Below are 144,179 nucleotides of genomic sequence, written 5' to 3' on the forward strand. Positions count from 1 at the left end.
TTCTCCTAAAAATCATAAAAAGCAAATATGGTTTTTCAAAAATTTCACTGGTCGAAGGGAAGAAATTCAAAAGAAATATTATGACTTTGTACACTAACACAGAGTTCATATTCTTTTCTTTGATTGGTTTGAGATGTATGCTAAAGAGCATAACATTTCATTTCCGTTTTCCAAAACTCCAAAAACTTTCAAAAAATCAGTTCCAATTACAAAACCTTCTCCAGTTACAAAACCTTCTCAAATTACAAAACCTTAACAACAGAGCCGTAAGATAATCAACTGAGTTCATTGCGACTCTAAAAGATCTTCTAAGGAAAGCGGAAGAAAACTATCTCGCTAAACAAGTAAGAAAAAGCATGCATTAACCTCATATCTGTTAAGAATTCAAAACAAAAGGTTTTAAAGGAACAAAACCCTCAAAAAACCTTTGAATTACAAAAGAAACCCCTTTCAAAATCAATCCTGCAATGTCTCAGAATCTCATTCTTGTAGAAACAAAGTTCCTGAATGGGAAATTTCAGATGGTAGAAAAATACAGTCTGAACATCCTCCTCTTAGGATAGTTAAAATTCCCCACTTGGAACAAACAGTAGAAGCAGCCCCTTACAAAATTCCAAATGAAAGTGATTCTGTGAACATAAAAAACATTGTTTTACAGAATAACTTTACAAATGCCCATTTGCATACCATTGGTAAGCAATTACAAAAAATGGAACAAAACCAACAGGCCACAGTTTCCCAAGTTGAAACAAAGCCGGATACAAAATTAAAAAACCCAATTTTCAAACCATTCCTTGTCTGCATTTGGCAGATCCATTAGCCCCTAAGGTAGTCGAGACAGATGCCTCACAGTTAGGTTATGGTGGAATTTTAAAACAAGTTCAAAACGGAAAAGAACAAATAGTTCAATTCCATTCTGCACATTGGAATGATTGTCAAAAGAAATACTCTACCATCAAAAAAGAGATTCTTGCAATTTGAGAAGAATTTGGTTGGGAAACATCTGTTTGAAAATCTATTTGTAAAATCTCATGGGCTTGAGAAATGTTTTGAAAAGTTTGAGAAAGGGGTTTTTGAGAGGAAGACTCTCCTTTCTCCTGGGTTTTGGAAATAGGTTTTGTAGATTTACCTTTCTGGGCCTGATTGGCCTGAGTTATGTTTTGTAGAGCCTGAAGAACTTCAGGAGATTTGGATAGTGATTCTATCCATTTTTGAATCTGACTGTCTGTTTCTGGAGCCTGAGATTCAATAAATTTTGTTTGATTTTCTTCTTCTGCTTCGACAATATCTGCCCAAGTTTGAATAGGTTTTGCAGAAGAGATGATAGGTTTTGTAGGGTTTGGTTTTGTAGAGGCTGAGGCTTCAGCCTTGGTATTTTTCTTTCTGGGCATTGGCCTGTCTTGAAGAAATTCTCTGGTTAGAAAGTCTGGGATGGAATTTGTATCTCCTTTTATAAATTCTATTTCAAAATAAAAAAAAACTTAAAATATATATATATATATATATATATATATATATATATATATATATATATATATATATATATATATATATAGGTGATGAATTGGTATGCTAACTAAGGCACGTTGTAGAAATTATATTGTGAAGCTAGGGTTTTGGGAAGTAAAAATTAGCTTGGCTTATGAAATTGTTAAAGTACATCCTAATGGTCAATTAGTGACCATTTGAAGGAATTTGACCTTAATTGGGACTGGAATGAAGCATGGCAAAGGGAAGGTGTGTGCTGCCTAGAGGGTACAGAATAGTGACTAAAAATTCAGTCCAATTACACAGCCATAACTTTGGCTGTGTTAGTCCAATTGGTGTTTGGCCAATTGGACATGAAACTAGGTTTATAATGGCACATTTTTGCTGAAGAAACCATGCCCAAAGGACCAAAGCAAGAGGACCAAAACTTGGCCCCAATCCGGAACCCTGAAACTGATTCTGCAGAATTGGCCAAATGAACAGTAACTGTTCATTTGGCCATAACTCACTGTAGATTTGGTCAATTGACCTGAAAGTTTTACAGCAACAAGTTAAGACATAGACAAAAAACTTTCATGAAGGAACCTATCCTAAATTATAGCCAGAACCCATCCAACCAAGTGACTCTAGTTACTGTTCATGCACTATAGATATGGTAATTTTCTGCAGAATGCACATTCGGCCAGCTTGGGTCTTTGGACCATATCTTGAGCTACAAAACTCCAAATGGAGTGATTCAAAAAAGGAAATTCAACTGCACAAAATAAGGAACAACTTTCATGTTTTACATTTCTACAAATTCCTACAGTAACAGTGTCCAATGGAACAGTGAAGTTGACTCACCAAAACTGAAAATTCTGCTTGTGTTGAGTTACACTTTGGAATGGTATTAACACTTAATGCCAACAAGTTTTAAACACCAAATGTGGTATGTTGGGAGTGCCAAAGTCAATATACACATTTTTATTCTAAAAGTCAACATTTTTGTTGACCAATGATGAATAGTGACACCAAAAATTTGAAATTCACAAATTGAAGAATTTAAAAGTTTCAAATGCCCTAGTATACCTAACAAGATTGGTTTGGATAGTTTGGCATGCCAATAGGGTTCAGTTAGCTGTACTGCACATGGAAAAAATGCCATTCTGTGATTTCATGGCTTTTAGCCATTCTGACTTTGCATTGAGACTTGGCCTTGTGCCTGAGATTATTCTGACTTGGTAGTCGCTCATTTGCCTGCCGGGTGATGCATATGCGACCGATGGTGTGACGGCGAGGTACTAGATACCAGTGCGGTTACCCGTTATCCAGTCCAGTCATCTAGTGTAGGTTACTTGGGCAACCAAATGAATGAAAATGAGCAATGTAGAAGAAATAAATGAAAGGATATACAAATACATGACAAACAAAACATGTACATGCAATACATATTTATATCTGTTAATTCTTGTTATTTTATTATTGCACCACTAAGCATTATTGCTTAGCGCGTTGCTTTTGCCACGCGTAGGTACTGGAGATCCTGTTCGTGAGCCCAGTAGACCACAGACTGGGTGAGTCCATCCTGCAGTTCTGCGCAGTGTCCGTGTCACCTCACTACCTGCAGTGCATTGGTAGGGCACTAGGTGTCATTTTATCATTTTGATATTTTGTAGCAGATTTTTACTTTTTCATATGTATTTGAACTCATGTAATATATTTTAATGTCCATGTAAATAATGAAAGTTATGACTATGAATGCAAAATTTGAGCATGTATTTATCGCTTGTATATGAGAAATGGATGTTTGTGAAATGAAAAGATTATTGAGAATTTGCTATTGAGAAATATTGTTGAGATTTTGGATATTAGAAGTGTTTTTAACAGGTTCCGAAGAACAGTTTTCTCCATTTTTAGCCGGTACTCCGCCGGATTTTCTTTAAAATTTTTGGAACCTTAAATGAATGACACTTTTGATAAATGGTTTAAATAAATTGTATTTCATAAATTATATGCAAAAGCATGATATAAATTAATTGAGGAATATTAGAGTGTGCCGGTACACTGTGTGGCATTACTTACTCGGGTATACTATACACGGGTAAGGGGTGTCACATTATGAGATTTGGCAGAAAGGGGAAACTGAGTCCTCGTTTTATCGGACCATATAAGGTTTTGGAAAGAGTGGGTCCTTTGGCATATCGGTTGGCATTACCTCCAGAGCTAGAAAGGATACATAGTGTCTTCCATGTGTCCATGTTAAGGAGGTATAGATCTGACCCATCTCATGTTCTATCAGTTGAAGAGATTGAGGCAAATCCAGACCTCTCATATGAGAAAGAACCCATAGAGATTCTGGCATATGAGGTGAAGTAGCTAAGGAACAAACATATACCCCTAGTTAAAGTGTTGTGGAACCATCATTCGGGCCAAGAAGCTACTTATGAACGTGAAGAGGACATGAGGAGATAGCGCCCACAACTGTTCAGGGACTGATGCCAGGTAAAATTTCGAGACGAAATTTATTTTAAGGGGGGGAGAATTGTAACACCCCTATATTCGGTAGTGCATTCTACTGTTCTGGTGACTTGTATATGTTCGGACAGCTAGAATGCCTAGAATTATACTTAAATATTAATGAGGAGATATGAAATAATGAAATACAATTGAGGAAAATATAAGAAAAATAAAAGAAAAATAATAGCAATGAAATGTAACTAAGTTAAATGAGCCAAAAACCGTAGCGATGGGTGACCGCACCGGGAAGTTGCAGCATGGACCGTTGACTAGCCCTGGACCATGGGAAACTCTGAAAAATATTTTTAAGACTTAAATAAACATCTATTGAAGTATAAATGACATAGAAAATTTAAAAAATAAATTAATTAATTAGTACAAAGAAAAACGAGAAATCGAGAAACCGGCAAAAATCGGTGTTACCGAAAAATCGGGAATACAACCTGAATAGGGGCATTGTGGTCATTTGATACCCCGAGTTGCCTTTTGACCTAAATGTCCATTAAAAATAAATGATATTGAACTTTGAAAATGTCATAAAAATTGAAATTGTGGTACATAATGTAAATAGTGGAATAATGGTGATAAAATTGCAAAATTGGAAACTTTGGATTAATTAACCATTAACTAAACTTAGTGTTCCACTAAAGGGATTAGTGGACATATAATATAGCATATTTTGGGGCAAAAACCACTTCATCTTCAACCTCATAACAAATAGCCAAATGAACCACCATTAAAGCTCCATTGCCGTCCATGGAGTAAGCCACATGCACTCCCATTCCAAGCTTCATTTCACCATAGTTCCTTCACTAAAAGTGATCACCACACCTTGGGCAGCAATTAGAGAGTAAGAAAGATAGGTTTTGTTGAGTTTTTAGCAAGCTGCAAATTGAGAAAGTTCTTGTTTTCCATTCTTGCTTTATTAAAGTTTATGTGGGTGTTGTGGTGAGGTGATTTATGAAGAAACTTTGAGGTTTTAATGAGTTATTGGAAGGTACTGTTTTTGGCAGCCATGGAAGATCAAGGTTAATGAATTATTTCTTAATGTAAATGGTGTTTTAAGGTGTTGAATTAAGTGTTTAAATGTATAGGAATGATTTACCATGTATATAGTTTGAATTGTAAGTTTGAAAAGTTAAATGGAAGCTTGATGTATATGTGTTACTTGGGCAATCTCATGGTGAAGATTGGAAGTGTTTAAATTCATGAAAAGTTATTGAATTATGGTACTAAAAGTGGCAGCATATGTATATGATATAGTAGTGAAAATGTATGTAATTTGGTAGTGGAAATTATATGTAATAATTAGGAGTGTTTATGTGTATATATTGTTGGGTTTGGACTTTGTGAATTAGGATTGCATTTGGTGTATTGTGAGTTGTTATATTCTTTCCAAGTTGACCTACACGTGATATGTTGAGTGATTATGGTTAGTACCAAATGCAGAATTAGATTTGGGAAGTGAAGTATGATTAGTTGAATGTGTGAATGGTTAATGCTTCAAAAATGTGTTAAGGGCAGTATGTGTTTTAGGCTATAAATGAAATTATGTGACTCCAATTGGTATGAGGCCAATTGGAGGTGAAACTAGGCACAAAACGTGCCAACTTTCATATTGAAAGCTTACCTAAATTCTATCCAGAAAGTGACATGAAAATTGACCAAATGTGGATTAGTGACATTGCAAACCTGAAAACTGACCATTTGAACAGAAGTCAGTATTTTGGCCATAACTCACTCAAAACAGGACCAACTAACTTGAAATTTATACCATGGAAAGCATAGACATAGATCTACAACTCTTATGAAGACACAAAAACCCAGAAATGATCATAACCATGTCAAAATGCTTGCACAAGTTTGGGTATAAAAACTGCCAAAATCGAAAATGACTTAAAAATGACCTAAGTTTGCCATTTTAGTGCAATATGTCCAGTAATAGTAAAATGACCATAACTTGGTCTAGGAAACTCCAAATGATCTAAAATTTGTGGCAAAAGTTCACTAAGACATAGACCTACAAGTTTGTAATTCAGACCAGAACCCGAAAATCGAGGGAACTAGGTCATCCAGCTAGGTCAAAACAGCATACCAAAATCTGATAAATTGCAATAAAATGCAATACACTTGAAAATGAAAATGGTAACATGTACCAATACTAAAGGACTATAAAATGTGACATATTGGTAACATTAAAATTTATTCCCCTAGAGTGCATCAAAGGTCAACATTATAGGTTGACTAATGAAAGCAATAGTATTAAATAAATTTAATTATTGAACCTTATTATTAGAGACAATTTAACTGAGTACTGAAACACTTTAAATTGTGTGTTTCAGTTAGCAAAGACTCAGGGAAGGGAAAAAAAAACACTGAGTCAAGGCCAAGAGGCTACTCGTCAGAGGTTTGTGCACAATAGTTATTTCTTTTAAATTTTCAATTGAAATAAATTATGACAATTTGTATGTTATTGCTTAAATTGTGGAAAATTTGTTTGAATGATATTTGATGGATACTTATTGCTTGAAAAATATTGCAAATGGTTTGAAACCATAGCTATCATGTATATTTAATTGAACTCCTCACTAGCTTGTCTAGTGGGACGAATTGGCTTTGAATTCCCTCTCTGGCTGAAGTTTGAGGTGTGTGCCAGTTGAGGACGAATAGGATGAGTACTCATATAATTGCTAGCTATATTATTCCTCATTAGCCATCTGCTTTTGGGACGAATTGGACTATGGAATCATGATTAAGCTGTGTGTGTGATTTATTTATATTCATTGAGACATTGTGAAATGGAGTTTAATTCTTTATGACATTCTCTGTCTTTTAAATTTAACTATGATTTTAAGTATCCACAGTTTATATGATTTATAGTTTATAGTTTTAAATTGCATTTTCTTAATATTGTGCACCACTGAGACATTGGCTGAGGCTCAGCGATAGCTTTTTCATTGCTTTCACAGGTAGACAGACCAATAGAGCAGCAGAGTAGGCTGCTTGTGCTACATTTTGAGATTCTGCCGGGTATATTGAGTATATCATATTTTTGTAATTTTGGTTGTAATTTATGTGCACTATATATATATATTGTACTTGGTCTTGAGCAGTTGTAAACTAAAGTTGTAATATATTTCTCTTATCTCATCTTTTGAACTACTCAGTTATTTTTTAGTTTATCTTTGGAAATATTGAAAATCGATGTTGAATTGAGTTTGACAAATGTTGAGAAAGTTGATTTGTATTAAGCCATATTGGAGTTTGGGATTGAACAAATATATTGGAAGTGCTTTTTATAGGTTTTTGAAGAACTATTTTATTCAAAATACAGATGGCACTTTGCTAAAAAATTTTATAGAAATTATTGATACTTCAGATTTGTTATTTCATTTCACTTCAGTAAAAAAATTTTAACACCTGTCAAAAGTGCTCACCACTATAAAAAGAAATAGGAAAAGGTTTAAAATCCCTTGTAGTGTATTTAATGGATTATCAGTGGACAAAGTTTGATAATTCATTAGGTATACTACGGGATTATATTATGCCTTACAGAGGGGTAAGGTGTGACAATGATACATCTTTGTACTTCCTGGGTGCATAACATAAACACTGGTATGTGCCTCTTTCAGAATACTGGCTTTCAATTTGCCATCATCTTGTATACACACTCTTCCTTTGTAGTATAGACACCCATCTGCTTTTAACTCATAGTCAGTTGCTTTCCCTTCTGAGATTTTACTCACAGTAGTCATTAATTTCTCATCTACCTTTTGCCTATCTAAAATCTGCTGTATCAGGTTTGGCCTTACTTGCAACTCAGCCAAAATAGCTCCATCTCGAGCTAAGGATAGACGGGCATTCAATGATCTCAAAGTTGTGATAGATTTTCTGCTCAAAGCATCAGCAACTATATTTGCCTTCCCAGGATGGTAGTCAATCACACAATCATTGTCCTTCAGGAACTCAATCCATCGCCTCTGTCTGAGATTGAGCTCCTTCTGGGTTGGCAAGTATTTCAAACTTTTGTGGTCTGTGTAAATGTAGCACTTTTCACCATACAAGTAGTGCCTCCATATCTTCAGTGCGAAGATAATTGCTGCAAGTTCTAGATCATGGGTAGGGTAACTCTGTTCATGTGGCCTCAGCTGCCTGGAAGCATAGGCGACCACCTTCCCCTCTTGCATCAATACACACCCTAACCCATTATGAGAGGCATCATTACAGACCACAATGTCCTTTTCCGACACCAGCTGTGTTAACACTGGTGCCTCTGTCAACATAGCCTTCAACTTCTCAAAATTGGCCTGACACTTGTCATTCCAGTCAAATCTGACATTCTTGTGTAACAACTTGGTCATTGGAGCAGCTATTAAAAAAAATACCTTCACAAATCTTCTATAATACCCAGCTAGCCCCAAGAAACTTCTAACCTCAATTGTATTTCTGGGAGGCTTCCATTCCATCACTACTTCTATTTTCTTGGGATCCACTCTAATCTCATCAGCTGACACTATGTGTCCAAGGAATGCAATCTCACTCAACCAGAAGTTACAGTTGGACAACTTAGCATACAGCTTCTTTTCTCTCAAGGTTTACAGAACAATCCTCAAATGCTCATCATGTTCTTCCTTGGTCTTGGAATACACCAAAATATCATCAATAAAGACCAGTACGAACTGATCTAGGTATGGATGGAAAATACGGTTCATAAGGTCCATGGATGCTGCTGGTGCATTTGTTAGGCCAAAGGGCATCACTAGAAACTCATAATGCCCATACCGGGTCCTGAATGTAGTCTTTGGCACATCTTCATCCTTCACTCTTAATTGATGATACCCTGATCTGAGATCAGTTTTTGAAAATGCTCCTGCTCGCTTCAACTGATCAAATAGATCATCAATTCTAGGCAATGGATATTTGTTCTTCACAATCACTTTATTCAACTGCTGATAATTAACCTCAAAGTCCCATCTTTCTTCTTTAGAAATAGCACTGGAGCTCCCCATGGTGACACACTAGGGAGTATGAACCCCTTATCCAGCAACTCCTGTAACTGGATTTTTAGTTCCTTCAATTCTGTGGGTGCCATCCTATAAGGAGCAATAGAGATTGGTGCTGTACCCGACAGTATCTCAATAGCAAATTCGACTTCCCTTTTTGGTAGCAAGCCAGGCAATTCTTCAGGGAAAACATCTGGGAAGTCTCTTACTGTCGTTATGCCACATAGATATGGCTTAGCCTATCTAGTATCCACCACATGTAGTAGGTAGGCTTCACAGTCTTTTCTCATCAATTTTTTTACAACTGTAGCTGAGATAACATTGGACAAGAAATTTGTCCTTTCCCCCACAATTGTGATCTCATTACCTTCAAAAATTTTCAAGGAAATCCTCTTCAATTTACAATCAACCATTGCCTGATGATGTGATAACCATTCCATTCCCAAAATCACGTCAAACTCATGGAAAGGCAACTCAATCAAGTCTGCCAAGAATTCATACCCCTGAATCCTTAACGGGCAACCTTTGTACACTTTGTTCACCACTACACTGTGGCCCAATGGATTAATGACCAGAATGTCTTGGTCACTCTCCCCTACTAGTATCCCCCTTTCTATAGGTAAATTGATGCAGATGTATGAATGAGTGGATCCTGGATCCACCAATACATGCATAGATGTATTGTAGAGGGAGAACATACCCTTGATGATGTCCGGGGCATCTTGCTGCTCCTGAGCTCTTACGGCATAGGCTCTGGCAGGTGCTCTGGCCTCTGGCCTCTCTGCTAGCTCAAATGCAGGTCTTTGTGATGGTCCCACTGCCTCAGATTTGCCAGATTTCCTACCCTTTTGTGGTGCAAGAGCAAGTCTGTCTGCTTGTGCTGGAGCAGCTGTAGTAGTTCTGTGTGAATAGTTCCTTAACTGATGCTCTGTCGACCCACACCTTAGGCAGGCACCCGTCACTCTCTAACACTCCCACTTATGCCACTTCAAACAATGCGAACATACAGAAGATGTTGGGGCTGGTCCCCTGAACCCCGTCCCTAGAGAGCTGCCCACTAATGGTGTGGACTAACCTCTCCTAGGGGTGAACTGTGGCTTGGGTCCCTGGAAATGACCCTAACCTTGAGGTTGACCTGAACTCTATGCAGGTCGACCTTTGAACTTCTTTCTTGGTGCAGGAGATGAGATAGACTGACCCGAACTCCTTTTCTGCTGTCTCTCTCTTCTAGTCTGCTCACTTATTCTGACTTTCTCAACTTTTAATACAGCTTCCACTAACTTGGTGAAGTTTGTGATTTTAAGGTAGTAATCATGATCTTTATGTTGTCACTTAATCCCTCTTCAAATCTTTTACACCTCTCGATTTCATTAGGGACTATCTCCCTTCCATAACGGCTCAATCTGACAAATTCCTTTTCCTACTCTGCCACTGTAAGCTGTCTCTGCCTCAGATTAATGAACTCTCTTCTTCTCTCTTCTAGGTATAAACTACCCACATACTTCTTCTTGAATTCTGAGAGGAAGAAGTCCCAAGTTATTAATTCTGGCTGCACTTCACTAGACACAGTATCCCACCATTGGTAGGCATCATCTTGTAACAGAGATACAGCAACTTCTAGGTTTTGCTCTGGAGTGCAGTGGAGTTGTTTTAAAACCTTTCCTGTCATGTTCAACCAGTTTTCGGCTATAACAAAATCATCTTCTCTCTTGCTAAAGAAATCCACTGCTTTAAATTGTCTCAATCTTTCCAGAGGTGATTTTTGCTGTGGAGGTGGTCGTGTAACACCCCTCACCCGTCTACAGTATAGCCTAGCAAGGCGTGCTACACGGCGTGTCGGAACACCTAGTCTGTGATTATTTCATGTCCTGAACTTAATTTGATTTTAAGAAGTCTTTTATGTAATATTCGTATCATGCTGATACTATTTTCATACTTTGCTAAAATCAGTGTTTCAAAAATGGTAATAAAACTTTGGCAAGGTGCCGTCTGTATTTCAGAAAAACTGTCCTTCCAAACCTGTTGAAAACAGTTTAATATAATAATATCAAAATCTCAAATATTTCACAGTCTCTATTTCTCAGTAAAGTTAATAGACTTTTACAGTCATTAATGATTCCATATCTGATCCATAATAATTTAAATATATCCAGAAAATCTCAATGTTATTTAATATGTACAAAATATTACAAACTTTAGAGCTTTCATAGCATTACAAAATATATTATCGAATTTCAAAAATACAACAAAAGTACAAAATACAAGATATCCTAAGTCCTACCATGTATGCAATGCAGTGCAGATGACTCTAGACTCCTGTGCAGATCTGATGTCTCACCCGGTCGTAGGTCTGCTGGGCTCCCCAGCTGTGTCTCCAATACCTACGCATTATAAAAGCAATGCACCAAGCAATTTTGCTTAGTGGTGCCAAATATAAAGAAATATACACTAAAATAAAGTAAATAAAGTATTTACGAATTTTTGGTGGTGCTATATGTCAGTAAACTGGATTTAGCTATTTGAATTTAATAGTACTTGAATTACTGCCCATGTAGCCTATATACTAACCAGACAGGATAAATGGATATACTGGCACTGGGTACCTAGTACCTCAGGCCATCACACAATCAATCACAAAGTGTCTCCCGGTGTGCAAATAGTGTTGCTAAAAAGCCATATAGTCAATCTGGCGATAAGCCAAGAATAAATACACAATATGTATAGCCGTAGGCTATTAAAGTCACAGTGCGGCATAATAAGCCGTAAAAACACAGTATGGAATGAAGCCATTTACAGAATAGCTGTCAGAATCCTATTGGCATGCCAACCTATCCAAACTAGTCAACTAAGCAAACTAGGGCACATTATAAATTAATTGTTTAATTCATCAATTTTGTAAAATTTACTAGCTATTATGTAGTTCATAAGTCAATGCATATGTTGACCTTTTTAGGTACTATGGATAAGTTGTTTCTAGCATCAACATGTCACATATTGTAATTCAATATGCTGCCAATATAGTGCAATTTACCATTTTTATAAGTTGGCATTCATTGCCAAATTGCTTCAAGCATCATTGTATGTAAATGTCAAATTCTCAATTTTTGGTGTGCTAGATTGGTCTAGCTTAAAGTCTTATTTCTCTTAGTTTTTAGCTTCTGGTCAAAGAAGCAAAATTGTGGCTCTATGACTTATTGCACGCGGGGCAAAATTTCAGGTCATTCTGAGTTGTATAGACCAAGATATGGTCAATTTACTAAAGCTGGACAGATTGCACCTTTAGTGCAAAATTTGGTCAATTTTAGGTCACTTTTAGTTCTGGCAGTTTTGGTACCCGAACTTATGCAAACTATTTGACTTGGTTTTGGCCATTTTTGAGCTTTGGTATCTTCATAAGAATTGTAGCTCTATGTCTAAGCTATCCATGGTAAAAATTTCAGTTCAACTGGACTTGTTTTGAGTGAGTTATGGTCATCCTAATGATTACTATTCATATGGTCAAAAATCTGGGTTGCAAGGTTGCCATCCCGGATTTGGTCATTTTTAAGGTCAATTTCTAGGCAGAATTTTGGCAACATTTTTACATGAAAGTTGGCCTATTTGGTGTCTAGTTTCACCCCCCCATTGGCCTCATACCAATTGGGTTCACAATTTGGCACTTATGACCTAATTTAGGCACTGCCTTCAATACACAACCTGCACAAAACACATACACTTCCAATTTAATATTCCTTCTCCTCCTCATTACTTCAATATTCAATCAATGACACTTCCATATATATATATATATATTGTACACAATTCCAGCAAATAATTTTGGGCAGAACATTCAAGTGCTCAATGCACACAATTCACCATTAAGTTCAACATTCACTTCTACCAAAATTCAACATATCTCCATATCAATATTACACATACACTTCAACATACTCATACTTCAATATCAACTACACATGTTGCCCACAATTTAACACTATCTTATCCCATTAATAAACTTCATATTCACACACAAATTCATGATATTATAGGCTGCCAAACATGGCAGTTTGCTCAAAGCATTAAGGTTCTATTTCACACCCTTAATTCAAGCACTACATGCACATACTTAGATTTTAACTTACTACATCTTCCATTTGAGTTAATCAACCTTAATTTCCATCCATTAGAGGTAAGAAAAATTCAAATACAACACATATTCATGGCTGCCGAAAATGGACCATTTCATTTCTCAATGTTTTCTTCATTTCTCTTCACCAAAATACTCACCTCAACCTAAACACAAGGTTTACTAAAGCAAGGGAGAGGTTTTGGACACTTACCTCTTTTGAACCTTGTCAAAACTTCACCAAATCTTATTTTTCTTGTTGCCAATATCTTCCCCAAGTTAAGTAGGCAAGATTTAATGAAGGAACCAAGTGGAAATGGTGGCTTGATCATGCACCCATGAAGGTTGCATGTGGGGCGGCCATGGTGGTTTCCATGGTGAATTTCATTTCGGCAAGGTGAAGTTGGATGAAGAAGAAGATGACTCAGCTGTCCCAAGGCTTAGATAAGTGTCCCATGGCTAGAGTTAGTGGAGCACTAGGTAATAGTTTAATGGTTAATATTAGTTAAAGTTTCCTTATTTGCTCATTTAGCTCCATTCTTTTACTATTTACACATTGTATCCCATTTTAATTTTTCATGACATTTCTAAAGTGTAATATCATTTATTTTTAATGGAAATTGAGGTCAAAAGGCAACTCTTGGTGTCAAATGACCAAAATGCCCCACTTCGGGTTATATTCCCAATTTTTCGGTAACACCGATTTTTGTCTGTTTCTCGATTTTTCGTTTTTCTTTGTACTAATTTATTATTTTTTCTTTGATATTTCTAATGTCAATTACATTTCAGTAAACCTTTATTTATGTCTTAAAATTTAATTCTGAGGGTTCCCCGTGGTCCTGGGGTCGGCAACGGCCTTCCCGGTACCGTCACCCATCGCTGCGGTGCCGGCTCGTTTAACTTAGCTTCATTTTCTCTCTTTTACTTTTCTTTGATTTTTCTTGTATTTTCTTTTTATTTATTTCATCATTATATGTCTGTTCACTATCACCGAAGTGTAGTTCCAAACATCCTAACTTGCCTAGACTGTTATTTGGCCACTGGAGCAATAGAACGTACAGAATACATACGGTAGGGATTTTACAACTCTTCCCCTCTAAATAAAAATTCCGTCCTCGAAATTTACCTGATGTGAAGAGCTGAGGGAGCTGTTGCCTCATTGTCTCCTCGCTCTCCCATGTTGCCTCTTCCGTGTTGTGGTGTCTCTATAAGATTTTCACTAGTGGAATTGTTTTGTTTCTGAGCTCTTTTGCCTCTCGTGCTAAGATTTTAATTGGTTCTTCTTCATATGTCAGGTCAGGTTATACAACAATTTCTTCTGCTGAGATGACATGTGAAGGATCTGATCTATATCTTGTGAGCATCAAGACATGGAACACATTATGTATCTTGTCCAGCTCAAGTGGTAAGGCTAATCTGTAGGCTACTGGTCCCACACGTTCAATAACTTCATATGGGCCAATGAACCTAGGGCTTAATTTTCCCTTTTTCCCGAATCTCAACACTTTCTTCCACGGTGATACTTTGAGAAATACCTTCTTGCCAACTTCATACTCAATGTCTTTTCTCCTCAAGTCAGCATAAGATTTCTGTCGGTCTGAGGCAACTTTCAAATTGGCCTTTATCAGTTTCACCTTTTCCTCTATCTGTTTTATCAGGTCTGGCCCCACTAGCTTATCTTCACCCAATTCAATCCAACATATAGGTGTTCTGTATTTTCTCCCATACAGTGCTTCATAGGGTGCCATTTGTATGCTAGCTTGATAGCTATTATTGTATGCAAATTCTGCCAATGGAAGGTATCTGTCCCAACTTCCTTCAAACTTAATAACACAACTTCTCAGCATATCCTCGAGGACCTATCATATATGTTCAGTTATTATTATCATTATTAGTTCAATTATTGTTTACAATAACTCAATGAGTTTCAGAATTTACCCGGATTATTCTTTCTGACTGTCCATCCATCTGAGGATGAAAGCCATACTAAAATGGAGTTGTGTGCCCAAGGATTCTTGTAATTTCTTCCAAAATCTAGATGTAAACCTCAGGTCTCTATTAGATATAATGGAAAGTGGAATTCCATGTAGTCTAACTATCTCACTGATGTACAATTCTACTAGCTTTTCCAATGAGTAGTTAGTTCTGACTGGCAGAAAATGTGCTAATTTGGTCAACCTATCCATAATCACCCATACTGCATCATGCTTCTTCTGAGTGAGAGGTAGACCACTAACAAAGTCTATAGTGACTCGGTCCCATTTCCATTCAGGTATGTTTATGGGCTGTAACAAACCTGATGGAACTTGATGTTCTGCTTTGACTTGCTGACATGTCAAGCATCTAGTTACATAGTCAACTATGTCATTCTTCATACCTGGCCACTAGTATCGGAGTTTCAGGTCATGGTACATTTTTGTGCTTCCTGGGTGCAGAGCATACACACTGTTATGTGCTTCTCTCAGAATACTGGTTTTCAATTCTTTATCATCTGGAACACATACTCTTTCTTTATAGTACAGGCACCCATTTTCTTTCACTTCATATTCAGTTTCGTTCCCTTCAGTGATTTTGCCCATAACAGCCATTAATTTCTCATCTGTCTTCTGCCCATCCTGTATTTGTTGTAACATATTTGGCTTCACTTGCAACTCAGCCAAAATAACTCCATCATGAGTTAAGGACAGTTGGGCATTCAGAGATCTTAATGCTACAATAGATTTTTTACTTAAAGCATCAGCAACTACATTTTCCTTCCCAGAGTGATAGTCAATCACACAATCATAATCTTTTAGGAATTCAATCCATCGCCTCTGTCTCAAATTAAGTTCCTTCTGGGTTGGCAGATACTTCAGACTCTTATGGTCTGTGTATATGTAGAATTTTTCTCCATACAAGTAATGCCTCCATATCTTTAATGCGAAGATAATTACTGCTAACTCTAAATCATAAGTAGGGTAATTCTTTTCATGTGGCCTTAACTGCCTGGAAGCATATGCGACCACTTTCCCTTCTTGCATGAGTACACACCCTAACCCATTATGTGAGGCATCACTGTAGACTACAAAGTCTTTTCCTGACACTGGCTGTGTTAACATTGGTGCCTCTGTCAACATAGCCTTTAGCCTCTCAAAACTAGTTTGACACTTGTCATTCCAGTCAAATTTCATATTCTTGTGTAGTAATTTGGTCATTGGAGCAGCTATCAGGGAAAATCCCTTTACAAATCTTCTATAATATCCAGCTAACCCTAAGAAACTTCTGATCTCAATTGTATTTCTGGGAGGCTTCCACTCCATCACTGCTTCAATCTTCTTGGGATCCACTCTAATCCCTTCAGCTGATACTACATGTCCAAGGAATGCAATCTCATTCAACCAGAACTCACACTTGGACAATTTAGCATACAGTTTCTTCTCTTTAGAGTCTGCAGAACAATTCTCAAATGCTCATCATGTTCTGCTTTATCCTTGGAATACACCAGGATGTCATCAATGAAGACTACTACGAACCGATCTAAGTATGGATGGAAGATATGGTTCATAAGGTCTATGAATGCTACTGGAGCATTTGTTAACCCAAATGGCATCACCAGGAATTCATAATGCCCATACCAGACTCTAAATGCAGTCTTAGGCACATCTGCATCCCTAACCCTTAGCTGATGATACCCTGATCTGAGATCAATCTTAGAAAACATACCGACTCCCTTCAACTGATCAAACAAATCGTCAATTCTAGGCAATGGATACTTGTTCTTCACTGTTACTCTGTTTAACTGCCGGTAGTCAACACATAACTTCAGTGTCCCATCTTTCTTCTTTACAAATAGTACCGAAGCTCCCCACGGTGACACACTGGGGCGTATGAACCCCTTGTCTATTAATTCTTGCAGCTGGATTTTTAACTCTTTCAATTCAGCAGGTGCCATCCTATATGGAGCAATTGAAATTGGAGCTGTACCCGACATAATCTCAATAGCAAATTCAACTTCCCTTTCTGGTGGTAAACTAGGCAATTCCTCAGGAAATACCTCAGAGAAATCCCTTACTGTGGGTATGTCAGACAAGTCAAGTTTACCCTGCCTAGTGTCAACCACGTGTGCCAGATAGGCTTCACACCCTTTTCTCAACCATCTCCTTGCAACTGTAGCTGAGATAATATTAGATAAGAAATCTATCCTTTCACCCACAACTGTTATTTCTTCGTTCTCAGCAGTTTTCAGAGAGATTCTCTTCAATTTACAATCTACTATTGTCTGATTATGGGATAACCAGTCCATTCCCAAAATCACATCAAACTCATAGAAAGACAGTTCGATTAAGTCTGCTGAGAACTCTTTCCCTTGAATCTTCAATGGACAGCCCTTATATACTTTGTTTACTACCATACTGTGGCCTAGCGGATTTGTGACCAGGATGTCTTGGTCACTTTCCTCTACTGGTATTCCCTTTTCTACGGGCAACTTGATAAAAATATATGAATGAGTAGATCCAGGATCCACTAATGCATGCACAGAAGTATTATAGAGGAGGAATGTACCCTTGATGACATCTGGAGCATCCTGTTCCTCCTATGCTCTTATAGCATAGGCTCTGGCTGGTTTTCTACCTTCTGCTCTCTCCACAGATTCTGATACAGGTTTCTATGAAGTACCAGCTGCCTCAGCCTTACCCGGCTTTCTACCCCTTGGAGCTGGAGGGGCAGGCCTATCAGTTGATACCGGAGTGGATGTAGCAGTTATGCGAGGACAATCTCTGACTAGGTAGTCTGTAGATCCACACTGTAAACAATCACCTATCATCCTCCAACATTCACCCTTATGCCATTTTTGGAAATGTGGGCAAGCAACAGATACTGTTGGGGCTGGTCCCTTGTACCCTGTCCCTAGAGAGCTAGCCATTGAAGGGGTGGATTGGCCTCTCCTTGGTGCAAATTGAGATTTGGGCCTCTATGACTGACCCTGACTTGGTGCTCTACTGAAGCTCTGAGTAGGCGAACCTCTAAATTTGTTACTAGGTGCAGAAGATGTACCGGTCTAACCCTGACCTCTTTTCTACTGTCTGTCCCTTTTGTTCTGCTCATTCATTCTAACTTTTTCAACCTTCAGGGCAGCTTCCACTAACTTGGCAAACTCTGTAATCCCTAAGGTTGTAATCATTACTTTAATGTTATCATTGAGCCCTTTTTCAAATCTCTTGCATCTCTCTGCCTCATTAGGGACTATTTCCCGCCCATAGCGGCTCAGTCTAACAAATTTTCTTTCATATTCAGCCACTATCAGCTGTCTCTGGCGTAGGGTAATAAACTCTCTTCTCTTCTCTTCCAGGTATACACTGCCCACATACTTCTTTTTGAACTCAGTGAGAAAGAAATTCCAAGTTATCTGTTCTGGTGGCACCTCACTAGTTACTGTATCCCACCATTGGTATGCATCATCTTGCAGTAGTGATACAGCAGCTTCCAAATTCTGCTCTGGAGTACAATGAAGTTGTTTCAAGACTCTTCCAGTTCTATCCAACCAGTTTTCCGCTGTGACAGAATCATCTTCCCTTTTGCCCAGAAAATCTACTACTCCAAACTTCCTGTCCATATGAGATTTTTGATGTGGAGATGGTGGTGGTGGCATAACTCCTGCCATCTATCTAAAGAACTCAGCCATTTGTTGAAATGTGGCTGGTGCACCTGGTACTGGTGGAGCAGGTTCCCTTCTGTCTCCTAGTTCAGTTATAGATGAAGCATGACTTTTCACTTCCTCATCGACCGCTCTCTGTGATATGGAGTCCATATTCTGATCAAAATAACAAATCAAAAGATCTGTATTAGAGTCATCTTAACACTTACAATGCAATGCATGATATGCAAACTATCTAGGTCTAGAAACGCCTAAACCGTGCTCTGATACCACTAAATGTAAAACCCCTCACCCGTCTACAGTATAGCCGAGCAAGGCGTGCTACACAGCGTGCCAGAATACCTAGTCTGTGATTATTTCATTTCCTGAACTCAATTTGATTTTAAGAAGTCTTTTATGTAATATTCGTATCATGCTGATACTATTTTCATACTTTGATAAAATCAGTGTTTCAAAAATGGTAATAAAACTTTGGCAAGGTGCCGTCAGATTTTGCATAAATCATTCTTCCAAACCTGTTGAAAACAGTTTAATATAATAATATCAAAATCTCAAATATTTCACAGTCTCTATTTCTCAGTAAAGTCAATAGACTTTTACAGTCATTAAACGTTTCCATAATACAGCCCATAATAATTTAAATATATCCAGAAAATCTCCATGTTATTTAATATGTACAAAATATTACAAACTTTAGAGCTTTCATAACATTACAAAATACAAGGTCGAATTTCAAAAATACAACAAAAGTACAAAATACAAGATATCCTAAGTCCTACCATGTCTGCAATGCAGTGCAGATGACTCTGGACTCCTGTGCAGATCTTATGTCTCACCCGGTCGTAAGTTTGCTGGGCTCCCCAGTTGTGTTTCCAATACCTACACGTTACAAAAGCAACGCGCTAAGCAATTTTCTTAGTGGTGCCAAATATAAAGAAATATACACTAAAATAAAGTAAATAAAGTGTTTACGAATTTTTGGTAGTGTTGTATGTCAGTAGACTGGATTTAGCTATTTGAATTTAATAGTACTTCAATCACTGCCCGTGTAGCCTATATAGTGACCAGACTGGATAAACGGATATACTGGCACTGGGTACCTAGTACCTCGGGCCGTCACACAATCGGTCACAAAGTGTCTCCCGGTGTGTAAATAGTGTGGCTAAAAAGCTATATAGTCAATCTGGCGATAAGCCAAGAATAAATATACAATATGTATAGCCGTAGGCTATTAAAGTCACAGTGCGGCATAATAAGCCGTAAAAACACAGTATGGCATGAAGCCATTTACAGAACAGCTGTCATAATCCTATTGGCATGCCAACCTATCCAAACTAGTCAACTAGGCAAACTAGGGCACATTATAAATTAATTGTTTAATTCATCAATTTTGTAGAGTTTACTAGCTATTATGTAATTCATAAGTCAATGCATATGTTGACCTTTTTAGGTACTATGGATAAGTTTTTTCTAGCATCAACATGTCACATATTGTAATTCAATATGCTGCCAATATAGTGCAATTTACCATTTTTATAAGTTGGCATTCATTGCCAAATTGCTTCAAGCATCATTGTATGTAAATGTCAAATTCTCAATTTTTGGTGTGCTAGATTAGTCTAGCTTAAAGTCCTATTTCTCTTGGTTTTTAGCTTCTGGTCAAAGAAGCAAAATTGTAGCTCTATGTCTTAGGTCATTTTGAGTTATATAGACCAAGATATGATCAATTTACTAAAGCTAGACAGATTGCACCTTTAGTACAAAATTTGGTCAATTTTAGGTCACTTTTAGTTTTCGCAGTTTTAGTACCCGAACTAGTGCAAGCTATTTGACTTGGTTTTGGCCATTTCTGGGCTTTGGTGTCTTCATTAAAATTGTATCTCTATGTCTAAGCTATCCATAGTAAGAATTTCAGGTCAATTGGACCTGTTTTGAGTGAGTTATGGTCATCCTAATGATTACTGTTCATATGGTAAAAAATCTGGGTTGCAAGGTTGCTATTCCGGATTTGGTCATGTTTAAGGTCAGTTTTTAAGCAGAATTTGGGCAACATTTCTACATGAAAGTTGGCCTATTTGGTGTCTAGTTTCACCCCCCATTGGTCTCATACCAATTGGGTTCACAGTTTGGCACTTATGACCTAATTTATGTACTGCCTTTAATACACAACCTGCACAAAACACATACACTTCCAATTTGTTATTCCTTCTTCTCCTCATTACTTCAATATTCAATCAATGACACTTCCATATATATATATTGTACACAATTCCAGCAAACAATTTTGGGCAGAACATTCAAGTGCTCAATGCACACAATTCACCATTGAGTTCAACATTCACTTCCACCAAAATTCAATATATCTCCATATCAATATTACACATATACTTCAACATACTCATACTTCAATATCAACTACACATGCTGCTCACAATTTAATACTGTCATATCCTATTAATAAACTTCGTATTCACACACAAATTCATGACATTATAGGCTGCCAAACATGGTAGTTTGCTTAAAGCATTAAGGTTCCATTTCACACCCTTAATTCAAGCACTACATGCACATATTTAGATTTTAACTTACTACATCTTCCATTTGAGTTCATCAATCTTAATTTCTATCTATTAGAGGTAAGAAAATTTTAAATACAACACATATTCATGGCTGCCAAAAATGGACCATTTCATTACTCAATGTTTTCTTCATTTCTCCTCACTAAAATACTCACCTCAACCAAAACACAAGGTTTACTAAAGCAAGGGAGAGGTTTTGGACACTTACCACTTTTGAAGCTTATCAAAACTTCACCAAATCTTATTTTTCTTGTTGCCAATATCTTCCCCAAGGTAAGTAGTGTGACACCCCTTACCCGTCTACAGTATAGCCGAGCAAGTTATGCCACTCAGTGTGCCGGAGCACCAATTTATGTTTCTATTACAATTTATCCCTTTATAATTCGTTTATTTTCAATTTTGATAAATCTGAATTTATCCACAAATTTTATAGAAAATCTGGCAGAGTGCCAGCTGTAAATTAAAAAAAAAACAGTTCTTCTGAACCTGCTTAAAAACACTTCTAAAATAATTTCCAAATCTAAACTTCATTATACACATTCAAGTCAATCTCAAAGTCTCAACATTTCATTTTTCAACATACCTAATGCAAAAAACCTCAATAATATGAAATTTCATATATTTACATTAATACATAATTACAGGAGTTTATAGTTACAATCTAAACTAATACAAAATGCAAAATACAAAAGGGCCACCTATAGTCCTAATGTCCTACCATTTGCAGTGCAGATGTGAGGTGACTCTGGACCTCGGATGCAGCTCTGAAGGCTCACCCCGTCTAATGTCTACTGGGCTCCCCAGCTAGGTCTCCAGTACCTGTGCGTGGCAAAAGCGACGCGCTAAGCAATTCTGCTTAGTGGTGACAATATAAAATAACATAAAATAAAACGAATATGCATAATGTGTGTGTTTACATTTTTGGTGGACTTAACTTCTGATATTATTTGTATTATTATTTGATTAAACTTTGGTAAGGTTTATTATCATTGCCCGAGTAACCCATACTAGTTGACTGGACTGGATAAATGGGTAAACTGGCACTGGGTACTAAGTATCTCGGACCATCACACCATCGGTCACATTGTGTCTCCCGGTGTGCAACAGAATAGCTAATAAGCTGTAATAATGATCAGGGTTAAAACCCATGTATATCAACTCAAATAACATAGCCAAAGGATATTATTTCACAGAATGGCATGGGAAAGCCATGAAACACAGAATGGCATGAAGCCATATGCAGTACTGCTAATAGAACCCTATTGGCATGCCAAGCTATCAAACCAATCTTGTTAGGTATACTAGGGCATTTTACACTTTTAAGTTTCACAATTTTTGAATTTCAAGTTTTGGTGTTACTATTCACTTTATTAGTCAATCAAAATGTTGACTTTTGCATAGGCAATAGGTACATTGGTTCTAATATCACCAACATACCACATTTTGCATTTTAAACTTGTTGGTTTTGGTTGCCAAAACCATTTCTAAGCTTAATGTTAATTGAGCAGAATTTTCAGTTTTCATAGCTTATCTTTACTGTTCCATTGGTTAATTTTGCAGTGAGAATTTGGCAAAATGATCAACATGAAAGTTGTTCCTTATTTTGTCTAGTTGAATTTGTTTTTTTGATTCACTCCATTTGGAGTTTTGTAGTTCAAGTTATGCTCCAAAAACCACAACTGGCGGATTTGAATTTTTCTAGACTGACCATATCTACAGTGCAGTGAACAGTGACTGCAACTCACTTGTTGGATAGGTTTTGGTCATAATTTGGGTTAGCTTCCTTCATGAAAGTTGTTGTTCTATATCTCATATTATTGCTGGTAAAATTTCAAGTCAATTGGACCTTTCTACATTGAGTTATGGCCAAATGAACAATCATTCTGCAGAAACAGACTGCAGGTCACCCGGATTTGCAAGCTTTTGGTCCACTTGGTTTGGTTTTATGGGCATGGTTTCTTCACCAAAGTTGTGCCATTATGTGTCTAGTTTCATGTCCAATTGGCCTTACACCAATTAAACCTCTAGAATTCAAGTTATGGCTACCCAAACCTGCTGGACTCATGTCCAATTCTGCAGGTCACCATGGGCAGCCACACCAACTGCAATTCCCACTAATCAAACCACCTCATTTATTGTTTACACATAACCAAATGGTCACTAATTGACCATTAAAACTCACTTTCATCATTACATGATTAAAGTCTCCATTTTATACCCAAACCCTAACCCTAACATCTCAAATCATGCATTTAACTTGCATTTCATCAATCCAATTAGTGGGTACATATTGTGGGCTGCCATGATGGTCTTTTAACTTCATTAAACTCACCAAAAATAAACCCTAACCATGGCTGCCAAAAATCTAGGGTTTCCATCCAAATGGTATTCAACAATTTTTTTCTTTGCAATTTACACATATTCAAAGTTCTTAACATGAATTTAAAGAAAAATTCATAGTTGGGTCACTAACCTCAAGGGAGTGAGATTTTCCCACTTGCTAAAACTCTTATTTTCCTCTTCTTTTTGCTCTCAAAAGAATCACCAAGGTGTAAGAGCAAGTTTTTGTGTTGCTAGGTTAGGGTTTAGTTGGGTAAACGTGGGGGAAAATCAAGCTTTGAAAGCTTGTTCATGGTGGCCATGGTGGGACTGTTTTACGTCAAGGAGATGAAGAAAAGAAGGTGTTCTGATTTTTCTTTTGTTTTCCAGCCCATTTGTCTCTTTTAAACAAAGTTCTTGTCACAGCCTACCCCTCTGTAAGGCATAACATGATCCCATAGTATACCTAATGAATTACCAACTTCGTCTACTGATAACCCATTAAATACACTACAAGGGATTTTAAAACTTTTTTTACTTCTTTTTACAGTGGTGAGCACTATTTACAGGTGTTAAAAATTTGTTTGAACTTAAATGAAAGAGAAAACACATTTGAATTATTAGGAATTTCTGTAAAAATTTTGGCGGAGTGCCTTTTGTATTTTGAATAAAACAGTTCTTCAGAAAACTTGTAAAAGCACTTCAATATAATTCTCAATCTCCACTTCAACAGTTCAACAACACAATATCTTTTTCAACTCAAATCCATAATAATTTTTCAAAAGCTGAGATAAAAGAAATATAATACAATTTTTACAAGTCAAAATACTCATAATTTACTTTACAACTTCAATGTACAATTTTAATTTACAACTGCTCAAAATCAAGAACAATATATACATACAGTGAACATACATTACAGTACAAAATGCAAAATGTGGTATACTCAATATACCCGATAATTTCTCGCTGAATGTACTAGCAGCCTAGTCTGCTGCCCTGTTAATCTGTCTACCTGCGACAGTAATTAAAAGCTATCGCTGAGACAATGTCTCAGTAGTGCACAACATTAACCAAATATAACTTTAAATCACAATTCATAAATCATATAAATGATGGATACATAAAACCATAGTTAAATTCAAGACAATGAATGTCATAAGGAATTTAACACAATATCACAATAAATCTCAGTAATCAAAACGTAGTTAAATTCAAAAGACAGTGAATGTCAATAAGAATTTAAACTCCATTTCACAAATTATCGAAGCTCATAATAACATAATTTAGTCAAATAATTTAAGAATACAGTGTTGCCAATTCATTCACAACTTAAGCTATGACACAAATTTCCGATCAATGCCGCGTTGTACACCATGACAAAGCAATCACGACCCCACTAATCAAAATCAATGAGGAAGGGAGCTAGCTATATAATGAGTACTCATCCGATCACCTCAACTGGTAAACCAGAGAGGGAGAAAAATAAACGATCACGACTCCATAAATGGAGAAGGAAAATAAACGATCACAACCCCATACTTGGAGAAGGAATGATATGATACTGTCATGCTAAGTGTGAACACAAAATCAATTCCAAACATTTTATTCAAATGATTCGTGAGAATCCAATAAATTTCTAAAGTCATAAATTCATTCACAAAATGGCAACACAATTCATAATTAACTTCAAATTTTCACAAATCACACTAAATCAATTTTTCCACAGTTTCAAACCATTTACAATGCTTTTCAAGCAATAAGTATCTATTCAAACACATTTCCATAATTGAAAACAATAATATACAAATAGTCATAATTTATTTCAATTGAAAAATTCAAAAGAAATAACTGTTGTGCACAAACCTCTGATAACTGTCTCCTGGCCTTGACTCAGTGTTTCCTTCCCTTTTCCTGAGTCTTGGCAAACTGAGAAACACAATTTGAAGTGTTTCAGTACTTAATTAAACTGTCTCTAATGACAATGCTTGATAAGTAATTCAATGAATGCTATTATTTGCTTAATCAACCTAATATATCGACCCTCGATGCGTTCTAGGTAAATTAGGTTTTAAGGTTACCTATATGTCACATTCGATAGTCTTTTAGGGTTGGTACATGTTACCAAATTCATTTCCATGTGTCTTGCATTTTCTTGTAATTTGCTGGATTCCGGGATACTAGTTTGACCTAGCCGGACGACCTAGTTTCCTCAGTTTTCGGGTTTCGGTCAAAACTACAAACTTGTAGATCTATGTCTTATTGCACTCGGGGAAAAATTTCAGGTCATTCCGAGTTATGTAGACCAAGTTATGGTCATTTTACTATTGCTGGTCAAAGTGCATCTAAATTGGTCACTTTAGGTCATTTTAGGTCAATTTTGGTTCGGCCAGTTTTTGGACCCGAACTTGTGCAAGCTGTTTGACTTTCTTATGGTCATTTCTGGGCTTTGGTGTCTTCATAAGACTTGTAGATATGGGTCTTAGCTATTCATGGTCAAAATTTCAGGTCAATTGGACCTGTTTTGAATGAGTTATAGCCTAAAAACTAACTGCTGCCCAAATGGTCAATTTTCAGGCCTTATTTGCACTTAATCCGGATCTGGTCATTTTTCAAGCTACCTTGCAAGCAGAATTTTGGCAAGTTTTCTTCATGAAAGTTGGCACATTTTGTGTCTAGTTTCACCTTCAATTGGTCTCATACCAATTGGAGCCACACACTCAAAGTTCTAGGCCTAAAACTCAAACTGCCTTATTACATTTCTTTCATACACATCAAGGATCACTCCTAACACTTACCAAACTCAACATTCAAGTCAATTCTGGTTGTACCATAACCTAAACATGATTTACAACATATTATAGGTCATTTTGGCAGCTTACAATTACATTCAACATACACCATAATGTGCAGAATTTTTCAACTTAATTACAACAATTCAAGTACCTAACCATAACACTTTTACATGTTCAACTTCACACCATCATACATACCCTCAAACTGCCATAACCACTATCACAATTCAACATCATTATTCCATAAACCAAGCATGAATTCCAGCATTCCTCAAGAGTTAACAAACTGCCGCAATGGTACCTTTACATTCCATTAATTTCCAAGCTTCAAATTTCAATTCATATTTACATATACTAAGTATACATCACCCAAACAATTTCATACACAATATACATTTAATCAATCATTTAATTCAACGTTTACAAGCAAAAATAAACTACCTTCAAAGTGTTTCCATGGCTACCAAAAGTATACATCCCCCTTTAAACATCAAACCTCAAAAATCTCTCCATAATTCAAGTACCCATAACATTCTTACTAACTTTAATGAAGCACTAACCAAAAACACAAACTTACCACTTTGGAAACTCTTCAAAATCTCTCCAAAACTTGGTCTTCTTGCTGCCTATCTACTGCCCAAGTGGTGTAGAACAGTTTTTGTGAAGGAAGCTAGTGAAAAATGTGGGTAAATCATGGTTGCATGGCTTGGTTAAGCTTTGGCCATGGAGTATCTTCAATGGAGGTTCACGGCTGAAATTTTGAGAAGTGAGGAAGATGAAAATCCGTTGGTCCAAATTGATGAATAAGTGGTCCACTTTGGTGGGTAAGTGGAGCATTAAGGGCCTTTAATATTAGTTTATTCATAAATTTCATTTTCCCACATTTAACTCCCCATTTTTGCTATTTATATTAGGTACCACTAATTTAATTTTTCATTATATTTTCCAAGTGTAATATTATTTATTTTTAATGGACATTTAGGTCAAAAGACAACTCAGGGTGTCAAATGACCACAATGCCCCTGTTCGGGTTGCATTCCCGATTTTTCGGTAGCACCGGGTTTTGTCCGTTTTTCGATTTCTCACTTTTCTTTGTACTAATGAATTAATTTTTCTTTGATCTTTCTAATGATATTTATACTTCAATTGATGTCTCTTTAAGTCCTAAAAATATTTCAGGGTTCCCCGCGGTCCAGGGCTAGTCAACGGTCCACGCCGTGACTTCCCGGTGCGGTCACCCATCGCTAGGGTTCCCGGCTCGCTTAACTTGGTTACATTTCTTTGCTATTATTTTTCCTTTATTTTTCTTGTATTTTCTTTTCTTGTATTTCATTATTTTATGTCTCCTCAATCATAACGAAGTGTAGTTCTAGGCATCCTAGCTGTCCGGACATCACTGGTCACTGGAACAGTAGAACGCACTACCGAACTTAGGGGTGTTACAGTTATGCCATGTGTCAGCATTGGGTTGGTTGGGTGAGTTTTAATGACATCATGATGATGTCATAAATCCATTTTCTTTCATTTTCTCTCCATTTCTTGTCTATTTAATTGCAATTAAATTTTTAACAATATTTAATCATAATTTATTTTATATAAATTATTTATTTAACTGGACAAGTTGGCTAAAAATCATCTCTGAAGATGAAATGACCAAAATGTCCTTCATTTGGCTTAACGGGTCAAAATTGTCTGTACCAATTGAAAAAAATTTTCTAAGTATTTTCATGGCATTCTAATGCCATAAGAACCTCTATGGAGTCCCAAAAATTATTTTATAATTTGTCCTAAATTTTTTTTCTTATTAATTATTTGAGTTAATTTTTGGTTCCTCACTTTAGTTTAAATATTTTTTTGAACGTTCTAGTTGTCCGGACCGACACTGGTCACCAGAATAGTAAACTGTATGGATTAGCTAAAAAGAGGATGTTACAACTCTTTCCTTCTAATAAAAATTTCGTCCTCGAAATTTACCTGATGCAAACAGTTGAGGAAACTATTGCCTCATTATCTCTTCACTTTCCCAAGTTGCCTCTTCAGTGTTATGGTGCCTCCAAAGCACTTTTACCAGTGGAATTTGTTTATTTCTCAGTTTCTTCACTTCCCGAGCTAGGATTTGTATAGGTTCTTCTGTGTATGTCAAGTCCGGTTGGATTTCAATCTCTTCTATGGAAATGAAATGTGAAGGGTCTGAGCGATATCTTCTCAACATAGAAACATGGAATACATTATGTATTTTATCCAGTTCTAGTGGTAAAGCTAGCCGATAGGCCACTGCTCCCACACGTTCAATGACTTCATATGGGCCAATGAACCTAGGGCTTAACTTACCCTTTCTTCCAAATCTCAGTACTTTCTTCCATGGTGAGACTTTGAGAAATACTTTATCACCAACTGTATACTCTATCTCTTTTCTCTTCAGGTCGGCATAAGACTTCTTTCTATCTGAGGCAATCTTCAGGTTAGCTTTGATTATCTTCACTTTTTCCTCAGTTTGTTTCACCAGGTCTGGTCCTACCAGCTTATCTTCGCCCAATTCAGTCCAACACACTGGGGTTCTACATTTCCTCCCATACGGTGCTTCATACGGGGCCATTTGGATGCTAGCTTGGTAGCTATTGTTGTATGCGAATTCTGCCAGTGGGAGTATCTATCCCAGCTCCCCTCAAACTCAATGACACAACTCCTTAGCATATCCTCTAGGATCTATCACATAATTCACAGTGTTACTATCATTTCAATTTATTACGTGCAAAAATTCAATTAGTTCTTAGGTTTACCTGGATTACTCGTTTTGACTGTCCATCCGTCTAGGGATGAAAATCCATGCTAAAGCGGAGTTGTGTGCCCAAGGCTTCTTGCAACTTTTTCCAAAATCTCGATGTAAACCTTGGGTCTCGGTCAGATATGATGGAAAGTGGGATTCCATGTAGTCTAACTATCTCACTGATATACAATTTTGCTAGCTTCTCCAGTGAGTAGTCAATCCTAACTGGGAGAAAATGTGCTGACTTCGTCAATCTATCCACTATCACCCACACTGCATCATGCTTCCTTTCGGTGAGAGGTAGACCACTAACAAAATCCATAGTGACCCCGTCCCATTTCCATTCAGGTATGCTTATAGGCTATTGCAATCCTGATGGAACTTGATATTCTACTTTGACTTGCTGACATGTCAAACACTTAGTCACATAGTCAGCTATATCCCTCTTCATACCAGGCCACCAATAATGAGGCTTCAAATCATTATACATTTTCGTGCTTCCCGGGTGCATAGCATAAACACTAGTGTGTGCTTCTTTCAGAATACTAGTCTTCGTTCCCCATCATTTGGTACACACACTCTTCCTCTGTAGTATAGACACCCATCTGCTTTCACCTCATAATCAATTTCCTTTCCCTCTGGAATTTTACCCATAATGGCCATTAATTTTTCATCTGCCCTCTGCCCATCTTGTATCTGCTATAGCAAGGTTGGCTTCACTTGTAACTCAGCCAAAATAGCCCCATCCTGAGCTAAGGATAGACAGGCATTTAGTGATCTTAAAGCTGTGATGAACTTCCTGCTCAAAGTATCAGCAACTACATTTGCCTTCCCAGGATGATAATCTATCATGCAATCATAGTCCTTAAGGAGCTCAATCCATCGCCTCTGTCTAAGATTGAGCTCCTTCTGGGTTGGCAAATATTTTAGACTCTTGTGGTCTGTATAGATGTAGCATTTTTCACCATATAAATAATGCCTCCATATCTTCAGTGCAAAGATAATTGCTGCTAACTCTAGGTCATGAGTAGGGTAGTTCTGTTCATGTGGCCTTAATTGCCTGGAAACATAGGCGACCACTTTCCCCTTTTGCATCAACACACACCCTAGCCCATTATGCGAGGCATCACTGTAGACCACAAAGTTTTTTCCCGACACTGGTTGTGTTAACACTGGTGCTTCTGTCAACATAGCCTTTAGCCTCTCAAAACTGGCTTGGCACTTGTCGTTCCAGCAAAATTTCACATTCTTGTGCAATAACTTGGTCATTAGAGCAGCTATAAGAGAGAACCCCTTCATAAATCTTCCATAATACCCAGCTAACCCCAAAAAACTTCTGACCTCAGTTGTATTTCTAAGAGGCTTCCACTCCATCACTGCTTCTATCTTTTTGGGATCCACTCTAATCCCTTCTGCTGATACTATGTGTCCAAGGAAGGAGATTTCACTCATCCAGAAATCACATTTGGACAGCTTAGCATACAGCCTCTTTTCTTGCAGGGTTTGCAGAACAATCCTCAAATGTTCATCATCTTCTTCCCTAGTCTTGGAATACACCAGAATATCATCAATAAAGACCACTACAAACCGATCTAAGTATGGATGGAAGATACGGTTCATAAGGTCCATAAATGCTGCTGGTGCATTTGTTAACCCAAACGGCATCACTAGAAATTCATAGTGCCCATACCGGGTTCTGAATGTAGTTTTTGACACATTTGCATCCTTTACCCTCAACTGATGATACCCTGATCTGAGATCAATTTTTGAAAATACACCGGCTCCCTTCAACTGATCAAACAGATCGTCAATTCTGGGCAACAGATATTTATTCTTCACAGTTACTTTGTTCAACTGCTGGTAATCAATACACAATCTCAAGGTTCCATCCTTCTTTTTCGCAAACAGCACCGGAGCTCCCCATGGTGACACACTGGGGCATATGAACCGCTTATCAAGCAACTCTTACAACTGAGTTTTCAACTCCCTCAATTCAATGGGTGCCATCCAATAAGGAGCAATAGAAATGGGTGCTGTACCCGGCATTACCTCAATAGCAAACTTGACTTTCCTTTTTGGTGGTAAACCAGGCAACTCTTCAGGAAATACATCTGGAAAGTCTCTTACTGTGAGTATATCACACAGGTTTGGCTTAGCTTGCCTAGTATCAATCACATGTGCTAGGTAAGCTTCACAGCTTTTTCTTATCAATATTCTTACAACTGTAGCTGAGATAACATTAGACAGGAAAACTGTCCTTTCACCCAAAACAATGATCTCATTACCCTCAGAAGTTTTCAGAGAAATCCTTTTCAATTTGCAATCAACTATTGCCTGATGACGTGACAACCAGTCCATACCCAAAATCATGTCAAACTCGTGGAAGGGCAATTCAATTAGGTCTGCCGAGAATTCATACCCTTGAATCCTCAATGGGTAACCTTTATACACTTTATTCACTACCACATTGTGGCCTAGTGGATTTGTGACCAGAATGTTTTGATCACTCTCCTCTACTGGAACTCCCCTCTCTATGGGTAGTTTGTTGCAAATGTAGGAATGAGTGGATCCTGGATCCACCAATGCATGTACAGAAGTGTTGTAGAGGGAAAACGTACCCCTGATGACATCCGGGGCATCTTGCTCCTCCTGAGCTCTGATGGCATAGGCCTTGGTTGGTATTCTAGTGTCTAGCCTCTCAGCTGACTCGGATGCAGGCCTCAATGATGGACCAGCTGCCTCAGGTTTATCGGGCTTCCTACCCCTTTATGGTGCAGGAGCAGGTCTGTCAGTTTGTGTTGGAGCGACTATAGTAGTCCTCTTCGGAAAATTCTTGATCTGGTGTTCTGTCGATCCACACCGTAAGCATGCACCGGTCACTCGCCAACATTCCCCCTTATGCCACTTCTGACAGTACTGATAAGCAGAAGATGCAGGGGCTAGTCCCCTAAACAACGTCCCTGGAGATCTACCCATTGATGGTGTGGACTGGCCTCTCCTAGGTGTGAACTGTGGTCTGGGCCGCTGCGACTGGCCCTGACCCTGTGGTGGTCCTGAACTCTAACCCTTCTTACTGGGAGCAGAAAATGTACTGGACTGACCCGGACCCCTCTTCTGATGTCTTTCCCTTCTATTTTGTTCATTAATTCTGACCCTTTCCACTTTTGATGCTGCATCTACCAGTTTAGAAAAATTCGTGATCTCCAGTGCTGTGATCATGACTTTGATGTTGTCATTGAGCCATTCTTCAAACCGTCTGCAGCTCTCTGCCTCTGTAGGGACTATCTCCCTCCCATACCGGCTCAATTTGATAAACTCATGCTCATACTCAGCCACTGACAACTGTCTTTGTCTCAGACTGATAAATTCCCTTCTTCGCTCTTCTAAATACACTTTGCTAATATATTTCTTCCTGAACTCTGTGAGGAAGAATTCCCAGGTGATCCATTCAGGTTGCACCTCACTAGTTACTGTGTCCCACCACTGATATGCATCATCCTGAAGTAGGGACACAACACCCACTAGGTTCTGCTCGGGGGTGCAATTTAGATGTTTCAACACTCTGATGGTTCTATTCAACCAATTTTCTGCGGCCATGGGATCATCTTCCCTCTTCCCAAAGAAGTCCACAACCCCATGCTTCCTCAATTTCTCCAAATGAGATTTCTGTGGTGTTAGTGATGGTTATGGTGGTGGAATTGCCCCCATCATTTGCCGGTAAAACTCGGCCATTTGTTGAAATAGTGCAAACTGAGGTTGCGCAGGTGCCTCAGCTGCTGGTGGAGCAGATTCTATCCTGCCCCTAGATTCAGCCTTTGGTGGAGCACGACTCTCCACCTCTTCCTCAACTGCTCTTTGCGAAGCAAGATCCATATCTATTCAAAATAAGAAAACAAACGGATCTGCATCAGTGTCACCTCAACACTTACAAATGCAATGCAATGGTATGTACTCTATCTAGGCCCAGAAATGCCTAAACTGATGTTCTGATACCATTAAATGTAACACCCCTTACCCGTCTACAGTATAGCCGAGCAAGTTATGCCACTCAGTGTGCCGGAGCACCAATTTATGTTTCTATTACAATATATCCCTTTATAATTCATTTATTTTCAATTTTGATAAATCTAAATTTATCCGCAAATTTTATAAAAAATTTGGCAGAGTGCCGGCTGTAAATTAAAAAAAACAGTTCTTCTGAACCTGTTTAAAAACACTTCTAAAATAATTTCCAAATCCAAACTCCATTATACACATTCAAGTCAATCTCAAAGTCTCAACATTTCATTTTTCAACATACGTAATGCAGAAAACCTCAATAATATGAAATTTCATATATTTACATTAATACATAATTACAGGACTTTATAGTTACAATCCAAACTAATACAAAATGCAAAATACAAAAGGGCCACGTATAGTCCTAATGTCCTACCATATACAGTGCAGATGTGAGGTGACTCTGGACCCCCGATGCAGCTCTGAAGGCTCACCCCGTCTGATGTCTGCTGGGCTCCCCAGCTAGGTCTCCAATACCTGCACGTGACAAAAGTGACACGCTAAGCAATTCTGCTTAGTGGTGACAATATAAAATAACATAAAATAAAACGAATATGCAGAATGTGTGTGTTTACATTTTTGGTAGACTTAACTTCTGATATTATTTGCATTATTATTTGATTAAACTTTGGTAAGGTTTATTATCATTGCCCGAGTAACCCATACTAGTTAACTGGACTGGATAAACGGGTAAACTGGCACTGGGTACTAAGTACCTCAGACCATCACACTATCGGTCATAATGCGTCACCCGATCTGCAAACAGAACAGCAAATAAGCTGTAATAATGATCAGGGTTAAAACCCACGTATATCAACTCAAATAACATAGCCAAAGGCTATTATTTTACAGAATGGCATGGGAAAGCCATGAAACACAAAATGACATGAAGCCATATGCAGTACTGCTAACAGAACCCTATTGGCATGCCAAGCTATCCAAACCAATCTTGTTAGGTATACTAGGGCATTTTACACTTTTAAGTTTCACAATTTTTGAATTTCAAGTTTTGGTGTTACTATTCACTTCATTAATCAACCAAAATGTTGACTTTTGCATAGGCAATAGGTACATTGGTTCTAATATCACCAACATACCACATTTTGCATTTTAAAATTGTTGGTTTTGGTTGCCAAAACCATTTCTAAGCTTAATGTTAATTGAGCAGAATTTTCAGTTTTCATAGCTTATCTTTACTGTTCCATTGGTTAATTTTGCAGTGGGAATTTGGAAAAATGATCAACATGAAAGTTGTTCCTTATTTTGTCTAGTTGAATTTCTTTTTTTGATTCACTCCATTTGGAATTTTTAGTTCAAGTTACGGTCCAAAACCACAACTGGCGGGATTGGAATTTTTCTGGACTGACCATATCTACAGTGCAGTGAACAGTAACTGCAAACTCACTTGTTGGATAGGTTCTGATCATAATTTGGGCTAGGTTCCTTCATGAAAGTTGTTTGTATATATCTCAGATTATTGCCGGTAAAATTCCAGGTTAATTGAACCTTTCTACATTGAGTTATGGCCAAATGAACAATCACTATTCATTTGGTCATTCTGCAGAAATAGACTGTAGGTCACCCGGATTTAGGCAAGCTTTTAGTCCACTTGGTTTTGTTTTATGGGCATGGTTTCTTCACCAAAGTTGTGCCATTATGTGTCTAGTTTCATGTCCAATTGGCCTTGAACTAATTGAACCTCTACAATTCAAGTTATGGCTACCCAAACCTGCTGGACTCATGTCCAATTCTGCAGGTCACCATTGGCAGCCACACCAACTGCAATTCCCACTAATCAAACCACCTCATTTCTTGTTTACACATAACCAAATGATCACTAATTGACCATTAAAACTCACTTTCATCATTACATGATTAAAGTCTCCATTTTATACCCTAACCCTAACCCTAACATCTCAAATCACGCATTTAACTTGCATTTCATCAATCCACTTAGTGGGTACATATTGTGGGCTGCCATGATGGTCTTTTAACTTCATTAAACTCACCACAAACAAACCCTAACCATGGCTGCCAAAAATCTAGGGTTTCCATCCAAATGGTAATCAACAATTTTTTCTTTGCAATTTACACATATTCAAAGTTCTTAACATGAATTTAAAGAAAAATTCATGGTTGGGTCACTAACCTCAAGGGAGTGAGATTTTCCCACTTGCTAAAACTCTTGTTTTCCTCTTCTTTTTGCTCCCAAAATAATCACCAAGGTGTAAGAGCAAGTTTTTGTGTTGCTAGGTTAAGGTTTAGTTGGGTAAAAGTGGGGGAAAACCAAGCTTTGAAAGCTTCTTCATGGTGGCCATGGTGGGAGTGTTTTACGTCAAGGAGAAGAAGACAAGAAGGTGTTCTAATTTTTCTTTCATTTTTCAGCCCATTTGTCTCTTTTAAACAAAGTTATGCCATGTGTCAACATTGGGTTGGTTTGGTGAGTTTTAATGACATCATGATGATGTCATAAATCCATTTTCTTTCATTTTCTCTCCATTTCTTGTCTATTTAATTGCAATTAAATTTTTTAACAATATTTAATCATATTTTATGTTATATAAATTATTTATTTAATTGGACAAGTTGGCAAAAAATCATCTCTGAAGATGAAATGACCAAAATGCCCTCCGTTTGGCTTAACGGGTGAAAATTGTCTGTACCGATTGAAAATTTTTTCTAAGTATTTTCTTAGCATTCTAATGCCATAAGAACCTCTATGGAGTCCCAAAAATTATTTTATAATTTTTCCTAAATTTTTTTCTTATTAATTATTTGAGTTAATTTTTGGTTCCTCACTTTAGTTTAAATATTTTTTCGAATGTTCTAGCTGTCCGGACCGATACTGGTCACCAGAATAGTAGACTGTACGAACTAGCTAAAAATGAGTATGTTACAAGTAGGCAAGATTTAATAAAGGAACCAAGTGGAAATGATGGCTTGATCATGCACCCATGAAGGTTGCATGTGGGGCAGCCATGGTGGTTTCCATGGTGAATTTCATTTTTGCAAGGTGAAGTTGGATGAAGAAGAAGATGTCTCAGCTGTCCCAAGGCTTAGATAAGTGTCCCATGGCTGGAGTTAGTGGAGCACTAGGTAATAGTTTAATGGTTAATTAGTTAAAGTTTCCTTATTTGCTCATTTAGCTCCATTCTTTTACTATTTACACATTGTATCCCATTTTAATTTTTCATGACATTTATAAAGTGTAATATCATTTATTTTTAATGGACATTGAGGTCAAAAGGCAACTCTTGGTGTCAAATGACCAAAATGCCCCACTTCGGCTTATATTCCTGATTTTTCGGTAACACCGATTTTTGTCTATTTCTCGATTTTTTATTTTTCTTTATACTAATTTATTAATTTTTCTTTGATATTTCTAGTATCAATTACATTTCAATAAACCTTTATTTATGTCTCAAAATTTAATTCAGAGGGTTCCCCAGGGTCCTGGGGTCGACAACGGCCTTCCCGGTGCAGTTACTCATCGCTGCAGTGCCGGCTCGTTTAACTTAGCTTCATTTTCTCTCTTTCACTTTTCTTGTATTTTTTTTTATTTATTTCATCATTATATGTCTGTTCACTATCACCGAAGTGTAGTTCTAGACATCCTGACTTGCCTGGACTGTTATTTGGCCACTAGAGCAATAGAACGTACAGAATACATACGGTGGGGATGTTACAGGTGGTGGTGGCATTACCCCAGCCATCTGTCTGAAGAACTTGGCCATTTGCTGGAACATGGGCTGTGGATGCTGAGCAGGCTCTGCTGGAGCTGGTGGAGCAGGTTTTGCCCTACCCCCAGTTTCAGCTGCTGTAGGTGGAGCATGACTCTCCACTTCCTCCTCAACTGCCCCTTGAGATGTGGGGTCCATATCCTATTCAAAATAACAAAGACAAACAGATCTGCATTAATGGCACCTCGACTCTTACAAATGCAATGCATGGTATGGACTCATTCTAGGCCCAGAAATGCCTAAATCGTGCTCTAATACCACTAAATGTAACACCCCTTACCCGTCTATAGTGCAGCCAAGTAAGATATGCCACACAGTGTATCGGAACACCATATTTTATCTCAATTATTTTTATCCTTCCTTATTTATTTTTTTTTTATAGTTATGAAGTACAATTTGTAAAATATGATTCATTTAAGTCATTTATTGAAATTATAAATTTATTTGAGGTTTCACAAATTTTATAGAAAATCCGGCAGAGCACCGGCTAAAAATGGAGAAAACAGTTCTTCAGAACCTGTGAAAAATACTTCCAATATGTTTTCAATCATTCCCAAACTCCATTTCATCAACAAAGTCTCAATATGTTTCAATAATGTTCCTATTTCTCATTCATTCATTTCACATGATATTTATAGACAAGTCATAAAAAAAATACTCAATTTTTCCATTCATAAACACAAAATTCCACTATTTACATTAATACCAAAATATATATTACATAAGTCTCAATTATACATGAAAAAATAAAAGTTAATTACAAAATACCCAAAATGAAACCTAGTGTCCTACCAATGCACTAAAGTCTGTGAGGTGACACGGACACTATGCAAAACTATGGATGGCCTCACCAGTCTATGGTCTACTAGGCTTTCTGTCGTTCTCTCCAGAACCTACGCGTGGCAAAAAGCAACGCGCTAAGCAATAATGCTTAGTGGTGTCAATAATAAAATAAAAAGAACTAAAAGAAAATAAATATGCAATAAATATATTGTTGTCTTATGCAGACAAATTTTTTATAATTATTTGTAGTCTTACTTATTTTGTACTTGTTATATTCATTATTTCATTAAATTTATCCACTTTCATTTTTGGTTGCCCAAGTAACCTATACTGGATGACTGGACTAGATAAACGGGTAAACTGGCACTGGGTATCAAGTACCTCGGGCCGTCACACCATCGGTCACATATGTATCTCCCAGTATGCAACAGAACAGCTGCTAAACTGTAATAAACATTAGGCACAAGGCCAAGTATCATCACAATGTCAGATGGCTAAAAGCCATAAAATCACAGAATGGCATAATGCCATGTGCAGTACTACTAACTGAACCCTATTGGCATGCCAACCTATCCAAACCAATCTTACTAGGTGTACTAGGGCATGTTACACTTTTAAATTTTACAATTCTTAAAATCTAAGTTTAGGTGTTACTATTCATTTCCTTAGTCAACTAAAATGTTGACTTTTGCATAGACAATAGGTACATTGATTTTAATACTCCCAACATACCACATTTTGTATTCTAAAGTTAGTGTTAGTTATTCAAAATTTTTAGATTTCAAGCATTATGTTTACTGTTCCATTGGTCATTTGTACAGTAGGAATTTGACAAAGTTGTCTTCATGAAAGTTGTTCCTTATTGTGTTTAGTTACATTTCATTTTTTGAATCACTCCATTTGAAGTTTTGCAGCTCAAGTTATGGCCTAAACACCATAACTGGCCGGATTGCAAATTTTCTAGATTTTCTGGACAGAACCAAATCTACAGTGTTTTGTGCATTGATTATAGGTCAGTTTTTGAACATGTTATGATCAAAATTTGGATTTGGTTTCTTCATGAAAGTTGTAGGTCTATGTCTCAGCTTTCTGCTGGTAAAATTTCAGGTCAATTGGACCTCTCTACACTGAGTTATGAGCAAAGAAATAAAAATTGTTCATTTAGTCATTTTGCCCAAGCAGAATGCAAGTCACCCGGATTAGGGCAATTTTTAGGTCAACTTAGTTTGGTTTTCTGGGTAGGTTTCTTCACAAAAGTTGTGCCATAATGTGTCTAGTTTCATGTCCAATTGACTTTGTACCAATTGAACCTATACAACTCCATTTATGGCTGCCCAAACCTGCTGGACTTCCACCCAGTCCTACAGGCCACCAAGGGCAGCATGCCTAAGCTCAACTCCAACATCCTTACTCACTTCAATTCCTCCTTACACACATTCAAATGGTCACTAATTGACCATTATAAGGTTAACATACCATTACATGAGCAAGCCCTAATGTTGTTCAAGTGTCCACATTTTTTTTCAAGTTCATTCATGCATCCCACTTGCATTTCACTTACACAAACATATTCAATCACTCATCTCATACCAAGGGCAGCTCATAACCACTTTGCTATCAAGCAAAATCATCAAATCCTAATCAACCCTAAGCTGCCAAAATTATAGGGGTGCACACACACACATTTTTATTTTATTTTCTTACATTTTCTACTTATTTCATGCCATTAAACATGAATTAAATCAAAAGTAGTAAGAGTTTGGACACTAACCTTGATTTAGTCACTTTTCAAGACTTTAAAACTTCACTTTTTTCTTTTCTTTTTGCTGTCCAGAGCTTTCTCTGGGTGTGAGAATGAGTTTTTGTGAAGGGACGCTAGGGTTTTGAAGTGGTTTTGGGGGTAGAACATAAGCTTGAAAGGGTGCTTTAATGGTGGTTTCTCTCCTCTCTCTCTCTCTCTCTCTATAAATTCGGCTGCCCAAGGTTGATGGTGGCTGCTGGAGTTTTCTTTTTTGCTTTTGTCTTATTTTGTGTCCCTTTTATCTCTTAAGTCATTTTGTTAAGTGGTGATTGAGTGAAAATTCTTAATTACATAAGCATGACATCAAAATTCCCAATTTAACTTCTTTTTCTTTCTTTTCTTTTCTACCAAATTTCAATTCAATTTTTAGCAATATTTATTCATATTTTATGTCATAATAATTATTTACTTAACTGGACAAGTCGGTCAAAAATCATCTCTGAAGACGAAATGACCAAAATGCCCTCTATTTGGCTTAACAGACTAAAATTGTCTGTACCGATTGAAAAATTTTTCTAAGCATTTTCTGTCACACCTTACCCCTCTGTAAGGCATAACATGATCCCATAGAATACCTAATGAACTACTGAACTGTAACACCCCTAAGTTCGGTAGTGCGTTCTCATTCGGTGACCAGTCTTTGTCAGGACAATAGGATGCCTAGAACTACACTTCAATATGAGTGAGGAGACATAAAATAATGAAATACAAGAAAAGAAAATGCAAGAAAAACAAAGGAAAAATCATAGCAAAGAAATGTAACCAAGTTAAGCGAGCCGGGAAACCTAGCGATGGGTGACCGCACCGGGAAGTCACGGCGTGGACCGTTGACTAGCCCTGGACTGCGGGGAACCCTGGAAAATACTTTTAGGACTCCAATAAATATTTATTGAAGTATAAATATCATTAGAAAGATCAAAGAAAAATTAAATAATTAGTACAAAGAAAAGTGAGAAATCGAAAAACAGACAAAACCAGTATCTGAAAAATCGGAATGCCACCGACAGGGGCATTATGGTCATTTGACATCCCGAATTATCTTTTGACCTAAATGTCCATTAAAAATAAATAGTATTACACTTAGAAAATAAAATGAAAAATTAATTTGGTGGTACCTAAAGAAAATAGCTAAAATCATGGTTAAATATAGAATAAGTGGGAGTTAAGTTTATAATATGATTAAATTTATGAGTGGACCACTAATGCATAAAATAAACACATAATAGGGCAGCTGTAACTCCACTAAACCAGCAGAAATATTCATTTTCTCCAAAGCATTCAAACATGCCGAAGTGAAGGTGAGAGAAATCTCCCATGGCCGCCCACCTTCAACCCTTCACAACCCCATGATCAAGCCTCCTTTTCCCACACCTTCCTTCATGAAACTTTGTCTACTCATCACAAGGAAGAGATTGATACCAAATTTGAGAAGTTTGGTGAAGGTTTAGCAAGTTACAATCAAAGGTAAGTTTACACTTTTGAGAATTCCTTTGTTAAATTTTATGTTTATGTTATGGGTGTTAGTTTTGTGAAGGAAATTTTGAAGTTTAAATAGTTATTGAGATAGCCATTTTGGACAGCCATGGAGTCACATTTTTGATGATTTATTATGCATATAATTGATGAGAAATAATGTTGATCATGGTAAATTAATATCCTAATGAATTGTTTCACATATATATGGTGATTTTGGCACTTGGATGAGTATGGATGAATTGTAGGGCAATGTGGTGTTGAAGGACAATTTTCGGCAGCTTGGGAACCCTTGGATAATTGTATGTATTGATGGAAGTATAGGCAGAATATTGACCTAGAAGGATTGATGGATATGTATGTGGATTGATATTGTAAAGTGTATGTAAGATTTGTAATGGTTAGGTGTGTATGTAATGGTATTTAGAACTTGTAAATGTGAATTATATTTGGTGTGTTGAGGTAATTGTAATCTGCCCAAAGTAATGTTAATGTAAAGTAGAAAATGCTTTTGGTAATGTACCAAAACAGATTGGTAGGAAGTGAACCAAATGGCAAAGGTAAGTGTGTGTTTGAAGTTGGGGTGTGAAATGCATATTGAGGGCAGTGTATATTTTAGCCTATAACCTTGAATGTGTAACCTCAATTGGTATGAGACCAATTTGAGGTGAAACTAGGCACAAAATGTGCCAACTTTCATTGAGAAACCATGCCAAAATTCTGCTTGCAAGGTGACCTAAAAAATGACCAATTCGGATTAGGTGCAATTAGGACCTGAAAAATGACCAATTGGGCAGCAGTGAGTGTTTAGGCCATAACTCACTCAAACCAGGTCCAATTGACCTGAAATTTTGACCAAGAATAGTTAAGACCCATACCTACAAGTCTTATGAAGACACCAAAGCCCAGAAATGACCATAAGCAAGTCAAACAACTTGCACAAGTTCGGGTCCAAAAACTGGCCGAACCAGAATTGACCAATTTGACCTAAAATTGACCTAAAATGGTACCACTTGACCAGCAATAGTGTAATGACCATAACTTGGTCTACTTAACTCGGATTGACCTGAAATTTTGCACGCGTGCAATAAGACCTAGATCTACAAGCTTTTAGTTTCGGCGAGACCCGAAAACCGAGGAACTAGATCGTCGGTTAGGTCAAACCAATGTTCGAATCGAGAATTTGCATTAAAATGCACTAAACAAGGAAATGACTTTGTAAAAACGTACCAAACATAAAACCCTATCGAATGTTACAAATTAACGACACTAAAAACTAATTTACCTAAAACGCAATGATGGTCGTTATATTAGGTGATTAAGTGAATAATTGAGTTCGTGCATTATTTACCAAACACCATCGATAGAGACGATTTAATTTAGTAATCAAACACTTCAAATTGTGTTTCTCGGTTAAAAGGACTCAAAGAAAGGAAGGAAACACTGAGTCGGATCGTGAAGACAGTCATCAGAGGTTTGTGCACAACTAGTTTTTAACTAATTTTTTTATGAATATTTCATATGATTAAATGACATACTTTTCCTATGTATTATGTTTAACAAGCATTGGATTTAATTCAATGATTATTGAAAATTGTTATAGTATGTATGAATTTGGCTTTGTGAAATGGTATTTCCATAAGTATTAAGCATTGTTATGGATTGAGTAAATTATGTTTTGGAAAATTGTGATAGAACATGTTTTGAATTGTGATGGTAATATTCATGGAAAAATGCAAACTTTATTATTTGAATTGTGATGAGCATAAAAATTATTGGATATTGGAATTGACTTTGAATCGAATTATATTGTGATTTATGCTCGCTAAAAGGATTGTGATATTGTTTTATATCTCACTATAGATGCTTGACTAGGTTATTACCCGTCTCTCTCATTTGTTGAGAAGACAATGGAGTGAGTTGTGTTTTGATTACCATGGTACGTGCAGGCTTAGATTTTCCTCTGATTTGAGGTTAGATCTAAGTTTATGTTATCGTTATGGCCCTTGCGGAAGATTCATTATTGTGATGGTATCAGGCACGATGATTCGACCTCCCGACCATAGGGAGTTAGAATCAGATTCGACCTCCCCGACCATAGGGAGTTAGAATCACATCGAATATGGCCCTTTCGGATTAGTCTTGCATATTAGTGAGATAAAGATTGATTTTTGAGATACAGTATGATTTTTGAGATAAAGATTGACTTTTGAGATCTGAGATGATTTTGAGATACAAAATGATTTTGAGATACAGAATGGCTTTTGAATGGTAAGGAATGGTGATTTCAATTATGGTTTGTGTGTAATTGAATTTTGTGCTCCAAGTTATTTATACAAATGATTTACATTATTGGCAATGAATATTTTGAGTTGTGAAATTTGATCAGTATTCAGATTTTCAAATTATTTACTGTAAAATTTGTCAATGTATATTGTACTATGTTTTAAATTATAGTTGTGCACCAGGTTCACCACTCGTGATAGCTTTGTATCTTTGTCATGAGTAAGAAGAGCATAAAGCGATGATTAAGTTGCTTTGAGGATACATTCAGATCGACTCGGGTATATCATAGATATACCCATGTACATAGGTTTTGATGTAAGCATGTAATAATATGTATGTAAATTATTTGAGCAGTTATATAGAAACTCTTATAAAATATTTTGGTATGTAATTAAATGTAAATTATCGTGAATGTAAATCTGAGATTTCATTTACTTAAATAGTTTTGTATCTCAGTCTTTGAAAAATCACTATGGATTTGAATTGAGAAATATGTTGTGTTGAGAAATATATTGGAGTTGAGATTTGCAAATACATATTGAAGTGCTTTTCTGAGTTTTCAAGAAGCTGTTTTATCCAAAATACAGATGGCACTCTGCCAAAATTTTCTGAAACTCCAATTAAGTCAAATGTGTCGGTTTATCACTTGATTCAAAAAGGTTTTTAACACCTGTAAATAGTGCTCACCACTGTAAAAGAAGTAAGAAAAGTTTTGAAAATCCCTTGTAGTGTATTTAATGGGTTATCAGTAGACGGAGTTGGTAATTCATTAGGTATACTACGGGATCATGTTATGCCTTACAGAGGGGTAGGGTGTGACATGAACTTCACCTACCGATAACTCATTAAGTACCCTAAAAGGGATTTTAAAACAATTTTCTTACTTTTTATAAGTGGTGAACATTTTCTAACAGGTATCAAAACATTTAATTAGAGTTTGAAAACCAGTTAAGATTTTTGTCCATTTTTATTTTTTTGAAAATTTTATAAAAATTTCAGCAGAGTGCCGTCTGTATTTTGAGAAAACAGTTCTTCAAATACCTGTAAAAAGCACTTCCAATGATTTATCTCATCAACTTCATCAATTCCACATCCATCCCAACCAATTTCAACATCATTTCTCAAATTCCAAAATTCAACATCATCAAAATACTTCCATTCATATTTCATTAAAGATAAAACAGTTTACATACTTCATTCTAAAAATTTACATTTAAAAAATCTAAACTAAAATTTATTACAAGCTTTATATAACTGTTCATGACCATTTTCTACATTTACATACATCAAAATAATTTTTACAATCAGGGTACAAAATATACCCGATAAAACTTCAGAGAAGGTGGCTCCACAATCCTTAGCAGCTCACTCTCCTGCTCCTTTAGTCTCTATATCTGTGACAACAATAACAGTCATCGTTGAGTACTATGACTCAGTGGTGCACAACATACTAAAATAATCTTTATGCGAAATTTAAATCATACTTATTCAAAAATTGAACTGAACATGAGAAATAAATTCAAAATATGACTTATAAAATTTTAATCCAAACAATTTCATTTCGAAAGTATCAAAACAAATTTCATAAAAAACAAACAGTCATATCATGCCATTTGAAACAAATATCATCTCAATAACCAGAAGCTAATGAGAAGTCACATCACAAGGCTAGCTAGCTCAAATATATGGGAACCCATTCTTTTTCTTCTTCTACTAGCACACACTTCAACACTTCAGCCAGAGAAGGAATCAAAATTTGAAATTGATTTCCCCCACTAGTCGTGCTAATGAGGTATTCAAATATATGGTCATGACACTATGGTTTCAAAACTATCTTAACAATTTACTAAACAATTATTGTCATTTCAAACACAAACAATTAATCTTTCAACAATTTAAATCAAAAGCATAATAAACATTTCAATCCAATTGTGTCACAATTTAATATCTCAATTCATTTAAAAATAATGTGCAGAAGAAAATTTACAGAAATTCTATGTTGTGCACAAACCTTATACGAATCGCCTCTTGGCCTTGACTCGACACCTCGGGTTCTTTATCGATATTCCTTTCCACTAAAACACACAGTTTCACAGTGTTTCAGTATCACAATTTATCATAACTCCAAAAATAAATTCAAATTTACTTATACCTAGCTTTAATATGCTAAACTTGACATTCTTTAAAATTTATATTTTGGAGTTACTATTCACGATACTATTCAAGTCAATTTATTGACTTTCTAAGGCTTAATAGGTATGGGAATTCTAATTTCACCCACATATCACATTTTGGTTACCTAATTTGTTGGTTTGGGTTGTTTTCTCATATTTTAAGTCTTTTAGGCAAAATTGCAAATTTTTAGTTTTGGTATCCTGTGTTGCACTATTCTATTGGTCATGTTGCTATTAGAATTTAGCTAAGTTTTCTTCATAGAAATTGTTCCTTATTGTCTTAACTTTATTTCTCTCTTTGAATCACTCCATTTTGAGTTTTGTAGCTCAAGTTATAGCCATTTGAACATGGTTGGCCGGATTGGCCTAACTCAGATTTTCTGGGCACCAACTTGGTTCTGGCAGTTTTAGGTCACTAATTTTGGGTGGCTAAATGACTTAGTTAAGGGCATAATTTGGACTTATGTTCTTCATGAAAGTTGTAGGGCTATGTCTCAACTTTTGACTGGCAAAATTTCAGGCCATTTGGACCTGCCTAGCCCCAGTTAAGGCTAAATGAATAGAACACTGTTCATTTGGTCATTTTTGTACAGGTCAAATTGCCTAATCCTGATTTGGCCAATTTGTTCACTATGCTATGGTCATTTTCTGGGCATGATTCCCAAATGAAAAGTGTGCCATTTTGTGTCTAGGTTCATTCCCAATTGGTCTCACACCAATTGGGTTTGTAAATTTTCAGTTTTCATCCCTGAAAGGGACCTTGGTCATGCTGCCTGCAGAATGTCCATAACCAATCCGAATTTCCATTTGGTTACAACACTTCCAACACCCCACAATTGGTCATACATGACCATTTTTTAGCTCAAACAAGGTTAAACACACCATTTGATCAATTCTCAAAATTTTATCTCCCAAACTCTAGGTCCAAACCCCTAACTTTCATGTAATTCAAATCTAATACATTCCAAACATCAATCCATAGTTTACATACATAATTCAACTTAACCAACCATTCAAATACATCAAATTCACTCATTTCACACCCTAACCTACTGCTAGACAAATTTCCCTTTGGTCCCCCAACAATTATTTTGTTTTGATTGTAAGTTAATTTCTAGGTTAGTTAAGCTAAACACACAAATAATAAACTGAATTTTTCAACTTAAATTACTAACCTCAACTTGGATATTAAATCTTCAATTCTTCTCCTCTTTTCCTCTTTCTTCCTTACTCAATCACTTTCTTAAGTTGTGATAACAAGTTTTTGTTAGGAAATTGTGGACAAGGTGGGGTTAGGTGGTTGGAAGAAAGCTTCGTTTCAAGCTTTAATGGAGTTTCCTTCCGTGCTGAAATGAGGGAGAGGAGCCGGCTGTGGAAGATGAGAGTGGCTTCTTTTTTTATGTTATTTTTGTCTTAATTAATGGATTTTAACTTAGTCAAATTTGGTAGGAAAAATAAATTTAATTATGACATCATCATTGATGTCACCTATGATGTAATAACCTTTTTCTTTTCTTTTTTTTTCTTTTTCATTTACTTTTCCTTAATTCTTTAATTTAATTCTTGATTCCAAAATTTTCTTTTCTCCGATTTTATTTGACAATTAGGTCAGGAGTCAGCTCTAGGGGTCAATTGACCAAATTGCCCCTCGCCGGTTCGACTCGATTTATAAATAATTTAATATTTCTTCCGGATCCTTGACCTAATTATTTGACCTGCTTAACAATTTTTTTTGTGATTTTCTCTTTTCCACTGTGGTCGCAATAGTCCTAAGGACCACGGCGTCACATTTTACGGTTTGAAATTTGAGTTTAAATTGACCTCGCAGTCCTTCCCGAGAAGGTCACCCATCGCTGTGACTCTCGACTCATTTAACTTATTATATTCTGTTTTTCTTATTTATACTTAACTAATTGACAATTACTAATTATTTTTTTTCAAGGCTTATCTAGTTGTCTTAGATGTGGTTCTAATCCTCTTAATTATTCGGACCGCCACTGGTCACCAGAATAGTGAAATATACCAGGCTATACAAATAGGGGTGTTACAATTCCCCCCCCCCCCCTAAAATAAATTTCATCTCGAAATTTTACTTGGTATCAGTCTCTAAACAGTTGTGGGTGTTGTCTCCTCATATCCTCCTCTCGTTCCCAGTAGCTTCTTGGCCCGAATGATGGTTCCACAATACTTTTACTAACGGTATCTGCTTGTTCCGTAGCTGCTTCACCTCATAAGCCAGAATCTCTATGGGTTCTTCCTCATATGTGAGGTCTGGATTCACTTCAATTTCTTCTACTGGTAGTACATCAGATAGGTCTGATTGATACCTCCTCAACATGGACACATGGAAGACATTATATATCTTCTCTAACTCTAGAGGTAGTGCCAAACGATATGCCAAAGGACTCACTCTTTCTAGAACCTCATATGGCCCCATAAAACGAGGACTTGGTTTCCCCTTTCTGCCGAATTTCACAATCCTCTTCCAAGGGGAAACCTTGAGGAATACTTTCTCACCCACTGCATACTCAATATCCCTTATCTTCAGATCAATATAGGACTTCTGATGGTCTGATACAGTCTTAAGTCGATCTTTGATCAACCTGATCTTCCCTTCAGTTTGCTGAACAATTTCAGGCCCAATCATCTTCCTTTCACCTACATCATCCCAACACAGGGAAGTTCTGCATTTTTTACCATACAAAGCTTAATATGGAGGCATTCCAATACTTGATTGGTAGCTGTTGTTGTAAGCAAACTCAATCAAAGGCAAGTGTGTGTCCCAACTGCCCTCAAACTCAATTACACAAGCCCGTAGCATGTCCTCCAAGATCTAAATTACCCTCTTAGATTGGCCATCTGTCTGTGGGTGGAATGCCGTACTGAAGTTCAATCTAGTTCCTAGGGCTCTCTAAAGACTACCCTAGAATCTAGAAGTGAACCTAGGATCTCTGTTTGATATAATGGATATTGGCACTCCATGCAGTCTTACTATCTCATCAATGTACAACTTGGCCAATCTTTCTAAACTGTAGTCCATCCGAACTGGCAGAAAATGAGTAGACTTGGTTAGTCTATGAATAATGACCTAAACTGCATCATGACTCTTCTGTGTCTTTGGAAGTCCCATCACAAAATCCATCGTTATTATTTCCCATTTCCATTCTGGTACTGGTAGTGGATGTAACAAACCAGTGGGTACTTGATGCTCTACCTTCCTTTGCTGACAAGTTAGGCATTTGGAAATAAATTCTGCCACATCTCTTTTCATACCCATCCACCAGTTATTCTCCTTCAGCCCTCTATACATTTTTGTGCCACCAGGGTGCATGGCAAAAGGAGACTCATTTGCTTCCTTCAAAATGATCTTCCTCAAATCAACATCATTAGGAATACACATTCTACCCTGGTGTAGTAATAGACCGTCATCTCTTATTGAAAATTCTGGTTTCTTGCCCTGTCTGACTTCTTCCAATAGCTTCTGATACCTTTCATCATTCTGTGTCACACCCTACCCCTCTATAAGGCATGACATGATTCCGTAGTATACTTAATGAATTACCAACTTCGTCTACTGATAGCTCATTAAATACACTACAAGAGATTTTAAACCTTTTCTTACTTCTTTTTAGAGTGGTGAGCACTATTTACAGGTGTTAAAAAAAAATTTAAATTGAAGTGAAACCAGATAACACATTTGAAGAATTAATCATTTCTGTAAAAATTTTGGCAGAGTGCCATCTGTATTTTGAATAAAACAGCTCTTCAAAAACCTATAAAAGCACTTCCAATATTTTGTTCAATCCCCAAACTCCAATATCCAATCAACACAGTTTCTCAACATTTGCTAACTCAAATCCACAATAATTTTCCAGTGTTTTCAAAAGCTGAGATAAAAGAAATATATCATAATATTTACAAGCCAAAATAATTTACAAATTTAGTTTACAACTTTAATGGACAATTTTAATGTACAATTTTAATTTACAATTGCTCAAAACTAAGAACAATATATACATACAGTGAACATACATTACAATACAAAATGCAAAATATAGTATACTCAATATACCTAATGAACTCTCAATGTAGCACTAGCAGCCTAGTCTGCTGCCTTGTCAGTCTATCTACCTGCGACAGCAATGAAAAGCTATCGCTGAGCCAATGTCTCAGTGGTGCACAACATTAACAAAATGCAACTTTAAATCATAAATCATAAGTCGTATAAATAGTAGATACTTAAAACTATAGTTAAATTCAAAAGACAGTGAATGTCAATAAGAATTTAGACTCTATTTCACAATATCACAATAAATATCAATAAATCATACACACAGCTTAATCATGTTCCAAAGTCCGATTCGTCCCAAAAGCCGATGGCTAGTGAGGAATAACATAGCTAGCTAGCAAAAATATGAGTACTCATTCTATTCGTCCTCAATAGGCACACACCTCAGCACTTCACCCAGAGAGGGAATTCAAAGTCAATTCGTCCCACTAGACAAGCTAGCGAGGAATTCAATCAATATACATGATAGTTGTGGTTTCAAACCATTTACAATGTTTTTCAAGCAATAAGTATCCATCAAATATCATTCAAACCAATTTTCACAATTTAAACAATAACAGATAAATTGTCATAATTCATTTCAATTGAAAATTCAAAAGAAATAACTATTGTGCACAAACCTCTGATAGATGTCTCTTGGTCCTGACTCAGTGTTTCCTTCCCCTTCCCTGAGTCTTTGCTAACTGAAACTGTCACACCCTACCCCTCTGTAAGGCATAACATGATCCCGTATTATACCTAATGAATTACCAACTTCGTCTACTGATAACCCATTAAATACACTACAAGAGATTTTAAAACTTTTCTTACTTCTTTTTACAGTGGTGAGCACAATTTACAGGTGTTAAAAAAAAGCTTTTTGAACTGAAGTGAAACAGCTAACACATTTGGACTATTAGTGATTTCTGTAAAAATTTTGGTAGAGTGCCATCTGTATTTTGGATAAAACAGTTCTTCAGAAAACCTGTAAAAAGCACTTCAATATATTTCCAAATCTCAACTCCAACATATTTCTCAACTCAAATCCACAGTAATTTTTCAAAGACTGAGATACAAGAAATATAATACAATTTTTACAAGTCAAAATAACTCATAATTTACTTTACAACTTCAATGTACAATTTTAATTTACAACTGCTCAAAACCAAAAACAATATATACATACTGTGTACATACATTACAGTACAAAATGCAAAATGTGGTATACTCAATATACCCGATAATCTCTTGCTGGATGTACTAGCAGCCTAGTCTGCTGCCCTATCCGCCTGTCTACCTGCAACAGCAATAAAAAGCTATCGCTGAGACAATGTCTTAGTGGTGCACAACATTAACCAATAAAATTTTAAATCACAATTGATAAGTCATATAAAGAGTGGATACTTAAAACCATAGTTAAATTCAAGACAATAAATATCAACAAGAATTTAAACTCCATTTCTCAATATTACAATAATTTCAATAAATCAAATCATGATTAAATTCAAAAGACAGTGAATGTCAATAAGAATTTAACACCATTTCACAATCTCATAATACATATCAATAAATCACACACAGCTTAATCATGTTCCAAAGTTCAATTCGTCCCAAAAGTCGATGACTAATGAGGAATAACATAGCTAGCTAGCAAAAATATGAGCACTCATTCGATTCATCCTCAACAGGCACACACCTCAACACGTCAGCCAGGGAGGGAATTCAATTCGTCCCACTAGACAAGCTAGCGAGGAATACAATCAATATACATGATAGCTGTGTTTTCAAATCATTTCCAATGCTTTTCAATCAATAAGTATCCATCAATATCATTCAAACAATTTTTCATAGTTTCAAACTATTTACAATGCTTTTCAAGCAATAAATATCCATCAAATATCATTCAAACAAATTTTCACAGTTTCACAATTCAAAACAACAATATACAAATAGTCATAATCTATTTCAATTGCAAATAATTCAAAAGAAATAGCTATTGTGCACAAACCTCTGATAACTGTCTCCTGGTCTTGACTTAGTGTTTCCTTCCCTTTTCGTGAGTCTTTGCTAACTGAGAAACACAATTTGAAGTGTTTCAGTACTCATTTAAACTGTCTCTAACGATAATGCTTAATAATTAATTCACTGAATTCTATTATTTGCTTAGTCACCCTAATATGTTGACCCTCGGTGCATTCTAGGTAAATTAGGTTTTAATGTTACTAATATGTCACATTCGATAGTCTTTTAGGGTTGGTATATGTTACCAAGTTCATTTCCGTGTATACTGCATTTTCTTGCAATTTGCTGGATTCCGGGATACTAGTTTCACCTAGCCGGACGACATAGTTCCCTCAGTTTTCGGGTTTTGGTCAAAACTACAAACTTGTAGATCTATGTCGTATGGAACGCGGGGCAAAATTTCAGGTCATTCTGAGTTATTTAGACCAAGTTATGGTCATTTTACTATTGCTGGTCAAATTGCACCAAAATTGGTCACTTTAGGTCATTTTGGGTCATTTTAGGTTCGGCCAGTTTTTGGACCCGAACTTGTGTAAGCTGTTTGACTTTTTATGGTCATTCTAGGCTTTGGTGTCTTCATAAGAATTGTAGATATGGGTCTTAACTATTCATGGTTAAAATTTCAGGTCAATTGGACCTGTTTTGAGCGAGTTATGGCCTAAACACTAACTGCTGCCCAAATGGTCAATTTTCAGGCCTTATTTGCACTTAATCCGGATTTGGTCATTTTTCAAGCTACCTTGCAAGCAGAATTTTGGTATGCTTCCTTCATGAAAGTTGGCACATTTTGTGCCTAGCTTGAAAATGGGTGTAATGAACCATGCATTTGGGCGGCCATGGGAGGTTTCTCAAGCTTCATTTCGGCATGGGAGAAGGGATGAAGATGATGAAGTGTTTAGTGGAGTAATCTGCCCACTTAGTGTATATTTTAATTCCCATAGTGCTCCACTCACCCATTTTTAATCATATTATATGTTTAAGTGCTAATTACCCAAATTACACTCCACTTTTGGCTATTTACATTAGGTAACCCTAAATTAATTTTTCATTATATTTTCCAAGTGTAATATTATTTATTTTTAATGGATATTTAGGTCAAAAGACAGCTCGGGGTGTCAAATGACCACAATGCCCCTGTTCGGGTTGCATTCCCGATTTTTCGGTAACACCGGGTTTTGTCCGTTTTTTGATTTCTCACTTTTCTTTATACTAATTAATTAATTTTTCTTTGATATTTCTAATGATATTTATACTTCAATTGATGTCTATTTAAGTCCTAAAAATATTTTCCAGGGTTTTCCGCGGTCCAGGGCTAGTCAACGGTCCACGCCGTGACTTCCCGGTGCGGTCACCCATCGCTAGGGTTCTCGGCTCGCTTAACTTGATTGCATTTCTTTACTATTATTTTTCCTTTGTTTTTCTTGTATTTTCTTTTCTTGTATTTCATTATTTTATGTCTCCTCACTCATATTGAAGTGTAGCTCTAGGCATCCTAGCTGTCCGGACAACAATGGTCACTGGAATAGTAGAATGCACTACCGAACATAGGGGTGTTACAGAAACACACAATTTAAAGTGTTTCAGTACTCATTTAAACTGTCTCTAACAATAAGGTTTATTAATTAATTTATTGAACTCTATTATTTTCCTTAGTTAACCTAAAATATTGACCCTCAATTCACTCTAGGTGAATTAGGTTTAATGTTACCAATATGTCACATTTCATAGCCTTTTAGTATTGGTACATGTTACCAAATTCATTTCCAAGTATATTGCATTTTATTGCAATTTACCAGATTTCGGTGTACTATTTTGATCTAGCCAAACGACCCAGTTCCCTCAGTTTTTGGGTTTTGGTCCAAACTACAAACTTGTAGGACTATGTCTTATTGCACGCGGGGCGAAATTTCAGGACATTTTGAGTTGTGTAGACCAAGATATAGTCAATTTACCAATGCTAGATAGAATGCACTAAAATGGTAGGCTTAGGTCATTTTTAGGCCACTTTTGGTTTGGCCAGTTTTGGTACCTGAACTTGTGCAAGCTATTTGGCTTGGTTCTGGCCATTTCTGGGCTTTGGTGTCTTCACAAGAATTGTAGATCTATGTCTAAAATATTCATGGTAAAAATTTGAGGTCAATTGGACCTATTTTGAGTGAGTTATAGCCAAAACACTAACTACTGCCCAAATGGTCAATTTTCAAGCTTTCAAGTTACTAATCCGGATTTGGTTATTTTTCAAGTTACCTTCTAGGCAGAATTTAGGTAAGCTTCCTTCATGAAAGTTGGCACATTTTGTGCCTAGTTTCACCTCCAACTGGTCTCATACCAATTGGAGTCACACACTTAAGGTTCTAAGTCAAAACACACACTGTCCTACTACACACTTCTCATCACTTACCAATTACATATTCAATACTTACCAAACTACTTCCTTCATGCCAATTCTGATTTGTACCTTACCATTAACACATTTAACAACACATTTTGATCATTTTGGACAGCTTGTAACCATTCTCAATATGCACACTATAAAACAAAATTTTCAAAGTCCATTTACACCATTTAACCACATGAACATACCCCATTTATATACCCAATTCCAAATAATTATACACATATCCATGCTGCCATCAATAACATCTTAAACAACCACAAACAAGTAAAAACAAGCTACATATACTGAATTTCCATGGTTGCCAAAATGTACATCTCCATTAAAACATCAAACTTCAAAAATTCTTCCATAAATCAACTACCCACAACCTTGGTTACACTTTTAATGAAACAAGAATTGAAAACACTCACTTACCACTTTTGAAGTTCTTCAAAACCTCACCAAAACTTAACTTTCTTGCTCCTAGTATCTACCTAAGGTATGGTGGTCAAGTTTAGTGAAGGAACCTAATGGAAAATTTGGCTAGAACATGGTGAACTTGAGCTTGGAGTGTGGACGGCCATGGAGTGTTCTCCCAAGGTTTGGTTCGGTTGGTTCTCTTCCTAAGGTTGAAGATGAGTGTTGCACCTCCCAAGTGTCCCTTTAGGTGTCCAAATGCTGAAGTTAGTGGAGCACTAATGAAGATTATTACTTATTTAATCCAAGTTTTCCAATTTCCCACATTTAAGCTCTTTTCTTTTACTATTTAGATTATGTACCACCACTTTAATTTTTCATGACATTTCCCAAGTGTAATATCATTTATTTTTAATGGACATTTAGGTCAAAAGGCATCTCAGGGTGTCAAATGACCACAATGCCCCTATTCGGGTTGCATTCCCTATTTTTCGGTAACACCGAGTTTTGTCGTTTTCTCGATTTCTCGTTTTTCTTTGTACTAATAATTAATTTTTCTTTGATATTTCTAATGATATTTATACTTCAATAGATATTTATTTAAGTCTCAAAAATATTTTCTAGGGTTCCCCGTGGTCCAGGGCTAGTCAACTGTCCACGCTGTAACTTCTCAGTGCGGTAACCCATCGCTATGGTTCTCGGCTCGTTTAACTTGGTTACATTTCATTGCTATTATTTTTCCTTTGTTTTTCTTGTATTTTCTTTTCTTGTGTTTTATTATTTTATGTCTCCTCACTAATATTTAAATGTAGTTATAGGCATTCTAGCTATCCGGATAGACACTGGTCATCGGAACAGTAGAACACACTACCGAACATTGGGGTGTTACAATTCTCTCCCCCCCCCCTTAGAATAAATTTCGTCTCAAAATTTTACCTGCCATCAGTTTCTAAACAGCTGTGAGTGCTGTCTCCTCATGTCCTCTTTACGTTTTCAAGTAGCTTTCTGGCCTGAATGATGATTCCACAACACTTTAACCAGGTGTATCTGTTTGTTCCTCAGCTGCTTCACCTCATATGCCAGAATTTCTATTCATATGAGAGGTCTGGATTTACCTCAATCTCTTCAACTAATAGTACATGAGATGGGTCAGATCTGTACCTCCTTAACATGGACACATGGAAGACACTGTGTATCCTTTCTAGTTCTGGAGGTAATGCCAATCGATATGCAAAGGACCCACTCTCTCCAGAACCTCATATGGTCCTATAAAGCGAGGACTCAGTTTCCCCTTTCTGTCAAATCTCATAATCCTCTTCCAAGGAGAAACTTTAAGGAATACCTTATCACCCACTGCATATTCAATGTCTCTTCTCTTCAGATCAACATAGGACTTCTGACAGTCTGATGCAGCCTTGAGTCGATCTCTGATCAATCTGATCTTTTTCTCTATCTGCTGAACAATTTCTGGCCCAATCATTTTCCTTTCACCTACTTCATCCCAACATAGGGGAGTTCTGCACTTCCTGCCATACAAAGCTTCATATGGAGGCATCCCATTGCTTGACTAGTAGCTATTGTTATAAGCAAACTCAATCAAAGGCAAGTGTGTATCCCAACTACCTTCAAACTCAATATAGCACCCTTATGTTTGGTAGTGCATTCTACTGTTCCTGTGACCAGTGTTGTCCGGACAGCTAGGATGCCTAGAATTACACTTAGATATGAGTGAGGAGACATAAAATAATGAAATACAAGAAAAGAAAATGCAATAGAAAGAAAAGAAAAATAATAGCAATGAAGTGTAACCAAGTTAAACGAGCCGAGAACCTTAGCGATGGGTGATCGCACCGGAAAGTTGCGGCGTGGACCGTTGATTAGCCCTAAACCGCGGGAAACCCTGGAAAATATTTTTAGGACTTAAATAAATGTCTATTTAAGTATAAATATCATTAGAAATATCAAAGAAAAATTAATTAATTAGTACAAAGAAAACTGAGAAATCGAGAAAACGACAAAACCCGTTGTTATCGAAAAATCGGGAATGCAACCCGAACAGGGGCATTGTGGTCGTTTGACACTCCGAGTTGTCTTTTGACCTAAATTTTCATTAAAAATAAATGATATTACACTTGGAAAATGTCATGAAAAATTAAATGGGTGGTACATAGTTTAAATAGCAAAATTTGGGAGCTTAATGTGGGAATAAGGAAAGTTATGAATAAACAATCATTATATTCTCACTTAGTGGTCCACTAACACCTAAAAGTGGACCAGTAATCTGATTTTTGGACAGCAGAAAGTCACTTTCTTCTACCTCTCAAAATCCAGCCGAGACCAAGGAGGAAGAAAACCTCCATGGCCATTTGTTATAAGCTTCATGCAAGCTTCATCCTTTCATCTCCAAGCCAATTTTCTTACCTTTTCCTTCACTAAAATTGTTCTACACCACTTGGGCAGTAGATAGGCAGCAAGAAGACCAAGTTTTGGAAAGGTTTTGAAGAGTTTCCAAAGTGGTAAGTAGTTATTTTTGATGCTTGCTTCATTAAAGATTGTGTGGATGTTATGGGTACTTTAATTGTGGGGAGATTTTTGGAGTTTGATGTTTAAAGGGAGATGTGTATTTTTGGCAGCCATGGAAACTCCTTAAGGGCAGTTTATCCTTGCTTTTAAATGGTAGATTAAAGGGTTGATTATGTATTTATGTGTGTAGGAATAAATTGGGTGATGTATACTAAGTATATGTGAATGTATACTTGAATTTGGAAGCTTGGAAATTAATGGAGAGAGATGTATGAATCGGTAGCTTGAATGCTGAACCAAAAAAATGTTATATCATGGTTTGGTTTGTGAAATATTATTGTTGAATTATGGTATTTGTTATGGCAGCTTGTACATGGGTATAAAGGTTTGAGTTTGGACATGTGAATGAGCTTGGTTATATAGTTAAATTGTGTGTAAACTGGACTTGGTAAATTATGTACTATAAGGTGCATATTGAGTGTAGTTATAAGCTGCCAAAGTGACCAAAAATGTGTTGTGAAATGAGTTTAGGTTATGGTACAAAATAGAAATGGCATGAATGTGTAACTTGGTAAGTGTTAAAAGTGTCCTTTGATGAGTAATGAACAAAATGCAATAGGGCAGTTTATGTTTTGAGCCTAGAACCTTAAATGTGTGCCTCCAATTAGTATGAGACCAATTGGAGGTGAAACTAGGCACAAAAAGTGCCAATTTTCATGAAGGAACCAAAATTCTGCTTGTAAGGTAACTTGAAAAATGACCAAATCCGGATTAGTGCAATTAAGGCCTGAAAATTGACCATTTGGGCAGCAGTTAGTGTTTTAGCCATAACTCACTCAAAACAGGTCCAATTGACTTGAAATTTTTACCATGAATAGTTGAGACATATATCTACAAGTCTTATGAAGACACCAAAGCTCAGAAATGACCATAAGAAAGTCAAAAAGCTTGCACAAATTTGGGTCCAAAAACTAGCCGAACCTAAAATGACCTAAAGTGACCAATTTTGGTACATTCTGACCAGCAATAGTAAAATGACCATAACTTAGTCTACATAACTTAGAATGAATTCAAATTTTTCCCCGCGTAAAAGACATAGATCTACAAGTTTGTAGTTTTGACCGAAACCCAAAAACCGAGGGAACTAGGTCGTCCGGCTAGGTCAAATTAGTATACCAAAATCCAGAAAATTGCAATAAAACGCAATATACATGGAAATGAATTGGGTAACATGTACCAATACAAAAAGGCTACAAATGTGACATATTGGTGACATTAAAACCTAATTCACCTAGAATGCATCGAGGGTCGACATCTTAGGTTGACTAAGGAAATAATAGACTCAATGAATTAATTATTAAGCATTATCGTTAGAGACAGTTTAAATGAGTACTGAAACACATCAAATTGTGTTTCTCAATTAGCAACGACTCAGGAAAAGGGAAGGAAACACTGAGTCACAGCCAAGAGGCATATATCAGAGGTTTGTGCGTAATAGTTATTTCTTTTGAATTTTTCAATTGAAATAAATTATGATTATTTGTATGTTATTATTTTAAATTATGTTTGTGCACAATAATTTTGACTTCTCATTTTCTACTTAAAAATTTAATTGAACATTATAGTTTTAAATTATGTCCGTACACAATACTTTTATATTCACTGCTTTTACAAGCAAATTTATTTGGAGAAATGAGTTATAAATAATTTTTTATTGTTTTGGTTTTGGGAATATTATTTGGAAATTATTGTGTTGCCTACTTTATAAATAGAAATTTTGAGATAAATTGTGTTTAGTGGTATCGGAGCAAAGTAGGGACGGTGATATGTAACGCCTACGATTCCTGAGAACTCTCATGCATGAACCCAGGAGCTTGCAGGGATGGCGATACGTAACGCCTGCAAGTGCTCTGATAAGTACACTATATTCCTCCCTCTTTGACTTGTCAGTCTGAGGTGAGTATGGAAGATTACTCATTATTTAGCTAGCTTCCTCCCTCATTGATTTCGATTATTGGGGTGAGTGTGTCTTGTCGTGGTGTACAACACGACATGTGTGGAAAAATTGTGTTATGGCCTAAATTGTGTTATCAATTGGCAACACTGTGTTACTCAGTTATTTGATCAAATTGTTTTATTGATTCGCAAAACTATATTGTTCAGTTATTTGATCAAATGGTGTTATTGATTGGCAAAACTGTATTATTCAGTTATTTGATCAAATTTGTGTTATATGAACTTTGTAAATTGTGAAATGGAATTGTGAACTATTTGATTTCTGAATTGTTAATAAAAGATTTATATATCGCATTTCAAATTGTTATTGTGCACCACTGAGTAAATTTTATTCAGCGATAGCTTTTCATTGTCCGCGCAGTAGACAGATCGACAGTGTGCAGACTAGGCTGCTAGTACTACACTGAGAGATCATCGGGTATATTGAGTATACCATAGTTTGCATTTTATATTGTAATGTATATTCACTGTATGTATATAGTGTTCTTGGTTTTGAGCAGTTGTAAACTAAAATTATACATTGAAGTTGTAAAATAAATTGTGAATCATTTTGGCTTGTAAACTTTGTACTATATTTCTTTTATCTCATCCTTTGGAAATATTGAAAAATTAATGTGGATTTGAGTTAAGAAATATATTGAGTTGATTAAATGTTAGAGTTTGAGATTGAGAAATATATTTGAAGTGCTTTTTACAGGTTTGTGAAGAACTGTTTTATTCCAAAATATAGATGGCATTTCGCCAAAATTTTTACAGAAATTCCTAATAATTCAAATATGTTAGCTGTTTCACTTCAGTTCAAAAAAGTTTTTAACACCTGTAAATAGTGCTCACCACTGTAAAAAGAAGTAAGAAAAGTTTTTAAAATCCCTTGTAGTGTATTTAATGGGCTATCAGTAGACGAAGTTGGTAATTCATTAGGTATACTACGGGATCATGTTATGCCTTACAGAGGGGTAGGGTGTGACATGTTTAAGTGGTATCAGAGCCAGGTTTTTAAATTCTATTTTCAACTATAATTTGAATATTCTTTCTTCATAGTACAACTGCTCAATGTCATTGTTTGATACATACAGTACATTACATTATAAATATGCACTAACGGGAGGAAATCTCCTTGTGTTAAGTGTTCAGGAGGTTTAAGATCCTCGAATTGACTATGGAAGAGGGTGATCGTTCAGTCGATCAATCGATAGAGGCTGAGGTACAAGTTGAGGCCCCAACTCGAAGGCCCAATTGTACCAGTTTTATCGGTACAAATTACTGCACAAATGGCCCAGCAAATGGCCATTTTCTTTCAACAAATGGCTGATAATCTGTCAGCCCAAGCCCAAGTACAGACCCAATCCCCACAAGGGCAACATGAAAAAGAGAAGAGGGAGAAACCTATGGGTCAGAGCTCAAGCAGTAATTTGAGGAAGAGAAAAGAATTTGAGGAGCCCCGAGTTTAGGGATATAACAGAGGTGGATCATCAAGGCAGAGACCACCAAGGTCCAGTCGTCGAACAATGTGAAACTTGTGGTAAAAATCATGGTGCGGTATGCTACAAGGCCATCGGAGCCTGTTATAACTGTGGAGGCATAGGACCTTTGCCAAGGACTGTATTAGTGCCTGTAGAGTTGGACCACCTCCTACTACTACTGAAGGGCTAGTTCAGAGCCCTGTCACCAGAGGTTCACAACAACCTAGTAGAGGTAGAGGCAGGGGTAAAGGTAACCCAGCAGGCAGCCAAGGCATAGTGAAATAATCAGAGTAAGACAGTGCTCCAGTCAGAGTCTACGCAATGAGACAAAGAGAAGAAGTCGAGACATTTGATGTTGTGGCTGGTACCTTCTCAACTTTTAATCAAGATGTGTTTGTGTTATTTGATCCGGGTTTTACCCATTCTTATGTGAGTGCTAGCATCATTGATTGCATTGCTGTTCCATGTACAAAAATGAACTTTGAGGTGCTAATAACAAGTCCGTTAGGACAAGAGGTCAGGGTTAATAGAATGTATAGGGATTGTCCTTTAGTGATCCAAGGACATACTTTTCTGTCTGATCTTGTTGAAATGCCCTTCAGAGATTATGATATCATCTTGGGCATAGATTGGTTAGCCAGACATCATGCCATGATTGACTGTAGATTGAAGATAGTCACTTTTGGTCTCCCTCAGTACAGTGATGTGGTAATACATGGGAAGAGGCAGTTATTGCCATCAAACATCATTTCGGCTGCACTAGCTAGAAAAATGATCAGAAAGGGGTGTGAAGCATAATTGGCACTTGTGGTAGATACCCAAGTAGGGAGTCCAGCATTGAGGGACATCCCTACAGTATATGACTTTCCAGATGTGTTTCCTAATGAATTGCCAGGATTACCTCCGGAAAGAGAAGTGCAGTTTGAAATTAATGTTCTACCTGGTGTGGATCCAATCTCCATAACACCATACAGAATGGCACCAACAGAGTTGAAGGAGTTGAAGGTACAGTTGCAAGAACTACTTGGAAAAGGGCTTCATCCACCCTAGTGTGTCACCATGGGGAACGCCAGTATTGTTTGTTAAAAAGAAGGATGGCACTCTTCGTTTATGTATTGTTTAACCTGGAATCTGCATACTTTTATGTTAGTGTTAGAACTATATATTCTGTTGTTATTCCTTTACAGGGGAATAAATTTTGATGCATTAGTGATTAGTCCTTTAAGATAAGGATTGTGATAATAAGTGAAATTAGTTTTGAAAGAGTTTATCGGCGAAAAGTATGCTCTAACACACCATAAATTATAAAGCTAAACAGCAAGTCTACTTAATGTAAGGCAAGAGGACATAAAAGTAAGTTACAGTAATAGAATTGCTCTAGATGAGGGCAAGGATGTTACTGTTAGTAATTGTTAATGGATATTGTAATCATAATAAGTTCGGGATATTGGTGAAATCGAAAAGGATAAAAGATAGGAAAGTTTGATCTATTGGGATGTATCATAATAACTATGCAATTTTCTTGATGTTTGTACTGTAAGCTACAGATTACAGTACTGACTTGAGATTATTATGTAGAGCTACGTACTACTCAATAGTACACCAAGATGAGAATAGTTGCCAACGGCATCTGTTTTGGTATAGTTATGCCAGGACAAAATTTAATTGTTAGAAATAAGTTTGAAAATCCTACTTAGGGATTTAAAACTCAAAAGTTAGAATATCAAAAGGTTATAGTTTAGTTCAAAAGGAAGTAAGTTATAGAACATTGATAGATAAAAAGAGTTATGGAAGTAAAAATTTGAACAGTTGGTTCAGATATAACAAAGAAATGTTACGAATGTGAGGAAGACTATTGACTAGAATAGTCAGAGGACCAATGCCTAGATAAATCATTCTAACATGACCTCAAGGGTCATTCAAGAAGGAACATGAATCGAAATATTAGACAGCACAATAGTAAGAGAAGATTGGTGTTATGCAAACAAATGAAATATTGTATTAGATTGTTAAAAGTCTTATACAAATTTGAGGGAAAGAAGATTATACGATCATATAGAAAGGAGAAAATAAACGTATGACTATTGTAAGATGGCTATTGGGTAAAATTTCATGGACGAAATTATTTTAAGGGGGGGAGAATTTTAACACCCCTATGTTCGGTAGTGCGTTGTACTGTTCCTGTGACCAGTGTTGTCCGGACAACTAGGATACCTAGAACTACACTTAGATATGGGTGAGAAGACATAAAATAATGAAATACAAGAAAAGAAAATACAAGAAAAAGAAAGGAAAAATAATAGCAATGAAGTGTAACCAAGTTAAACGAGCCGAGAACCTTAGCGATGGGTGACCGCACTGGGAAGTTGCGGCGTGGACCATTGACTAGCCCTGGACCGCAAGAAACTCTGGAAAATATTTTTAAGACTTAAATAAATGTCTATTGAAGTATAAATATTATTAGAAATATAAAAAAAAATTAATTAATTAGTACAAAGAAAAGTGAGAAATCGAGAAAACGACAAAACCCAGTATTACCGCAAAATCGAGAATGCAACCCGAACAGGAGCATTGTGGTCGTTTGACACCTCGAGTTGTCTTTTGACCTAAATGTCCATTAAAAATAAATGATATTACACTTGGAAAATGTCATGAAAAATTAAATGGGTGGTACATAGTTTAAATAGTAAAAATTGGGAGCTTAATGTGGAAATAAGGAAAGTTATGAATAAACAATCATTATATTCTCACTTAGTGGTCCACTAACACCTAAAGTGGACCATTAATCTGATTTTTGGACAGTTGAAAGTCACGTTCTTCTAAAGGCTACAAATGTGACATATTGGTGACATTAAAACCTAATTCACCTAGAATGCATCGAGGGTCGACATCTCAGGTTGACTAAGGAAATAATAGACTCAATGAATTAATTATTAAGCATTATCGTTAGAGACAGTTTAAATGAGTACTGAAACACTTCAAATTGTGTTTCTCAGTTAGCAATGACTCAGGAAAGGGAGGGAAACACTGAGTCAAAGCCAAGAGGCATATATCAGAGGTTTGTGCACAATAGTTATTTCTTTTGAATTTTTCAATTGAAATAAATTATGATTATTTGTATGTTATTGTTTTAAATTATGTTTGTGCACAATAATTTTAACTTCTCATTTTCTACTTAAAAATTTAATTAAACATTATAGTTTTAAATTATGTCCGTGCACAATACTTTTATATTCACTGCTTTTACTAGCAAATTTATTTGGAGAAATGAGTTATGAATAATTTTTTATTGTTTTAGTTTTGGGAATATTATTTAGAAATTATTGTGTTGCCTACTTTGTAAATGGAAATTTTGAGATAAATTGTATTTAGCAGTATCGGAGCAAAGTAGGGACGGCGATACGTAACGCCTACGATTCCTAAGAACTCTCACGCGTGAACCCAGGAGCTTGTAGGGATGGCGATACGTAACGCTTGCAAGTGCTCTGATAAGTACACTATATTCCTCCCTCTTTCACTTGTCAGTCTGAGGTGAGTGTGGAAGAGTACTCATTATTTAGCTAGCTTCCTCCCTCATTGATTTTGATTATTGAGGTGAATGTGTCTTGTCGTGGTGTACAACACGGCATGGGTGGAAAAATTGTGTCATGGCCTAAATTGTGTTATCAATTGGCAACACTGTGTTACTCAATTATTTGATCAAATTGTGTTATTGATTGGCAAAACTGTATTGTTCAGTTATTTGATCAAATTGTGTTATTGATTGGCAAAACTGTATTCTTCAGTTATTTGATCAAATGGTGTTATTGATTGGCAAAACTGTATTATTCAGTTATTTGATCAAATGGTGTTATTGATTGGCAAAACTGTATTATTCAGTTATTTAATCAAATTTGTGTTATATGAACTTTGTAAATTGTGAAATGAAATTGTGAACTATTTGATTTGTGAATTGTCAATAAAAGATTTATATATCGCATTTCAAATTGTTATTGTACACCATTGAGTAAATTTTACTCAGCGATAGCTTTTCATTGCTGTCGCAGGTAGACTGACTGACAGGGCAGCAGACTAGGCTGCTAGTACTACACTGAGAGATCATCCGGTATATTGAGTATACCATAGTTTGCATTTTATATTGTAATGTATGTTCACTGTATGTATATAATGTTCTTGGTTTTGAGCAGTTGTAAACTAAAATTGTACATTGAAGTTGCAAAATAAATTGTGAATTATTTTGGCTTGTAAAATTTGTGCTATATTTCTTTTATCTCAGCCTTTGGAAATATTAAAAAATTATTATGGATTTGAGTTGAGAAACATATTGAGTTGATTAAATGTTAAAGTTTGAGATTGAGAAATATATTTGAAGTGTTTTTTACAGGTTTGTGAAGAACTGTTTTATTCCAAAATACAGATGGCATTCCGCCAAAATTTTTACAGAAATTCCTAATAATTCAAATGTGTTAGCTGTTTCACTTCAGTTCAAAAAAGTTTTTAACACCTGTAAATAGTGCTCACCATTGTAAAAAGAAGTAAAAAAAGTTTTTAAATGAAGGAACGGAAGCGTGAAAAACACAAGTTTATAGCATTGAATTCAAAAATTTTCACCTAGGGTCACATGCATCATGCAAGATTTATTTTTATCTATTTGATTTCAATGTTAAACAACATATTAAAACTCTTTTAATATGTTTTTTGGATCTGTATTTGCCATTTAAGATTTTAAAATTAATCAGATTAATTTTAGAACCCTAGATTAAATCAAGAACGATTACACTAACCTCTTGATGCACTGCAGCGTGTCTGCGCCTTTGAGATTCGTCTTCAGGACACCAGATGTTGTCCCTCTAGCTTGTCCACACCAAGAACACCTATGGCAGCCCTTGAACAGCTTCTAAAGCCTTTTCTATTAATTAGAAATTCAAGTTCTGCCTTTTAAGAGATTAGGGATGTAAACAGGACACTAGAAACAATTTCTAGTGTTCTTAATTCAAGAGATTGATGGCTAATCTCTTTGAATTGATGAGATATGAAGAGAAATAGCTGGAGAGACTCAAAGTGGCGTGACAATTGAGAGGAGAGGCTGCTGGTTATGTTTTCTTTTCATAACTACACTTAAATAGCTAGGTTAACACATTAAACCCTAGCCACATGTCACCTTTTGATTAGCTCTAGGTTTAAGTGACCCAATCACATTGTGCCAAGTGTCAAACCTATATTTAATCTTGATTTTAATCATCTTACATGATTAAAAAACATTTGGCAAGCTTATGTGTTATGCCATGTGTCACCATCTCATGGTGCCACGTGTCACACTGTGAAATGACCAAAATGCCCCTGTGTCTTAATTTTGAGTTCTTAACCCAAAATAATTATTTTCTTCTTCTAATTAATTTATATAAAAAATAAATTAATTAATTAATCTCTATTAATTAATTTCTCATCAATTAAATTCATATTTAAACACTTTAAATATAAATTTAACTTATACTATACATCCAATAATCTAGATTTGGTTTCAAGTCATGCTAGGGACTTTGCAATTTAATTGCAAACCAAACCTATTTAATTAATCAATTAAACTCTTTAATTAATTAATTAAATCATATTTAATTAGGTGATAACTTGTGTATGTGTGTGACTTACTAGGCTCATCACTAATTGGCAATGAGACATGATATCAACTCTTAATATCATCAGAACTCTTTCTTACCATAAATGATTTCTCTAAATCATTTTATGAACCTCATAGACCATGGTTAACACCTAGCATAGCATGCCATAGCCACCCAATTAGTAATAAGGTTTACCTTAAATGAACCTATAATCATATGTTACCATGCACTAGAATCTCTCTGTTACAAAATCCCAACTCAAGCTGGAGTCATGGTTTATGTCAAACTCCATTTGCTATGAATATTATGTTCTCTTTTAATTCCAGTTCTTGATTAAAAAGATTTTCTCATCAGAAACTCTTTTCTGAATAAATCTATCTGTCCTGGCCAGGAACTTGAAACATCAAGAACAATTAAATGAACATAGGATTTTATCTCTATTTACTTAGAGGAATAGATTCCATCTTGATCAACACCTACCTCCATATATAACTAATAGGAGCCAACACATGCCCATATACCCATACACAGTACAAGTATGAAAGCAGTATCAAACTCAAACTACCTATATACAAGATAACTGTGCTATCTCATGTCTAAAGATTATATGCACTGATATGATTTATGACAAAACATTGACAAGAATAAACTCCATGTGCTTGTCATAAGTGTCACTGGTTCGGCCTACTTATCATTTATAAGTGCCTATCATGTTTGTTATATGGCATGAGACTCACCATTCCATCTTATTTATATCTCATATAAATAACTTGGGAACAAACATGAATACAATCTTTCTGGATAAGTCATGTCCTTATTATGAAGTATCCTCGATTGTGAACCTATTTATGATACTTCGTGCTAGAAATATTGTCACTCATATTCTTAACAACTTAAGAATAATATTTCTAACAAAATATCAATGGACCTTTTCTATTACACATAAATATATTATATAAACGGAAAAGTGGAAATGCCTTTTATTAATAAAAATATGTACAAGATACATACTAAATGATATGCTCTAGGGCATACTACTAACATTAAAATCCCTTGTAGTGTATTTAATGGGCTATCAGTAGAATTAGGTATACTACGGGATCATGTTATGCCTTACAGAGGGGTAGGGTGTGACATTCAATCATACAAGCCCGTAGCATATCCTCCAATATCTGAATTACCCTCTCAAACTGGCCATCTGTCTATGGGTGGAATGCTGTGCTGAAGTTCAATCTAGTTCCTAGGGCTCTCTGAAGACTACCCCAGAATCTAGAAGTGAACCTAGGATCTCTGTCAGATACAATCGATACTGGCACTCTATGTAGTCTTACAATCTTATTTATGTACAATCTGGCCAATCTCTCCAGGTTATAGTCCATCCAGACTGGCAAAAAGTGAGCAGACTTGGTTAGTCTATCAACTATAACCCATACTGCATCATGACTATTCTGTGTCCTCAGAAGTCCCATCACAAAATCCATAGTTATCCGTTCCCATTTCCACTCTGGTTCTGGCAATGGATGTAACAAACTAGCTGGAACTTGATGTTCTGCCTTTACTTGCTGACAAGTTAGGCATTTGGAAACAAATTCAGCTATATCCCTCTTCATACCCATCCACCAGTAATGCTCTTTCAGCCCTCTGTATATTTTAGTTTCACCAGGATGCATAGCAAAAGGAAACTCATGTGCTTCCTTCATGATGATCTGTCTCAATTCCACATCATTAGGAACACACATTTTGCCCTGATGTAGCAATAAACCATCATCTCTCACAGAAAATTTCAGTTTCTTGCCCTGCTAGACTTCTTTCAGTAGCTTCTGATATTTTTCATCAATCTGAGCAGCCATTCTGATTTGATCAATTAACACTTGCTGTACATGCCATGCAACTACTGTCTGTCCCTTATCATCAATCTCCAAACTAGCATGCTGTGCTTTCAACTCATGTATCATGGACAAAGGAGAAACTCTGAGACTTGCCATAGTCTTGCGACTTAAGGCGTCAGCCACCACATTTGCTTTCCCTTGTTGATAGTGTAACACCCCTATGTTCGGTAGTGCGTTCTACTGTTTCGATGACCAATGTCGGTCCGGACAACTAGAATGCATAGAACTACATTTAAAAGTTAGTGAGGAGACATAAAATAATAAAATACAAGAAAAGAAAATACAAGAAAAACAAAGGAAAAATAATAGCAATGAAATGTAACCAAGTTAAACGAGTTGAAAATCATAGCGATGAGTGACCGCACCGAGAAGTTGCGGCATGGACCGTTGACTAGCCCTGGACCACGGGAAACCCTGAAAAATATTTTTAAGACTTAAATGAACATCTATTGCAGTATAAATGTCATTAGAAATATCAAAGAAAAAGTAATTAATTAGTACAAAGAAAAACAAGAAATCAAGAAAACGACAAAACTCGGTATTACCGAAAAATCGGGAATGCAACCCGAATAAGGGTATTATGGTCATTTGACATCCCGAGTTGCCTTTTGACTTAAATGTCCATTAAAAATAAGTGGTATTGAATTTTGAAAATCCCATGAAAAAAAAGGAAATTAAATGTCAAATACAATTTATGAAAAGTGAGGGGTAAATATTAGGATAATTAAAAGTTTAATATCTTAATATTTAATCAAGTTAGTGGACATTAAGTGGCACAATATAAAGCACTTAAGGACACTTAAGTGGGCAGAATTTCCCAGTAACAAACCCATCTTCTTCACTTCCATTCTCCATAGTCGAATTGAATTCTCAAAAGCCTCCATTAAAGCTCTCACGTCCAAGCTTTGATTGTCCATCTTCAAGCCATGGTTTGCACAAGAGTTCTTCATTAAAGTTAAAGTGTACAGCTTGGGCAACATTTTGGGAGCAAGAAAGGGAAGTTTTGGTGGAGTTTTGAGGAAAGTCCATAAGAGGTAAATGTGTATTTTTCAATCTTGCTTCATTGAACATTGAGTGGAGGTTGTGGGTAGTTGATTTATGAAAGAATTTTTGATGTTTGATAAATTATTGGAGTTGAGCCATTTAGGCAGCCATGAAACCTCACCATGAACAGCTTGTCCTTGCATGTAAATAGTTGTTTGGATGATGATTTAAATATTTAATTGTATTGAAGTTGAATTCCATGTGTAAAGTTTGATTTGTAAGCTTGAAAAGTGAAAATGAAAGTTGATGGGTATGTGTAATTTGTGGCAGCCTCATGAAGAAGATTGAAGTATTTAAGTTCATGAAATATTGTTGAATTATGTTGCTTATGGTGGCTGCATGTGTATGTGAATAATTGTTTGGATTTGGACATGTAAATGAGGTATGTTCATGTGGTTAAATTGTGAAAATGGACTTAGAAAATTTTGGGTTATAATGTGTATGTTGAGAATAGTTACAAGCTATCCAAAATGACCAAAATGTGTTGTTAAATGTGTTAATGGTAAGGTACAAACCAGAATTAGCATGAAGGAAGTAATTTGGTAAGTGTTGAATATGTAATTGGTAAGTGATGAGGAGTGTGTAATAGGCCAGTGTATGTTTTGGCTTAGAACCTTAAGTGTGTGACTCCAATTGGTATGAGACCAATTAGAGGTGAAACTAGGCACAAAAAGTGCCAACTTTCATGAAGGAAGCTTACCTAAATTCTGCCTAGAATGTAACTTGAAAAATGACCAAATCCGGATTAGTGACTTGAAAGCCTGGAAATTAACCATTTGGGCAACAGTTAGTGTTTTGATCATAACTTACTCAAAACAGGTCCAAATGACCTGAAATTTTTACCATAAATTGTTTAGACATAGATTTACAATTCTTATGAAGACACCAAATCCCATAAATGGCCAGAACCAAGCCAAATAGCTTGCAAAATTTCAGGTACCAAAACTGGCCGAACCAAAAGTGACCTAAAAATGACCTAAAGTTACCATTTTGGTGCATTCTGTCCAGCATTGATAAATTGACCATAACTTGGTCTACACAACTCAGAATGACCTGAAATTTTGTCCCGCGTGCAATAAGACATGGACCTATAAGTTTGTAGTTTGGACCGGAACCCAAAAACTGAGGGAACTAGGTCGTCCGGCTAGGTCAAAATAGTACACCGAAATCCGATAAATTACAATAAAATGCAATACACTTGGAAATGAAATTGGTAACATATACCAACACTTAAGGGCTATAAAATGTGACATATTGGTAACATTAGAATTGACTCACTTAGAGTGCATCAAGGGTCAACATTATAGGTTGACTAATGAAATGAATTGAAAGGAATAGTACCAAGAAAATTTAAATATTGGATTTTATTGTTAGAAACAAATTCATTGAATACTGAAACACTTTAAATTATGTGTTTAAGTTGAAAAGGATATTGAGAAGCATAAGGAACAATGAGTCAGGCCAAGAGGCATATATCAAAGGTTTGTGTACAGTACTTTTTCTATTCACTGCTTTTACTAGAAAATTTATTTGGAGAATTGAGTTATGAATAATTTTTTATTGTTTTAACTTTGGGAATTGTATTTGAAAATTATTGTGTTGCCTACTTTGCAAATGGAAATTTTGAGATAAAATGTGATTTGTGGTTTGTATGAAATATTGTGATTTGGAATTATTTTGATTCACACTTGGCATGGCAATGTTACTATGTTCCTCCTCCATTTATGGGGTGAGTGTGATTATATTCCTCCCTCTTTGACTTGCCAGTCTGAGGAGAGTGTGGATGAGTACTCATTATCTAGCTAGCTTCCTCCCTCATTGATTTCGATTAGTGGGGTGAGTGTGCCTTGTCGTGATGTACACATGGCATATTCGGAAAAGATTGTGTCATGGCCTAAATTTGTTATTGATTGGCAAAACTGTATTACTCAGTTATTTGATCAAATTGTGTTATTGATTGGCAAAGCTGTGTTACTCAGTTATTTGATCAAATTATGTTATTTATTGGAAAACTGTGTTACTCAGTTATTTAATCAAATTGTGTTATTGATTGGCAACACTGTGTTATTCAATTTTTTGATCAAATTTGTGTCATATGAGCTTTGAAAAATTGTGAATTGTTTGGATTGTAAATTGTCAATAAAAGTTTTACGTACCACATTTTAAATTATTATTGTGCACTACTGAGTAAATTTTACTCAGTGATAGCTTTTCATTACTGTCACAGGTAGACAAACTGACAGGGCAGCACACTAGGCTGCTAGTGCTATATTGAGAGTTCGTCGGGTATATTGAGTATACCATATTTTGCATTTTATATTGTAATGAATGTTCACTGTATGTATATATTGTTCTTGGTTTTGAGCAGTTGTAAATTAAAATTATACATTAAAGTTGTAAAATAAAATTGTAAATTGTTTTGCCTTGTAAAAATATTGTGATACATTTCTTTTATCTCAGTTTTTGAAAACACTGGAAAATTATTGTGGAATTGAGTTGATAAATATTGAGAAACTGATTGTGTTGACTGGATATTGGAGTTTGGGGATTGAACAAAATATTGGAAGTGCTTTTTACAGGTTTTTGAATAACTGTTTTATTCAAAATACAGATGGCACTTTGCCAAAATTTTTACAAAAATTATTGATACTCAAATTTGTTATTTTGTTTCACTTCAGTTAAAAATTTTTAATACTTGTCAAAAGTGCTCACCACTGTGAAAAGAAATAAGAAAAGTTTTAAAATCCCTTGTAGTGCTTTTAATGGGTTATCAGTAGACAGTTTGGTAATTCATTAGGTATACTACGGGATCATGTTATGCCTTACAAAGGGGTAGGGTGTGACATGTTTTAGTGGTATCAGAGCTAGTTTTTAAATTCTGTTTTCACTTGTAATTTGAATATTCTTTCTTCATAGTACAACTGCTCAATGTCATTATTTAATACATACAGTATATTACATTATAAATATGCACTAACAGGAGGAAATCTCCTTATGTTAATTGTTCAGGAGGTGTAATATCCTCTAATTGACTATGGAGGAAGGGGACTGTTCAGTTGATCAATCAATAGAGGCTGAACTACAAGGGGATGCCCCAGCCCTTCATAATGTGAGTGGATCAGCCACACCAGTCCCCTTAGTACCACAGTTCCTTGCTCAATTTGCTCAGCAGATGGGTGAAATGTTCCAACAGATGGCTGATAACATGCCTACTCAAGTCCCACTACAGACACCAGTGGTACAACTACAGTCTTCAGCTAGGCAGTATGACAAGCTGATTAAATATGGGGTTGCTGAGTTCAAGGGGACAGTAGATCCTTTAGAGGCAGAATAATGGTTAGAAAGAATGGATAGGTTGTTCAAGAAACTGAACTGCACCTATGAGTTGAAGTTTGAATACTCAGTCTCACTTCTACAGGGAGATGCATATGACTGGTGGAAAACCATTCCCTATAGTTTGGTGGAACCCCCAGTGTTGACATGGGATGACTTCCTCAGAGAGTTCAGACAAAAATATTTCATAGATGCCTATGTGGACTAGAAGCTACAGGAGTTCTTAAGTCTGAAACAAAGGAACAGAACAGTGGCAGAATATGAGAGAAATTTCTCTCGATTGAGTCATTATGTAGGAAGCCTGCTTACCACTCCTAGAGATAGATGTAAACGTTTTGAGACTGGGTTAAGGCCTAGTCTAAGAATGCAAGTTGTGGGGTTCTAACACCAGAATTTCTCAGAGCTAATATCACAAGCCCTGGAACTGGAAAGAATTGAGAATGAAGAAACAGTTAAAAAGGAAACAGAAGAAAAAGAGAAAATTAGAAAGACTACTGATCAAGTTCCTGATAGTGGGTCAGGAAAGAGAAAGCACTTTGAAGGATCTAGCTCACATGAATCGGGTAGAGATAGATCTTCTGGACAAAAACCATCCCGATAGAATCAGCAAACTCAGCAGAGACCCAAAAATGCGCTGTCAGATCGACTTTGTGAAACTTGTGGTAAAACACATAGTGGGTTATGTTATAGAGCCATAGGAGCATGTTTTAATTGTGGAGAGACTGGTCATTTTGCTAGGGATTGTATAAATCCACACCGTTATGGATCATTTACTACACTAAAGGGATCAACCCAAGTTTCTACCCCAAAGAGTTCACCATCAGTTAGTAGAGGCAGAGGTAGAGGTAGGGGTAGTACACCTGGAAGTCAGAGTACTATGAATCAGCCAGAACAAAGCGATGCTTCAGCTAGAGTATACGCTATACAATAGAGGGAAGAGGCTGAGACTTTTGACATTATTGCTGATACTTTCTCAATTAGTAACTAAGATATATATATATATATATATATATATATATATATATATGTATTGTTTGACCTGGGATCTACATACTTTTATGTTAGTGTTAGAATTATATGTTCTGTTGTTATTCTTTTAGAGCGAAATAAATTTTGATGCATTAGTGATTAGTTCTTTAAGATAAGGATTGTGATAATAAGTGAAATTAGTTTTGGAAGATTTTATTAGTGAAAAGTATTTTTTAACACACCATAAATTATAAAGCTAATTGGTGAGCCTACTTAATGTAAGGCAAGAGGACGTAAAAGTAAGTTGCAGTAATAGAATTGCTCTAGATGAGGGCAGATATGTTACTATTAGTAATTGTTAATGGATATTGTAATCAGAATAAGATTCGAATATCAGTAAATTCGAAAAGGACAAAATATAGGAAAATTTGATCTATTGGAATGTATCGTAGTAACTATGCAATGTTCTTGATGTTATACTATAAGCTGCAGATTACAGTACTGACTTGAGATTATTGTGTAGAGCTATATACTACTCGATAGTACACCAAGATGAGAATAGTTGCCAACGGCGTCTGTTTTGGTATAGTTATGCCAGGACAAAATTTTATTATTAAAAATAAGTTTGAAAATCCTACTTAGGGAGTTAAAACTCAAAAGTTAAAATATCGAAAGGTTATAGTTTAGTACAAAAGGAAGTAAGTTATAGAATATTAATCGATAAGAAGAGTTGTGGAAGTAAAAATTTGAACAGTTGGTTCAGATATAACAAAGAAATGTTACGAATGTGAGTAAGATTGTTGACTAGAATGGTCAAAGGACCCATGACTAGATAAATAATTCTAACATGACCTCAAGGGTTATTTAATAAGGAAACATGAACCAAAATATTAGACAAAACAATAGTAAGAGAACATTAGTGTTATACAAACAAATTAAATGTTGTATTAGATTATTAAAAGTCTTATACAAATTCAAAGGAAAGAAGATTATATGATCATATAGAAAGGAGAAAACAAACGTATGACTATTGTAAGATGGCTATTGGGTAAAATTTCAAGACGAAATTTATTTTAAGGGGGGGATAATTATAACACCCCTATATTCGATAGTGCGTTTTACTGTTCCGGTGACTAGTGTCGGTCAGGACAGCTAGAATGCCTAGAACTACATTTAAAAGTTAGTGAGGAGACATAAAATAATGAAATACAAGAAAAATAAAGGAAAAATAATAGCAATGAAATGTAACCAAGTTAAACGAGCCGAAAACCATAGCGATGGGTGACCACACCGAGAAGTTGCGGTGTCGACCATTGACTAGCCCTGGACCGCAGTGAACCCTGGAAAATATTTTTAAGACTTCAATAAACATCTATTGAAGTATAAATGTCATTAGAAATATCAAAGAAAAATTAATTAATTAGTACAAAGAAAAACGAGAAATCAAGAAAACGACAAAACTTGGTGTTACCGAAAAATCGGGAATGCAACCCGAATAGGGGCATTGTGGTGATTTGACATCCCGAGTTGCCTTTTGACCTAAATGTCTATTAAAAATAAGTGGTATTGAATTTTTAAAATCCCATGAAAAAAAAGGAAATTAAATGTCAAATACAATTTATGAAAAGTGAGGGGTAAAGATTAGGATAATTAAAAGTTTAATATCTTAATATTTAATCAAGTTAGTGGACATTAAGTGGCACAATATAAAGCACCTAAGGACACCTAAGTGGGCAGAATTTCCCACTAACAAACCCATCTTCTTCACTTCCATTCTCCATAGCCGAATTGAATTCTCAAAAGCCTCCATTAAAGCTCTCACGTCCAAGCTTTGATTGTCTATCTTCAAGCCATGGTTTACACAAGAGTTCTTCATTAAAGTTAAAGTATACAGCTTGGGCAACATTTTGGGAGCAAGAAAGGGAAGTTTTGGTGGAGTTTTGAGGAAAGTCCATAAGAGGTAAATGTGTATTTTTCAATCTTGCTTCATTAAACTTTGAGTGGAGGTTATGGGTAGTTGATTTATGGAAGAATTTTTGATGTTTGATAAATTATTAGAGTTGAGCCATTTAGGCAGCCATGAAACCTCACCATGAACAGCTTGTCCTTATATCAACACTTAAGGGCTATAAAATGTGACATATTGGTAATATTAGAATTGACTCACTTAGAGTGCATCAAGGGTCAACATTATAGGTTGACTAATAAAATGAATTGAAGGAAATAGTACCAAGAAAATTTAAATATTAGATTTTATTGTTAGAAACAAATTCATTGAGTACTAAAACACTTTAAATGAAGGAACGGAAGCGTGAAAAACACAAGTTTATACCATTGAATTTAAAAATTTTCACCTAGGGTCACATGCATCATGCAAAATTTATTTTTATCAATTTGATTTCAATGATAAACAACATATTAAAACTTTTTTAATATGTTTTTGGATCTGTAATTGCTATTTAAGATTTTTAAATTAATCAGATTAATTTTAGAATCCTAGATTAAATCAAGAACAAACACACTAACCTCTTGATGCACTGCAGTGTATTTGCGCCTTTGAGATTCGTCTTCAGGACACCAGATGTTGTCCCTCTAGCTTGTCCACACCAAGAACACCTATGGCAGCCCTTGAATAGCTTCTAAAGCTTTTTCTATTATTTAGAAAATCAAGTTCTGGCTTTTAAGAGATTAAAGATGTAAACAGGACACTAGAAACAATTTCTAGTATTTTTAATTCAAGAGATTGTTTGCTAATCTCTTGGAATGAATGAGAGATGAAGAAGAAAAGAAGGGAGAGGCAGCCAAGGGGTGGCGGCACCTTTGGGAGCAGCAGCTTATGTGTTTTAATTTTTCATAACAACACTTATATAGCTAGGTCACCACTTAAACCCTTGCCACATGTCATCCTTTGATTGGTTCTAGGTTTAATTGAGCCAATCACATTGTGCCAAGTGTGAAACCTATATTTAATCTTAATTTTAATCATCTTATATAATTAAAAGACATTTGGAAAGCTTATATATAATGCCATGTGTCACCATCTCATGGTGCCACATGTCACCCTGTGAAAATGACCAAAATGCTCCTGTTTCTTAATTTTGAGTTCTTAACCAAAAATAATTATTTCTCTTTTTCTAATCAATTTATATCAAATATAAATTAATTAATTAATCTCTATTAATTAATTTCTCATTAATTAAATTCATATTTAAACACTTTAAATATAAATTTAACTTATACTTTACATCCAATAATCTAAATTTGGTTTCAAGTCATGCTAGGGACTTTGCAATCTAATTGCAAACCAAACCTATTTAATTAATCAATTAAACTCTTTAATTAATTAATTAAATCATATTTAATTAGGTGATAACTTGTGCATGTGTGTGACTTACTAGGCTCATCACTAATTGGCAATGAGATATGATATCAACTCTTAATATCATCAGAACTCTTTCTTACCATAAATGATTTCTCTAAATCATTTTATGCACCTCATAGACCATGGTTAACACCTAGCATAGCATGCCATGGCCACCCAATTAGTAATAAGGTTTACCTTAAATGAACCTATAATCATATGTTATCATGCACTAGAATCTCTCTGTTACAAAATCCCAACTCAAGCTAGAGTCATGGTTTATGTCAAACTCCATTTGCTATGAATATTGTCACACCTTACCCCTCTGTAAGGCATAACATGATCCCGTAGAATATCTAATGAACTACCGAACTTCACCTACCGATAACTCATTAAGTACCCCATAAGGGATTTTAAACAATTTTCTTACTTTTGACAAGTGGTGAGCATTTTCTAATAGGTATTTAAAACATATGATTAAAAGTAAATCTAATTAGTATTTTTAGTCCATTTTAGTTTTCCGCAAATTTTATAAAAATTTTGACAGAGTTCTGTCTGTATTTTGAGAAACCAGTTCTTCAAATACCTGTAAAAAGCACTTCTAAAAGTTTTTCTCAACCACTATTTCAATTTCAACTCCATCTCAAACAATTTCTCAACACATTTATCAACTTTCATTTTCAAATCCAGTATCCAATGATCATCAAAATACTAACAATCCATTTCATTCAAATTAAATAAAATAGTTCCATTCATATTTCATTAGAAACAAAACAATTTAAATAGATCATTACAAAATTTACATTAAGAGAATTTCAAACTACAATATATATTACAACTTTATACAAATTTTATACAACTGCTCAAGACCCATTTTTACATGTCCATACATTTATGTGCAATATATACATCAAAAGAAATATTTACAATTAGGGTATAAATTATACCCGAAGACTTTAGGCTGAATGATCCTCAATCTTTAGCAGCTCAGTCTGCTGCTCCTCTAGTCTCTGTATCTGCGACAGCAATAAAAGCTATCGCTGAGTACTAGGACTCAGTGGTGCACAACATACTAAAATAATCTTTATGCAAAACTTAAATCACATTTATTCAAAAATTTGGCTGAACATGAGAATTAAGTATAAATCATGCATTGTGAGATTTTAAATGCAACCAAGTTCATTTCAAAGTATCAAAACACATTTCATAAAACCCACAGTTAGATTATGCCATTCGAAACAAATAGAATCTCAATAGCCAGAGGCTAAAGAGAAATCACATCACAAGGCTTGCTAGCTCAAATATATGGATATTTATTCACATCCTCTTCTACTGGCACACCTCTACACTTCTCCAGAGAAGGAATCAAAATTTGAAACTAATTACCCCCACTAGTCGTGCTAGTGAGGTGTTCAAATATATGGTCATGACACTGTGGTTTCAAAACTTATCTTAACAATTTGCTAAACATTACTATTTCAAATATACACAATAACTTTCACAGTTTAAATCAAAACATCATAAATAATGTCACAAATAAACTTTCAACAATTCCAAAGCACAAGTAAAATACATATTTCATTCACTTTAACAATGAATTTTAAAGTATAGAGATGTTGTGCACAAACCTCAAGCGAGTCGTCCCTTAGCCTCAACTCGGTTCCTCGGATTCCTTCCTAATATTCTTTTCAACTGAAACAAACAATTTTACAATGTTTCAGTACTAGAACTTAACACATATCCAAAATAAATTTAGCTTCACATTTACCTAGTTCTAACATGTTAAATTCGACGTTCTCGAAATTTTTGTGTTTCGGATTACTATTCACTACACTATTCAAGTCAAATTGTTGACTTTCTAAGGCTTAATAGGTATGAGAATTCCAAATTCACCCACATACCACATTTTGGTCACTAAACTTGTTGGTTTTGGTCATTTTCTCAAAACTTAGGTCTTTTAGGCAAAATTGCCAATTTACGGTTTTGGAGTCCTAAGTTGCACTATTTCGTTGGCCCTTTTACTGTTGGAATTTGGCAAAACTTCCTTCATAGAAAATGTTCCTTATTGTCTTAAGTGTATTCTCATTTTTGGATCACCCCAATTGAAGTTTTGTAGCTCAAGTTATAGCCAAAATACAATTACTGTTCACGTGCACTGTTCATGCTGCAATTTAGGCTCTGGCAGATTTTTTAACCAACTTCATTCAATAATTTGATCAAGTTAAGTCCATAATTTGGTCTAATTTCCTTCATACGAAATGTTCTACTATGTCTTAGGTTTCCATCGGTTCAAGAATCGCCTAAATCGGAGTTTTCTAGAGAGAGTTATAGCCATTGGAACTTTACTGTTCAAATGGAAATCTGCAGTTTTGCAGGTTCAGTATTTCAAATTTGCTCCATCATTTGATTAGGTTAATGGAATAATTTGATTTAGTGTTCTTCGTGAAAGTTTTAGATCTATATCTTATCTAATTACTGGTAAAATTTCAGGTCATTTTGACCTTCCTAGCTCGAGTTATGACCAAATGAACAATTACTGTTCATTTGGTCGGTTTATCTTGATGTGGCAGCCTGCTCTCATTTCACTTTGGTCAATTGGTTCACTAAGTTTTGGTCAGTTTTTTGCCATGGTTCCTTAATGAAAATTGTGCTATTTTATGTCTATTTTCATCCCCAATTGGTGGCATATCAATTGGACTTGTAAAATTTCCGTTTTGGTCCTTCAAAGTTGGCTTGGCAGCATGACCATTTGCCCTACGAATTTAACTTCCATTCTCACAATTTCCACACATCTCTTTTAGTCATTTTTTTATCATTTTTCATCTAACATTAGGTCAAAGTCATCATTTATGCATTTCTCCAAAATTTGCCTCAAAACCCTAGGCCTCCAAACCCTAACCACACTAAATTATTGCATTTGATTAATTCCATGCATACATACATGTTTCTTCATCTCAAACAAGCTCACATATGTATTTAAATCTATCAAACCATGCAAATATACCCCTATACACATGCTGGCCGAATTTCACTTTAGTCCCTCACATATATTTTTTTTTATTTTAAGTTTATTTCTATGCTCTTGATGCTATACATACACTAATTAAACTAAAAACTTAAAGTTTGCATTACTTACCTTGTTAGGTGTCTTTGAACTTTCACTTTCTCTCAATTTTCTTCAATTCTTTGATGACCAATCATCCTCTCAAGTGATTAAATCAAGTTTTTATGAAGCAAGTATGGAAGGATTTGGGGTTTAATGGTGGTTTCAAAGCTTGAAGCAAGCTTTAATGGAGGTTTACAATGGTGAGGGAGAGAGAAACATAAATGGGAGGAAGATGAGGCTTTTTACTTTTCTTTTCTTTTCTTTTCTTTTGTTTTTATCCTTATGGAAGACTTAAAAATCCATTTAATTAATTTATTAATTATATGACTTATGGCATCATGCATGATATCATGCATGATGTCATCTTCCTACACTTTTTTAACTTTTCCATTTTCTCTTTTTTTTTTCTATTAGTTCTTTAATTTAATTCTCGATCCCAAAGTTTTCTTTTCTCCGATTTTATTTGACAGTTAGGTCAGGAGTCAGCTCTCGGGGTCAATTGACCAAATTGCCCTTCGCCGGTTCATCCCGATTTGCAAATAATTCCATATTTCTTTCGGTTCCCTGACCTAATTATTTGACTGGCTTAACAGTTCTTTTTCATGATTTTCTCTTTTCCACTATGTCCATAAGGGTCTTAAGGACCGCAGCGTCACTTTTTACGGTTCGAAATTTGAGTTTAAAATGACTTCGCAGTTGTTCCCGAGAAGGTCACCCATCGCTGTGACTCTTGGCTCGTTTAACTTCTTCTGTTCTGTTTTTCTTGTTTATACTTAACTAATTGAACATTACTAATTATTTGTGTTTATGGCTTCTCTAGTTGTCTTAAGTATGGCTCTAATCCCCTTAATTGTCCGGACTGACACCGGTCACCGGAACAGTGAAATCTACCAGGCTATGCAAACGGGGTGTTACAATTCTCCCCCCCTTAAAATAAATTTCGTTTCGAAATTTTACCTGGTATCAATCTCTACGAGCAGTGTGGGTCTTGTCTCCTCTGTCCTCCTCTCGTTCCCAAGTAGCCTCTGGCGAATGATGGTTCCACAAAGACTTTTACCAATGGTATCTGCTTGTTTTCGTGTCGCTTCACCTCATAAGCCAGAATCTCTATGGGTTCTTCTTCATATGTGAGGTCTGGATTTACTTCAATTTCCTCTACTGGTAGTACATGAGATGGGTCTGATCGATACCTCCTCAACATAGACACATGGAAGACATTATGTATCTTTTCCAACTCTGGAGGTAGTGCCAATCGATATGCCAAAGGACCCACTCTTTCCAGAACCTCATATGGCCCAATGAAACGAGGACTCAGTTTCCCCTTTCTGCCGAATCTCATAATTCTCTTCCAAGGAGAAACCTTGAGGAAAACTTTCTCACCTTTGCATCACGAATATCCCTTCTTTTCAAATCAATGTAGGACTTCTGACGGTCTGATGCAGTCTTAAGTCGACCTCTAATCACCCTGATTTTCTCTTCAATTTGCTGAACGATTTCGGGTCCAATCATCTTTCTTTCACCCACATCATCCCAACACAACGGGGTTCTACATTTCCTGCCATACAAAGCTTCATATGGAGGCATCCCAATGCTTGATTGGTAGCTGTTGTTGTAAGCAACTCAATCAAAGGCAAGTGTATATCCCAACTACCCTCAAACTCAATCACACAAGCCCGTAGCATGTCCTCCAATATCTGAATTACCCTCTCAGACTGGCCATCTGTCTACGGGTGGAATGCAGTACTGAAGTTCAATCTAGTTCCTAGGGCTCTCTGAAGACTACCCCAGAATCTAGAAGTGAACCTAGGATCTCTGTCTGACACGAAGGATACTGGCACTCCATGCAGTCTCACAATCTCATCGATGTATACCTTGGCCAATCTTTCCAAACTATAATCCATCGATCGCGAAAATGAGCAGACTTAGTTAGTCTGTCGACAATGACCCATACTGCATCATGACTCTTCTGTGTCCTTGGAAGTCCCATCACAAAATCCATCGTTATTCTTTCCCATTTCCATTCGGGCACTGTTAGTGGATGTAATAACCTAGTGGGTACTTGATGCTCTGCCTTTACTTGTTGACAAGTTAGGCATTTGGATACAAACTCTGCCACATCTCGTTTCATACCCATCCACCAGTAATGCTCCTTTAGCCCCCTATACATTTTTGTGCCACCAGGGTGCATGGCAAAAGGAGATTCATGTGCTTCCTTCAAAATAATCTGCCTCAAATCAACATTATTAGGAACACACATTCTGTCCTGGTGTAATAGTAAACCATCATCTCTGATTGAGAATTCTGGTTTCTTGCCCTGTCGGACTTCTTCCATCAACTTCTGATACTTCTGATCATTCTGAGCAGCCATTCTAATGTGATCAATCAACACTGGCTGTACATGCCATGCAACTGCTGTCTGCCCATCATCATTAATCTCTAAGCTGGCATGCAATGATCTTAACTCATGTACCAAAGACAAAGGAGTAACCCGTAGACTTGCCATAGTCTTGCGACTTAAGGCATCAGCCACAACATTAGCTTTCCCTGGCTGATAGTCTATCAGACAATTGTAGTCTTTTATCAACTCTAACCATCTCCTCTGTCTCAAATTCAGCTCTTTCTGAGTGCCCAAATACTTCAAACTCTTATGATATGTATAGATGTAACACTTTTCCCCATACAAATAGTGTCTCCAGATCTTAAGAGCAAACACAATAGCTGCAAGCTCCAAATCATGTGTTGGATAGTTCCTCTCATGTGGTTTTAGCTGGCGTGATGCATATGCAATAACATTTCGATCTTGCATCAACACACAACCTAACCCATTGTGAGAAGCATCACTATAAACTGTATATTCTTTACCCGGAGTAGGTAAAGTCAGAACTGGAGCTTTAGTCAAACATCTCTTCAATTCTTTAAAACTCTGCTGGCATTTATCCGTCCACTGAAATTTCACATCTTTTCTAAGCAGCTTGGTCAATGGAGATGCCAACATGGAGAATCCCTTCACAAATCTACGGTAGTATCCAGCTAAACCTAGAAAACTACGAATTTCTGTAACATTTCTGGGTGGTCTCCAATTAAGGACAGCTTCAATCTTACTTGGATCTACCTTAATACCCTCTGCTGATACTATGTGCCCCAAAAAGGATATCTCCTTCAGCCAAAATTCACATTTTGACAATTTGGCATATAGTTGTTTCTCCCTCAAAGTTTACAGTACAATCCGCAGATATCTATCATGCTCTTCTGCATTCCTCGAATAGACCAATATATCATCTATGAATACCACAACAAACTGGTCGAGGTATGGTCTGAAAATAGTGTTCATCAGATCCATAAAAGCAGCCGGAGCATTAGTTAACCCGAATGGCATAACCAAAAACTCATAATGGCCATAACAGGTTCTTAAGGCAGTTTTAGCAATACTCTGCGCTTGTACTTTCAACTGATAATAACCTGATCTCAAGTCAATTTTGGAGAACACAGCTGCACCCCTCAACTGATCAAACAAGTCATCAATGCGAGGCAATGGATATCTATTCTTTATTGTCACCTTATTCAACTGCCGATAATCAATACACAAACGGAGAGTTCCATCTTTCTTCTTTACAAACAACACTGGCGCTCCCCAAGGTGACACACTAGGGCGGATAAAGCCCTTGTCAAGCAATTCTTGCAATTGCACTTTCAACTCTTTTAATTCTGCTAGTGCCATTCTATATGGTGTTATGGAGATTGGGTCCACACCAAGCATAACATCAATTTCAAACTGCACCCCTCTTTCTGAAGGTAATCCTGGCAATTCATTAGGAAATACATCCGGAAAGTCACATACAGTAGGGATGTCTTTCATTGCTGGACTCCCCACTTGGGTGTCTATTACATGTGCTAAGTATGCTTCACACCCCTTTCTGATCATTCTTCTGGTTAGTGCAGCCGAAATGATGTTTGATGGCAGTAAATGCCTCTCCCCGTGTATTACCACATCACCGTATAAAGGGAGACCAAAAGTGACTGTCTTGATCTCTGATCCAATCATGGCATGATGCCTGGCTAACCAATCCATGCCCAAGATGATATCATACTCTCTAAAGGGCATTTCAATCAAATCTGACAGGAAAACATGTCCTTGGATCACCAAAGGACAGTCTCTATAAATTCTGTTGACCCGGACCTCTTGTCTTAACGGACTAGTTATTAGCACTTCAAAATCCATTTGCACACATGGAACAGCAAGTGAACTAACTATGCTAGAACTAACATATGAATGGGTTGAACCCGGATCAAACAACACAAATACTTCTTGATCAGAGATAGAGAATGTACCAGCTAGCACATCAGAAGTCTCAGCCTCTTCTCGCTGTCTCATTGTGTAGATTTTGGTTGAAGCACTTCCTTGTCCTGACTGACCAACTGTGCCCTGACTGCTTGAAGTAGTGCCTCTACCTCTACCTCTTCCTCTTCCAACTGACTGTGAACCTCTGAGAGCAGGACTGCAATAGATCCTTGGCGAGTAGGAGCTGGACTATATCTCGGAGCACTAGTACAGTCTTTAGCTATATGGCCCTTGCCACCGCAGTTAAAGCAGGCTCCAGTGGCCCAGTAGCACTCCCCCCCATGAATCTTGCCACAAGTCTCACAGGGGCGGGCAGAATGTGAGTCCCTGCTCGACTGCTGACCAGACCTAGGGGGTCTCTGTCCGGAGAATCGGCCCCTACCAAATCTTCCACCTCGACCCCTGCTGGGTCCACTAAACTTCTTCTTTTTTCCCAAAAGTCCCACCAGAACTCGGCTCTACAGACTTTTCCCCCTTGTCTTTGTCTGATTTCTCAGCTTTCTCTGATTTTTCTTTGACTGGGGTTGCTTCTAATTCAATTCTCTCTAATTCAAGTGCTTGAGACATAAGCTCTGAGAAGTTGCTATGTCGAAATCCCACAACTTGCATCCTTATGTTGGGCTTCAAACCCGTCTCAAATCTCTTGCATCTTGCCTTGCTTGTAGTAAGGAGACTCCCAGCATAATGACTTAAGCGGGGGAACTCCCTCTCATACTCTGCCACCGATCGGTTCCCTTGTTTCAAACTTAAAAATTCTTGCAATTTCTAATCAACATATGCATCTAGGATGTATTTCTGTCTGAACTCTCTGATGAAGTCATCCCAGGTTAGCACTGGTGGTTCAGCTAAGCTGTGGGGGATGGTCTTCCACCAATCATATGCATCCCTTGCGATGGCGACCAGAATACTCAAACTTCAACTCATCTTAGCAGTGCAGCTTCTTAAATACTCTGTCCATTCTTTCAAGCCATTGCTCTGCCTCTAAAGGGTCCACTGTACCCTTGAATTCTACAGCCCCATACTTCAATAACTTGTCATACTGTCTGGCTGGAGGCAATGGTTGTGCCACAGGTGGTTGTGGTGGAGTTTGAACAGGCATACCCCCAGCCATTTGTTGAAACATTGCCGCCATCTGCTGTGCAAACTGTGCAGGAAACTGTGGCATTTGCGGGGATAGTGCTACTGACCCACTGACATTCGGTAAAGCTAGGGCTTCCTCTTGTGCCTCAACTTCAACAGACTGCTCAATTGAGCGATCCCCTTCTTCCATTTCAGTCTGAAGTTAGGGTATCTCCTGAACAAGTAACACATGGAGATTTCCCTCCATTAGTTTATATTCATGATGTAACGCACTGTATGTAACAAAAATGGACATTGAGCAGTTGTACTTAACAAAAAAAAACACAAATTCACAAGTTAAAACATACTTCAAAAATTTGCTCTGATACTACTAAAACATTTCACACCTTACCCCTCTGTAAGGCATAACATGATCCTGTAGAATATCTAATGAACTACCGAACTTCACCTACCGATAACTCATTAAGTACCCCACAAGAGATTTTAAACAATTTTCTTACTTTTGACAAGTGGTGAGCATTTTCTAATAGGTATTTAAAACATATGATTAAAAGTAAATCTAATTAATATTTTTGGTCCATTTTAGTTTTTCGCAAATTTTATAAAAATTTTGACAGAGTTCTATCTGTATTTTGAGAAACCAGTTCTTCAAATACCTGTAAAAAGCACTTCTAAAAGTTTTTCTCAACCACTACTTCAATTTCAACTCCATCTCAAACAATTTCTCAACACATTTATCAACTTTCATTTTCAAATCCAGTATCCAATGATCATCAAAATACTAACAATCCATTTCGTTCAAATTAAATAAAATAGTTCCATTCATATTTCATTAGAAACAAAACAATTTAAATAGATCATTACAAAATTTACATTAAGAGAATTTCAACTACAATATATATTACAACTTTATACAAATTTTATACAACTGCTCAAGACCCATTTTTACATGTCCATACATTTATGTGCAATATATACATCAAAAGAAATATTTACAATTAGGGTATAAATTATACAGAAGACTTTAAATTTGAATGATCCTCAATCTTTAACAGCTCAGTCTGCTGCTCCTCTAGTCTCTGTATCTGCGACAGCAATAAAAGCTATCACTAAGTACTAGGACTCAGTGGTGCACAACATACTAAAATAATCTTTATGCAAAACTTAAATCACATTTATTTAAAAATTTGGCTGAACATGAGAATTAAGTACAAATCATGCATTGTGAGATTTTAAATGCAACCAAGTTCATTTCAAAGTATCAAAACACATTTCATAAAACCCACAGTTAGATCATGCCATTCGAAACAAATAGAATCTCAATAGCCAGAGGCTAAAGAGAAATCACATCACAAGGCTAGCTAGCTCAAATATATGGATATCCATTCACATCCTCTTCTACTGGCACACCTCAACACTTCTCCAGAGAAGGAATCAAAATTCGAAACTAATTACCCCCACTAGTCGTGCTAGTGAGGTGTTCAAATATATGGTCATGACACTGTGGTTTCAAAACTTATCTTAACAATTTGCTAAACATTGCTATTTCAAATATACATAATAACTTTCACAGTTTAAATCAAAACATCATAAATAATGTCACAAATAAACTTTCAATAATTCCAAAGCACAAGTAAAATACATATTTCGTTCACTTTATCAATGAATTTTAAAGTATGGAGATGTGCACAAACCTCAAGCGAGTCGTCCCTTAGCCTCGACTCGGTTCCTCGGGTTCCTTCCCGATATTCTTTTCAACTGAAACACACAATTTTACAATGAACTTAACACAAATCCAAAATAAATTTAGCTTCACATTTACCTAGTTCTAACGTGTTAAATTCGACGTTCTCGAAATTTTTGTGTTTCGGGTTACTATTCACTGCACTATTCAAGTCAAATTGTTGACTTTCTAAGGCTTAATAGGTATGAGAATTCCAAATTCACCACATACCACATTTTGGTCACTAAACTTGTTGGTTTTGGTCATTTTCTCAAAACTTAGGTCTTTTAGGCAAAATTGCCAATTTTCGGTTTTGGAGTCCTAAGTTGCACTGTTTCATTGGCCCTTGCACTGTTTCATTTGGCAAAACTTCCTTCATAGAAAATGTTCCTTATTGTCTTAAGTGTATTCTCATTTTTGGATCACCCCAATTGGAGTTTTGTAGCTCAAGTTATAGCCAAAATACAATTACTGTTCACGTGCAATCGCTCATCTTTGCAATTTAGGTTCTGGCAGATTTTTGATCTAATTTCATTCAATAATTTGATCAAGTTAAGTCCATAATTTGGTCTAATTTCCTTCATACGAAATGTTCTACTATGTCTTAGGTTTCCATTGGTTCAAGAATCGCCTAAATCGGAGTTTTCTAGACAGAGTTATAGCCATTGGAACTTTACTGTTCAAATGGAAATCTGCAGTTTTGCAGGTTCAGTAACTCAACTTTGCTCAATCATTTGATTAGGTTAATGGCATAATTTGATTTGGTGTTCTTCATGAAAGTTTTAGATCTATATCTTATCTAATTACTAGTAAAATTTCAGGTCGTTTTGACCTTCCTAGCTCGAGTTATGACCAAATGAACAATTACTATTCATTTGGTCAGTTTGTGCAGTGGCAGCCTGCTCTCATTTCACTTTGGTCAATTGGTTCACTAAGTTTTGGTCAGTTTTTGGCCATGGTTCCTTAATGAAAATTGTGCTATTTTATGTCTATTTTCATCCCCAATGGTGGCATATCAATTGGACTTGTAAAATTTCCGTTTTGGTCCTTCAAAGTTGGCTTGGTCATGCTGCCAGCAGCATGACCATTTGCCCTACGAATTTAACTTCCATTCTCACAATTTCCACACATCTCTTTTGGCCATTTTTGATCATTTTTCATCTACCATTAGGTCAAAATCATCATTTATCCATTTCTCCAAAATTTACCTCAAAACCCTAGGCCTCCAAACCCTAACCACACTAAATTATTGCATTTGATTAATTCCATGCATACATACATGTTTCTTCATCTCAAACAAGCTCACATATGTATTTAAATCTATCAAACCATGCAAATATACCCCTATACACATGCTGGCCGAATTTCACTTTAGTCGCTCACACATATTTTTTTTTTTTTAAGTTTATTTCTATGCTCTTGATGCTATACATGCACTAATTAAACTAAAAACTTGAAGTTTGCATTACTTACCTTGTTAGGTGTCTTTGAACTTTCACTTTCTCTCAATTTTCTTCAATTCTTTGATGACCAATCTTCCTCTCAAGTGATTAAATCAAGTTTTTATGAAGCAAGTATGGGAGGATTTGGGGTTTAATGGTGGTTTCAAAGCTTGAAGCAAGCTTTAATGGAGGTTTACAATGGTGAGGGAGAGAGAAACATAAATGGGAGGAAGATGAGGCTTTTTACTTTTTCTTTTCTTTTCTTTTCTTTTGTTTTTATCCTTATGGAAGACTTAAAAATCCATTTAATTAATTTATTAAATATATGACTTATGGCATCATGCATGATATCATGCATGATGTCATCTTCCTACACTTTTTTAACTTTTCCATTTTCTCTTTTTTTTTCTATTAGTTCTTTAATTTAATTCTCGATCCTGAAGTTTTCTTTTCTCCGATTTTATTTGACAGTTAGTTCAGGAGTCAGCTCTCGGGGTCAATTGACCAAATTGCCCTTCGCCGGTTCATCCCGGTTTGCAAATAATTCCATATTTCTTTCGGTTCCCTAACCTAATTATTTGACTGGCTTAACAGTTCTTTTTCGTGATTTTCTCTTTTCCACTGTGTCCATAAGGGTCCTAAGGACCGCAGCGCCACTTTTTACGGTTCGAAATTTGAGTTTAAAACGACTTCGCAGTTGTTCCCGAGAAGGTCATCCATCGCTGTGACTCTCGGCTCGTTTAACTATTACATTACTTTTTCTTGTTTATACTTAACTAATTGAACATTACTAATTATTTGTGTTTATGGCTTCTCTAGTTGTCTTAAGTATAGTTCTAATCCCCTTAATTTTCCGGACCAACACCGATCACCGGAATAGTGAAATCTACCAGGCTATGCAAACGGGGTGTTACAAATATTGTATTCTCTTTTAATTCCAATTCTTGATTAAAAAGATTTTCTCATTAGAAACTTTTTTCTGATTAAATTTATTTGTCCTGGCCAGGAACTTGAAACATCAAGAATAATTAAATGAACATAGGATTTTATCTCTATTTACTTAGAGGAACAGATTCCATCTTGATCAACACCTATCTCCATATATAACTAGTAGGAGCCAACACATGCCCATATACCTATACACTGTACAAGTATGAAAGCAGTATCAAACTCAAACTACCTATATATAAGATAACTGTGCTATCTCAGGTCTAAAGATTATATGCACTGATATGATTTATGACAAAACATTGACAAGAGTAAACTCCATGTGCTTGTCATAAGTGTCACTGGTTCGGCCTACTTATCATTTATAAGTGTCTATCATGTTTGTCATATCGCATGAGGCTCACCATTCCATCTTATTTATATCTCATATAAATAACTTGGGAACAAACATGAATACAATCTTTCTGGATAAGTCATGTCCTTATTATGAAGTATCCTCGATTGTGAACCTATTTATGGTACGTTGTACTAGAAATACTGTCACTCATATTCTTAACAACTTAAGAATAGAATTTCTAACAAAATATCAATGGACCTTTTCTATTACACATAAATATCTTATGTAAACGGAAAAGTGGAAATGCCTTTTATTAATAAAAATATGTACAAGATACATACTAAATGATATGCTCTAGAGCATACTACTAATAATCTCCCACTAGCACTAGAGCCATTCATTACAATATCTTAGACCCATCTTCACAAGATGTCGGTCTAGCTAAGTCTGTGACATAGGCCACTGGATTTTCAGCTGATGCTATTTTCTGCATGGCTACATCGCCTCGTCCAACTATTTGTCTGATAATGTGGTAGCGCCTTTCTATATATTTGGATTTCTGGTGAGACCTTGGTTCCTTAGCCTGTATAACTGCTCCATTGTTGTCACAGTGTAGTGGAACTGCTGACTCAATGGAAGGAACTATTGTTAGTTCGGTCACGAACTTCTTTATCCAAATAGCTTCCTTTACAGCATTTGATGTCGCAATATACTCAGCCTCGGTAGTGGAATCTGCAGTCGTGCTCTGTTTGGAACTCTTCCAACTGACTACACCTCCATTACAAATGAACACATATCTAGAGGTAGACTTTCTATCATCGATATCTGATTGGAAATTAGAATTAGTATAACCATCCAATTACAAGTCTCCACCTCCATAGATCAAGAATAAATCCTTAGTTCTTCTCAAGTACTTAATCCAGTGTTCCAAACCTAGATTGGATTGATACCTGCTAGTCAAACTAACAGCATATGCGATATCCAGCCTAGTACACAACATTGCATACATTAAGCTTCCAATAGCCGAAGCATATGGAATCCTGGCCATCTTATCTCTTTCTTCAGGTGTCTTTGGAGACATCTCTTTAGAAAGGTGGATACCATGTCTCACTGGTAACAATCCTCTCTTGGAATCAAGAATGTTAAACCTCTTTAACACCTTTTCCAAGTATAGACTTTGGGATAAACCAATTATTCTTTTCGCTCTATCTCTATAGATGTAAATCCCAAGAATATTGGTTGCCTCCCCTAAGTCTTTCATGGAGAATGTATTTGACAATCATACCTTTACAGTTGTCAACATACCTGTGTCAGTACCATCAATAATATGTCATCCACATATAAGACAAGGAAAGTGATAGCACTGTCACTAACCTTCTTATATACACATGGCTCATCCTCATTTTTGATAAAACCAAAGGATTTAATGGCTTCATCAAAACGGATGTTCCAACTCCTCGAAGCTTGCTTCAACCCATAAATGGATCGCTTTAGCTTGCATACCTTGGAACCATCTTGGGATTCAAAACCCCCTAGGTTGTTCCATGAAAATGTTTTCTTCAATGTATCCATTGAGAAAAGCTGTTTTGAAATCCATCTGCCAAATCTCATAATCATAGTATGCAGCTATTGCTAATAAAATCCTAATTGATTTAAGCATGGCAACAGGAAAGAAATGTTAGTAGTATGCCCTAGAGCATATCATTTAGTATGTATCTTGTACATATTTTTATTAATAAAAGGCATTTTCACTTTTCCGTTTACATAATATATTTATGTGTAATATAAAAGGTCCATTGATATTTTGTTAGAAATATTATTCTTAAGTTGTTAAGAATATGAGAGACAATATTTCTAGCACAAAGTATCATAAATAGGTTCACAATCGAGGATACTTCATAATAAGGACATGACTTATCCAGAAAGATTGTATTCATGTTTGTTTCCAAGTTATTTATATGAGATATAAATAAGATGGAATGGTGAGTCTCATGCCATATAACAAACATGATAGGCACTTATAAATGATAAGTAGGCCGAACCAGTGACGCTTATGACAAGCACATGGAGTTTACTCTTGTCAATGTTTTGTCATAAATCATATCAGTGCATATAATCTTCAGACCTGAGATAGCACAGTTATCTTGTATATAGGTAGTTTGAGTTTGATACTGCTTTCATACTTGTACTGTGTATGGGTATATGGGCATCTGTTGGCTCCTACTAGTTATATATGGAGGTAGGTGTTGATCAAGATGGAATCTGTTCCTCTAAGTAAATAGAGATAAAATCCTATGTTCATTTAATTGTTCTTGATGTTTCAAGTTCTGGCCAGACAGATAGATTTATTCGTAAAAGAGTTTCGATGAGAAAATCTTTTAATCAAGAACTGGAATTAAAAGAGAACATAATATTCATAGCAAATGGAGTTTGACATAAACCATGACTCGGCTTGAGTTGGGATTTTTGTAACAGAGAGATTCTAGTGCATGGTAACATATGATTATAGGTTCATTTAAGGTAAACCTTATTACTAATTGGGTGGCTATGGCATGCTATGCTAGGTGTTAACCATGGTCTATGAGGTTCATAAAATGATTTAGAGAAATCATTTATGGTAAGAAAGAGTTCTGATGATATTAAGAGTTGATATCATGTCTCATTGCCAATTAGTGATGAGCCTAGTAAGTCACACACATACACAAGTTATCACCTAATTAAATATGATTTAATTAATTAATTAAAGAGTTTAATTGATTAATTAAATAGGTTTGGTTTGCAATTAGATTGCAAAGTCCCTAGCATGACTTGAAACCAAATCTAGATTATTGGATGTATAATATAAGTTAAATTTATATTTAAAGTGTTTAAATATGAATTTAATTAATGAGAAATTAATTAATAGAGATTAATTAATTAATTTATATTTGATATAAATTAATTAGAAGAAGAAAAATAATTATTTTGGGTTGAGAACTCAAAATTAAGACACAAGGGCATTTTGGTCATTTCACAGTGTGACACGTGGCACCATGAGATGGTGACACATGGGATTACACATAAGCTTTCCAAATGTTTTTTAATCATGTAAGATGATTAAAATCAAGATTAAATATAGGTTTGACACTTGGCACAATGTGATTGGGTCACTTAAACCTAGAGCTAATCAAAGGCTAACATGTGGCAAGGGTTTAATGTGTTAACCTACCTATTTAAGTGTTGTTATGAGAAAATAAAACACAACCAGCAACCACACTCCATTGTCACGCCATTTTACAGCCCTCCCTCTCTTCCTCTTCATCTCTCATCAATTCAAAGAGATTAGCCATCAATCTCTTGAATTAAGAACGCTAGAAATTGTTTCTAGTGTCCTGTTTACATCTTTAATCTCTTAAAAGGCAGAACTTGATTTTCTAATTAATAGAAAAAGATTTAGAAGCTATTCAAGGGTTGCCATAGGTGTTCTTGGTGTGGACAAGCTAGAGGGACAACATCTGGTGTCCTCAAGACGAATCTCAAAGGCGCAGACACGCTGCAGTGCATCAAGAGGTTAGTGTAATCGTTCTTGATTTAATCTAGGGTTCTAAAATTAATCTGATTAATTTTAAAATCTTAAATGGCAAATACAGATCCAAAAACATATTAAAAGAGTTTTAATATGTTGTTTAGCATTGAAATCAAATAGATAAAAATAAATCTTGCATGATGCATGTGACCCTAGGTGAAAATTTTTGAATTCAATGGTATAAACTTGTGCTTTTCACGCTTCCGTTCTTTCAATTGGTATCCGAGCCACTATATTTGCCATTTAGATTGTTGATTATATGATTTAATTGTGTGTTTGATCATGAGATCAAAAGTTTATTGCTGGTTGCAAAGTCAAGGTGGCGGCACAAATGATGAACACCATGGTGCGCATGGTTGATGCATCACAATGGTGTGCAAAGGTAAATGGATGATGAATGTGCAATTGTTGTATGATCTAAGATCCATTTTATGTCTAATTAAATTGTTTAATTAGAATTTTTATCACACAATTAAATTATGATTTAAATCAGAATTTTAAAAATTGTTTGAATGTGATTCAAATCTGAATTTTAAAAGTTGTTTGAATGTGATTCAAATCTGAATTTTTAAAGTTGTTTGAATCATATTTAAATCTGATTTTTTAAAATTGATTGAATAAAATTCAGATCTGATTTTTTAAAAAATGTTTGAATGTGATTCAAATCTGATTTTTTTAAAAATGTTTGAATGTGATTCAAATCTGAATTTTTGAAGTTGTTTGAATGTGATTCAAATCTGAATTTTTAAATTTGTTTGAATGAGATTCAAATCTGAATTTTTAAATTTATTTGAATCATATTCAAATCTGGATTTTTAAGTTGAATATGAGATATTCAATTTAATTTAAGTATGTATGTTTTATTTAATTGTTAAATAGTGATATGCATGATGGATGATCATGGACTATAAAAGACCAATGTGATTGGATTTATTTCTTTTATGTTTCTTTGGGATTGTAAATTAATTAATTTATTTTAATTTATTTTGGGCATGTATTATTAAGTTTGTAATAATTTTTGGGTTGTAATTTCATTTATTTAAGTTCTTGTAAATTCGCCTTGGTATGCCAAGGATTACTATGTAATATTGGATTGCAAGAAGTTCAAGGAGGTCAAGAGCATTGGTGGGACCAGTGGGAGGAATTCAATATCAAGTGTTGATTATGTACTCCTTCAGCAACTCTTGTAAAATGAATGAATGAAATGCACCTAGGAATGCCCTGATTCAATTCTTGGTGGCTCAGAATTGAATCCCTTAGAAAGTCCATGATCATACCATATTTACTGCTTATCCATGAATGCATGAGATGTATGGGAATGTATGCAATTATATGATATATGCATGCTAAATGGATAATGTGCAAAGTGAGACCTTAATAGTAATAAGGATGGCTATAAAATCTTCCAAACAAATGATTAAGTTGGAAATGCTATAATTAAAGTAATTATAACATAGGCCCTCCATTGGGGCAATTATTTTAAGAAATTTTAAATAGTTGCATAAGATGCAATTAATTTAAGAGATTTTCTTAAGAATAATTGTTAAGCATGAGATGTTGTAAATATGTAAATAGTTTGGTGGCCAATATTGGATGTACCTGAGGACATTAAAATTATTTGCATAATTACTGGCTCAATGGGATCAACTTAACTAATGCAAGATAAGTCAATAATGGATGTACCTGAGATTTTGAGCATTAGGGGCTAGGTAAAGGATTGAACCTCACATGAGATGTGATGGGCAAGGAGTTGCTCACTTATAGTTTATTGTAATTCCAATAATGGATGTACCTGAGGATGATCAATAGAATTATAAGAATTCAATCACCCACTAGAAATCCATCCAACTAGGATTTCCGTTTTCTACTTTGGAAGTGTAGAATTCGCTAAGTTAGTGGGAGGACCAATTTGATTAAAATACCATAATCATTTTGGTTAATTACATGATACATTTACTAATTAATATGGTTATTTTCTGCAGTTAATTTTCTGATAAAAAATGAGCACAAAACAACCACCACCATCCAATATCCTTGCAAGCATACTTAATCACAATAGGTTGACAGGACCTAATCTGTCTGATTGGCTAAGAAATTTGAAACTTGTCCTGAACCTTGAACATATAGGATATGTTCTAGATTCAAATGTTCCTGATCCCTTACCTCCAGAGGCCACACAAGAGGAACATGAAACTTTGGACAAGTGGAAGGAGCATGATATGAGAGCTAAGTGTTACATGCTTGCTTCCATGAGTAATGAGTTACAGAAGCAACATGAGAACATGCAGAGTGCGAGTGAGATCCTCCTTCACCTACAAGAGTTGTATGGTGAGCACAGCAGAAATGCTAGGTATGAGATATCTAGACAGCTATTCTGTATGAGGATGTCTGAGGGACAGAATGTTGGGGATCATGTCCACCAGATGATTCGGCTAATTGAGCAGTTGGAATATCTTGACTTCAACATGGATTTCCAACTACAGACAGATTTGATCCTTGATCCCTTCACAGGTCTTTTGGGAAATTTTGTGACAAATTTCCATATGACTCAACAGAATGCACCTTAGTTGGTTTACTCAACATCTTTGGTTATTGCCCAAAAGAATATGCCGGCAATAAAGGAAAAGAGGTAGCTTTGGTTGCATCTTCTTCACTGGAAAGTCCAACAAGAAGAAGGGCAATAAGAAAAAGAAACCTCAGATTCTGGTCCTTCTAAGAAAATAGCTAAGCAGAAAAGGAAGACTAAAGGCGATAAAGGCAAAGGAAAGTGTCTCCACCGCCAACAGAAAGTGTTTCCATTACCAACAGGAAAGTGTTTCCATTGCCGATGAAAGTGTTTCCAACGGCGAGTATAGCAATCTAAATGAATGCAATGCCATGGTGAAAACCAACTCAAGTTCAAAATATATTTGGCACTTAAGGTTATGTCATGTTGCGTAAGATAGGATTGCAAAGCTGGAGAAAATGGGGATTTTATCCTCATTCGGCTCTGAGCCTACTCCAACTTGTGAATCTTGCCTTGAGGCAAAATGACTAGATCACCCTTTGTTGGACAAGGGCTAGAAGTGAAAATATTTTGGAGCTAATACATAGTGATGTATGTGGTCCATTTAAAGAAATGGCTAAAGGGCTTTCATTATTTTATTACCTTTCTTGATGATAAATCAAGGTTTGGGTATTTGTATTTGATGAAATACAAACATGAATCTTTGAAAAGTTCAAAGAATTTAAATCAAGTAGAAAATCAAAGCAGAAAGAATATTAAAGCTCTTGATCGGATCGTGGAGGTGAATATTTGAGTATTGAATTTGATGAATACTTGAGAGAGCACGGCATTATTTCTAGCTGACTCCTCCAGGAACGCCACAGCTGAATGGTGTATCTGAAAAGAGAAATCGTACCCTATTGGATATGGTATGTAGTATGATGAGCTATACTGATATGCCAATCTCCTTTTGGGGATTTGCATTAGAATCAGCTTTGTATATTCTGAATAGGATTCCATCAAAATCAGTTTCTTCCACACCTTATGAGATATGGCATGGAAGAAAACCAAGTCTTAAGCATGTTAAGATTTGGGGTTGTCCATCTTATATCAAAAAGCTGAACACTGATAAATTGGAGACCAGATCAGAAAAAGGTCGATTTGTTGGATATCCAAAAGATAATTTTGGATATTATTTTTATTTGCCTACTTCACAAAAGGTTGTGATAAGTAGAGATGCCACATTTCTTGAACAACAGTTTGTTCAAGAAGGAGGCAAAGGAAGGCAAATAGAGTTAGAATTGGAGAATTCTGACCAACCAACAGATCAGATGGATATAGATTCATCTAGTCAACCTATACCCGTTGATGAAACATCTACAGCTGTTCCTCGTAGTACAACCAGGGTATCTCACCCACCAGTGAGATATGGTTTTCTTCATGAAGAAGAACAAGAGTTGTTTACTCATGAAGAAGTAGATCATGGAGATGATCCACTTACCTATGAAGAAGCTATATCAGATATAGACTCTTCAAAATGGATTGAAGCAATGAAATCCGAGATTGATTCCATGTATAAGAATCAAGTTTGGGATCTTGTTGACCCACCTGAAGGTATTGTACCTATAGGGAACAAATGGGTTTTCAAGAAGAAAATTGGTTCTGATGGAAAGGTAGAGACCTATAAGGCAAGGCTAGTAGCGAAAGGGTTTCGCCAAAGGCAAGGAATCGACTATAAGGAGACTTTCTCGCCTGTTGCCATGCTTAAATCAATTAGGATTTTATTAGCAATAGCTGCGTACTATGATTATGAGATTTGGCAGATGGATGTGAAAACAACTTTTCTCAATGGATACATTGAAGAAAACATTTTCATGGAACAACCTAAGGGATTTGAATCCCAAGATGGTTCCAAGGTATGCAAGCTAAAGCGATCCATTTATGGGTTGAAACAAGCTTCGAGGAATTGGAACATCCGTTTTGATGAAGCCATTAAATCCTTTGGTTTTATCAAAAATAAGGATGAGCCATGTGTATATAAGAAGGTTAGTGACAGTGCTATCACTTTCCTTGTCTTATATGTGGATGACATACTGTTGATGGGTAATGACACAGGTATGTTGACGACTATAAAGGTATGGTTGTCAAATACATTCTCCGTGAAAGACTTAGGGAGGCAACCTATATTCTTGGGATTCGCATCTATAGAGATAGAGCGAAAAGAATAATTGGTTTATCCCAAAGTCTGTACTTGGAAAAGGTGTTAAAGAGGTTTAACATGCTTGATTCCAAGAGAGGATTGTTACCAGTGAGACATGGTATCCATTTTTCTAAAGAGATGTCTCCAAAGACACCTGAAGAAAGAGATAAGATGGCCAGGATTCCATATGCTTCGGCTATTGGAAGTTTAATGTATGCAATGTTGTGTACTAGGCCGGATATCACATATCTTTATTAGTTTGACTAGCAGGTATCAATCCAATCTAGGTTTGGAACACTGGATAGCTGTCAAGAATATCCTTAAGTACTTGAGAAGAACTAAGGATTTATTCTTGATTTATGGAGGTGGAGACTTGCAATTGGATGGTTATACTGATTCTGATTTCCAATAAGATATCGATGATAGAAAGTCTACCTCTGGATATGTGTTCATTTGTAATGGAGGTGCAGTCAGTTGGAAGAGTTCCAAGCGAGCACGATTGCAGATTCCACTACTGGTGAGTATATTCTTTGCATCGAGATCTTTGCAAAGGAAGATGTTTGGATAAAGAAGTTCGTGACAGAACTTACAGTAGTTCCTTCCATTGAGTCAGCAGTTCCACTATACTGTGACAACAATGGAGTAGTCATACAGGCTAAGGAACTAAGGTCTCACCCAAAATCCAAACACATAGAAAGGCGCTACCACATTATCAGAGATATAGTTGGGCAAGGCGATATAGCCATGCAGAAAAATAACATCAGCTGAAAAATCCAGCTGATCCATTCGCTAAGCCCATGTCACAGACTCAGTTAGACCGACATCTTGAGAAGATAGGTCTAAGATATTGTAATGAATGGCTCTAGTGCTAGTGGGAGATTGTTAGTAGTATGCCCTAGAGCATATCATTTAGTATGTATCTTGTACATATTTTTATTAATAAAAGGCATTTTCACTTTTCCGTTTACATAATATATTTATGTGTAATATAAAAGGTCCATTGATATTTTGTTAGAAATATTATTCTTAAGTTGTTAAGAATATGAGTGACAATATTTCTAACACAAAGTATCATAAATAGGTTCACAATCGAGGATACTTCATAATAAGGACATGACTTATCCAGAAAGATTGTTTTCATGTTTGTTTCCAAGTTATTTATATGAGATATAAATAAGATGGAATGGTGAGTCTCATGCCATATAACAAACATGATAGGCACTTATAAATGATAAGTAGGCCGAACCAGTGACGCTTATGACAAGCACATGGAGTTTACTCTTGTCAATGTTTTGTCATAAATCATATCAGTGCATATAATCTTCAGACTTGAGATAGCACAGTTATCTTGTATATAGGTAGTTTGAGTTTGATACTGCTTTCATACTTGTACTGTGTATGGGTATATGGGCATCTGTTGGCTCCTACTAGTTATATATGGAGGTAGGTGTTGATCAAGATGGAATCTGTTCCTCTAAGTAAATAGAGATAAAATCCTATGTTCATTTAATTGTTCTTGATGTTTCAAGTTCTGGCCAGACAGATAGATTTATTCGAAAGAGTTTCGATGAGAAAATCTTTTAATCAAGAACTGGAATTAAAAGAGAACATAATATTCATAGCAAATGGAGTTTGACATAAACCATGACTCCAGCTTGAGTTGGGATTTTGTAACAGAGAGATTCTAGTGCATGGTAACATATGATTATAGGTTCATTTAAGGTAAACCTTATTACTAATTGGGTGGCTATGGCATGCTATGCTAGGTGTTAACCATGGTCTATGAGGTTCATAAAATGATTTAGAGAAATCATTTATGGTAAGAAAGAGTTCTGATGATATTAAGAGTTGATATCATGTCTCATTGCCAATTAGTGATGAGCCTAGTAAGTCACACACATACCCAAGTTATCACCTAATTAAATATGATTTAATTAATTAATTAAAGAGTTTAATTGATTAATTAAATAGGTTTGGTTTGCAATTAGATTGCAAAGTCCCTAGCATGACTTGAAACCAAATCTAGATTATTGGATGTATAATATAAGTTAAATTTATATTTAAAGTGTTTAAATATGAATTTAATTAATGAGAAATTAATTAATAGAGATTAATTAATTAATTTATATTTGATATAAATTAATTAGAAGAAGAAAAATAATTATTTTGGGTTGAGAACTCAAAATTAAGACACAAGGGCATTTTGGTCATTTCACAGTGTGACACGTGGCACCATGAGATGGTGACACATGGGATTACACATAAGCTTTCCAAATGTTTTTTAATCATGTAAGATGATTAAAATCAAGATTAAATATAGGTTTGACACTTGGCACAATGTGATTGGGTCACTTAAACCTAGAGCTAATCAAAGGCTAACATGTGGCAAGGGTTTAATGTGTTAACCTAGCTATTTAAGTGTTGTTATGAGAAAATAAAACACAACCAGCAACCACACTCCATTGTCATGCCATTTTGCAACCCTCCCTCTCTTCCTCTTCATCTCTCATCAATTCAAAGAGATTAGCCATCAATCTCTTGAATTAAGAACACTAGAAATTGTTTCTAGTGTCCTGTTTACATCTTTAATCTCTTAAAAGGCAGAACTTGATTTTATAATTAATAGAAAAAGCTTTAGAAGCTATTCAAGGGTTGCCATAGGTGTTCTTGGTGTGGACAAGCTAGAGGGACAACATCTGGTGTCCTCAAGACGAATCTCAAAGGAGCAGACACGCTGCAGTGCATCAAGAGGTTAGTGTAATCGTTCTTGATTTAATCTAGGGTTCTAAAATTAATCTGATTAATTTTAAAATCTTAAATGGCAAATACAGATCCAAAAACATATTAAAAGAGTTTTAATATGTTGTTTATCATTGAAATCAAATAGATAAAAATAAATCTTGCATGATGCATGTGACCCTAGGTGAAATTTTTTGAATTCAATGGTATAAACTTGTGTTTTTCACGCTTCCGTTCCTTCAAGAAAGTCTCCTCATAGTCAATTCCTTGCCTTTAGCGAAACCCTTTCGCTACTAGCCTTGCCTTATAGGTCTCTACCTTTCCATCAGAACCAATTTTCTTCTTGAAAACCCATTTATTCCCTATAGGTATAATACTTTCAGGTGGGTCAATAAGATCCCAAACTTGATTCTTATACATGGAATCAATTTTAGATTTCATAGCATCAATCCATTTTGAAGAATCTTTATCTGATATAGCTTCTTCATACGTAAGTGGATCATCTCCATCATCTACTTCTTCATGAGTAGACAACTCTTGTTCTTCTTCATGAAGGAAACCATATCTCACTGGTGGGTGAGATACCCTGGTTGTTCTATGAGGAACAGCTGTAGATGTTTCATCAATGGGTATAAGTTGACTAGATGGATCTATATCCATCTGATCTGTTGGTTGGTCAAAATTCTCTAATTCTAACTCTATTTGCCTTCCTTTGCCTCCTTCTTGAACAAACTGTTGTTCAAGAAATGTGGCATCTCTACTCACCACAACCTTTTGTGATGTAGGCAAATAAAAATAATATCAAAAACTATCTTTTGGATATCCAACAAATTGACCCTTTTCTGATATGGTTTCCAATTTATCAGTGTTCAGCTTTTTGATATAAGCTGGACAACCCCAAATCTTAACATGCTTAAGACTTGGTTTTCTTCCATGCCATATCTCATAAGGTGTGGAAGAAACTAATTTTGATGGAATCCTATTCAGAATATACAAAGCTGATTCTAATGCAAATCCCCAAAAGGAGATTGGCATATCAGTATAGCTCATCATAATGCGTACCATATCCAATAGGGTACGATTTCTCTTTTCAGATACACCATTCAGCTGTAGCGTTCCTGGAGGAGTCAGCTGGTAAACAATGCCATGCTCTCTCAAGTATTCATCAAACTCAGTACTCAAATATTCACCTCTACGATTTGATCGAAGAGCTTTAATACTCTTTCCTGTTTGATTTTCTACTTCAGATTTAAACTCTTTGAACTTTTCAAAAGATTCATGTTTGTATTTCATCAAATACAAATACCCAAACCTTGATTTATCATCAGTAAAGGTAATAAAGTAATGAAAACTTCCTCTAGCCATTTCCTTAAATGGACCACATACATCACTATGTATTAGCTCCAAAATATTTTCAGCTCTTAGCCCTTATCCAATAAAGGGTGATCTAGTCATTTTGCCCTGAAGGCAAGATTCACAAGTTGGAGTAGGCTCAGAGCCCAATGAGAATAGAATCCCCATTTTCTCCAATTTTGCAATCTTATCTTCCGCAACATGACATAACCTTAAGTGCCAAATATATTTTGAACTTGAGTTGGTTTTCACTATGGCATTGCATTCATTTAGATCACTTGCATTCATTTTGTGTTTGTCATTATTATCCAAATAATAAAGACCATCATTCATATAACCCGAACCAACATATTTATTTCCAAAATAAATATTGCAAATATCATCTGTGAATTGAAATTCATAGCCATTTCTAGTCAAACTAGATATAGAAATAATGTTCTTAAAAGCATCAGGTGCAATATAAAATATTATCCAAACACAAAACTTGTCCTAACATGTAAAAAGATTTAGATCCTATGGCTAAAGCTTCAACAGTTGAACCATTTCCAATCCGGACTCTAACATCTTGAGAACGCAAGCTGCTACTATTTACTAGTTCCTGCATATCATTAGAAATATGAGAACTGGCACCAGTATCTAAAATCCAAGCTATAGATGAACTATAAGTATCATTAGAATCTAAATAACAAGATATGGACATACCTTCCGAAGGTTTATCCTTCTTATCCTTCAGAGAAGCAAGATACACTGGGCAGTTCCTTTTCTAGTGCCCATCCTTCTAGCAGTGGAAACACTTTCCTTTGCCTCCATCAGCTTTAGTCTTCCCTTTCTGTTTAGCTATTTTCTTAGAAGGACCAGGAATCTGAGGTTTCTTTTTCTTATTGCCCTTCTTTTTATTGGACTTTCTAGCAGAAGAAGATGCAATCAAAGCTACCTCTTTTCCTTTATTGCCTGGCATATTCTTTTAGGCAATAACCAGCATGTTGAGTAAACCAGCTAAGGTGCATTCCTGTTTAGTCATATGAAAATTTGTCACAAAATTCCGAAAAGACTCAGGAACAGACTGAAGGATCAAATCTGTTTGTAGTTGGAAATCCATGTTGAAATCAAGATGTTCCAACTGCTCAATCAGCCGAATCATCTTGTGGACATGATCCCCAACATTCTGTCCCTCAGACATCCTCATGCGGAACAGCTGCCTAGATATCTCATACCTAGCATTCCTACTGTGCTCACCATACAACTCGTGTAGGTGAAAGAGGATCTCACTCGCACTCTGCATGTTCTCATGCTGCTTATGTAACTCATTACTCATGGAAGCAAGCATGTAACACTTAGCTCTCAAATCATGCCCCTTCCACTTGTCCAAAGTTTCATGTTCCTCTTGAGTGACCTCTGGAGGTAAGGGACCAGGAACATTTGAATCTAGAATATATCCTATATGTTCAAGCTTCAGGACAAGTTTCAAATTTCTTAGCCAATCAGAGAGATTAGGTCCTGTCAACCCATTGCGATCACGTATGCTTGCAAGGATATTGGATGGTGGTGGTTGTTCTGTGCTCATTATTATCAGAAAATTAACTGCAGAAAATAACAAGATTAATTAGTAAATGTATCAAGTAATTAACTAAAATGATTATGGTCTTTTAATCAAATTGGTCCTCCCACTAACTTGGCGAATCCTACACTTCCAAAGTAGAAAACGGAAATCCTAGTTGGATGGATTTCTAGTGGGTGATTGAATTCTTATAATTCTATTGATCATCCTCAGGTACATCTGTTATTGGAATTACAATAAACTATAAGTGAGCAACTCCTTGTCCATCACATCTCATGTGAGGTTCAATCCTTTACCTAGCCCCTAATGCTCAAAATCTCAGTTACATCCATTATTGACTTATCTTGCATTAGTTAAGTTGATCCCATTGAGCCAGTAATTATGCAAATAATTTTAATGTCCTCAGGTACATCCAATATTGGCCACCAAACCATTTACATATTTACAACATCTCATGCTTAACAATTATTCTTAAGAAAATCTCTTAAATTATTTGCATCTTATACAACTATTTAAAATTTCTTAAAATAATTGCCCCAATGGAGGGCCCATGTTATAACTACTTTAATTATAGCATTTCCAACTTAATCATTTATTTGGAAGATTTTATGGTCATCCTAATTACTATTAAGGTCTCACTTTACACATTATCCATTTAGCATGCATATATCATGTAATTGCATACATTTCCATACATCTCATGCATTCATGGATAAGCATTAAATATGGTATGATCATGGACTTTTTAAGGGATTCAATTCTGAGCCACCAAAAATTGAATCAGGGCATTCCTTAGTGCATTTCATTCATTCATTTTACAAAAGTTGCTGAAGGAGTACATAATCAACACTTGATCTTGAATTCCTTCCATTGGTCCCACCAATGCTCTTGACCTCCTTGAACTTCTTGCAATCCAATATTACATAGTAATCCTTGGCATACCAAGGCAAATTTATAAGAACTAAAATAAATGAAATTACAACCCAAAAATTATTACAAACTTAATAATACATGCCAAAATAAATTAAAATAAATTAATTAATTTACAATCCCAAAGAAACATAAAAGAAATAAATCCAATCACATTGGTCTTTTATAGTCCATGATCATCCATCATGCATATCACTATTTTACAATTAAATAAAACATACATACTTAAATTAAATTGAATATCTCATATTCAACTTAAAAATCCACATTTGAATATGATTTAAATAAATTTAAAAATTCAGATTTGAATCTCATTCAAACAAATTTAAAAATTTAGATTTGAATCACATTCAAACAACCTTAAAAATTCAAATTTCAATCACATTCAAAAAAATTTTAAAAATTCAGATCTGAATATTATTCAAACAACTTTAAAAAATCACATTTAAATATGATTCAAACAACTTTAAAAATTCAGATTTGAATCACATTCAAATAACTTTTAAAATTCAGATTTGAATCATATTCAAATAATTTTTTAAAATTCTGATTTGAATCAAAATTTAATTGTGTGATTAAAATTCTAATTAAACAATTTAATTAGACATAGGATAAGCTTTTAGATCATACAATAATTGGAAATTAAAAAGCCAAACCTTGAGCCACCCATGGAACCACAACCTTGCGCACCATTAGGTGTTCTCATGCATGCCGCCACACATCCATTGCAACCAGCAATGGATAAATTATCTCATGATCAAAACACACAATTAAATCATATAATCAACAATCTAAATGGCAAATATAGTGGCTCTGATACCAATTGAAGGAACAGAAGCGTGAAAAACACAAGTTTATACCATTGAATTCAAAAATTTTCACCTAGGGTCACATGCATCATGCAAGATTTATTTTTATCTATTTAATTTCAATGATAAACAACATATTAAAAATCTTTTAATATGTTTTTGGATCTGTATTTGTCATTTAAGGTTTTTAAATTAATCAGATTAATTTTAGAACCTTAGATTAAATCAAGAACAAACACACTAATCTCTTGATGCACTGTAGTGTATTTGCGCCTTTGAGATTCATCTTTAGGACACCAAATATTGTCCCTCTAGCTTGTCCACACCAAGAACACCTATGGCAGCCCTTGAATAGCTTCTAAAGCTTTTTCTATTATTTAGAAAATCAAGTTCTAGCTTTTAAGAGATTAAAGATGTAAACAGGACACTAGAAACAATTTCTAGTATTTTTAATTCAAGAGATTGTTTGCTAATCTCTTGGAATGAATGAGAGATGAAGAAGAAAAGAAGGGAGAGGTAGCCAAGGGGTGGCAGCACCTTTGGGAGCAGCAGCTTATGTGTTTTAATTTTTTATAACAACACTTATATAGCTAGGTCACCACTTAAACCCTTGCCACATGTCACCCTTTGATTGGTTCTAGGTTTAATTGACCCAATCACATTGTGCCAAGTGTGAAACATATATTTAATCTTAATTTTAATCATCTTACATGATTAAAAGACATTTGGAAAGCTTATATGTAATGCCATGTGTCACCATCTCATGGTGCCACATGTCACCCTGTGAAAATGATCAAAATGCCCCTGCGTCTTAATTTTGAGTTCTTAACCCAAAATAATTATTTCTCTTTTTCTAATCAATTTATATCAAATATAAATTAATTAATTAATCTCTAATAATTAATTTCTCATTAATTAAATTCATATTTAAACACTTTAAATATAAATTTAACTTATACTTTATCTCCAATAATCTAGATTTAGTTTCAAGTCATGCTAGGGACTTTGCAATCTAATTGAAAACCAAACCTATTTAATTAATCAATTAAACTCTTTAATTAATTAGTTAAATCATATTTAATTAGGTGATAACTTGTGCATGTGTGTGACTTACTAGGCTCATCACTAATTAGCAATGAGATATGATATCAACTCTTAATATCATCAGAACTCTTTCTTACCATAAATGATTTCTCTAAATTATTTTATGCACCTCATAGACCATGGTTAACACCTAGCATAGCATGCCATGGCCACCCAATTAGTAATAAGGTTTACCTTAAATGAACCTATAATCATATATTACCATGCGCTAGAATCTCTCTGTTACAAAATCCCAACTTAAGCTGGAGTCATGGTTTATGTCAAACTTCATTTGCTATGAATATTATGTTCTCTTTTAATTCTAGTTCTTGATTAAAAAGATTTTCTCATTAAAAACTCTTTTCTGATTAAATCTATCTGTCCTGGCAAGGAACTTGAAACATCAAGAACAATTAAATGAACATAGAATTTTATCTCTATTTACTTAGAGGAACAGATTCCATCTTGATCAACACCTATCTCCATATATAACTAGCAGGAGCCAACACATGCCCATATACCCATACACAGTACAAGTATGAAAGCAGTATCAAAATCAAACTACCTATATACAAGATAACTGTGCTATCTCAGGCCTAAAGATTATATGCACTGATATGATTTATGACAAAACATTGACAAGAGTAAACTCCATGTGCTTGTCATAAGTGTCACTGGTTCGGCCTACTTATCATTTATAAGTGCCTATCATGTTTGTCATATGGCATGAGACTCACCATTCCATATTATTTATATCTCATATAAATAACTTGGGAATAAACATGAATACAATCTTTCTGGATAAGTCATGTCTTTATTATGAAGTATCCTCAATTGTGAACCTATTTATGATACTTTGTACTAGAAATACTGTCACTCATATTCTTAACAACTTAAGAATAGAATTTCTAACAAAATATCAATGAACCTTTTCTATTACACATAAATATCTTATGTAAACGGAAAAGTGGAAATGCCTTTTATTAATAAAAACATGTACAAGATACATACTAAATGATATGCTCTAGGGCATACTACTAACATTAAATTATGTGTTTCAGTTGAAAAGGATATTGAGAAGCGTAAGGAACACTGAGCTAGGGCCAAGAGGCATATATCAAAGGTTTGTGCACAATACTTTTTCTATTCACTGCTTTTACTAGAAAATTTATTTAGAGAATTAAGTTATGAATAATTTTTTATTATTTTAACTTTGGGAATTGTATTTGGAAATTATTGTGTTGCCTACTTTGCAAATGAAAATTTTGAGATAAAATGTGATTTGTGGTTTGTATGAAATATTGTGATTTGGAATTTTTTTGATTCACACTTGGCATGACAATGTTACTATGTTCCTCCTCCATTTATGGAGTGAGTGTGATTATATTCCTCCCTCTTTGACTTGCAAGTCTGAGGTGAGTGTGGATGAGTACTTATTATCTAGCTAGCTTCCTCCCTCATTGATTTCGATTAGTGGGGTGAGTGTGCCTTGCCGTGATATACACACGACATGTTCGGAAAAAATTGTGTCATGGCCTAAATTATGTTATTGATTGGCAAAACTGTATTACTCAGTTATTTGATCAAATTGTGTTATTGATTGGCAAAACTATGTTACTCAGTTATTTGATCAAATTGTGTTATTAATTGGCAAAACTGTGTTACTCAGTTATTTGATCAAATTGTGTTATTGATTGACAACACTGTGTTATTCAATTGTTTAATCAAATTTATGTTATATGAGCTTTGAAAAATTGTGAATTGTTTGGATTGTAAATTGTCAATAAAAGTTTTACCTACCGCATTTTAAATTGTTATTGTGCACCACTGAGTAAATTTTACTCAGCGATAGCTTTTCATTGCTGTCGCAGGTAGACAGACTAACAGGGCAGCAGACTAGGCTGCTAGTGCTACATTGAGAGTTCATCGGGTATATTGAGTATACCATATTTTGTATTTTGTATTGTAATGTATGTTCACTATATGTATATAATGTTCATGATTTTGAGTAATTGTAAATTAAAATTGTAAATTAAAATTGTAAATTAAAATTATACATTAAAGTTGTAAACTAAAATTGTAAATTATTTTGCCTTGTAAAAATATTGTGATATATTTCTTTTATCTCAATTTTTGAAAACACTGGAAAATTATTGTGGAATTGAGTTGACAAATGTTGAGAAACTTGTTGTGTTGATTGGATATTGGAGTTTAGGGATCGAACAAAATATTAAAAGTGTTTTTTACAGGTTTTTGAAGAACTATTTTATTCAAAATACAGATGGCACTCTGCCAAAATTTTTACAGAAGTTATTGATACTCAAATTTGTTATTTTGTTTCACTTTAGTTAAAAATTTTTAATACCTGTCAAAAGTGCTCACAACTGTAAAAAGAAATAAGAAAATTTTTAAAATCCCTTGTAGTTTATTTAATGGGTTATCAGTAGACGAAGTTTGGTAATTCATTAGGTATACTACGGGATCATGTTATGCCTTACAGAGGGGTAGGGTGTGACAGATAGTCTATTAAGCAATCATAGTCTTTAATCAGTTCTAACCATCTCCTCTACCTCAAGTTCAATTCCTTCTGGGTGCCCAAGTACTTCAAGCTCTTGTGATCTGTGTAAATGTAGCATTTCTCTCCATACAAATAGTGTCTCCAGATCTTCAGAGAAAAAACAATAGCTGCAACTCCAAATCATGTGTTGGGTAATTCCTCTCATGCGGTTTCAGCTGGCGTGATGCATAAGCAATGATATTCCGATCTTGCATCAGTACACAGCCTAACCCATTGTGAAAAGCATCACTATAAACTGTGTATTCTTTACCAAGTGTAGGTAAAGTAAGGACTGAAGCTTCAGTCAAACACCTCTTCAACTCATCAAAACTCTGTTGGTATTTATCTGTCCACTGAAATTTTACATCTTTTCAAAGCAGCTTGGTCAGTGGAGAAGCTAACATAAAAAACCCTTTCACAAATCGATGGTAATATCCAGCTAAACCCAAAAAACTGCAAATTTCTATGATATTCCTGGGCGGCTTCCAATTAAGGATAGCTTCTACCTTGCTGGAATCTACCTTGATCCTTTCAGCTGACACAACATGTCCCAAGAAGGAGATTTCTTTCAGCTAAAATTCACATTTCGATAATTTGGCGTATAGCTGTTTCTCCCTTAAAGTCTGCAGTACAATCCGTAGATGTCTGTCATGCTCCTCTACATTCCTCGAATATATCAAAATATCATCAATAAACACCACCACAAATTGGTCGAGATATGGTCTGAAGATAGTGTTCATCAGATCCATAAAAGCAGCTGAAGCATTAGTTAACCCGAACGGCATTACCAGAAACTCATAGTGGCCGTCGAGTTACGGCGCTTTTGGAATACTCTGCTCTTGCACTTTCAACTGATAATAATCAGATCGCAAATCAATTTTGGAGAATACAGCTGCACCCTTCAACTGATCAAACAGATCATCAATGCGAGCCAATGGATATCTGTTCTTTATTGTTACCTTATTCAACTGCCGATAGTCAATACATAAGTAGAGAGTGCCATCTTTCTTCTTAACAAACAATACTAGCGCTCCCCAAGGTGACACACTAGGGCGGATGAAGCCCTTTTCAAGTAGTTCTTGCAACTGTACCTTCAACTCCTTCAACTCTGCTGGTGCCTTTCTATATGGTGTTATGGAGATTGGATCCACACCAGGCATAACATTAATCTCAAACTATACTTCTCTTTCCGGAGGTAATCCTGGCAATTCATAAGGAAGCACATCTGGAAAGTCATATACTGTAGGGATGTCCCTCAATGCTGGACTCCCCACTTGGGTGTCTACCACATGTGCCAAGTATGCTTCACACCCCTTTCTGATCATTTTTCTAGCTAGTGCAACCGAAATAATGTTTGATGGCAATAGCTACCTCTCCCTATGTATTACCACATCATTGTACTAAGGGAGACCAAAAGTGACTGTCTTCAGTCTACAGTCAATCATGGCATGATGCTTGGCTAACCAATCTATGCCCAAGATGATATCATAATCTCTGAAGGGCATTTCAATGAGATCAGACAGAAAAGTATGTCCTTGGATCACCAAAGGACAATCCCTATACATTTTATTGGCCCTGACCTCTTGTCCTAGCGGACTTGTTACTAGCACCTCAAAGTCCATTTTCACACACGGAACAGCAATGCAATCAATGATGCTAGTACTCACATAGGAATGGGTAGAACCCGGATCAAATAACATAAACACATCTTGATTAAAAGTTGAGAAGGTACCAGCCACAATATCAGATGTCTCTGCCTTTTCTCTCTGTCTCATTGTGTAGACTCTAACTGGCTCACTACCTTGCTCTGATTGATTCACTGTGCCTTGGCTGCCTGCTGGACTACCTCTACCCCTGCCTCTACCTCTGCTAGGTGGTTGTGAACCTCTGGTGACAAGATTCTGACCTGACCCTTCAGTAGTAGTAGGAGGTGGTCCAACTCTATGACTACTGGTGTAGTCTTTGGCAAAGTGCCCTGTGCCTCCACAGTTATAACAGGCTCCTATGGCCTTGTAACACACCCCATTATGATTTCTTCCACAAGTTTCACATTGGTGGGGAGGGTAGGAACTTCTTGTACTCTGCTGACTAGATGGAGGAGGTTTCTGTCCCGAATATCTTCCCCTACCAGACTTTTTACCACCTCTGTTGTGTCCCCCAAAGTTTTTCCTCTTCCCAGTAGGACCACTGGAACTCTATTCTACTGACTTTTCCTCTTTTTCTGTCTTCTCTGATTTCTTTTTCTCAGGGTGTCACACCCTACCCTTCTGTAAGGCATAACATGATCCCGTAGTATACCTAATGAATTACCAACTCCGTCTACTGATAATCCATTAAATACACTACAAGGGATTTTAAAAACTTTTCTTACTTCTTTTACAATAGTGAGCACTATTTACAGGTGTTAAAAACTTTTGTGAACCGAAGTGAAACAATTAACTCATTTGATTTATTTGGAATTTCTGTAAAAATTTTGGCAGAATGCCATCTGTATTTTGGATAAAACAGTTCTTCAGAAAAACCTGTAAAAAGACGCTTCAATAATTTTCCAAATCTCAACTCCAATACATTTCTCAACACAACAATTTATCAACTCAATTCCATAGAAATTTTTCAAAGTCTGAGATAAGGAAATATAATACAATTTTTACAAGTCAAATAACTCATAATTAATTTACAACTTCAATGTACAATTTTTATTTACAACTGCTCAAAACCAAAAACAATATGTACATACAGTGAACATACATTACATTACAAAATACAAAATACTGGTATACTCGTTATACTCGGTAGTCTCTCGCTGGAGGTACTAGCAGCCTAATCTGCTGCCCTGTCTATCTGTCTACCTGCGACAGCAATAAAAAGCTATCGCTGAGACAATGTCTCAGTGGTGCACAACATTAACCAAATACAATTTAAATCACAATTCATAAATCATATAAACAGTGGATACTTAAAATCATAGTTAAATTCAAGACAGTAATTGTCAATAAGAATTTAAACTCCATTTGTCAATATCACAATAATTTTCATAAGTTAGATCATGTTTGAATTCAAAAGACAGTATATGTCAATGAGAGTTAAAATCCATTTCACAATCTCACAATACATATCAATAAATCACACACAGCTTAATCATGATCCATAGTTCAATTCATCCCAAAAGCCAATGGCTAATGAGGTATTCAATTCGTCCCAAAAGTCGATGACTAATGAGGAATAACATAGCTAGCTAGCAAAAATATGAGTACTCATCCAATTCGTCCTCAACAGGCACACACCTCAACACTTCAGCCAGAGAGGGAATTCAATTCGTCCCACTAGACAAGCTAATGAGGAATACAATCAATATACATGATAGCTGTGGTTTCAAACCATTTCCAATGCTTTTAAATCAATAAGTATCCATCAATGTCAATCAAACAATTTCTCACAGTTTCAAATCATTTACGATGCTTTTCAAGCAATAAATATTCATTCAAATACATTTCCACAATTTAAAACAATAATATACAAATAGTCAATATTTATTTCAATTGAAAATAATTCAAAAGAAATAGTTGTTGTGCACAAACCTCTGATATTTGTCTCCTGGTCTTGACTCAGTATTTCTTTCCCTTTTGCGGAGTCCTTGCTAACTGAGAAACACAATTTGAAGTGTTTCAGTGCTAAATTAATTTGCCTCTAACGATAATGTTCGATAAACAATTCACTGAATACCTTTATTTGCTTAATCACCTAATATACCGACCCTTGATGTTTTCTAGGTAAATTAGGTTTTTGTGTCCTTTATATGTCACATTCGATAGGGTTTTAGGGTTGGTACGTGTTACCAAACTCAATTCTATGTATATTGCGTTTTCTTGCATTTCATTGCAAATTGCTGGATTTCGAGATAATAGTTTGACCTAGCCGGACGATCTAGTTCCCTCAGTTTTCGGGTTTTGGTCAAAACTACAAACTTGTAGATCTATGTCTTATGGACCGCGGTGCAAAATTTTAGGTCATTCCGAGTTAAGTAGACCGAGTTATGGTCATTATACTATTGCTGGTCAAATGGTATCAAATTAGGTCAATTTTAGGTCAATTTGGTCAACTCTGGTTCGGCCAGTTTTTGGACCCGAAATTGTGCAAGTTGTTTGACTTGCTTATGGTCATTTCTGGGTTTTGGTGTCTTCATAAGACTTGTAGGTATGGGTCTTAACTATTCATGGTTAAAATTTCAGGTCAATTGGACCTGTTTTGAGTGAGTTATGGCCTAAAAACTCATTGCTGCCCAATTGGTCATTTTTCAGGTCCTAATTGTACCTAATCCGAATTGGTCATTTTCTTAGGTCACCTTGCAAGCAGAATTTTGGTATGCTTTCTCAATGAAAGTTGGCACATTTTGTGCCTAGTTCCACCTCCAATTGGTCTCATACCAATTGAGGTTACGCAATTAATGTTATAGGCTAAAATGTACACTGCCCTTAGTTACCTTGCTTAACACACATCAATTACACACTTACATTGCAATATGTTTACTTCCCTACCAAATCTGTTTTGGTACATTACCAAAACCATACTTCACTTCACTTTAAAGTCACTTTGGGCAGATTACAATTATCCTCAACACACCAAATATAACTCTAATTCCCAAAGTCCAAATACAATTACACATACACATAAACATTACTAGTTTTTACATACACTTTACACAACAATTTCATATACATATCCATCAATCCTTAATGCTACAATTCTGCCTCTATCTTCATGAACACATACACTTATCCAAGAGTTCCAAGGCTGCCGAAAATCTTCCTCAATACCCAAGTGTCCTACAATTCATCAATTCCTATCCAAGTGCAAACATCACCATATACATATGAAGTAATTCACTAGGTTATTAAATCACCATAACCAACATCATTCTCATCAATTATATGTACAAATACTTCATCAATACATGAATACATGGCTGCCCAAAAATGGATATCTCAATAACTCTTCAACTTAAAAATTTCCTTCACAAAACCAACACCCATAACATGTACACAAAGTTTAACAAAGAAATCTTCAAAAATGCTAACTTACCTTATAGTTGAAACTTGTTAAACCTTGATTAAACTTCTTAAATTTGGTATCAAACTCTTCCTTGTGATGTGTAGACAATTTTTCATGAAGGGACCTAAGTGATTGGGGTTGAAATGAGGGAGTGGATGAAGGTTGAAAGCCAAACGGCAATGGTGGTTTTCTTCTTTCTCAAATCGGCATGAAGGAATTCAAATGAGGAAGATGAAGTGCAGATGGGATAATGGGTGTACACCTGCCCCATTATGCCTTTAGTTTAATCCTTTAGTGGCCCACTCACATTATTTAATCATATTATAAGTTTAATGTGTTATTTACACCATTTCCACTCCATTTTTGGCTATTTACTTTAGGTACCACTAAATTAATTTTTCATTTCATTTTCTAAGTATAATATTATTTATTTTTAATGGACATTTAGGTCAAAAGACAATTCGGGATGTCAAATGACCATAATGCCCCTGTTCGGGTTGCATTCCCGATTTTTCGGTAACACCGGATTTTGTCTGTTTTTTGATTTCTCACTTTTCTTTGTACTAATTATTTAATTTTTCTTTGATCTTTCTAATGATATTTATTCTTCAATAAGGGTCTATTTAAGTCCTAAAAATGTTTCCCAGGGTTCCCCGCAGTCCAGGGCTAGTCAACGGTGCCCGCCGTGACTTCCCGGTGCGGTCACCCATCGTTAGGTTTCCCGGCTCGCTTAACTTGATCAGATTTCTTTGCTATTATTTTTCCTTTGTTTTTCTTGTATTTTATCTTTTTGTATTTCCTTATTTTATGTCTCCTTATTCATATTTAAGTATAGTTCTAGGCATCCTAGCTGTCCGGACAACACTGGTCACCAGAGCAGCAGAACGCACTACCGAAATTAGGGGTGTTACACAGGGGCAGCTTCAGATTCAATTCTTTCTAATTCTAGTGCTTGAGAAATAAGCTCAGAGAAGTTGTTATGTTTGAATCCGACCACTTGTAATTTGATACTGGGCTTCAAGCAGGTTTCAAACCTCTTACATCTTTCCCTACTGGTAGAAAGTAGACTTACTGCATAATGGCTCAGGTGGGAAAATTCCCTTTTATATTCAGCCACCGATCTAATCCCCTGTTTTAGACTTAGGAACTCTTGCAGCTTCTAGTCCACATAGGCATCAGGGACATATTTTTGTCTAAACTCCCGTAGAAAATCATTCCATATTAGCACTAAAGGTTCTATCAGACTATGGGGAATGGTTTTCCACCAGTCATATGCATCCCCCTGTAGCAGAGACACTGAATATTCAAATCTGAGCTCCTCTGTACAATGTAGCTTCTTGAACACCCTATCCATTCTCTCTAACCACTGTTCTGCCTCTAGAGAATCTACTGTCCCCTTGAACTCAGTAGCCCCATATTTCATCAATTTGTCATACTGCCTAGTTGAAGACTGTGGTTGTACCACTGGTGTCTGCAATGGGGCTTGAGTAGGCATGTTACCAGCCATCTGTTAGAACATTGCAGCCATCTGCTGAGTGAACTGAGCAGAAAACTGTGGTACTGAGGGGGCTGGTGCGGCTAATCCGCTCACATTGTGAAGGGCTGGGGCTTCCCCTTGTACCTTAGCCTCTATCGATTGATCAACTGAACGATCACCCTCTTCCATAGTCAATTTGAGGATCTTAGACCTCTAGAACAAATAACACAAGGAGATTTCCTCCCGTTAGTGCATATTTATAATGTAATGTACTGTATGTATCAAACAATGACATTGAGCAGTTGTACTATGAAGAAAGAATATTCAAATTACAGGTGAAAATAGAATTTAAAAACTAGCTCTGATACCACTTAAACACGTCACACCCTACCCCTCTGTAAGGCATAACATGATCCCGTAGTATACTTAATGAATTACCAACTTCATCTACTGATAACCCATTAAATACACTACAAGGGATTTTAAACTTTTTCTTACTTCTTTTTAGAGTGGTGAGCACTATTTACAGGTGTTAAAAAAAATTTTTTAACTGAAGTGAAATCAGATAAGACATTTGAAGAATTAATAATTTTTGTAAAAATTTTGGCAGAGTGCCATCTGTATTTTGAATAAAACAGTTCTTCAAAAACCTGTAAAAAGCACTTTCAATATTTTGTTCAATCCCCAAACTCCAATATCCAATCAACACAACAAGTTTCTCAACATTTGCCAACTCAAATCCATAATAATTTTTCAGTGTTTTCAAAAGCTGAGATAAAAGAAATATATCACAATATTTACAAACCAAAATAATTTACAAATTTAGCTTACAACTTTGATGTACAATTTTAATGTATAATTTTAATTTACAACTACTCAAAACCAAGAACAATATATACATACAGTGAACATACATTACAATAAAAAATGCAAAATATGGTATACTCAATATACCCGATGAACTCTCAATGTAGCACTAGCAACCTAGTCTGCTGCCCTGTCAGTCAGTCTACCTGCGATAGCAATGAAAAGCTATCGCTGAGCCAATGTCTCAGTGGTGCACAACATTAACAAAATGCAACTTTAAATCATAAATCATAAGTCGTATAAATAGTGGATACTTAAAACCATAGTTAAATTCAAAAGATAGTGAATGTCAATAAGAATTTAAACTCCATTTCACAATATCACAATAAATATCAATAAATCATACATACAGCTTAATCATGTTCCAAAGTCCGATTCGTCCCAAAAGTCGATGTCTAGTGAGGAATAACATAGCTAGCTAGTAAAAATATGAGTACTCATTCTATTCGTCCTCAACAGGCACACACCTTAACACTTCAGCTAGAGAGGGAATTCAAAATCAATTCGTCCCACTAGACAAGCTAGCGAGAAATTCAATCAATATACATGATAGCTGTGGTTTTAAACCATTTACAATGTTTTTGAAGCAATAAGTATTCATCAAATATCATTCAAACCAATTTTCACAATTTAAACAATAACAGACAAATTATCATAATTCATTTCAATTGAAAATTCAAAAGAAATAACTGTTGTGCTCAAACCTCTAATAGATGTCTCTTGGTCCTGACTCAGTGTTTCCTTCTCATTCCCTGAGTCTTTGCTAACTGAAACACACAATTTGAAGTGTTTTAGTACTCATTTAAACTGTCTCTAACAATAAGGTTCATTAATTAATTTATTGAACTGTATTATTTTCCTTAGTCAACCTAAAATGTTGACCCTCGATGTACTCTAGGTGAATTAGGTTTAATGTTACCAGTATGTCACATTTTATAGCCTTTCAGTGTTAGTACATGTTACCAAATTCATTTCCAAGTGTATTGCATTTTATTGCAATTTATCGGATTTCGGTGTACTATTTTGACCTAGCTGGACAACCTAGTTCCCTCAGTTTTTAGGTTTCGGTCCAAACTAAAAACTTGTAGGTCTATGTCTTATTAGATGTGGGGCAAAATTTCAGGTCATTCTGAATTGTGTAGACCAAGATATGGTAAATTTACTAATGCTGGACAAAATGTACTAAAATGGTAGGCTTAGGTCATTTTTAGGTCACTTTTGGTTCGGCCAGTTTTGGTATCTGCACTTGTGCAAGCTATTTGGCTTAGTTTTGGCCATTTCTGGGCTTTTGTGTCTTCATAAGAATTGTATATCTATGTCTACACTATTCATGATAAAAATTTCAGGTCAATTGGACCTGTTTTGAGTGAGTTATGGCCAAAACACTAACTATTGCCCAAATGGTCAATTTTCAGGCTTTCAAGTCACTAATCTGGATTTGGTCATTTTTCAAGTTACCTTCTAGGCAGAATTTAGGTAAGCTTCCTTTATGAAAGTTGGCACATTTTGTGCTTAGTTTTACCTTCAACTAGTCTCATACCAATTAGAGTTACACACTTAAGGTTCTAAGCCAAAACACACACTGCCCTACTACACACTTCTCATCACTTACCAATTACATATTCAACACTTAGCAAACTACTTTCTTCATGCCAATTCTGATTTGTACCTTACCATTAACACATTTTGGTCATTTTGGACAGCTTGTAACCATTCTCAATATGCACACTATAAAATAGAATTTTCCAAAGTCCATTTACACCATTTAACCACATGAACATACCCCATTTACATACCCAATTCCAAACCATTATACACATATCCATGCTGCCATCAATAACAAAATCTTAAACAACCATAAACAAGTAAAAAAAAGCTATATATATTGAATATCCATGGCTGCCAAATTGTACATCTCCATTAAAACATCAAACTTCAAAAATTCTTCCATAAATCAACTACCCACAACCTTGGTTACACTTTTAATGAAACAAGAATTGAAAACACTCACTTACCACTTTTGAAGTTCTTCAAAACCTCACGAAAACTTAATTTTCTTACTCCTAGTATGCTACCCAAGGTATGGTGGTCATGTTTAGTGAAGGAACCTAATGGAAAAAGTGGCTAGAACATGGTGAACTTGAGCTTGGAGTGTGGATGGGAATGGAGTTTTCTCCCAAGGTTTGGTTTGGCTGGTTCTCTTCCTAAGGTAGAAGATGAGTGCTGCACCTCCCAAGTGTCCCTTTGGGTGTCCAAATGCTGAAGTTAGTGGAGCACTAATGAAGATTATTACTTATTTAATCTAAGTTTTCCAATTTCCCACATTTAACCTCTTTTCTTTTACTATTTAGATTATGTATCACCACTTTAATTTTTCATGACATTTTCTAAGTGTAATATCATTTATTTTTAATGGAAATTTAGGTCAAAAGGCATCTTGGGGTGTTAAATGACCACAATGGCCCTATTCGGGTTGCATTCCCGATTTTTCAGTAACACCGAGTTTTATCATTTTCTCGATTTCTCATTTTTCTTTGTACTAATTAATTAATTTTTCTTTGATATTTCTAATGATATTTATGCTTCAATAGATGTTTATTTAAGTCTCAAAAATATTTTTCAGGGTTTTCCGCGGTCCAGGGCTAGTCAACGGTCCACGCCACAACTTCCCGATGCGGTTACCCATCGCTATGGTTCTCGGCTCGTTTAACTTGGTTACATTTCATTGTTATTATTTTCCTTTGTTTTCCTTGTATTTTCTTTTCTTGTATTTCATTATTTTATGTCTCTTCACTAATATTTAAATGTAGTTCTAGGCATTCTAGCTGTCCGAACAGACACTAGTCACCAGAACAGTAGAACGCACTACCGAACATAAGGGTGTTACATTCTGAGTAGCCATTCTGATCTGATCAATCAACACTGGCTGTATATGCTATGCAACTGCTGTCTGCCCCTCGTCATTAATCTCTAAGTAGGCATGTAATGATCTCAACTCATGTACCATAGATAAAGGAGAAACTCTAAGACTTGCCATAGTCTTGCGACTTAAGGCGTCAGCCTGGATTAGCTTTCCCTAGCTGATAGTCTATTAGACAATCATAGTCTTTTATCAACTCTAACCATCTCCTCTGTCTCAAATTCAACTCTTTCTGGGTGCCTAGATACTTCAAACTCTTATGATCTATATAGATGTAGCACTTCTCCCCATATAAATAGTGTCTCCAGATCTTAAGAGCAAATACAATAGCTGCAAGCTCCAAATCATATGTTGGACAATTCCTCTCATGTGGTTTCAGCTGGCGTGATGCGTAGGCAATGACATTTCGATCTTACATCAATACATAGCCTAACCCATTATGAAAAGCATCACTGTAAACTATATATTCTTTACCCGGAGTAGGTAAAGTCAGGACTGGAGCTTCAGTCAAACACCTCTTTAATTCATCAAAACTCTGCTGACATTTGTCTATCCACTGAAATTTCATGTCTTTTCAAAGTAGCTTAGTTAATGGAGATGCCAACATGGAGAATCCCTTCACAAATCGACAGTAGTATCCAGCTAAACCCAGAAAACTGTGAATCTCGATGATATTTCTGAATGGCCTCCAATTAAGGACAGCTTCTATCTTACTTGGATCTACCTTGATGCCCTCTACCGATACTACATGCCCCAAGAAGGATATTTCCTTCAGCCAAAATTCACACTTCGACAATTTGGCGTATAGCTGTTTCTCACTCAAAGTCTGCAGTACAATGCGCAGATGTCTATCATGCTCTTCTACACTCCTTGAATAGACCAATATATCATTTATGAATACTACAACAAACTGATTGAGGTATGGCCTGAAGATAGTGTTCATCAGATCCATAAAAGCAGCCGGAGCATTAGTTAACCCAAATGGCATGACCAAGAACTCATAATGGCCATAACGGGTTCTAAAGGCAGTTTTAGGAATACTCTGCTCTTGTACTTTCAGCTGATAATAACATGATCTCAGGTCAATTTTGGAGAACAAAGCTACACCCCTCAACTGATCAAAGAAGTCATCAATGCGGGGCAATGGATATCTATTCTTTATTGTCACCTTATTAAACTGGCAATAGTTAATGCATAACCGAAGAGTGCTATCTTTCTTCTTTACAAACAATACTGGCGCTCCCTAAGGTGACATACTAGGGCGGATAAAGCCCTTATCAAGCAGCTTTTGTAACTGCACTTTCAACTCTTTCAATTCTGATGGTGCCATTCTATATGGTGTTATGGAGATTGGGTCCACACCAGGCATAACATCAATCTCAAACTGCACTTCTCTTTTTGTAAGTAATCCTAGCAATTCATCAGGAAACACATCCAGAAAGTCACATACTGTAGGGATGTCCCTCAGTGCTGGGCTTCCCACTTGGGTGTCTATCACATGTGCCAAATATGCTTCACACCCCTTTCTGAACATCCTTCTGGCTAGTGCAGCCGAAATGATGTTTGATGGCAGTAACTGCCTCTCCCCATGTATTACCACATCACTATATAGAGGGAGACCAAAAGTGACTCTCTTCAATCTACAGTCAATCATGGCGTGATGCCTAGCTAACTAATCCATGCCCAAGATAATATCATAATCTCTGAAGGGCATTTCAATCAAATCTAACAGAAAAACATGTTCTTGGATCACCAAAGGACAGTCTCTATAGATTCTATTGACCCGAACCTCTTGTCCTAATGGACTAGTTACTAGCACTTTAAAGCCCATTTTAACACACGGAACACACAAGTGAACTGACTATGCTAGCACTAACATATGAGTGGGCCGAACCTAGATCAAACAACACAAATACTTCTTGATCAGAGATAGAGAATGTGCCAGCCACAATGTCAGAAGTTTGACTTCTTCCATTGTCTCATCTCAGAACTCTGGTGGAGCACTCCTTGTGCTAATCGACTAACGATGCCATTGCCAGAAGCATTGCTTCTACCTCTGCCTCTTCCTCTGCCAACCGATTGTGAACCTCTTGGAGCAGAACTCTGAATAGATCCTTCTACAGTAGTGAGAGCTGGACCAAATCTAGGAGCACTAGTACAATCTTTAGTAAGATGGCCCTTGCCTCCATAGTTAAAATAGGCTCCTGTTACCCAATAGCATTCTCCCCCATGAATCTTGCCACAAGTCTCACAGGGGCGAGGAGGTTGTGAACCCCTGCTAGACTACTGATCAGACCTAGCGGGTCTCTGTCCAGAGAATCTACCCCTTCTAAACCTTCCACCTCGACCTCTGCTGGGTTCCTCAAATTTCTTCTTCTTTCCAAAGTTACCACTAGGACTTTGCTCTACTGACTTTTCCCCTTGTCTTTCTCTGATTTTTCAGCTTTCTCTGATTTTTCTTTTGCTGGGTTCGCTTCTGATTCAATTATTTCCAACTTAAGTGCTTGAGAAATGAGTTCTGAGAAATTACTGTGTCTGAATCCCACTACTTGCATCCGCAGGCTGGGCTTCAAACTCGTCTCAAATCTCTTGCACCTTTCCTTGCTGGTAGACAGGAGAGTCCCAGCAAAATGGCTTAAGCGGGAGAACTCCCTCTCATACTCTGCCACTGATCTATTGCCTTGTTTCAGACTCAGAAATTCTTGTAGTTTCTGATCCACATATGCATTTAGGATGTATTTCTGTCTGAATTCTCTGATGAAGTTATCCCAGGTCAGTACTGGTGGTTCTGCCAAGATGTGGGGGATGATCTTCCACCAATCATAATCATCCCCTTGCAGTAGCGATACTGAGTATTCAAATTTCAGCTCATCAGGGTAGTGCAGCTTCTTAAACACTTGATCCATCCTTTCTAGCCACTGCTCTGCCTCTAAAGGGTCTACTGTACCCTTGAATTTTATCTCCCCATATTTCAACAGCTTGTCATGCTATCTGACTGAAGCTTGAAGTTGCACCACAGTAGTCTGGGGTGGAGCTTGAGTAGGCACACCCCCAGCCATTTTTTGAAACATTGTCGCCATCTGCTGTGCGAACTGTGCAGGAAACTGCGGCATTTGTGGGGCTGGTGCCACTGACCCACTGACATTCTATAGAGCTGGGGCTTCCTCTTGTGCCTCAACTTCAACAGATTGCTCAACAGAGTGATCCCCTTCTTCCATATCAATATGCAGTAGGATATCTCCTGAACAAATAACACAAGGAGATTTCCCTCCGTTAGTTCATATTTATGATGTAATGCACTGTATGTAACAAATAAGGACATTGAGCAGTTGTATTTAGCAAAGAAAAGACACAAATTCACAAGTTAAAACATACTTTAAAAATTTGCTCTGAAACAACTAAAACATGTCACACCTTACCCCTCTGTAAAGCATAACATGATCCCATAGAATACCTAATGAACTACCGAACTTCACCTACCAATAACTCATTAAGTACCCTACAAGGGATTTTAAAATAATTTTCTTACTTTTTATAAGTGGTGAGCATTTTCTAATAGATATCAAAATATTTAATTAGAGTTTGAAAACTAGTTAAGGTTTTTGTCCCATTTTATTTTTCTGTAAATTTTATAAAAATTTTGGTAGAGTGTCGCCTGTGTTTTGAGAAAATAGTTCTTTAAATACCTGTAAAAAGCACTTCCAATGATTTATCTCATCAACTTCATCAATTCCACATCCTTCCCAACCAATTTCAACATCATTTCTCAAATTCCAAAATTCAACATCATCAAAATACTACTAAGTAATATCATTCAATTTAAAACAAAATACTTCCATTCATATTTCATTAAAGATTAAACAATTTACATACTTCATTCCAAAAATTTTCATTAGAAAAATCCAAACTAAAATTTATTACAAGCTTTATACAATTGTTCATGACCATTTTCTACATTTACATACATTTACATACATCAAAATAATTTTTACAATTAGGGTATAAAATATACCCAATAAAACTTCAGAAAAGGTGGCTCCACAATCCTTAGCAGCTCACTCTGCTACTCCTCTAGTCTCTATATCTGTGACAGCAATAACAGCCATCGTTGAGTACTATGACTCAGTGGTGCACAACTTACTAAAATAATCTTTATGCGAAATTTAAATCATACTTATTCAAAAATTGAACTGAACATGAGAAATAAATTTAAAACATGACTTATAAAATTTTAATCCAAACAATTTCATTTCAAAAGTATCAAAACAAATTTCATAAAAACACACAGTCATATCATGCCATTCGAAACAAATATCATCTCAATAACCAAAGGCTAATGAGAAGTCACATCACAAGGCTAGCTAGCTCAAATATATGGGAACCCATTCTTTTTCTTCTTCTACTGGCACACATCTCAACACTTCAGCTAGAGAAGGAATCAAAATTCGAAACTGATTTCCCTCACTAGTCGTGCTAGTGAGGTATTCAAATATATGGTCATGACACTTTGGTTTCAAAACTATCTTAACAATTTACTAAACATTTATTGTCATTTCAAACCCAAACAATTAATCTTTTAATAATTTAAATCAAAAGCATAATAAATATTTCAATCCAATTGTGTCACAATTTAATATCTCAATTCATTCAAAAATAATTTGCAGAAGAAAATTTACAGAAATTCTATGTTGTGCACAAACCTTATACGAGTCACCTCTTGGCCTTGACTTGATACCTCAGGTTCTTTCCCAGTATTCCTTTCCACTGAAACACATAGTTTCACAGTGTTTCAGTATCACAATTTATCATAACTCTAAAAATAAATTCAAATTTACTTATACCTAGCCTTAATATGCTAAACTTGACGTTCTTTAAAATTTATATTTCGGGGTTACTATTCACGATACTATTCAAGTCAATTTGTTGACTTTATAAGGCTTAATAGGTATGGGAATTCTAATTTCACCCACATACCACATTTTGGTTACCTAATTTGTTGGATTTGGTTGTTTTCTCAAATTTTAAGTCTTTTAGGCAAAATTGTAAATTTTCAGTTTTGGTGTCCAATTTTGCACTGTTCCATTGATCATGTTGCTGTTAGAATTTGGCTAAGTTTTCTTCATGGAAATTGTTCCTTATTTTCTTAACTTTATTTTCCTTTTTGAATCACTCAATTTGGAGTTTTTTATCTCAAGTTATAGCCATTTGAACATGGCTGGCCGAATTGGCCTAACCCAGATTTTCTGGGCACCAACTTGGTTCTGGTAGTTTTAGGTCACTAATTTTGGGTGGCTAAATGACTTGGTTAAGTGCATAATTTGGACTTGTGTTCTTCATGAAAGTTGTAGGTCTATGTCTCAACTTTCTACAGGTTAAATTTTAGGTCATTTGGACCTGCCTAGCCTCAGTTATGGCCAAATGAACAAATATTGTTCATTTGATCATTTTTATACAGGTCAGATTGCTTAATTCGGATTTGACCGATTTGTTCACTATGATATGGTCATTTTCTAGGCATGATTCCTGAATAAAAAGTGTGTCATTTTATGTCTAGTTTCATTCTCAATTGGTGTCACACCAATTGGGTTTGTAAATTTTCAGTTTTGGTCCCTGAAAGGGACCTTCATCATGCTACCTGCAGAATATCCATAACCAATCCGAATTTCCATTTGGTTCCAACACTTCCAACACACCACAATTGGTCATACATGAGCATTTTTCAGCTTAAACAAGGTCAAATGCACCATTTGACCAATTCTCAAAATTTTATCTCCTGAACCCTAGGTCCAAAACCCTAACTTTCATGTAATTCAAATCTAATGCATTCCAAACATCAATCCATATTTTACATACATAATTCAACTTAACCAACCATTCAAATACATCAAATTCACTCATTTCACACCCTAACCTACTGTTGGATGAATTTCCCTTTGGTCACCTAACAATTATTTTGTTTTGATTGTAAGTTAATTTCTAGGTTAGTTAAGCTAAACACACAAATAATAAACTGAATTTTTCAACTTAAATTACTAATCTTAACTTGGATGTTAAATCTTCAATTCTTCTCCTCTATTCCTCTTTATTCCTTGCTCAGTCACTTTCTTAAGTTATGATAACAAGTTTTTGTTAGGAAATTGTGGACAAGGTGGGGTTAGGTGATTGGAAGAAAGCTTGGTTTCAAGCTTTAATGGAGTTTCCTTTCATGGTGAAATGAGGGAGAGGAACTGGCTGTTTTAGTGAGGAAGATGAGAGTGGCTTCTTTTTTTTTATGTTATTTTTGTCTTAATTAATGGATTTTAACTTAGTCAAATTTGGTAGGAAAAATAAATTTAATTATGACATCATCATTGATGTCACCCATGATGTAATAACCTTTTTCTTTTCTTTTTTTTTCTTTTTCATTTATTTTTCCTTAGTTCTTTAATTTAATTCTTGATCCCAAAATTTTCTTTTCTCCTATTTTATTTGACAGTTAGGTCAGGAGTCAGCTCTAGGGGTCAATTGACCAGATTGCCCCTCGCCGGTTCGACCCAGTTTGTAAATAATTCAATATTTCTTTCGGATTCCTGACCTAATTATTTGGCCTACTTAACAATTTTTTTTTGTGATTTTCTCTTTTCCACTGTGTTCGCAATAGTCCTAAGGACCATAGCGTCACATTTTACAGTTCAAAATTTGAGTTTAAATTGACCTCGCAGTCCTTCCCGAGAAGGTCACCCATCGCTGTGACTCTCGGCTCATTTAACTTATTATGTTCTGTTTTTCTTATTTATACTTAACTAATTGACAATTACTAATTATTTATTTTCAGGGCTTATCTAGTTGTCTTAGATGTGGTTCTAATTCCCTTAATTATTCAGACCGTCACCCGTCACCGGTCACCGGTCATCGGAATAGTGAAATATACCAGGCTATACAAATAGGGGTGTTACATTTTATTGGCATTCTAATGCCTTAGAAACCTCAATGACCCTTCTCTAGAGTTCTAAAAATTATTTTATGAATTTTCTCCCTGGTTTAGGACTCCTAGTTGCGAGAACTGCAACTTCCCACTGGCTTACCCATCACTAGGGCACCGGTTCATTTAACTTGGTTGTATTTTATTTCTAAAATTTTTCCTAAGTTTTTCTTATTAATATTTGAGTTAATTATGATTCCTCACTTTAATTTAAATATTTTTCCAGACGCTCTAGCTGTCTGAACCGACACCGATCACTGAAACAGTAGAATGTACGGTGTTGCTACAGGGAGGGTGTTACATTTTGATGACTACCCTAAAATCTAGAAGTAAATCTCATATCTCTATCAGATACTATAACACCCCTATATTCGGTAGTGCATTCTATTATTTCAGTGGCCGGTGTCTGTCCATACAGCTAGAATGTCGGGAATTATACTTAAATGTTAGTGATGAGGCATAAAATGATGAAATACATGAAAAGAAAATACAATAAAAACAAAGGAAAAATAAGAGCGATGAAATGTAATTAGGTTAAACGAGCTAGAAACCGTAGCGATAGGTGACTGCACCGGGAAGTTACGGTGAGGACCGTTGACTAGCCCTGGAACGTGGGAACCCTCAGAAATAATTTTCGAGACATGAATAAAGGCCTATTGAGGTGTAATTAACATTAGAAATGTCAAAGAAAAATTAATGAATTAGTACAAAGAAAAACAAAAAATCAAGAAACTGACAACAATCGGTGTTACCGAAAAAATGGGAATACAAACCGAATAGGGACATTTTGGTCAATTGACACCCCGAGTTGCCTTTTGACCTAAATGTCCATTAAAAATAAGTGATATTAAACTTTGAAAATGTCATGAAAAATAAAAATATGGTACATCATGTAAATAGTGAAAGTATGGTGGAAAAATTGCAAATTATAAAACTTGAGAATTAATTAAATCATTAAGCAAGGTTAGTGCCCCACTAACCATGCTTAAGTGGACCTATATAAGCCTTAGTGGACAGAAAATGTCATCATCTTCAACCTCCTCTCATCCAAGCCGAATTGAACTCCATGGGAACTCCATGGCCGAAGCTTTAGCAAGCTCCATGCAACCATCTTCAAGCCATCTTTCACACTAAGTTCCTTCATTAAAGCTTGCCTACTCAACTTAAGGAAGCTTTTGGCAGCAAGAAGGAAGGGATTTGATGAGTTTTTAACAAGCTTCAAAATAAATAAGTGCTCATTTCCTCTTCCTTTCTTCATTAATGTTAATTTTAGTGTTGAGATGAGTAGATTTGTTGAAGAAAATGAATGGAATTGAATTGCTGCTAGATGTTGAAGTGATTTGAGTATTATTGGACAATTGATTTCATTAAACTGAATTTTTGCTAGACAAGTTACCAAATTGAGTTGTTTTTGGTCATTTAACCAAATTGAAATGTGAATGGTAAACATTAGAAGTGCCAATCTTCAATGCAGGTTTAGGTTGTTTAAGGGCAGTATACATTTTAAGCCATAAGTGGAAAATGGTGACCTGATTGTATGAAACCAATTTGGGGTGTTTTGGGACATCCAAACCTCCATTTTTCAAGAAGAAACCCTGCCCAAATTTTGTTCATAGGTTGGTCAAATTTTGGCTTGAATACGGGTAGCTTGCTGGATTAGGCTCAGAATTGACCATATGAATAGTATGTGTTCATATGGCCATAACTTTCCCTAGGAAGGTCAGAATGACCTGAATTTGGAACCATTGAAAAGCTTAGACATAGGAGAACACTTTTCATGAAGACCACTTGACCCAGTTTTGCCTTTAACCAAGTCAAACTATTAGCACAAGTTGGGTTACCAAAACTGTCAACCCAGAAATTGACTAAAACACTATTCCATTGGTATATTTGACCAGTTTTGGCAAAAATGCCATAACATGGTCTCCAAAGCTGTAAATTGAGTGAAACTAGTGACAACAGTTTTATAAGACATAGCACAACAATTTTAATGTTTTGACCAAGCTCCATAACCCATTGCATCCTAGGGAAAATATTAGCCAAAATTAGGAATTGAAATCTGAAAAATGTTAAGTTGAACCCAGAATGCCATTGATACCACTGTATTCATTTGGCCATAGTTCCCACTAGGAAATTCCATTTGGGATGTGCCAATATGATCTAGAAACATGATATTTAGGGCTACAACATTAATTCAGATACCTTTGTCAAATTCTAAGTGTAAAGACCATAAAAAGAGGGTCAAACATACTGCCCTGAAGTTTGACTGTTGCCTTTATAGGATTAAGAGTCTAGGTCCATACATTAACCATAACTCACTATATCAAGCTTGAAAAAATTATGAAATTATACTTGGGGGTCTCGAAGACATAGAGAAACATATCTTATGAAGGAACCTAAGTCTAAAAATGACCTTAAATGTGACCTAATCCGGAATTACAACTTTGCAAATCCAGAATTTGACTATATGAACAGTAGCCATTCAACTCGCTATAACTCACTCAAAACAGGTCCAAATGACTTGAAATTTATACCGTTTGAAAGTTTAGACATAGAGCTACAACTCTTATGAAGGCACCAAAGCCCAGAAATGACCAGAACCAAGTTAAAATGCTTGCCCAAGTTAGGATACTAAATCTTCCAGAATTGAATTTGACCTAAAATTGACCTAACTTTGCTTTGAAAAAATGCAATCTGTCTATCTTTAGTAAATTGACCATATCTTGGTCTATACAACTTAGAATGACTTGAAATTAGTGGCAAAAATTCAATAAGACATAGACCTACAAATTTTCTCTTTTGACCAGAACCTAAAAACTAAGGGAAACAAGACACTTAGCTAGATCAATCTAGCATACAAAATCTGGAAATTTACCATTACTATACAATAAAGCCTTAGAAATAAAATTGGCAATAAATGCCAACTTGTGAGAATTGTAAAATGTACTATATTGGCAACATATTGGAATTGTTATGAGATGTGAAACTGAAACACTGTAAATTATGTGTTTCAGTTGAAAAGGATATTGAGAAGCATAAGGAACATTGAGTAAAGGACTAGAGGCGACTCAAATCAAGTCTGTGCACAATACTTTTTATATTCACTGCTTTTACTAGAAAATTTATTTGGAGAAATGAGTTATGAATAATTTTTTATTGTTTTAGCTTTGGGAATTTTATTTGGAAATTATTGTGTTGCCTACTTTGTAAATGGAAATTTTGAGATAAAATGTGATTTGTGGTTTGTATGAAATATTTAAATATTGTGATTTGAAATTGTTTTTGATTCACACTTGGCATGGCAATATCACTATGTTCCTCCTCCATTTATGGGGTGAGCATGACTATATTCCTCCCTCTCTGGCTTGCCAGTCTAAGGTGAGTTTGGATGAGTACTCATTATCTAGCTAGCCACCTCCCTCATTGATTTTGATTAGTGGGGTGAGTATGCCTTGTCGTGGTGTACAACATGGTATGTTCAGAAAATTTTGTGTCATGACCTAAGTTGTGTTATTGATTGGCAACACTATGTTTATTAAATTGTTTGATCAAATTTGTGTTATATGAGCATTGAAAATTGTGATATGAAATTGTGAATCATTTTAATTATGAATTGTCAATAAATGTTTTATATACTGCATTTTCAATTTTTATTATACACCACTAAGTAAATTTTACTCAGTGATAGCTTTTCCATTGCAGTCGCAGGTAGACAGATAGATAAAGCAGCAGAGTAGGCTGCTTGTGACTTCGCTTTTGGGATTTTGCCGGATATATTGAGTATACCACTTCCTTGTAAATATTATTGTAATGTATGTGAACTGTATGTATATATTGTACTTGGTCTTAAGCAGTTGTAAAATAAAGTTGTAAATTATTTTGGCCTATAAAAATGTTATACTATAATTCTTATCTCAGCTTTGAAATACTTAGTTATTTTGCATTCTATTTTTGAAACTACTGAAAATGATGTTGAATTGAGTTTGACTTATGTTGAGAAAATTGATTTTTGTTGAGCCATATTGGAGTTTGAGACTGAAACAAATATATTGGAAGTGTTTTCTATAGGTTTTTGAAGAACTGTTTTGCTCAAAATACAGAAAATACTCTGCCGAAATTTTTATAAAATTTGTAGCTATATCAGACCTAATGTGTGATTTAACTTCGAATAAAAAGTTTTATCACCTGTCAAAAGTACTCACCACTTTAAAAAAAAGTAAGAAATTGTTTAAAATCCCTTATAGTATAATTAATGGGTTACCGGTAGGCGAAGTATGATAATTCATTAGATGTACAACGGGATCATGTTACATCTTACGGAGGCACAGGGTGTGACAGATACAATGATATTGGCACTTCATGTAATCTCACCACTTCATCAATATACAACTTAGCCAACTTGTCCAGAATATAACCCATCTTCACTGGTAAGAAATGTGCAGACTTAGTTAATCTGTCTACAATCACCCAAATTGCATCATGATTATTTTTAGTATGAGGAAGTCCCATCACGAAATCCATGGTAATCCTTTCCCATTTTTACTTGGGAATAGGCAATGGTTGTAATAATCCTACTGGTACTTAGTGTTCTACCTTCACTTGCTGACAAGTTAAGCATTTGGCTACAAATTCTATAATGTCTTTCTTCATCCCTCTCTACCAGTAATGCTCTTTTATAGTTCTGTATATTTTAGTTCCACCAAGACGCATGGCAAATGGTGAATCATGCAATTCCTGTAAGATAATCTGCTTCAATCCAACATATTAGAAATGCACATTCTACCCTGGTATAGCAACATACCTTCATCATTTAATGGAAAATCTAGTTTCTTGCCATCTCAAGCCTCTTCCATTAATTTCAAGTAACTGTCATCATTCTGGGCTGCTTTTTTAATCTGTTCAGTTAGCTTCAGCTTCACTTACAAAGTAGCCAAAATCTATCTATCAGAATCTATCATTAATTCTGCATGTAATGCTCTTAAGTTATGCACCATAGATAGGGGTGAAACTTTTAAGCTAGCTATGGTTTTTCGACTTAAGGCATCTGCCATTACATTAGCTTTCCCTAGCTAATAATCAATCAAATACTCATAATCTTTAATCAACTCCAACTATCGCCTTTGCCTCAAATTCAGTTCCTTCTGAGTGCCCAAATATTTCAAACCTTTATGATGTATGTAAATATAACATCTTTCCCAATACAAGTAATGTCTCTAAATCTTAAGAGCAAAAATAACTACTACAAGCTCCAAATCATGGGTGGGATAATTCCTCTCATGTGGCATAACCTAGCGTGAAGCATAGACAACGACATTCCTATCTTGCATCAATACACAACCTAGTCCATTATGAGAAGCATCATTATAGATAGTATACTCTTTACTCAGTGTAAGTAAAGTTAAGATTGGAGTTTGTAACAACCCCATATTAAGTAGTCTATACATTCTACTGTTCCAGTTACTAGTGTCTGTCCGGACAGTCAAAATGTCTAGCACTATGTCTGTGTTATCTAGAAAAGTCATGAATAAAAATTAATAGAAATTATAAAAGGTGAAATACAAATAAGAAAAACAAAGCATAATTGGTTAAATGAGCCGAGGTCCTTGCGATGGGTGATCAAACCGGAAAGTGACTGCGAGCTTAGTTGCTACCCTAATTTCGTGCGAGACCCTATGACACCTCAGGCCTAAGGATAATTGTGAAGTTAGTGATAATGTGAAAACTATAGAAAAGAATCGAGAACAAGTTCAAATAATTGAAACAAAATTTAGGAAGCAATTTAGTACTATTGAAAAAAATTGATGAGACCGATAAAGGGAAATTTAGTTAATTTACCCTTAGAGGTGACTATTGGCCTAGATATCCATTAAAATGTAGGAAATTAAAATTATAAAAAATGGATTAAAAGTGAAGAGGTGAATGGAAGAAAGGAAAAAGGAAAATAAAAGAAAATTAAATTAAAGTGAATTATGACATCACCCTTAAATAAGCATGACACAATAAAAAAAATTTATAATTTAAATTTTAGAAAATTTAGGATAATTCCTTACATAAAGAGACAAATAAAAAAAAATCACTTTCTTCAACCTTGGCTGTCCCTCTCTCTCTCCATTTCTCTCTCTTTTCTTTTCTTCCACCATTGTTAAAGCTTTGAAAGCTTAAAATTCCCTAGTTCTCTTCCATAATTTCCCTAAGTCCCAATCCAAAAGTTTAACCCTAAACCTTGCTTTACACTTTGGGAGCAAAAAGGAGGGGAAAAACATGAAGTTTGGTTAGCTTGGACTTAAGCTACTTGAGGTTAGTGTTAATTCTTACACTTCTCTCTCTTTATTGATGATTAGGCACTTAAATTGAGTTAAGATTGATTAAAATTGAAACAAAAATTGCATGTTAGGGTATCCAAAAATTTCGACCAGCCATGGTGTTGTGAGGTGTTAATGTGTTTTAATTCAATTAAAGGTGTGTTCAAGTTTAAATGATCAAGGATAGGTGATTAGTATACTTGAATGATATGACTTTGCAAGAATTGGGAAAAAGGAGAATTAGGGTTTTGGTTGGAAATTAGGGTTTTGAGGACTTTTGACTAATTGGTATTTGTGATGCTCAATTTTGATCAATTAGTGTGTTATGAATTGAGAATTAATGAATGGAATTGAGAAGTTGATGATGTGGTGTTATTGAATTCTAGATAGCCTCACCTCTGTCCATTTAAGAGGTTATAAGTTGAATTGCATGACTCCAATTGGCATGAGGCCAATTGGAGATGAAATTAGGGTTATAATGCTACATTTTTTATGAAGAAACTTTGCCAAAAAACTGACCACAAATTGGTCTAAAATTAGGTTGAATTCGAAATTGCTGCCCTGATTCTGGGCAGAATTGATCAAATGAATAGTACATGTTCAAATAGTCATAACTTTGTATAGAGAGGTCCAAATGACTTGATTTTTGAACCATTGGAAAGCTTAGACATAGTAGAAAAACTTTCACATAGAACAGAGACACGAATTCTAACCATAACCTAATCAAATTGCTAACCAAAATTTCCAAAACCCAAATTTGCCTACAAAATTTGGAAATGACCAATCCAGCCAGTTATAGTAAAAATGCCATAACTTGAGCTACAAAACTTTAAATTGAGTAATTCAAAAATGGAATTAAACTAGACACATTAAGGAACAACTTTGATAAAAAAATGTTTAGCTAAATTTCCACTATAGATTGGTCTAATGAAACATTAGTGACCAAATCTGAAATTTTGGGATTAATTCTAATATGCCTTGAATTTCAATTGGCAACCAATGCTAATAAAATTGTGACCCAAAATGTGGTATGACCTCGTGTTTAGAAATGGTATACCTATTAATTGTGAAAAAGTCAACATTTTGAATGAATAGTAATGTGAATAGTAACTATAATATTATCCAATACAAAGAACTCAACCTTTAGGAGAAATTATAAGAAAAAAATTAAGTATGAAAAATTTAATTGTTGGATTAATTAGTAGAAGTAATTTGAATGAGTATTGAAACACTTTAAATTATGTATTTCAGTTGAAAAGGAGCCCTCCAAGGAGGGAGAAAGAGTATATTAAAGCAAGACGAGCAAAAGAGGTTTGTGCATAATATTTTAATTTCATTGTTTCTACTTAAAAGCTAATTGAATAGAGTCATGAATAATTTTTTATTGTTTTGGCCTTGGAAATTTTATTTAAAATTTAGGGTATTGCTTACTTTGTAAATGAAAATTTTGAAATAAAATATGAATTGTGATTTATATGAAATATTTGAATGATGTGATTTGAATTTTATTTTGAAATCACACTTGGAATGGCAACTTTATTGTGTTCCTCCCCCATCTATGGAGTTGAGATTGATTATATTCCTTCCTCTCTGGCTTGCCAGTTGAGGTTGAGATCGGATGAGTACTCATATAGCTAGCTAGCCACTTCCCTCATTAATTTCGGTTTGTGAGATTGTAGATTGCTTTGTCATGGTGTATAACATGGCATTGATCGTGAAATTTTGTATCATTGTGTATTAATTGGCAACTCCATAGTTTACAATTTATTTTGATAAATTATTATTTAAAATCATGACATCAATTTTGTGAACTGTGATTGTGAAAATTTTTAAATTCCTATTATCAATGAATGATTATATTTTTGATGATTTTAAAAATTATTATTGTACACCACTGAGTAAAATTACTCAGTGATGGCTTTTTCTTGCTGTCGCAGTAGAGTGAGCTACTATAGCTGCAGGGAAACCTATTTTTGGATCATGTACCGGTATAACACTTTATACCCTTGTAAATTTCTTTTTTATGTAAATTTTTGTTTATATGTATCTATTGAACTAGTCGAGCAGTTGTACAATCAAAACTGTAATAATATTTTGTTCTCTTCTCTGGAATTGCAAATTTTATATTTGAGTTAAACTGAAGGAAATGATATTAAAATTGCTTGAAATTGTCTTCATTGAGTTGGATTGTGTTGATTTAATTGGAGTTGCGAGTAACATATGTATATTGGGAGTGTTTTTAACAGGTTTTGAAGAACAGTTTTCTCAATTTATAGCCGACATTCTGCCGAAATTTCTATAAAATTTTCGAAATCCCAAATAAATCAAAATTTTATCCTATGACATAAACCTTAATTAAAGGCTTTTTATTAATTATTCATCATTACCCTGCACTTCAAAATGAATAGAAAATGGTTTAAAATCCCTTATAGTATATTTAATGGGTTACCAGTAGGCGAAGTTCAGTAATTCATTACGTATACTGCAGGATCATGTTATGCCTTACAAAGGGGTAAGGTGTGACAGAGTTTCAGTCAAACACCATTTTAGCTTATCAAAGCTCTCCTAGCACTAGTTAGCCCATTGAAATTTTACATCTTTCATAGCAACTTAGTCAATAAAGATGCCAACAAAGAAAATCTCTGCACAAATCTATGATAATATCTAGCTAAACCAAGGAAACTGCGAACTTCTGTAACACTCTTCAGCAGTTTCCAATTAAGAATAACTTCCACCTTACTAGGATCCACTTTACTTCCCTCTGCCTACACAATATGCCCTAAAAAGATAATCTCCTTCAACTAAAACTCACACTTAGACAATTTGGCATACAACTGCTTCTCTCTCAAAATCTGTAATATAGTTCTCAAGTATTTATCATGCTCCTCTGCATTCTTTGAATGCACCAAAATATCATCAATAATACCACTATGAATTGATCAAGATATGGCGTGAAAATAGTGTTTATCAGGCTCATAAGTGCAGCTGCAGTATTAGTCAACCCGAATGGAATTACCAAAAATTCATAGTGGCTATATCAAGTCCTAAAAGCTGTTTTTGGAATACTTTGCTCCTGCACCCTCAGTTGATAGTACCCCGATCTCAAATATATTTTGGAGAACACCATTGCATCTTTTAATTGATCAAACAGATCATCAATCCTGGGTAGAGGATATCCGCTCTTCATTGTCACCTTGTCTAGCTGTTTGTAATCTATGCACAGATGGAGAGTACCATCTTTCTTCTTAACAAATAGCACTGGCGCCCCCGACGGTGACACACTAAGGCATATGAACCCTTTATCAAACAATTCTTGCAATTGCACCTTTAATTCTTTTAATTCTGCAGGCGTCATCCTATATGGAGTGATGGATATTGGCTCTACTCCAGGCATAACCTCAATCTCAAATTGCACCTCTCCAACCGGGGGCAATCCTGGCAATTCGTCAGGAAAAACATCGTGAAAGTCACACACTATAGGGATATCCTTAAGATCTAAACTCCCCACATGTGCGTCTACCACATGCGCTAGATAAACCTCACACCCCTTTTGAATCATCTTCTTAGCTAGTGCAACTGCAATGAGATTAGAGGGCAACAACTGTCTTTCCCCTTGTGTCACCACATCTGTATATTCAAGGAGGCCAAAAGTGACTGTCTTCAATCTATAATCAATCATTGCATGGTGCCTGGATAGCCAATCCATGCCCAAAATAGCATCATAATCCTTGAAAGGAATCTCAATCAAATCAAACAAAAATGTGTGGCCTTGAATTACCACCAGGCAATCTCAATATAGTCTATTCACTTTCACCTCCTGTCCTAATGGCTAGTTACTAACACATCATAATTCATTTTCACACAAGGAATAATAGTATAACAAATAACTCCAACACTAATATAGGAATGAGTATAGCTAGGATCAAACAATACATATATATCTTGATCAAAGATAGAGAATGTACTAGCCACCACATCAGAAGTTTTTGCCTCTTTCCTCTAACGCATGGTATATACTCTAGCTGGTGCACCACTCTACTCAGGCTAATTTACTGTACTCTGACTAGTGGTAGTACTGCCTCAGCCTCTACCTTTACCTCTGCTTGTAAACTATGAAACTCTTATGGTAGAACCCTGAACTAACCCCTCGGCTGTGGTATATGGCATAGGTCTGCATGCACTGGTGCATTCCTTGGCGAAATGTCCAATTCCTCCACAATTATAGCAAGCTCTTGTGGCCTTATAACATACTCTCCCATGCACCTTGCCACAGGTATCACATGTGTGAATAGATGATATCCCTCTGGACATCTGCTAACTAGGTCTAGTTAGCCTCTGCACTGATGATCTACCTCTGCCAAATCTATGGATACTAGGTTCCCCAAAATTCTTCCTTGTCACACCTTACTTCTCCGTAAGATGTAACATGATCCCGTAGTACATCTAATGAATGACCGTACTTCACCTACCGATAACACATTAGATATACTACAAGGGATTTTAAAACAATTTTCGTAAAATTTAAATCATCGATTAAAATCTGGTGTTATAAAAATTTTTCAAAATTTCGATAGAGTACCGGTTGTATTCTGAGAAAACAGTTCTTCAAAACCTGCAAAGAAACATACTTCCAATATGATTTCTCAAATACAACTCCAATAAACTTCATTTCATCTTACAATTCAATCTCAATAATCAAATCAATTTATTTTCAAACCAACCTCATCATAAAAGAACATTTCATTGATGTCACACCCTACCCCTCTATAACAATGGCATGATCCCGTAGTATACCTAATGAATTACCAACTCCGTCTACTGATAACCCATTAAATACACTACAAGGGATTTTAAAAACTTTTCTTACTTCTTTTACAGTGGTGAGCACTATTTACAGGTGTTAAAAACCTTTTTGAACTGAAGTGATAAAACTAACACATTTGAATTATTTGGAATTTCTATAAAAATTTTGGCAGAGTGCCATCTGTATTTTTGATAACACAGTTCTTCAGAAAACCTGTAAAAAGCACTTCAATATATTTCCAAATCTCAACTCTAACATATTTCTCAACACAACATATTTCTCAACTCAAATCCACAGTGATTTTTCAAAGACTGAGATAAAAGAAATATAATACAATTTTTACAAGTCAAAATAACTCATAATTTACTTTATAACTTCAATGTACAATTTTAATTTACAACTGCTCAAAACCAAGAACAATATGTACATACAGTGGTCATACATTACAGTACAAAATGCAAAATGTGGTATACTCATTATACCCGAAAATCTCTCGCTGGATGTACTAGCAGCCTAATCTGTTGCCACATGCATGTCTACTGCGCGACAATAAAAAGAAAGCTATCGCTGAGACAATGTCTCAGTGGTGCACAACATTAACCAAACACAACTTTAAATCACAATTCATAAATCATTTAAATAGTGGATACTTAAAACCATAGTTAATTTCAAGACAGTAATTGTCAACAAGAATTTAAACTCCATTTCTCAATATCACAATAATTTTCAATAAGTCAGATCATGGTTAAATTCAAAAGATAGTGTATGTCAATAAGAGTTTAAATTCATTTCACAATCTCACAATACATATCAATAAATCACACACAGCTTAATCATGTTCCAAAGTTCAATTCGTCCCAAAAGTCAATGACTAATGAGGAATAACATAGCTAGCTAGCAAAAATATGAGTACTCATCCAATTCGTCCTCAACAGGCACACACCTCAACACTTCAGCCAGAGAGGGAATCCAATTCGTCTCACTAGACAAGCTAGCGAGGAATACAATCAATATACATGATAGCTGTGGTTTCAAACCATTTCCAATGCTTTTCAATCAATAAGTATCCATCAATATCATTCAAACAATTTCTCACAATTTCAAACTATTTACAGTGCTTTTCAAGCGATAAATATCCATTCAAACACATTTGCACAATTTAAAACAATAATGTACAAATAGTCATAATTCATTTCAATTGAAAAATTCAAAAGAAATAGTTATTGTGCACAAACCTCTGATAACTGTCTCCTGGTCTTGACTCAGTGTTTCCTTCCCTTTTCCTGAGTCTTTGCTAACTGAGAAACACAATTTGAAGTGTTTCAATACTAAATTAAACTGTCTCTAACGATAATGTTTGATAAATAATCCACTGAATGTTATTATTTGCTTAATCAACCTAATATATCGACCCTCAATGCATTCTAGGTAAATTAGGTTTTAATGTTATTAATATGTCACATTCGATAGTCTTTTAGGGTTGGTACATGTTACCAAATTCATTTCCGTGTATACTGCATTTTCTTGCAATTTGCTGGATTCCGGGATACTAGTTTGACCTAGCCGGATGACCTAGCTCCCTCGGTTTTCGGGTTTCGGTCAAAACTACAAACTTATAGATCTATGTCTTATGGAACGCGGGGCAAAATTTCAGGTCATTCTGAGTTATGTAGACCAAGTTATGGTCATTTTACTATTGCTGATCAAATTGCACCAAAATTGGTCATTTTATGTCACTTTAGGTCATTTTAGGTTCGGCCAGTTTTTGGACCCGAACTTGTGCAAGCTGTTTGACTTGCTTATGGTCATTTCTGGGCTTTGGTGTCTTCATAAGACTTGTAGATATAGGTCTTAACTATTCATGGTTAAAATTTCAGGTCAATTGGACTTGTTTTGAGTGAGTTATGACCTAAACACTAACTGCTGCCCAAATGGTCAATTTTCAGGCCTTACTTGCACTTAATCCGGATTTGGTCATTTTTCAAGCTACCTTGCAAGCAGAATTTTGGTAAGCTTTCTTCATGAAAGTTGGCACATTTTGTGCCTAGTTTCACCTCCAATTGGTCTCATACTAATTGGAGCCACACACTTAAAGTTATAGGCCTAAAACTCAAACTGCCTTATTGCATTTCTTTCATACACATCAAGCATCACTTTTAACACTCACCAAACTTAACATTCAAACCAATTCTGGTTGTACCACAACCTAAACATAATTCACAACACATTATAGGTCATTTTGGCAGCTTACAATTACATTCAACATACACCAACAAGTGCAAAATTTTTCAATCCAATTTACAACAATTCAATCACCTTTTTATGCTCATTTACATGTCCCACTTCACACCACCTTACACACACTCAAACTGCCATAACAACCAACACATTTTAACATCATTATTCCATAAACCAAGCATGAATTCCGGCATTCTTCAAGAGTTAGCAAACTGCCACAATGGTACACTTACATTCCATTACTTTCCAAGCTTTAAATTTCATTTTACATTTACATATACTAAGTATACATCACCCAAATAATTTCCTACACAATATACATTTAACCAATCATTTAATTCACCATTTACAAGCACAAATAAACTGCCTTCAAAGTGTTTCCATGGCTGCCAAAAGTACACACCATCATAACTCACCAAAAACTCAAAATTTCTTCATCAATCATTTTATCTCAAGCTTCCCATAAACTTTACTTAAGAAAAAACACAATTTAAACACTTACCTACTGTTGGGGCTTGTTAAATCTTCACCAAATTTCTTCCTTTTTGTTCCCTATAATCTGCCCAAGAGGTGTGGACCAAGTTTAATGAAGAGAATTTATGGTTTTATGTTGAAAATGGGAGAGAATTAAGCTTTGCATGGAAAATTTTCCATGGAGAATTGGGAGTGACAATCAGCCATTGTTGGAAGCTTGAAGAAAATGAGTTAGTTAGTGGAGAAATCTGCCCATTTAGTGGTTATTATAATCCTTAGTGCTCCACTCACCAATTATAAACTATATTATATGTTTAAATGTGTTAATTAGTTAATTTACCCTCCATTTTTACTATTTACATTAGGTACCCCTAAATTAATTTTTCATTATATTTTCCAAATGTAATATTATTTATTTTTAATGGACATTTAGGTCAAAAGACAACTCGGGATGTCAAATGACCACAATGCCCCTGTTCGGGTTGTATTCTCGATTTTTCGGTAACACCGGGTTTTGTCCGTTTTTCGATTTTTCACTTTTCTTTGTACTAATTATTTAATTTTTATTTAATATTTTTAATGATATTTCTACTTCAATAGGGGTCTATTTAAGTCCTAAAAATATTTTCTAGGGTTCCCCGCGGTCTAGGGCTAGTCAACGGTCCACGCCGTGACTTCCTGGTGCGGTCACCCATCGCTAGGGTTCTCGGCTCGCTTAACTTGATTATATTTCTTTGCTATTATTTTTCCTTTGTTTTTCTTGTATTTTCTTTTCTTGTATTTCATTATTTTATGTCTCCTCACTCATATCGAAGTGTAGTTCTAGGCATCCTAGCTGTCCGGACAACACTGGTCACAGGAACAGTAAAACGCACTACCGAACTTAGGGGTGTTACAATTGATTACAAGACTCAACATTTATATCATAATAATTTACATTTAATTACATACCAAAATATTTTACAAGAGTTTTTATACAACTGCTCAAATAATTTACATACATATTATTACATGCATACATCAAAACCTATATACATGGGTATACCTATGATATACCTGGAGCTGATCTGAATGTGTCTTCAAAGAAGCTTACTCAATTTCTCTATGCCCTTTTCACCTGCGACAGCATACAAAGCTATCGCTGAGTGGTGAACTCAGTGGTGCACAACTATAATTTAAAACATAGTACAATATATATTGACAAAATTTACAGCAAATAATTTGAAAATCTGAATACTCATCAAATTTCAAAACTCAAAATATTCATTGCCAATAATATAATTCATTTGTATAAAATGACTTTGATCATGAAATTCAATTTATCAAATCATAACTAACCATTTAAGGTAATTCCAACAATTTATTAGAAATAAAGATTAATTCCAACAAAATCAATTATACATAAATCATAATTGAAATCACAATTCTTTACTATTCAAAAACCATTCTTTATCTCGAAAACCATTCTTTATCTCAAAAACCATTCTTTATCTCACTAACTATGCAAGACTAATCCGAAAGGGCCATCTTCGGGGTGATTCTAACTCCCTATGGTCAGGGAGGTCGAATCATCGTGCACAGTACACACCACAATAATGAATCTTCCGAAAGGGCCATAACATAAAAAAAAAAAAAAAAAAAAAAACTTAGATCTAACCTCTAATAAGAGAAAAATCTAAGCCTGTGCACGTACCATGGTAATCAAAACACAACTAACTCCATTGTCTTCTTAACAAATGAGAGAGACGGATAATAACCTAGTCAAGCATCTATAGTGAGATATAAAACAATATCACAATCCTTTTAGTGAGCATAAATCACAATACAATTCAATTCAAAGTCAATTCCAATATCCAATAATTTTTATGCTCATCACAATTCAAATCATAAATTTGCATTTTTCCATGCAAATTGCCCATCACAATTCAAAACATGTTCTATCACAATTTTCTAAAACATAATTTATTCAATCCACAACAATACTTAATACTTGTGGAAATACTATTTCACAAAGCTAAATTCATACATACAATAACAATTTCAATAATCATTGAATTAAATCCAATACTTGTTAAACATAATACATAAGAAAAATATGTCATTTAATCATATGAAATATTCAGAACAAAATTAGTTAAAAACTAGTTGTGTACAAACCTTATTTGAGTCATTCCTAGGCCTTGACTCAATGTTATTTATGCTTCCCAATATCCTTTTCAACTGAAATATACAATTTAAAGTGTTTCAGTACTCAGTGAATTTGTTTCCAACCATAAAACCCAATATCTAAATTTTCTTGGTACTATTCCCTTCAATTCATTTCATTAGTCAACCTATAATGTTGACTGTAACACCCCTATGTTCGGTAGTGCGTACTACTGTTCCGGTGACCAGTGTTTTCCGGATAGCTAGGTTGCCTAGAACTACACTTCGAGATGAGTGAGGAGACATAAAATAATGAAATACAAGAAAAGAAAATACAAGAAAAACAAAGGAAAAATAATAGTATAGAAATGCAACCAAGTTAAGCGAGCCGAGAACCGTAGCGATGGCTGACCGCACCGAGAAGTCACGGCACGGACCGTTGGCTAGCCTTGGACCGCAGGGAACCTTGAAAAATATTTTTAGGACTTAAATAGACACCTATTGAAATACAAATACCATTAGAAATGCAAAAAAAAAAAATTAAATAATTAGTACAAAGAAAAGTGAGAAATCGAAAAACGGACAAAACCCGGTATTATCGAAAAATCGGGAATGTAACCTGAACAGGGGCATTGTGGTCATTTGACATCCCGAGTTGTCTTTTGACCTAAATGTCCATAAAAAATAAATAATATTACACTTGGAAAATATAATGAAAAATTAATTTAGGGGTACCTAATGTAAATAGCCAAAAGTGGAGTGTAAATGGAGTAATTATCAATTAAAACATATAATATAGTTTAATTAAGGTGAGTGGACCACTATGGATTAAATTTAATCTTAAGTGGGTAGGTGTACTTCCATTATACTTCATCTTCAACCTTTCTCCTTACCCATGCCGAAATGAAATTCTTTGAAAACCTCCATTGCCGCATTTGATTCAAGCTTCATCATCTCCTCCATTTCACCTCCAAACACCAAAGTTCCTTCATTAATCTTGATCCCCACCTCACTAGGAAGAGTTCGATAGCAATTTTAAGAAGTTTTAGTGAAGATTTAGCAAGTCCCAACAATAGGTAAGTTTGTGTTTTTTATTGTTGCTTTGTTAAAGTTTGTAAGGATATTATGGGTGTTTGATTTATGGAGAAATTTTTGAGGTTTGATGTTGAATGGGGATGTGTACTTTTGGCAGCCATGGAAAAACTTTGAAGGCAGTTTATTTTTGCTTGTAAATGGTGAATTAAATGATTGATTAAATGTATATTGTGTAGGAAATTGTTTGGGTGATGTACACTTAGTATATGTAAATGTGAATTGAAATTTGAAGCTTGGAAATTAATAGAATGTAAAGGTACCATTGCGGCAGGTTGTTAACTCTTGAAGAATGCTGGAATTCATGCTTGGTTTATGGTATATTAATGTTAAATTGTGATAGGGGTTATGGTAGTTTGAGTGCATGTATGATGGTGTGAAGTTGGATATGTAAATGAGCATGAATTGGTGATTGAATTGTTGTAAATTGAGTTGGACAAATTCTGCACTTATTGGTGCACATTGAATGTAATTATAAGCTGCCAAAATGATCTATAAAATGTTGTAAATTATGTTTAGGTTGTGGTACAACCAGAATTGGTTTGAATATTGAGTTTGGTAAGTTTTAAAAGTGATCCTTGATGTGTATGCAAGAAATGCAATAAGGTAGTTTGTGTTTTAGGCCTATAACTTTAAGTGTGTGGCTCCAATTGGTATGAGACCAATTGGAGGTAAAACTAGGCACAAAATGTGCCAACTTTCATGAAGGAAGCATACAAAATTCTGCTTGCAAGGTAGCTTGAAAAGTGACCAAATCCGAATTAAGTGCAATTGAGGCTTGAAAATTGATCATTTGGGCAGCAGTTAGTATTTAGGCCATAACTCACTCAAAACAGGTCCAATTGACCTGAAATTTTAACCATGAATATTTAAGACCCATATCTACAAGTCTTATGAAGACACCAAAGCCCATAAATGACCATAAGCAAGTCCAATAGCTTGCACAAGTTCGGGTCCAAAAACTGGCCGAACCTAAAATGACCTAAAATGACCTAAAGTGACCAATTTTGGTG

Source organism: Hevea brasiliensis, chromosome 2 (genome assembly GCF_030052815.1).
Source record: "Hevea brasiliensis isolate MT/VB/25A 57/8 chromosome 2, ASM3005281v1, whole genome shotgun sequence".
NCBI lineage: Eukaryota > Viridiplantae > Streptophyta > Magnoliopsida > Malpighiales > Euphorbiaceae > Hevea > Hevea brasiliensis.